At 35.4% G+C, this 108,014-nt stretch overlaps 10 protein-coding genes and 1 pseudogene across 17 annotated transcripts; 7 read left to right on the plus strand and 4 right to left on the minus strand.

The window, feature by feature from the left end:
• Positions 1-2,089: 2,089 nt before the first annotated feature.
• LOC113731086 (protein MALE DISCOVERER 2) lies at positions 2,090-11,232 on the plus strand. Of its 3 annotated transcripts, none has more exons than XM_027256143.2 (14): positions 2,090-2,490; positions 2,696-3,213; positions 3,335-3,467; positions 3,690-3,761; positions 5,968-6,111; positions 6,213-6,353; positions 7,499-7,594; positions 7,686-7,771; positions 7,852-8,310; positions 9,555-9,745; positions 9,896-10,028; positions 10,128-10,282; positions 10,400-10,582; positions 10,682-11,232. In XM_027256143.2, the coding sequence occupies exons 2-14, from the start codon at positions 3,096-3,098 to the stop codon at positions 10,940-10,942; spliced, it is 2,172 nt and encodes a 723-aa protein (XP_027111944.1). In that variant the 5' UTR covers positions 2,090-2,490; positions 2,696-3,095; the 3' UTR covers positions 10,943-11,232. The 3 variants fall into 3 exon arrangements, with proteins under 3 accessions (XP_027111944.1, XP_027111946.1, XP_027111947.1); XM_027256145.2 differs by having other exon boundaries at positions 7,710-7,771; XM_027256146.2 differs by having other exon boundaries at positions 7,716-7,771.
• A 3,373-nt stretch (positions 11,233-14,605) lies between these two features.
• On the minus strand, positions 14,606-15,982 carry LOC113723451 (protein DOG1-like 4). The gene has a single exon (XM_027246535.2). The coding sequence runs from the start codon at positions 15,753-15,755 to the stop codon at positions 14,991-14,993; it is 765 nt and encodes a 254-aa protein (XP_027102336.2). The 5' UTR covers positions 15,756-15,982; the 3' UTR covers positions 14,606-14,990.
• An 11,148-nt stretch (positions 15,983-27,130) lies between these two features.
• On the minus strand, positions 27,131-28,227 carry LOC113733483 (protein DELAY OF GERMINATION 1-like; annotated as a pseudogene).
• An 11,170-nt stretch (positions 28,228-39,397) lies between these two features.
• Positions 39,398-40,060, plus strand: LOC140036113 (uncharacterized). The gene has a single exon (XM_072077394.1). It carries the CDS (start codon positions 39,398-39,400, stop codon positions 40,058-40,060), a length of 663 nt encoding a protein of 220 aa, XP_071933495.1.
• A 1,864-nt stretch (positions 40,061-41,924) lies between these two features.
• LOC113731087 (CBL-interacting serine/threonine-protein kinase 20-like) lies at positions 41,925-44,188 on the plus strand. The gene has a single exon (XM_027256147.2). The coding sequence runs from the start codon at positions 42,361-42,363 to the stop codon at positions 43,732-43,734; it is 1,374 nt and encodes a 457-aa protein (XP_027111948.1). The 5' UTR covers positions 41,925-42,360; the 3' UTR covers positions 43,735-44,188.
• An 8,068-nt stretch (positions 44,189-52,256) lies between these two features.
• LOC113731088 (CBL-interacting serine/threonine-protein kinase 12-like) lies at positions 52,257-54,242 on the minus strand. Its single transcript, XM_027256148.2, has one exon. It carries the CDS (start codon positions 53,964-53,966, stop codon positions 52,530-52,532), a length of 1,437 nt encoding a protein of 478 aa, XP_027111949.1. The 5' UTR covers positions 53,967-54,242; the 3' UTR covers positions 52,257-52,529.
• Positions 54,243-68,496: 14,254 nt separating this feature from the next.
• LOC113731089 (calmodulin-binding receptor kinase CaMRLK-like) lies at positions 68,497-72,451 on the plus strand. The gene is made up of 2 exons (XM_027256149.2): positions 68,497-70,062; positions 71,394-72,451. Exons 1-2 carry the CDS (start codon positions 68,658-68,660, stop codon positions 72,008-72,010), a joined length of 2,022 nt encoding a protein of 673 aa, XP_027111950.1. The 5' UTR covers positions 68,497-68,657; the 3' UTR covers positions 72,011-72,451.
• Positions 72,452-75,882: 3,431 nt separating this feature from the next.
• LOC113731090 (uncharacterized) lies at positions 75,883-83,371 on the plus strand. 2 transcript variants are annotated; one of them, XM_072079076.1, is made up of 9 exons: positions 75,883-76,590; positions 76,711-76,771; positions 78,999-79,237; positions 79,399-79,597; positions 81,217-81,345; positions 81,467-81,558; positions 81,648-81,766; positions 81,840-81,883; positions 82,994-83,371. In XM_072079076.1, exons 1-8 carry the CDS (start codon positions 76,135-76,137, stop codon positions 81,877-81,879), a joined length of 1,335 nt encoding a protein of 444 aa, XP_071935177.1. In that variant the 5' UTR covers positions 75,883-76,134; the 3' UTR covers positions 81,880-81,883; positions 82,994-83,371. The 2 variants fall into 2 exon arrangements, with proteins under 2 accessions (XP_071935177.1, XP_027111952.1); XM_027256151.2 differs by lacking the exon at positions 81,840-81,883.
• A 2,931-nt stretch (positions 83,372-86,302) lies between these two features.
• Positions 86,303-93,110, plus strand: LOC113731092 (nucleobase-ascorbate transporter 2). 3 transcript variants are annotated; one of them, XM_027256155.2, is made up of 14 exons: positions 86,303-86,800; positions 86,904-87,001; positions 87,295-87,471; positions 88,141-88,241; positions 88,380-88,455; positions 88,566-88,625; positions 90,215-90,399; positions 90,640-90,736; positions 90,849-90,935; positions 91,221-91,279; positions 91,366-91,457; positions 91,537-91,614; positions 91,695-91,855; positions 92,554-93,110. In XM_027256155.2, exons 1-14 carry the CDS (start codon positions 86,710-86,712, stop codon positions 92,764-92,766), a joined length of 1,575 nt encoding a protein of 524 aa, XP_027111956.1. In that variant the 5' UTR covers positions 86,303-86,709; the 3' UTR covers positions 92,767-93,110. The 3 variants fall into 3 exon arrangements, 1 of the variants encoding a protein (XP_027111956.1); XR_011840232.1 differs by having other exon boundaries at positions 86,316-86,800; positions 91,529-91,614; positions 92,554-92,711; XR_003458481.2 differs by lacking the exon at positions 91,537-91,614 and having other exon boundaries at positions 86,317-86,800; positions 91,667-91,855; positions 92,554-92,711.
• A 193-nt stretch (positions 93,111-93,303) lies between these two features.
• On the minus strand, positions 93,304-100,332 carry LOC113731094 (O-fucosyltransferase 8-like). 3 transcript variants are annotated; one of them, XM_027256159.2, is made up of 10 exons: positions 100,144-100,332; positions 98,024-98,110; positions 97,594-97,687; positions 97,389-97,471; positions 97,141-97,229; positions 96,209-96,329; positions 95,984-96,127; positions 94,877-95,214; positions 94,533-94,773; positions 93,304-93,830 (listed from the first exon to the last, which is right to left on the minus strand). In XM_027256159.2, exons 2-10 carry the CDS (start codon positions 98,093-98,095, stop codon positions 93,522-93,524), a joined length of 1,491 nt encoding a protein of 496 aa, XP_027111960.1. In that variant the 5' UTR covers positions 98,096-98,110; positions 100,144-100,332; the 3' UTR covers positions 93,304-93,521. The 3 variants fall into 3 exon arrangements, with proteins under 3 accessions (XP_027111960.1, XP_027111958.1, XP_027111959.1); XM_027256157.2 differs by lacking the exon at positions 100,144-100,332 and adding an exon at positions 99,223-99,849; XM_027256158.2 differs by lacking the exon at positions 100,144-100,332 and adding an exon at positions 99,223-99,848 and having other exon boundaries at positions 97,389-97,459.
• Positions 100,333-105,570: 5,238 nt separating this feature from the next.
• On the plus strand, positions 105,571-106,131 carry LOC113728611 (pectinesterase inhibitor-like). The gene has a single exon (XM_027252998.1). The coding sequence runs from the start codon at positions 105,571-105,573 to the stop codon at positions 106,129-106,131; it is 561 nt and encodes a 186-aa protein (XP_027108799.1).
• Positions 106,132-108,014: the final 1,883 nt, after the last annotated feature.

Genomic DNA, 108,014 nt, shown 5'->3' on the forward strand with positions numbered 1-108,014 from the left:
TACAACCTTTTTGAATCTGTGTTTTTCGGAACATTGTGAAGTGCCAGGGTTCCACTGAGCCCATACCAATATTAGGTGTCCTAAAGTGCATTAAATATTGACATAAATGTAAATTTAGTGCGAATTTAACACATACACATGCGAAGTTGGCAGTCCAAATTGAACAAAAAGTTGGACAATTGTTAGGTGGGTCCCAAAAAATTGACAAAAGAGCTCTTGGTAATCCCAATAGACAATAACAAAGTAAAATTAAATCAAATAAAGAGATGTTATAATTTACATGATTCAATCAAATTTTACTTCAATTTTCTAGGGTCAAACTTAGTAAACTGGTATCAAAGTTTCTTCGGAGGTTCTAGATTTCTATGATAACATTAACAATAACAAATAATGTTGTTGAAAAATTCAATAGAATGTCAATTTCAATATGTGACGACTTAAGATGGTGGTCATTTTGATTTAGAATGGAATTGACATAACAATATAGAGAGTGGAAAAATAGTCCGAGAATGTGACATGTCAATTGAGGCTTTTTGCGATTTTGGTCCATTAGGTCCCATTGAAGTTTTCGTGACTTTGGCTTGTCGAGGTCTGCCAAGACTTTTTACAAAGTAGGTGAAGCAAGTTTGCTATTTGTCGACGCTAGACACGTATTAAAGTAAAAATTTGTTGAATTTATTTTTGTATCTTATATCAAAAGTTTTGTCAAAAGAAGCCTCTTCTATTGGAGATCATAAATATGATGTGTTTTAAGTGAATTCAAGTAAGTCAAGATATGAGAACGAGGAACGAGGATTTGAACTCGAAACTTTTAAATTATAGAATTTCTTCTATTCTTACTTATTTATCTTGCATGCTTTTATATCTAATTTTGGGCTAAAGAAAAACATCTATGGTAGTTAAATATGTAGATTCTCATATCATGCATGAATATTTTATGCTTTAGCCAAAAGAATTTTCAACGAGTGTTGTATTGCGCAAATAATAAATCAATAGTCGAAAATGGAAGCCTAATTGGGGCTAAGAGGGACGCACGCCATTTGCTCTCCAAATCAAATGACCTGTGGGGTGGGACCCGACCAACGGTTGTAAAACCGCGTCCGAGTACTTCGGATGTGGGGGCCCTCACCACCACCCATCACTACGGCCGGGCGAATCAATAGTCACACCAACTCCCCACCGGTTTACCGTTTACCGGTTGTGGCCCACATCATCAAGTCAAGTCGGGTCCTCTGCAAAGATTATTTTGAGCAGGAAAATTGTCCGGAAACAAGCATTTCAAAGGTTATTGTTAATATGCTCCCTCAAAGTTCAATAGGATCCTTTTTTAGACCCTCAATATTTCATTTTTGCCAGTTTTTTGTCGAGCAATGCTTGCATAAATTGGTTAAAAAAAGAAAGGTTTTTCAAGTTTGTTGAACCATATTTACTTGTTTTACTGGAGCAAGAAGGAGAATTTACTTTTACAATTTATTTATTTAAATCTTACATTTGTCTTTTGTTGAGAAAGTTTTAGTCTAGCGACTAAATTTGAAGTTTCAAGAATTATAGGTCTTGGATTCAGCTTTCCCATCTCCCTCCGTACTTCTTAAATCCAAATCTTCACCTATTTAAAAAAAAATTACATTTGCCTTTTAACTTTTTTGCATTTAACTCAAATATTGCATTTTGTGTGAGAAAGAAAAATTAGAGTTAAAATTTGAGATGAATATGAGATTCTATGGCCACAATTGATGGTTCATGTTTCTAATTTGAGCATCTGATGATTAGAGTTTCGACATATTATTCCCTCTCCCTTCCCTTTTTGTGAATTATTCCACCCAACTTTTCTTGTTTATTTATTTTAGTAAACAAAAAGATTCGAGACAACTAGGCAAGGATCACACTGTAATTTCATTATAAATACAGCTAATAGGAAATAAAAAGTATATAGCTTAGGAAATAAAAAGTATATTCTGAAAATAAGAGGACCATTACAGCAATTTTCCCTATTTGAAGAAAGAAAAAAAACCACAGAGAGTGACTCCACAAGTGAAAAAATAAAAAAAGGAAAATTCCAGGAAAATAACAACACGGTTTGAAGGGGGTGGTAGCAGTGGTCGGGGTGGTGTTGGAGAGAGAGAGAAAGTGAGAGCAAACAAACATTTTCTCTAGAGAGAGAAAGCTTCTCGTCTTTTCTTCCTCCATTTTTGTCCTTGTTTCAGAGAAGTTGATCGCAGAAGAGACAATGTTCCTCCTCTGAGATCATTCCTGAAAAGGGCAGTCAAGAAATTACCCAAATTTAAAAAAAAAAGAAGAATCCATCGTTTTCATTCAAATATAAGAAATATATATATATTTCCTTGACATCGTTTTTTTCTATATCCATCATCATCAGTTCCATCGACCCTTTAAATTTCATTACAAGATTCTTTGAAAAAACAACTCAAAGAATTTTGTACAGATATATCCTAGCATCAGATTGACTGCCCTTTTTGCCCATCCGTTTTGGTAAGTTTAACCACTTTGCATGCCTTTACATCTCCATGCATGACTTTTGCTTTTTTCTTTCGATACATTGCTTGATCATACGGTTATTCCATTTTGATGTTGTGACCCTTTATTCCTTTTTGTTATGGATGTTGTTTTGGCTCGTCAAAGAATCTTGCTGTCTAGATACATTACTTGAATGCTAATTCTGTTTTTCCTTTTTCAGCTAAACGTTTAATCGTGGAGAAATTTCGCGTAAAGGGATTTTATGCAATTGTAGCGAAAACGGAGTTCTTATAGTCTGAATTTAGGAAACATCAAAATGAGGGACCATGATTTTGTTAAGAGGTTCAAGAAGGGCGGTACATTTTGCATTCTTGATTGTAATTTACTTCTTTGTCTAGATTTTTATCTTTTGTGAGTGTTTTTTTTTGTGCTCGTGGTAGTTAGTATTTTCGTTTGTGTGGTTAATTAGTTCGGCTTAACTTTAATCCGAGTAATAGTATTACTCGGGGGGGCATTTAGTAGAAGAAAGCTGGCGTATTTGTGTAGTATCCTGTATATCTGGCTGTTGGCAGAAAGAAGATCTGCCTCCACCACCACCACCACCACCACCACCACAACATATGGTTCGAGGAGCAATGGGTGGTAGTTGGACTACTACTTATGAAATCAAGTTATCACGTTATTTGCTTTTGATTCTTGTTTTGAAAATTCAGGGATGCTTCACACTTAATTCTGAAGGTAATCATCGAGTTTTTGAGTTCAAGCCCTGCTGCTCATTTCAGTGTTCGCTAACTCTTTTTTCTTTTTGAAGGAAGTGTTCGCTAACTCTGAAGCTAAATGTAAATGTGTGACTTTTCAGGACTCACATTGTTGGAATTTCGAGGAAGAGTAACTTCTGATCCATTTCGAACTTTTTCAAATTGGAATCCTAGTGACAAGGATCCGTGCACTTGGTCTGGTGTTCATTGTGTAGATGGCAAAGTACAGATGCTGTAAGTCCCTTGTATGATTTATCACAATAGTTGCCCTTAGTCCTAAACGTGATTGTTCAAAGTTCAGTTCTTGTCGTAGTTTGTAAAACACCAAAAGTAGAGAAAGTACCCAAAGGGTATCATAGACGAGTAGCTTTTTAGCATATTTGAAATTAGACCTTGTTTGCCATTCTGACGGACCAACTTGTTGTTTGACAAATTGATGTCTGATATCTTGTACAGGGATCTAAATGGACGTTCTTTAGAAGGTGTACTGGCACCAGAACTTGGAAACCTCACCCACTTAAGATCTCTGTAAGTACTCCATCTCTGTGTAACTAGCTGATATCACAAGCTTAAAAGAAATTCTTTTTTTTCTCCTTTTACTGACCTTGATGCCTCTTAGATAACATCTGTGCAATTGATCATTGGATAAGTTTATAAAGTTTGTAATAGATGCCATTTTTATAATTTTTCTTTGAATGGAATCAAGTCATGATTGCAAATGCTTCTTTGAAGTCAATTGTCAGAGTAGAAGAATTTAGCTGTTATAGTTTCTATCTTCAGAAGTAAGATCAGCCACGTCCATGGTATTCTTATATCTTCAGGATGCACATTCTTGCTAAATGTTATTTTGAGCCACCAACCTAATAAAGCAGAACTTAAATTACTTACATTCCGTTCACTTTGGGCGCTGTGTGACACTTGTGTCTTCATATTAGACTCGTTTTGCAGACACCTAATTCAGTTTGTACTTGTTTATAGCCCTTAAAGCTTGAGAGATTAAGGGCTAGGCTACTAACTTGCTCAATTCACAAACTTACTCAGGCAATCGGAGTCACCCTGAATTAGCTATGGCTTAGAGTTATTGCACAATTAGCAATTGACAATTGAAATTATGCATATGAAGGGAATCAGACAGACAGAACTAGATAGAAAGAGACAGAAATGGGGAAGATAATTGTTGAATGTGACTACTTTGAAGCTGAATGTGATACATTAATACTTAACTAGGGAACTGTTAATATCTCCTTATCATTTTGCCTGTAATTAGCATGTCAACTTGACCCTAGTTTTTTGATACATTTTGATGAAATCAATGATCCGTGTGCACTCAATTTTTATCATGCATGTATCACTAGTAGATGTTGTCTGCTGAAAGGAGTACTACGAATTACTCTATTTTTATTCTTATCTCCCTGCTATACCTCAAATTTCCAGAGCAGAAGCCACTCATTTCACTATCATGTTCGCATATAAAGGTATCAAAAGATTGGCATAATAAAATTAAATGGTACCTTTTCGTGTCCTAATGCTTGATTACTAGCTTTTCTTAACAACCCTATCAAGTCGTGGCAATATGTTCTTGCACCAATAGGTGCTATTGGATGTACTTAACCAAGCATAGTCATTTTCATCTTTCCTAGATTATTTGCTCGCCTGATGTTTAAAATGATTTTTTCCATCAGTTATGGTGTGTGTGTTTCTTCCAGAATCTTCTTCAATTGTGTTTATTCATATGGCTTAATTATCATGCTTATATTAGTTTCCTTGAAATTTTACCTTCTGTAGTCGGATCTTTTCCTTCTTTCTGTATCCCACTTTTATGTTCCTTAAAAAGTTTCATTTCTTTCTTTCTGTATTTCATTTTTATGTGTTGATTAAGAAGTTTTTATTTTCCCAAGAAACTGGGGTGAAAATTTAACTTAATCAGCAAAGAAGCTGTGGTAGAGATTTGACTTAAATAATGATCACAACTATGAAGATCTTAGCAGTAGCATTGCACCAGTCCCACTATTTTGTAGTACACTAGGCTCATTAAACTTATGTTTACTGTGTTGTACTTGTTTAACAAGAAGTCTAATTTGCATAATAAATAATGGACTTTGTTATTCATGTACTCTCTACGAACCATATTTCAGCAGTTCATAACAAGTGCAGGGCACCAGAATAAGCCTGTCACAGAATCATTTTGCTGTTTACAAACTCAGAGCTGTCATATGAACTATTGAACTGTATAGCTGTCTTTTACATGGTATCTAGCATGGATTCATAATTTGGATGATAGTACTGGAATCCAAAGCATTGAAATTATAACACCACAATAAAGGCCTCAATGACGTGAATTATTGATGTTCTATTACATTTACCTTAACCAGCATATGCTATCATGTGAAAACGTACTTATGCTATTATCTATTTTGAAGCAATACGTAGCCCTTAACACTCAGAAGAAAATGTATACTGTATATTTCTTAAACTAGATAACCAGATAGCATCATCATTCATGAATTGTATTTCAAATGATTATGCACATTGGTCTTTGGGTATAAGCTATAGTAGTTAATGCACTTTGTTGATTTTCTAAATAATTTCTAGACATTACATGCTACATAAATTTCTGGCCTCAAGAGAGATTTATGCTTCAGATATTAATTGTACAGTGTCATTCAAAAGTCCTCTCTCATGCTATGAAACAGTTTGAATGTTTCCGGTTGATTTCCTCTGACCTTTTTATCAGTGTACTCTGCGAGAACCATTTTTCTGGAGTCATCCCTAAGCAATTTGGGTGGCTCGCAGCCCTGGAAGTGTTGGATTTGAGGAACAATAACTTGAGTGGGACTATTCCTGCAGAAATAGCATGGCTGCATTCCTTAAAACGACTGTGAGTAGAGAACTTTATCTTCCCTAAAACAATTTGGAATTATTTGCTTACAACTAAAATGTGCTTCTTTTATTTATTTATTAATTTATTTTGTATTTTAGGTTGCTTAGCAACAATAAATTTGTAGGAAGTATTCCTTTGGCGGTTGGGAAGCTTGATCAGCTCAAGGAAATGCAGTTTGATGTGAACCTTATCCCTGCTGCAGTAGAAGTTGGTTGTTTCAGCAGAAAAGTTGGGCACTGGTAAGACAAAAATAATTTCCCACTGAATGAAACTAGTATGGTGTTTCTTGGAGTTTTGTGTCCTCCCTCGGTGGACACGTTAGTCGCTCATAAAGAAATCAAGGTTGATCCGCTTCTAGGACCATCTGCGAGTAATTGGCCACTACTATCCTATTCAGATCTGTGGAATCAGGAATCGAACTAATACACTGAATTGAAGTAGGTCTGTGCAAATGATTTGCAAAATATTTGCTTCAATCTTCTGATCAGCACTTAAACTCTTATGAAGGAGTGAGCTTAGTCCACCCAAATAGAAGGCCTTGATCTTAAGAGGTCGTTATATGAAACCTTTAGGTGTGGATTAACACAGCATCTTTTTGATTCCTGTTTAGGGAAATTTTAATAAACAACCAAAAGAAAGATCAACAAAAATGATGGTAAGTACAAGTTAGATTGTGTTAGTTAGACCCAAATGTTTAACAATAATATCATGGGAATGCAGGAACTCCTGCACACTCCTTGGCTACTGGATATAGCTAGCAAGCTTCCTATAAACCTAATCCATCTCCCTCGTCTAAATAAGGTTTTCTGGCTCTCCTGTATGTGAATTGGTGCTAGATCCCTAGATCTGTACAATACTTGCATTTAATTATTCTCTTAACTGGAAAACGAAAGTAACTATCCCTGTGAAATCTAGATTTTTCTGTTATATCTGATTCATAAGGTCAGGTTTTTTCATACTTTTCATTCTTGATTCAGCCAACTGTAGTAATTGTACTTTTTTTGTACCCGTGCCTGTAATCTTTATCAACCAAAACATGTTTAGATTAGTTGATGAAAATCTTACTCCAGTTTTTGCACCATACCCAGAATGTCAAATCAGATTTAGGAAAATACTTCTATCTCTGGACCAGTTATTCTCCTTTAGCTACAGATGATTGAATCCAAACTTTATGTACTTAAAATCACGATCATCATTTAGTCGTACTTTATGGTTATCTTGTGATTCCAAGTGGTTCCTTTTTTTTTTTTAATGTTTTTCTTCTAAGGAGAAGTGATTCAGCTGTCTATTCATTGGTGTGATATACAATTCAAAAATCAAGCATCTCACCGAAGCATGTTCTCTTCTTCATTGTATTTGAGCTTTTCATTTCTTTTTTTGGCAGTGAGTGGTCAAGCAATCTCAAATCCTTGAGAAAAGAAGATTCCTTGCTGACACCAATCAAAGAAACGTTAAATCGCTACTTTGATCTGTTCCCCATGTAAGTGAAGAAAATATTTATTCAATCTGAGACAATACACAACTAATAATTTAGTACATCCAAATTTTATTCATGATATGTTTTTATAAAGGAAAGTGGACCATCTTTTGTTAAGGTACAGATTTGGGAAGGGCTCCTTCAGAAATGATGCCAGTGATTCCTATGACAATCTACCAAGTAATGCAATACTATCTTGGCTTGACTTATATTTAGAGTTATATGATTTTTGGATATGATGCTGATTTGGCTTTTAACAGGTGCATCTGAGCTAGATGTCAAACAAAATCTGCTGAACATGGCTGATGTTAGACGGCGAAAGCTGGTTGAGCAGCCTAATAATATTGCTGCGTACCCTTTTAATAATGGGAATCCAGTTGGAAATTTTAATTCTTATCCAAGCAGTACAAGTAGTGGGTCATTCCCTGCTGTTCCAAGCAAGAACAGTTCCTCTTCCATTCCTGCAGGTCCTTTGCAGCCTCCATCACCTAACACATCAAATCCAACCTCTGCCTCTGTCAACCAACCTGCTGACAAACAGCCTCCTGCAGCGGGGAACTCTGAACACACATGGAAGTATATAATTGGAATTTCAAGCGGTGGTTTCCTGCTCTTTTTTGCAGCAGCCATTCTTGTTGTCATCAGAGGTAGAACAGCAAAAAACATTGGCCCTTGGAAGACTGGATTAAGTGGACAGTTGCAGAAAGCATTTGTTACAGGTAATCTTTTGTTAATACTGAAGTGGTAGCATGCAGAATGTTGCATAGTTTTTGGCCATGGCCTCACCATATGTTTCCTGTCCCCAAAGACTCTGCTGATTGATTCAACTCCTGAACTGGATAACTTCGCTAGTGAAAACTTGGCTGGTTATTAGAAGCTTATTGGTGCCTTTGTGTACCCTCTACTCACCTGCAACTGTATGTTCAAATAGTCATTCAACTTTCCATATTTCTATATTTTGGAAATAATTTGACTGACAAGTGTCTTATCAGAACAACTTTTGTGAAGCTGAGTAGCATGAACAGGCAGGAAAAGAAACATGATAATTAGAGTAGAAAGGTAGGCACAAAAGCAATTCAAATGGAGACGTCTGTTAGCAATACTATAGAACGTAAGTTCCTTCGTTCCACATGGTTGCATAATACCCTTCACTGATCTCTTATATCAAGGGATCACTTAGAATATGTAAAACAACCAATGAGCTCAACAAAAATAACCTACCTGAAACAGATATTACATGTCAATTGTATAAGAATGAGGCAAAAGCTTGTCAACTGTATAGGATTGAGCAAAAAATTAAAGTCTATAGATAGTTCAAGGAGTTGAAGCAAAAGCATGTCTGTGATACATCAAACTATAAAATGACACTTTCAGACAGTCATGAAAATGGCTGTGAAATCCATTTATCCTGCAAGACCCTGAAGAGCACAGACAAATAGCTGAATATGTAATCAACTTGGTCTAGGATTTGTTAAAACATGCACTACTGTATTATGTTGTCTCTTTGTGTATTTAAATGAAAATTCCTGCTTGATCCTTTATCTTTTCTGAGTGGTTATTGTTTCTTGCTGATACTTGCTCTTATCACTTCCTTGACTTATCTTTTTGAAGGAACTATTGCTGTACTCATTGGATATTGCAAATTCATACTCTTCATAGTGATTGGGTCATGTCAAAATTTATACCCTTCCATATGGTCTTAAAGATCTTGCTTTATGTTAGGATGATGAATCTTATCTTTTCCTCGTCTGTGCCCCAAATTCATACCATGCAACAGTTGCAGCATTCGTTGGTGACTTGTATAGAATGAGTACATCCTTAAAATAGTTCTCTTAATAAAATGATCACCTTATATAGAGTACAGCTGCAATAGTGTATCAAGTAAACATTTTCTTGAAAAGTTTTTATAAACTGCATCTCAAGTTGCAGCTAACATGCATAAACCATCTATCTGAAATGGCAGGGGTCCCTAAGCTGAACAGTGCGGAACTAGAGACTGCATGCGAGGATTTCAGCAATATTGTTCAGGCACATGATACGGTGACTGTGTACAAGGGAACTTTATCAAGCGGTGTAGAAATTGCTGTTGCCTCAACTGTTGTTAATTCACTGAACGATTGGTCAAAGCGCGCAGAAATTGCTTTCAGGAAGAAGGTCAGTTTTCGTGGGTAGTTCTGGCAGGGTTGTAAATGATGAAAATCACTATGATCACTATCCTCAAAAATGTGATTATTGTGCGAAGTTATCTTCAGTTTTTCTTGAATGTAATACCTTATATGTAACTTTTTTGGTGCACTTTACTAGATCGATTCATTGTCCCGAGTGAACCACAAGAATTTTATGAATCTTATTGGGTACTGCGAGGAGGATGAACCTTTTGTGAGAATGATGGTGTTTGAGTATGCACCAAACGGAAGTTTATCTGAGCACCTGCATGGTAAGTTGGTAACTATAATGGCAACAAGATGTCTAATAGTTAAAAAGTTAAGTCTTCTGTTTACGAAGTTGCATTAACATGTTTTCTTTTGATTTTCAGTGAAAGAGCTTGAACATCTGGACTGGAGTACAAGGATGAGGATTATCATTGGAACAGCTTACTGTCTCCAGCACATGCATGGTCTCAATCCTCCACTTCCACATGGCCATTTGAACTCCAAAGCTATATTTCTGACGGATGATTATGCTGCCAAGGTAGGGTTGCATATCTTCGCACTGATTCTAGAGGTTTATTTAGATTGACCAGACTGTGTTTGTATCCTTCATAATGACTTGTGGAAACTTAACCAACTGAATTTGTGGCGGTCTCAGATTGCAGACATAGCCTTTTGGGATGAATTTGTTAAAAAATCTGCAGAGCATGAAGGACAGCAGTTGGAATATCCGCTACTTGAGGATGAAGAAAGTGATGTATACAATTTTGGATTACTGTTGCTCGAAGTAATCTCTGGGAAGCTTCCTTACTCAGAAGAACACGGGTCTCTCTTAAATTGGGTAAATTTCCTACCAGATTCTCTTACTTCCCTACCTTTTTAACTCTTCGAATCCATTTTACATCTTTTGCTTCAACATGACTTTTATCACACTGTTCAGGCTGCGGAATACCTGAATGACAAGAGAAGCATCAGCTATCTGATTGATCCAACGCTGAAGTCATTCAAGAATAACGAGCTTGACATCATCTGTGAGGTTATTGCAGAATGTATTCAAGAAAATTCAAGAAAGAGACCAACCATGAAGGAAGTAGCTACGAAATTGAGAGATGCCCTTGACATATCACCTGATTCAGCAACCCCACGGCTTTCTCCGCTTTGGTGGGCTGAACTTGAGATTTTATCTTCTGAGGCAGCTTAAATATTCAGCTCAGGGTCTACATGGTGCCTCAAGTTTGCATATTAGTCTTATCGTGCCTTCAACAAAATCGAAAATTCCAATATACATCATTTTTTTTTTCCAGTTTCTTTGGTATGCCATTTTTTTATTCTTATTCTTCAATTGTTTACTTCAAGCGGGACAAAACTTCGTCCCACGCACCTAAGTTATGTATATAGAGATTATGAACTGGCATGTAAGAGTTGTTTAACCTGCTGTTGAGTCAGAAAGAGATTTTTTATATGTATTTATCCTGTGTGTGTCATAGGAAACCCTGTGTAGGATTATCATTTACTCATGGTTTCAACATGACCAAATTTTGAAGTTTTGATGAGACTATAAATGGATAAGCTTTCATTGATCATATAGCAGGAAATTTGCTGCAAGCAAAAAGTTGTACACAACAGCTCAAATGTCTTGGTCTTAAATTCCTCGAGTCCTCCGAACCTCTGCAATGCAAGAAATCAACACTTCCGAATTTAGGTTGAAAAAGTCTCCAAGTTGCAACAAAAAGTCTCAAAGATAGATAAGACTATTTGGAAAAAAATATTTCTAATATATTTGTCTGCAACAAAAAGGGAATTTTTATTTCCAGCTCTTCGCATTGGATGAAGCAGACAAAACTTTGGATTTTAGGATAGGTACATGAATTTTCAAATTCTTTGAAAACAATAGAAGAATAATCATCCTGATTTAAGGATGAATTGGCTTGCGGATTTGAACTGCCAATGACTTGCTGATTTCAGCTGCCAGATGATCTTTAAATTTTGTAATGAAGAATTTGAAAACTACCAATACTTCAATCCGACTACTGTCGATCTAATGCTGGAGGGAGGCATGACAATGTTACATATTAAACCCCCGGCCGACAACTCGTTTTGGGCGAATAGTTCAATTGGTAAGTAAATTGGTTGAATTGGTAGGTTCTATAAAATAATTCTTTAAAGTTACATAATTAGGGGTGCAAACGAGTCGAGCTCGAGTCGACCTTTGGCTAATCGAGCCGAGCTCGAGTTAATTTTGTGAAACTCGAACTCGAGCTCGACGAGCTCAAAATATCAAGCTCGAGCTTAAAAAATAAAAAATAATTAATTTTATTTTATTTTTAAAAAATAAAAAATAATTATTTATTTTTAAAAATGAATAAAACAATAATTTTTTTAACAAATAATAAAATATTAGGGATATATATGTAATTTTACTATTAAAATAAAAAAATAAAAAATAAAAAATGTATATATAATTGAGCTCACGAGCCAACGAGTTTAATGTTTTTGAGCTCGAGCTAATTAAAATGTTTTTGAGCTCGAGATCGACTTAATTAGCTCGAGCTCGATAGTGACGAGCTCGAGTCGAGCTCGTATTCGAGCCGCTCGCGAGCGGCTCGATTCGCGAAACACCCATAGTTTTTAACCAAATCGTAGTTGTCTCGAACATAATTATGCTATTGTCAGTCTCATCTTTTGTGCTTTCTATTAATTTGGAGAAGTAGAAATTATAAAATCATACCAAGTATACTTGTAAATGATAAGCTGAATGAAAAGTTTGAAATAATTCGAGAAAGATGATCAAGGTCATAGTTTTTTCTCTTGGAAGATAAAAATTCATATTAATACAATCATTTTGGATTCCCGATCTCTCCATTCAACTGCCGGTTTCACTCGGTCCAAACAATTGTGTCTTCTGTTTTCGATTAGACCAGTAAACTAGCATGATTCTATAGTCAATTTACCAACTTGATCGATTCAATTGCTGTCTTGAATCGAATTTAATGACAATGTTTTAAAGCTTTTTTTTTTGTTAGTACAACATTTTTATAAGTAATCCTATACTAGGGGAGTGGAGAGAGCGATAGTGGTGAAGCCAACTAAACTATTGAGAATTCGAAGAAAATAAAATAATCTTTAAAAATATTTTAAAAAATCCTGAACGTGAAATGTCATAAGGAGTTTCAAATCCCTTAACTTCTAAAGAGGGACTTTTGTCTTTCTTTAGTGGCCAAGTAATCTAGCTCGATTGATAATGGGTACGTCAAATTGTTTGGTGTGTGGCATATAAGCTCGGAGCAGAGACTTTTTTTTTTTTCTTTTTGTTGTTTATCAATTATAAACAGTTTATCCTAATCCTACATTATAGGAGGGGAAGTGTCCAATTGTGCTATGTATGAGGACCGGAGAAAAAAGAGACTCCTGCAAACCAACAAGTGCATTACTGCCCCTTCTCTGAACTTGTCGGAGAACAGGAAGCCAACCTTCCCTAGATAACGCAGCTAGCGGGAGTCAAGCTCTCCACCTGCTCCCCAGAAGGACTCAAATTTGCCTCCTCGACCACTAGACCGAAGTCTTAGAGACTTAGGCCAAAGATTTTACTTGGCTAAAATTTACATTAATGCTTTGTCCTTGCTATAACAACTTCAATAAGAAAACTGGTTGAGCTTTTCCAGAAAAGCTTACAAGGGATTTCATGTACACATAATTCAACATAAAGCCATCCCCTCTCTCTATATATATCATGGTTCGCCAGAAAAAACATATATGGCTCACGAGACATGAAACATTGGGATGAACTCATCAATTGAGAGCGCAGCCAGGTTGACTAAGAATGACATAGTATCCAGTTATGGCATCTTTGAAACAAAATTAAATCAATTCTTTGGTGATTGAGACATCATATATTTTGCACACAATAGCATGCATATTCTTCTTCTTCTTCTTTTGGGTAATAACAGATAAATAGCATATTCTCAATTCTAACCTTTTGAGTTCTGTACTCATGGTATCTTCTTATTATGATATGACCTTGAGCTCTTTAATAGAATTATTTTCTGGTTTTTTAACATTACATTTTTCATAAAAATAAAAAAGACAAGCCACACCACATCATTACCGGCAGGGACGGAGCCAGAAATTTATTTTTGGGGGGGCTAAAGTGTATTAAAAAATTTTTTTTTGACGAAATAAATATATTTAATAAGTAAAATTTAGAATCAATAATTATAAAAATAATAAAAACATATAATTATACATACCCAAAAATTTGTTCTGAATTTTTGGGTATGTAACTTACCCAAATCTACAAATCTACAAAAGAAACAACGAAAACAGAAGGCCTATCAAGATATGTATAGTACTCGGAGGCATAAACCGCTCAAAAAAATAGATTAAGAATTGCCCATCGCATACTAAAATAGTTTAAAAATTGCCCCTTTCATATGAATTTGATAAGTTCTTGGAAATCTCAAAATGCTCCAAAAAAATACTCTAAACTATCAATAATCTATCACTCACCCTGCTTATTGATTTCATGATCAGAATTCGAAATAAAATAAAAAACTAAGGCGGTCAAAAAGCGAAATAGCAGGAAAACTTTGATAGTAATTGCAAATTTAATTCTTCTTGAAGTGCAAGGGATGTCATAAGCGTTAAATCAAGAACTTTTCTAAATTCCAGGAAATACATTTACAGCATTCTTTGTTCCAGAACATACATTTATAACAGCACCAACAACTATTGTTGGCAAGCTTCTTGATCAACAAAAGAAAGCCCACTCCACCATATAGTTCATGACAGCGATGCACAAAAAATACTTTGCCAACAACCAAACATCTGAAATAAAAAAAAAAGGCTATGTTTCCCAGGCTCTATGTTTCCGAGTCTCACAGGCTCTAACAAAGTCCAGAATATATGATGAATAACTACAGAGTTCAGACCTGCTCAAAACATTTTAGGAAAATCCAAGTTATTACATCACCAGCAGGTGAAAACATAAATAACTATTGAAAATTTCAGACAATAATACCAGTATCCTAAGAGACACATAGGAAGAGAAAGGTAGTACCTACCTACCTACCTAGTTACCTACTGCATTTTAGAAGCAAACATTTGGAATCCCCTATATATAGGGGGTTTTCCGGAGGCTTGGGGGGGGCTTAAGCCCCCACCAGCCCCCCCTTAAATCCGTGCCTGATTACCGGTGCATATATCACACATATATTATGCACCAACTAGATTCTACTAAACATAATTACTAGCTACTTGTGATTTTCACATTCATCAACGGACCTTTTTTCTCTTTTCTTCCCCCATTTTCTCATCTGAATTTGCAGCACTGATGAAGAAGCCAAGAAGTCCGCACTCTGCATTGGATTCAACACATCCAACACTCCTTTCAGAGTCTTAAGCCTCACACAATCAGCCATTTTCATCACTTTTTCCAAGCCAGCCAGCAGCTCTTTTATCGCCATCTCCACAAGCCCATTGATCTGACTACTCGAGGCCGCCGCCAGGTGCTCGCCATTCTTGGTTAAACTCACCAGCCTCGCCAGCTCCACCATCTTCCTATCCGCCATGGCCACTTGCTGCCTTTCCATCTCCCTCTCCACCTTCTCCTCATCCACCCTAATCCTGCTCCTCAAACCTTCAATCTTTTTCACTTGCTCTTCACTCAAATCAGCCAGACTTGTTGCACCGGGTACTTGGCCTTTCCTTAGCGAATCAACAAGCCTCAAAATCATTGACGGCTTCCAACCAGTGATCCATAGATATGCATTCTCCAAAGGGCTCAACCAAACAGGTGTAAAAAAGGCCAAAACATCCTCACTGGCGCAAGCCCATTTGGCAGTGTAGTAATCTTTGTGATGTTGTGTTAATTTGTTCACTAATGGCACATAATGTACCTCCTCATCAGAAGATTTGTCCTCTTTTTTGAGAGTGAGATGATGCTGTACATATTCTTCTAGTTTAGACATCCATGTTTCAAAGAAGTTGGAGAACTTCTCCTCAATTTTGGTTCTCATTTTTTCTCCAAGTTAAAGATGTGAAATGAGACCGATGGGAGCCAAACGAGAACAAGGTTCATTGAAGCAAAGATAGGCTATATATAGATGTTGTGGCCTAAGGGTGGACGTGAAAAATGAGGAGACCAGATGGAAGATGTAGCCAGGGACACGCTGCAAGTGAGGGGGCTTAGTTTGGGAAATGCGTGGCTCCTGCTTGGCTTACGCGCAAGCAATTAGCCAACAGTCGATCTCTAGGGTTGGCCAACCCTTTGCAGCAGCTTGGGGACGGCAATATGGCATAACATTAATCTCTCTCCCACTCTCAGGCGTTGTTTGGATGGAAGTAATTTGGAAGAAATGGAAGAGAAATATGACTTTTCTTTTCCTATTTTGGGAATTTGATTTTGAAGGGAAAAAAGGAAAATGACATGGCCGTGGTAATGATAAGTATAGAAGTAAAGGTGTATATATTTGTCCAGAATGTTAAGATAATGAAAGAATTTTTAGGGCAACAGATATAAGTTTGTCAAATTAAGCAATTGACTTGTTTATTGAGAAAAGTTGCAAGATGTATTCTTTGAGAAAGTAATTACTAATTCTAAAAAGTCAAAGATAGATCAAAAATAACATTTATATGTTTGATTTATTAAACTGAAACAACTAAGAGAAAATTTCTACACTTAAGCCACATGCATTGTAGTCTTTGAAAACTTTTGGAGAGATTTTGTAAGAAAATAACACTGCAATATTTTGATATATGTGAAATAAAAAGTGACTACTAAATCTGTTAAAGAGAATAATATTCTTAATATTCTCAAAAAATAATTGCTAAACTATGAAACAAACAAGGCCTTACCCCCCAAGTCTCTCAACCTTTGACCGTCCTGAAGAGGCATGCATACGACCACCTGGTGCCTGCTTGCTTCTACGAGGGAACGTGGCAGAGCCAGAAGCAGAAGGCCCACGTGGACGACGCTGAGATTAATGCATGCTTCTTCGTCATCCTGCTTTATGCAGCAGCAATCACCCTGAGGTGGACTCAGCTTCAGGTGCCTGCAATCCTTGTCTGTCCCTGTCAGCATTGATGATGATGATCCAATCTTTCTGAACCAGCGTGTCTCTCTGATTGTGACAAGCCCTGCACGTTGCACTTGCACAGTACGTATGTTGTGGCAAGTCATGATGAGTGCAAAGGTTCGTCAGTTGTAGCAGTCTTACCATTTCAAAAGAAAAGAAAAGAAAAGAAGCGTTTTTGATGTCATTTAATTACACTTCAGGATGTTGAGGATCTTAGTGATCAAGATTTGAGTCAAGGTTTTGGGTTACTTAGGTCGAAAAAGGGGGATTTGAAAGAAAAAAAGAAAAAGAAGCGAAGAAGAATTAGTAGTTCTTTTCCGATTAGTTTTGAGGGAGGGGAATGAAGCCAAAAACAAATGAAGGGAAAAAAATCAACAAAAAGAAAAAAAGTAATTAAGTAATGATTATACGAAAGGGATACATACGATTGAGCTATTCCTATTTTTCGAACGATGTAATAATTTTTTAATACGTTACAATTCATAATCAACAACTTATATATTTCTACTATAAACACATATGCTATATTTAATTGCTAGTTATATATGTTAGTTGTTTTAGAATTACGTGACGTTTTCTCGTTCTTACAATTTGAGTTTTAACATTGTTGGTCGATTTGAAGTCATATATATATCATTTAAATGGCTGATTATGACAAACGCTCCTACCCCTTACCCAATGACTATGCCACTAATACACAAACAAATAAAATGAGAAAATGGCCCCAAAATGGTTGTGCAGGACTCTCTTTGGATAATTTATTCCCCAAAGAAAAAAAAAGAGAAAATGGCCCCACCCTGTCTTTAACTTTTTCTTCACTCCCTATATTTGATAAATTTCACACTGTTAGGGGTGTGCATCAAATTCAAAATTGATAATTCAGAAGTTTAAATTTGAAAATTTTGATAAATTGAACACGGTAAATTTTGACCCATATCATTTTCAATTCAAAACTTTTGAATTCAATTTCGCTCCAAATTCACCAAAATTGTATAAAAAAACTGGTTTGGAATTTATTTTAAAAAATAACCTAGATTAGTTAGTTAGAGGTATTATACTATTGTTATTAGTATATAATATAACAACTTACATATATTATAACAATCTAGATTAGTTAGTTTGAGGTATTATATTATTATTATTATTATATAGTATAATGACTTACATATATTATATATTATTAGATATACGAAATCGAAATTGAATTAGGTAATTGAATCCCAATTTCGATTTGTGAATTTGAAATCGGAATTTCCATTTTTAGGAATCATGGCCTCGAATTCGATTCAACTTCACCACTTTTGAATACAAAAACTCCAAATTCCTTTCCATTTTCTAAATTCTCAATTTCAAATTTTCGAATTCAAATCGAATTCTGTCGAAAAATCGAAATTTTTTGGATTTGCACACACCTACACACTGTTAGTTTGTCAAAAAAAAAAAAATTTATCGTAATCTTCACTTGTATTGTATAGCAATACTGAATCAACAAATAGAATAATTAACAAAAATTTTGCTCACAGGGTAGAGCTAAAAAGAAGTAAAATGCATTTAAATGCTTACTAATAAGACGAATGTCAATATTACAAAAATTATAGTCAAAATACAAAATATAGCAAAAAAACTTTATTAGCTACTAAGCTATTTAAAAATCGTGCACTTTTGTCCACTCAATTATTTTTTATTTTAAATATTCCACTAAACTTTGAAAAATGTATATTAGTGGTCAATTCATAAGTTTTCACCTATTATTTTATGCTTTTCCTTTAATTTTAGCATTGTTTATATCAATTCATTCGTATTATTTGTTTATGTTTTTTTCCTCTTTCCTCTCCCTCTCTCTCTCTTCTTCTTCTCTCTTCCCTACCGTTGCTTTCTTTATTGCAGAACCATTCCATTAAAGAACCACTAAGTTACTCCATTAAAGATGTAGCTAAATCTGGTTTCCGACAAAATTGGCATCAAAGTAGTTGATCCTGAACCGCTTTTCGATCCAGTCATGGTAGAAAGTACTTGTTTAAAAATGCTGGAAGAGCGACTCAAGAAACAAGAATTGAACTTGCAAGAAACAATCGGATTCCATGCACAAATTTCAACAGCAACTTTGCAATGAATTGCGTTATGAATTGTAATACAATTACAAAAAATATAATCAAAACAAATGCAAATTGACCAAAAAAAACAAAGATAATCGTCTGAGAATTGCTTTGCATGAACGCTGTGTACTGTTCTTGTTAGTGAGTTCTCTGCATGGAGAATGGACTACCGCATTTTGACATATAATGATCGATCAGGGTGGACATCCACATCGATCTTCACAGTGATCATTGATTTGGACCAACCCAATTTGACATTCAAAAGTCAATCCGACAAGGTTCCAAACTTTTGCCTCTGATGCTAGTCTTGCACACTGTTTTTCGCATGCATGCTTCAAAGCAATCTCGAAAGGCTTTTGTGTCTAGTTCAATCGTCATCAACAGAACAGAGAGTTATATTGAACCGGGGGCTTTCCCAATACGGTAAAAGTTTAGCAAATGTTTTCAGCCAGTGGGTTTTATTTCTTTCCTCCGCAAGCCTGTTCTGGTAACAGAATTTGCCTGCCTTTCTTTCTTGACGGGCAGGGACGGAGCCAGAAATTTATTTTTGGGGGGGCTAAAGTGTATTAAAAAATTTTTTTTTGACGAAATAAATATATTTAATAAGTAAAATTTAGAATCAATAATTATAAAAATAATAAAAACATATAATTATACATACCCAAAAATTTGTTCTGAATTTTTGGGTATGTAACTTACCCAAATCTACAAATCTACAAAAGAAACAACGAAAACAGAAGGCCTATCAAGATATGTATAGTACTCGGAGGCATAAACCGCTCAAAAAAATAGATTAAGAATTGCCCATCGCATACTAAAATAGTTTAAAAATTGCCCCTTTCATATGAATTTGATAAGTTCTTGGAAATCTCAAAATGCTCCAAAAAAATACTCTAAACTATCAATAATCTATCACTCACCCTGCTTATTGATTTCATGATCAGAATTCGAAATAAAATAAAAAACTAAGGCGGTCAAAAAGCGAAATAGCAGGAAAACTTTGATAGTAATTGCAAATTTAATTCTTCTTGAAGTGCAAGGGATGTCATAAGCGTTAAATCAAGAACTTTTCTAAATTCCAGGAAATACATTTACAGCATTCTTTGTTCCAGAACATACATTTATAACAGCACCAACAACTATTGTTGGCAAGCTTCTTGATCAACAAAAGAAAGCCCACTCCACCATATAGTTCATGACAGCGATGCACAAAAAATACTTTGCCAACAACCAAACATCTGAAATAAAAAAAAAAGGCTATGTTTCCCAGGCTCTATGTTTCCGAGTCTCACAGGCTCTAACAAAGTCCAGAATATATGATGAATAACTACAGAGTTCAGACCTGCTCAAAACATTTTAGGAAAATCCAAGTTATTACATCACCAGCAGGTGAAAACATAAATAACTATTGAAAATTTCAGACAATAATACCAGTATCCTAAGAGACACATAGGAAGAGAAAGGTAGTACCTACCTACCTACCTAGTTACCTACTGCATTTTAGAAGCAAACATTTGGAATCCCCTATATATAGGGGGTTTTCCGGAGGCTTGGGGGGGGGCTTAAGCCCCCACCAGCCCCCCCTTAAATCCGTGCCTGTTGACGGGCCCAACATGAAAAAGAAAAACGATTAAAAAGTGAAGTGGAATTCTTCACCCCAGCATCCTACGACATCAACTAAACTGAAGTGGAATTCATCGTTAGTCAGTAGAATGAACTGGGGAGGTTTGTCAGAATATATGCACGGTATCTAAATTATAAATCAAGATTAACGAACTCAAACAGGGAACATATAGCAGGCCCACAACATAACTTATATATATAGCACAAATAAAAGCAAAGATGATTCTTGAGGAGAATGCCTGAATCTTTGCTACCCATAATCCAAATTCGGGTTAGAACCAACCAACAAGGAACTGACTATTTTTGGGTTAAAGGAGTGCTAAGTTATAAAATGACCATCATTTTTTTTTTATCCAAAACATGTCCCGACTCGAATCACTTAAGAGCCGAACTGACACACCTAACCGAACAATACGGTGCCACGACCCCCCATGACATATCCAAGTTAGACAAGGAGATTCAAACTTAGGAAAAAATTCGAATTAATGATCTCATTCAATCCAAAAATCCGTTTTACCGTTAAACTATCCCTAGGGCATAAAATGACCATCATGTCTTTCAATATTCACATATATCTCTCAGAAAGCCGGCCTTGCTTAATGCAAGGTGCAGAGAGATAAATACGAAAAGAGCAATAAGCCATCCACAAAGTAAGTTGAGGGAGAGTTTTTGGATGTCTAAGGGCAAATCTGAGAGAAGTCACGAGGAAGAATACAAAACGCAAGAAATTCTGTCGTTTAAACTTTGGTCAAATGACTAAAAACTCAGCCTCATAAACCTCCCTCATTGCCTCCATTGCCTCGTCCAGTGGTAAAATAGACTGGCAAGGGCAAAACCGTCAAAAGATGCTGCCACATTACATACTTCAGAGCCACTCATTCCAATCTAAACAGCTATCCAGCAGACTTATTGGTGCCCAGTTTTACTGTTCCTTTAATGGTGCCCAGTTTTACTGTTCCTAAGTGCAAATCCCACTTTTCTTACCCACTTTCACTCACATCGAGTGAAAAAGGTCAAGGGTTCGAACCTTGCATCCCCCAAAATTTGTCACAATATGTGACAGTTTTTATTGACCAATTTCGATGGAGTTTCTACTCACATCGAGTCCCCTCCCCTTCTCCTCTAGAATAGGCTAGTTTAGATTATAGGAATTCTATCGTGTCGACAAAAAAAAAAAAATACCCACTTTCACTAGCTCATCCTCTTACCCTATTCTCAATCTCTCTCCCACAAGTTACAAGACACATTCCACTATGGAAGGCAGGCAGTAGCTTCCCCTATTTTGTTTTCTTTTTCTTTTCAACTTTTGCTAAAGGTTGGAGTTTTTCATTTTTAACAAGAATAAAAGTATTAATTGTTTCTTAACTTTTTGTGCATATAACAAATCCTTAAGTTTTGCCCCATGAAGAGGGAAAAAATAATGAATAAATGGAATGAGTGAATATTACCCATAGATATCACCTGTTTTGACAAGTGTCATCATGCATTAAAAAATGTAAAACAAAATTTTAAAGGGTGTTAGGACAAATTTACAAGTGGTTGATAAGTATCAGGCTAATATATAACAAGTTAAGTAGAAACCACTTACTGTCCCAATGGGAGACCTCAACCTTGAGGTCTCAAGCAGTGATCACATGGTCCACCGCCTAGAAAGTAATAAATAAAAGAATCTATTGGAAAAAAAAGTATCTCTTTATGAAAAAAAAAAAAAAAAAAAGCAAGTAAGTTGCATCTCACTAGTTTTATCTCATTTCATCCTCATTTTCATCATATTACAAATACTAATTTAGGCATCAAAGTTTCTTCGCGGAGAGACTACCCTAGCTCACTATAGGTCCTCTTTGTTGAGTCCAGCATAGCATTATCAACATTAAGCAAGCAGGTGCAAGATTTTGCTTTTCCACCCCACGTCAATAATCTTTCTACATGACGCTTTCTATCAGGGAAGGTTGGTATCTTTTTCAAGAAAGACGGAATTCTTGAGCCCATATCAGTTGTAATTTTTTGGAAAATTTTTTGTTTAAAAAAGATATTATAGTGTAAGTTATGATATATGTAAAATAAAAAAATGATTGAGAAATGTGATAATAAATATTCTCACGAAAATTCAAAAGATTTTTTCATAAATAATGCAATCCAAACAATGCCTTCGCTGTCAAATCCTTGTATATGATTAAGTTATTTCTCTAAGGTTTTATTGTATTTACTTATTTATTTGTAACAAAAAATTGAATGGTTTATTCGTCGTTTGGTTGCTGCGAGAGATGTCACCCAAGGGACTTAAAACGTGAAAAAAAAAATGAAGTCATGGTTCCTATACCATCGGAAAATATGATTTCTAGACTTAATATACAAGTAATCAGGTTAAATAGTCTTTATTGTATGGGAAAAAAAAATCTGAGCAGAACATCATTGGATTACAAGGAGGTAAATGCAATTTGCTAACTTCTATCATTTTCGTTGCCCAAGAGACAAATCAAGATGACGACTCTCCAAGAGAATTATTAGAGGATTACATCTGCTGCAATAGAAGATTTAAAATGCCTTAGGTAAACGTGACCTTTGGTAATATGAGATCAGATCTCAACATTCAAAGACGTCCATTTCCTTTGGTAATATGACCATGTATGGATTATGCTACTGACAAGTTGAAACCCTTGTGAGCAAATGAATGTCATATATTGAGGTACATCTTCATGTAAAGATGGCTATAATTTCTGCTTCAAGATACTTTGCACTTTGATAATCGAAACTGACTTTGTGTTCAATTTTTTTTTATTTTAAATTTTTTTATTTGGGGAAGGACGGAACTTAAGAAACAGAAAGAGGAAAAGAGGATTTGAATCCATAACTTAATGGAATTTAAGAAGCGAAAAGGGGAAAAAGGAATTTGAATCCATAACTTAATGTTCCTATGCTAGCCTGCAAGCAAAAAGTATTAAGTGGATTCAATTTTTTTAACTTGGTTATGGACAACTCACGTGCAGGCTACATGGAAATCTTACATATAAGTTGTAAAATTTAGGCTTGATTTATATGGTGCTGTAATTTCAAATTTTGGGCTGCTCATTTCCTGCTTTGAAACATTAAAATGCTAGTTTTCATTCAAGCACCAAAACACGGCAAGAATTATTGGAAGCTTCGTGCTAAAAAAAAAAAAAAAAAGGAAACTTCTTTCCCTGTTGGGGAGAACGGTCCAGTCTCAAAAGGGCAAAGAATAAGAAATGATAAAAAAGAAAAGGATTATATTACAGGCTAATTACTCAGAATATTGATAAAAAAAAGAAATGTCGGACATGTATGGATCTGACAATAGATACGTATGAAAAGAGGCAATTTTTTTTTTAAAGTCTGACATTGCTGCCGGGCTGGCAGAACTGCCAAAAAGCTGGCTGCTGGGCTGTCTCAACCCGGCAGCCATCCCATTTTTTAAAAAAAAAAAATTTCCAAACTTCATGCATTCCCTTTTTGCTTTCTTTTTTTCTTCGCACAATTATTTACTGCTACGTATGCTTTGCATTTCTGAATTCGAGTAGAAGACAGCCCGGCAGCCATCCCATTTTTTTTAAAAAAAATTTCCAAACTTCATGCATTCCCTTTTTGCTTTCTTTCTTTCTTCACAATTATCTACTGCTACTTATGCTTTGCATTTCTGAATTCGAGTAGAAACTTCAACTGGGATGCTAAAATGATTGGGTGATCTATTACATAGCACAAGCTCCATAATGGGTCCCTATCAATTATCATAATGCCTCTTTTGGAGTGTATGTAAAATTATGATCATAGCACAAGCTCCATAATGGAGTGTAGGGTAGTCTGATCATAACCGATTATGATCAGGCATAATGTAGTGTAGGGCATTATGATCAGGCATTATGATAGGCTAATTTTACATACACTCCAAAATTTGCATTATGATCATAGCACAAGCTCCATAATGGGTCCCTATCAATCGGTTATTTGCATCATCTATTTTACATGTGCATGTATATACTTTGAACTCAGCCATTATCCTCCTCTTTAAAGCTGTCGTGTAGATCAGCCTGCTCATCTGATCAATTAATGGATTCTAGTTGGCAGTCACCATTTTGAGGAGATAAACAATGGCACATTGCCAGTATGCATGCCAGCAAACAAAACTTGGCACCAGTGACAAATGGTTGGACCAAATTATCCCTAAACTTATGAAAGAAACAAAAAATGTATAGTAAATTCTAAAAGTTTACTGTATAAATCACATATTTCCCAAACATAAATGTCATTGATCATATCTTGATAACTACTCATTACCCAAATTTTGATAAGACATAATTTTGTAAATGCAAAGTTCATCTTCCTAAATCCTAATTACTAGTATACAGCACAATAATCACTACTCCTAAACTAATTCCCTGCCATGACCATGATCCCGCTTTCTACCCCATTCTTGCATGCAAAGCTTCAATTTCTTCCCAGCTGCGAGAAGATCCACGCACTGAGCTGGTGTATGTATGTACGTTGTGAACAAGTTGCTTCAATTCGGCCTCGATGCTTTGCTTTTTGGGGACTTATCACGAATTTAATTTTCTTTTTAACTTTAATTTTTTATTATAAAAGTATGAAGGAAAGATTTTCAATTTTCCACCACAGATTCTTATCACCAGCATGTCAGACTTGCTATTACTATTGAGAAACTCTTGCACCAAGAAACTCTTCCAAATGGTGGCAAGGTGAAGTGCTAAACTAGTTTATCAATCTGGACCCCTTTGAAATAAAAGGCAAAGCTCATCAGTCATCATCAATTTATTTCAAAACTTTTGTCAATTTGATATTGTGGAAACCGATCCGCATCTGAAGAAGTCCGAAGTTGGAGAAGGATACAAAGAATGCAAGACAAAACAACTGATGAAATCATGAAACTGAATCATAACTGAAAGACTTTTATGTATTTGTCTGCCTGCTTGATCCTAGTTTTCATATGTCTTTATCTCTTTTCCATAATTTTTTTTTTATTTTGCAGACATGTTTTGAGCCATGAGAAAATTAGAAAAAGGAGAGGGTCCATCTGAATTTACTGCAATCTTCTCCATATCTTTATCTTGATAACTACAACAATTATACAAATAATATATAAAAGGGATAAAATCAAAAACTTCCCCTGAGGTTTTAACAATTTCACTATCCTCCCCTAAAGTTTATAAAATATCATTAATTTCCCATAAAACTAATTATCTTGGAATAAGCCAGCCCATTTCAAAAAAATCAACAATAAAAAAATGATATAGGAAGAGAGAGGATAAGATGATTCCTTAAGTGCCTTTCATAGATATTGTATTAGTTAGTTAATCTGGTATTGAAAGTAAATGTATATTCTAATAAAGTCAAAGGTCAGGAGATGTAAGTGCACTTGATGGAAATTTCAAGGCATCAACTTTATAAAGCTACAAACATTCAAGAAAAATATTGTAGAATATAATGGTGATCATCAAGGAGCTGATCACAAAGAGCATAAACTATGCTATATAATGTCATTTTTTTCCAATTTATGAGTGATCTAACTTATCCTTTTCACTTGTTGGACAATTGTTAAACACTTAAACATGATCAAGAAGAATTATTTCGAAATTTATAGCCAAACTAACAATTCCCAAACTTTAGCATCAGGAAAAGTCTTTCCTCTTACCTTAAGATGCTCACAAAAAGAGCAAATTTCCTTCACTTGAAACCACCTAAATCCTTAGCTTTGTATGCTAAAGTTTTACTTCTCTCCACAAAAGGTCTAGTTCTTTATTTATCAATTTGTCACATTTGATTCCTTTTTGTTAGGTATATCAGTCAATAAAGGGAACCTAGATTTGGCGCTCATTTCTGATGATAAATTAGAAATTATTTAGTTCTAATCAATTGTGATTAATTTTGTTAACCCATGTTTATATTCATTATATCTCCATAATTGCATAATATCTCCTAAATTATAAGGGTAGTAGAGTCATTTCACTATAGTGATGTAAGTATTGTTCCTAAATTTATTGATAGAGGAAGTAACCAATATTTTAGAAACTTCAAGAGAGGATGGTGAGATTGTCAAAAATTTCAAGGAAGGTTTCTAAATTATCCCCACATAAAACGAACCAAAATTGCAATAGCTTGGCCATATAAAGAAAAAGCAAATCACCAATAATTAACTAAGTCTTTTTTTTTTCAATACAATTATCAAGCAAGTTAGTCTTAGACTTATCACTTGATTCCAATATTTTAATTTGTTTAAGTATTCTCAATTTAAAGGTCTTGTCAAATGGATGAATACGCATAAGAAATCAAGAACCAGACGAAGAAGATGAAGAAGAGGATACAGGCAAACTTTCTCAAATCGGGACGTATGTAATTTATGTATAATCTAATTTTTCTTTTTTTTTTTCTTGGTAGTTATTAGTGAAAACTTACACCTAAAATAACTTAAACATTGAAGCTCTTCTTGAAGTAGATCAATAAGACGTGGACGTTTTAGTCATGGCTTCATGAGTTTCACTCAAAATATTTGCTTTCCTTCTTTCTCGGGGGGAAAAGAATCTTCATTATCTCCTAAAAGATGAAGATGGTATCCACATTAGACACAGATTAAAATGTGAAATACTATTTTACATTTATCGGATATGTACTTTTGACGGAACGTGGTCGGACCACTCTTATGTCACAAATCATCCCATAAATTTCGAAACCTATTTTGTTCAATCTTCTTTATAGAGACAAAGAAGACTAAAACTATAAAAACACTAATAATACAACCTATATATACCTATATATTTTATGGCTAATATAAAATAACTAGTATGTCATTTTGGTAGTATAGTACCTACCTAAATACTACTACATGTGCAACATCTACTGAACAAAATACTTTCTTGGTTCAAACTTGGAAATAACCATGCTTGATATCCCTCTTTTGGCCCCAATCATGGATGCAAAGATGAAAAGGGTCCACAGCTTGCCAGCAACAAGAAAATCCGCAGCTTGAACTGGTCTAAGTATATTCATCAACTCCTTAAGGGTCTTAATCCTCAGCTTATCAGCCTCCTCCAAAATTCTCACCATACTTGTTGAATGTTCACCAAGTGCCTCATCAGCTTGCACATTTTGGCTAGCAACAAGACTTGATTCCTTTGCAATTAACGCAAATGGCTGATCAGCAATCTTCTCTTGCAAACAAGCCAGTTGTTGAGACAATTCCTCTTCTTGCTTTATGGTTCTTCGCTGCAATTGATTGATCATCGAAAGCTGCGGAGCCGTAAGGGATAGCTCGCTTAGCTCACTAGTCCTGGTACCTTGCAGAAACTCTGCTATATGAGACTCAATTTCAATCCCAGAAAGTGCATAAATCAGCCTGATGAAAAGGGATGGCCTGCAGCCGGCTAGCCAGAGGAGAGAATTCTCCAGCGAAGAACACCAAGAAGGTGCAAAAAAAGGTGACGCATGGTCTTGCGCTAGACGGGTTTTTCATCGGCATATGCTTGGAAGTGCTCGACGTTTTTCTGAACGAGTTGTCTTAGCAACACATCTCTGTCGCCAAAGTTGTCTTCCACAGTTAGAGCTTGTAGCATCTCTGATAGATCAGCCTCTTGAAGGATCATCCATTCGTGGAAACAACATTCTTGTTGGCCTCGGTGTGTGCTAGGACTAGGACTAGAACTAGCCATTCTGATCAACAAATTGGTGTTCTTCCCAATTACTAGACTACTAGTAGCATTGTCTATAAATAATAATAGTAAATCTTATATACACTGTCAATATATATATTATTACCATTAGATCCATGACATATTTATACAAGTTAGATTTTAAATTTAAATTTTATATAGTTATCATTTATCTCAAAATAATAATATATACATTATCGGTATATAAAAAATTAATTCAATTAATAAATGTTGAGAGAAAGGGTGAAACTAGTTTTGGATACTCTGTTACACTATTAGTGCTATACTCTTTGTTTTTTCATGTGTTAAAATGACAAATGCCTCTTTATTTATTTAACAATAGATCATTGAGGATGTATTGTCTTATAAATGGTGTAATAGAAAGAATAACAGAACAAAGCAAATATTAAAGCAATAATGTAAACAAGGTTTTTTTTTATTATTTTCATGGTCACTTGAATGGGAGATTTCAGATTTGGAACTTCTCTAATTACCAGTATCAATTGTATGATATATAACCAGCTTACTTTAATTAAGTTGGCCAAGAAATGAAGCATAATTTGTAGGTCTAATTATAGGTTAGGTGTTCAAACCTCTATTCCTATGATAACATTTCCTTTCATCTAGAGGTGGGATTTTCTCACTCTGACCCTCTCATAACCCTTTTTCCTTAGTTTAGATTAGAGTAGCAGTTGACACCAATATAAATATTCAAACAATAATATATACAAACATAACAAATATTAATACTTTATGAAATTGTGTTCCATAGTCAATTTCGTCCAATCCAATTCTACAATAAACCAATTGAAACCATTGACTGCTATATGCTCTCAAAATTGTGAATTTGTGATCGTAGAGAATATACAAAGTGGGTGAGGCCCTGAGAGCAGTTTTTCAAAACTGTTGGCTAAAGTACTAGAGGACAAAGTTGCCTGCTGTGGATGATGATACTCTTGAGAGTGAGCCCGTAATTTCTGACGCAGGGAAGAGGACACGTAGTTCATGCAAAAGAAGTCAAATTAGGAGAGTAGGTATCTCTGGGGTGACTTTCACAACCCCTTTGTAGAATTAACTTTGCCCCTTAAATCATATTTATCAGCACTTAGCCCTCACTTTGTTTGGAATTGAAGGACTATTGGACAAAAAATGTCCCGCCCGAGACTTATACACTTTTCTTTTTTTCCTTCTTTATACGTTTTCTTGCAAATGTTTTTGCATGTGTTTGTTTTCCTTTGCATACTTGGAATGGATTCTATTATTTTCTGTTCTCGTGCTCTATTGGTGCAATCTCTGTATTTGTAACTTTTCACCGTAAGTAATTGATTTGTTATGAACATTAGCATATTTACATGAATTTGTAATAATAGAATGTTCAATTGAATATGCCTTCGATATACAAGTAGTATAATATTAGATGTAAATAGTTGATCAAATGACCAATATTTTTATAATGCTATGAATAATCAATTAGCAACTTTGAAGAAAAGGTTGTCAATTTATCTTATTATTTTTCTGCACATAATGGTTTGAATTATTTGACAAAATTGTTACTTTTTGCAGTTAATAAAACTATTATTAAAGGTCTATTATTAAACTATGTTGCATTGTAAAAGAATAGATGGAGAAGAAAAAACAGGTTGAAAGGCCAAAAAAAAAGGAAATAAAAAAGAAACTTCAATGGCACTTTTCTCCAAGGTTCAAGAAGGATAAATTGATATTAAATGAAAATAACGGATGCAAAGTGAGAGACAAGTGCAAAAATAAGGGAGTAAGTGTGATTTACGCTATTTGTGGCCCAAAAATAAATAAGTCGAAGTTTTCTTAGGTAAAAAGAGCATTTTATTGAATGGAGCATAATAATACACTTGAGAGATCTGAATATTTTTTCACTGCAGGTGAGATTTGAATCTCCAATTTATATTCCAAAGAAGAACTTAAGTCCTTTTTTAGTGATCACTGGTTCAAAGCTCAGTGGTTCAATACTACCTATTTACCAACATTTGAGAAAAATGCCTTGTGGAAAATCTCAACTAATGCTGAGTAGCCAATTGTCTCTTGTATTCGGTACATTCCTCCGTTCTGCCAAATAGCTACCAATCTCTTTTATCACTTTTCGTACAATGATCTCGAAGCTTTGCCAATTGCCATCCTCTCTCTCTCCAGATACTATACTGCCCCTAAGTTGCTGTGTGCTCCGACATAGTACTTCTTCCTCTATGGCTGAGACATAACTCTCCTTCCCAAGAAACGCAATAGGAGAATTGATGAGGCAACACTTGGAGGAAAAGATAACCAACCATGCATGTTAAAGAGTCTTGTCGTCGGATTCGAAAATATTGAGAATGATTCACCATTTACCATGTGAACATTTGTCGGAGCAAATTAAACAAGTGGTTATAAGTTTCTCTTTTTATAAGCTAAAGGCAAGAGGGAAAGTTATATTATCCTCCGTTATTAGCCCTTCCATGCAGATCATCTCTTCTTCTATCCCATTCATGAATGCAAAGATGAAGTTTCTTGCTTGCGGCAAGCAAGAAACTCCACTGCTTGCAAGGGGGTCAATATGCCAAGGAGATCCTTAAGGCTATTCGACCTCAACTTATCAGCCTCCTCCATCACACTCACCGTAGCTCTTGCGTGTTCATCAAGCGCTTCATCAGCATCCCTAGTCAGAAGCATTGCCATCCGATTGCCCAACTGTCCGTCAGATATCAAAATTGTGTTGCTCTCGTGCCTCGCCCTCTTCCCCAACTATATATAGCAAAATGGCCACTCAAATACTGTCAGAAAGCATCCCCCTTTCAGGTGAGAAGTAGAAGCAGTTCTTCCAGTTTTCACTCGAGAATCGATACAAGGACTTCATTGAATCAAAAAAAGTTAAGGGCTTCAGCTGAATTTCTTGGAATGTCTTTTTGTCCTACTAATGGTATTATTGATTGCATGGTAGGTTTACTCGTTGCTATGTTTATTACAAATAATTCATACAAAACAGGTTTCAGGACTGTAACATTTTATTCCCTGACCTCTCTGGTAGCACAAATTTACGACTTCCTTTGAACCAAAATAGTAGTATACTCTTTCCTCCCTCATTTGATGGTGCGCTCTCTTCCGGTTTGGTAATTTATGAATCACAAAACTCCAATTTTAATCTCAAAATTAATAAAATTTTACTGCCGTTAAACTTCATAGTAACACTTTATACACGCTTCCGGCTATGGAATGAATACTTCTCATTTCAATGGAAGATTTCAAATCTTACAAGGAGAATTAAAACTTGGAAAAAGTTTGAGAGTTTCCACGGTCACCTTGGTCAATGTTCTTACTAGTTCAATTGGATCAAAGAGCAAACTGGAAGATTAAAAACTAGCCCAAGCAGAGACTGAAATAAATGGGCCTCATCTGAACATCTTAGAACATCTGCTCCCCAAGAATATGTGGGCCAACTGCCACACAAATTCTGTCTGCGGGCACCCACCTTTCAGGTGAGAAGTTTCAGAAGTTCATTCGATTTTCCCTCAAGAATCAATTTTCTTTGAAAAAAAAAATATTAAGGGCCTTGTTGAACATTGATCTTAGAATGTCTGTGTCTCGTGCATTGATCTTAGAACATTGATCAGATTCATGATTCAAGACTTGAACTTAACAGTAGAGAAAATCTAAAAATCCTCTTTTAACTATTGAACCAATTCTAGTGGTTAAATTTTATCACCCTTAACTCTAGGGTTAGTAAAACTACACCTCCCTTCAACCAAAAGAATTGATAGTGATACCTCTTTTTGACGGCATGGTAAAATGCAAATAATAAAATCTAAATTTTGCCCCCAAAATAATAAGACTTAACCTCCCATTAATTTTATGCACAGTAACCACTTAGCCTCATATTCAAAAACATTTATTCACTTTGACCTCGAAAATGGATTGTTCATGTTTTTGCTTATTCACTTTGACCTCGAAAATGGATTGTTCATGTTTTTGCTTTTCTTCTTCATATTTGGAGTGACAAACAGTCAATAACAACTTGGGAGAGGAATGGATTGAATGGTACTGAAGAAGGATGTGAGTGACATATCACGAGTTCGAAACTTTCCATTTACACTAAAAGTTAAAAAAAAAAAAAACAACTTGATTTAAAGAATTCAAGAAATGCCTAACATTTTCTCGTTGCACCACTGTAATATGTAAACTCATTTATCTTTCGTTTCAAAATTTTGGGAACCATAGCATCCTTGATTATGGATTTGCAGCTGTTATTTTACAAATAAGTGTGACAACTTGATGCTTAAGAAGTGATTCAGAACCATGTTCTACGCCATTGCATTTGAATCCTAATTTTTTTAAAACAGAATATTTTCAGGGAAATGGAATTACTCTTAAATGAATACTCGAAAAGTGTGGCGTGATACTATGGTTTTCTTATGATGGCTTCTAAGCGATGACGATTTGTTTTTCTCCCTCAACTGAAATGCAAAAAAGACCAGACGGAACTTGTCTATCCCTTAAAACGGCCAATTTTTCACTAGCTTCTCTTTTTTGACAGTGTTCGGATATCTAATGCATTCAATTCTATGGGAAGAACTAAACAGTATATTGATTAAGTTCAGTGAGAAAACAAATGTTATTATCCTCAGAATTTAGCTGGTTAAATTGTCATTAACCCAAAAACTTGTACACATCAATAAAACACGACATGGCAACGCTATCCTTATCTTTTATAAGCTCCTTATAATTATGGAAAAATTACCACAGATAGAATAAAAGTATTTATCACGTGCCATACCTAAATGCTATTAATTCTATTTTATTGGTTGTTTTGACAAGTACTGAAATCTTTATTTCATTAAGAGAAACTAATGTTACTGAGAAACCAATTAATTTAGAAGCACGATAAATTCTATTATGGGCCTATTTTTTTTTTTTTTTTTGGTGTGTTAATATATCTTTCATATTATCATTTAGGGTGATTAAAGAAAACTCTATTATACATGAATACATCCTCAACATTTTTAGGGAAAATTTTCTAACGATAATAACAAATGTGTTTCTATCTGATAGTAGACGCCATTCAAAGGATTAATTCTACTTTAACATCCCTAAAGTTTTTCTCAATTCTCTCAGTTTTGCTCTTTAAGAATGTTTTTGCAACAAGCATGGCAATTTTATGAAACATGGATTCAAAATCCCCTCCAAACAAGTATTTAGCAAGTTTAACTATCTTATCTTTGCCTAATTCTTTTGAACAGATCTTTTGTCTTACTTTCAATTCCATTCTCTATCTCGCTTTTGATTATATTACCATTTCTCTTTCACAAATATCATATTTTAATTCTTTTTTTGTTTCCTTCAAATTTTGATAACTATGTAATACACGGAATTCAACAAACTAGGAAAATAAAAATTCATTGCTCTTCTATCTATCAAGGTTGGTCGTACCAAACATGCATGTTTCCATCTAGTTGTCAATGCAAAAATTGAAAACCCCATTAAAGGAAAATTTTAAAAGGCCCGAAGCTTGTGGCGAGTAGCTGGTGTTGCCAAACTCCAGCAAACTATAGATATGTTTGCGTTGGAATTTGCTCATGACAGTATGAAATCAGTACGAGAATCCCTTGGGACACGTTGGGTAGATCAAATCGTGTCATTCATTCATTATGCTATGGCAAAAGTCCCTTTTTTCTTCTCTTAATCTTTAGTACTACCAATTGTCAGTAGAACTAAATTCACAAGAGAAAACTTGAGAAAAATGGGGAAGGCGATTATTCTTTTCTTCTTCTTTTTTTTTCAGTGGCACTAATTGTTTATAATTTTGGTTTCGATATGTCAAAAACCCTATGTTTTTTTCTTTTGTCTTTCTCTTTTGTAGTTTTTCGTTCAATAAGATTTGCTTATCTAAACTTTTCCATCTATAAAATTGTATATTTTTAAAAAAAATATTATTTGCATTCTTATTTTTATCATTCACACTACCACCATCATTTTAATTATATAGTTTTTATTTATTAGATGATATGATGAAACAAATGATAGAAATACAAATAAGAAAAAATGGAATGTCAATTATAATAATATTTCCATTTGCAAATATTGATTGGATTCTCATTTTCCGGCCGCTATCAAATTGTCTGGACTCGTATAGTGATCTTCGGCCCCATACACCCCACGTGCCGCATAGTATAATTTTAGTTTACTTGCAAACACCATAGTCGGCATGCGGGTGTAGGAGAAGCGTATGGTAATGGCATAATCACAACACTTGGCAACAATTAATTGACAAATTAAAAATGGTCCCATAAAATGTTAAATCAAATTGGACATGAATGAATGAATGGTTCTATGTACAATTGTAGAAAATTTGGCATAGTGCTCTGAATTTTTGCCAAACCACATTTTCCTCCGAGGATCAAAATTTTGTACTCAATCAAAACTCTCGACCATTGGAACACGTGTAGTCCATCTTTCTCCGGTTTGAGTGGAGAAAGCAATATCATACATTGGACTATTATAAAATGTTATATCAAGAAAATGCATTGAATTGCTCTTTGACGTTGGTTCGAATGGTTTCAGGGTAGTTTAGTTAGATCCGAGGTCGTGCGTTCGAATCACCTCTCTACCGCTTATGTATTCTTGGGGGACGGGATACACAGACACTGGAAGATTAGTCTGACAAAAGCTGAGATACTACTCCCTGTGTTGAAAAAGAAAAAAAGAAAATGCATTGAATTGACCACCAATTCAGTCTTGCTTTGTGAAAAAAAAAATTTAAAAGAAAGTCTCATTATTAACCATTTCATTTTTAAAGCAAAATCTCATTAACCATATTTATGACTATGCCCTTAATTAATTTCTTGGAAGGAAACAAGGAACAATTGTTTCCTAATTGGCTCCATCAAGTAATCAAGAACAGCTAACCACTGAGCTCTAGCTCAGTGGCCACCGCCTCTCCTGGTGGGGTGGGAGGTCAGGGGTTCAACCCTTGCCTCCCCTCAAATTGTCTGCCCCTCATGGGCAACTCGGTTGGTCTCAGCAAGCCTCCTTAGGAGTGTCAGGATAGAGGAGCTAAACCAAACGATGTCGTTTGGGGAGATGTTAGTAATAAGGAAGAATAAGTAGAACGGTGCCGTATGAGTGCTTTCTTCAGTTGGCATCAGGCGCGTGAGTTGTAACAGAAATTAGTTAGAGGTAGTTAGCCTATCCTATTTGTACCAGCAAGATTGGTAGGAAGAGCATCGAAGAAATAACATTTGCAATTTCCCTCTTCTTTATTTTCTCTCTCTACTCACTATACTCTCTGTGCTTTCTTCCTCTTCTTCCTTACTAAGCTCATCCGAGCTTCTTTCCCATCTCCAATTTAGGGTTATGATAGTTGAAGCCTGACAAGTGGTATCAGAGCTTGTCGATTCCTCGGAAATTAGTAACAATGGCGGAGAGTACCAGATTCAAGACTTTGGAGGAACAAATTAAGAAACAAGATTCCAAGCTTCAGGAGGTGATCGAAGGACTACAGGCTTCACACCATCAACAACAGCAGCTTCGCGAGGAGCTGAGGACAGAGTTGGAGGAAAACAACAAGAGAATGGAAGGTCTGGTCACAGGAATCAAACAAGAATTCAGCGCTCTCATGAAGATGTTGCTGGACAAGGAGAAGCTGAATTTTGAATCTGGAAGGACCATGAGCGATCAACCGCCACTGTTGCCAACGCCACCACCAAATCAGAGGCTGCACCTAGGATTCGAAGGCGGCAGAGCGGGAAGAAGGGAGGCAAACAAACTTCTGATTCCGAATCCACCCAAAATTGATTTGCCCTTATTCTCTGGGGAAAATCCAAGAGAATGGATTCGGAAGTGCAACAAGTACTGCGTAAACTACCAAATTCCTGAGGAACAGAAGGTCGAAGTGATTGAGATGTATCTGGAAGGGAAGGCAGACAGGTGGTTCCAGGGTGTTAAGGTGGAGAAACCTGAGATCACATGGCCAATGTTTGAAGAATTATTGTGTCGAAGGTTTGATAACAGGACAGGAAAAGATGTCGTGGAGGAATTCAACAAATTACATCAAACAGGGAAGGTCGAGGAGTACCAGGAAAAGTTCGAAGAACTCAAGACTCTCATGGCAGTGAAAAATCCACATTTGAGTGAAGAATATTTCGTATCAAGCTTCATCAGTGGCTTGAAGGACGAAATTAAGACTATGATCCGAATGTTGAGGCCTACATCTCTATTTGAAACTTTCGAGTTGGCAATACTGCAGGAGAATGCACTGCACTTGCAGTCCAGGAGTCCTAAAGAGAACGTAAAGCCTAACTCAGAGAATAGGTTTGGGATCTCAAAAAGTGCATCTCAGCAGATGAGTCACAGTTCACATTACAGAGTACCCCCTATTGGTTCATTCAGGAATACTCATTTCAAAGGCAAACCTGTTGCTAATACTGAAGCAGAACCAAGAAAAATCTCAGCACAAGAAATACAGTACAGAAGAAGTCATGGCCTATGCTTCAAATGTGGAGAGAAATTTGGGCAGGGACACCAGTGCAAACTTGGTCATTTGAACTTTCTGGTCAATGATGAGGAGGAGGATACTGAATTTGAGGATGCACTGGGAGAGCAAGACGAAACCACAGGAAATCCAGGGGAGGTTATGGAGATGTCCCTACACACATTGTCAGAGGCACTTAAGAGGAAAACAATCACCCTGGTAGGCGTACTGGATGGGGAGGAAATGCTGATACTGGTGGACACTGGCAGTTCTGATAGCTACATTAGCAGTGAGAAGGTAATCGCATTTGACATTCCTTATAAATTAGTCAATCCTTTTTCTGTGGTTGTGGGGAACGGGGCCTGTGTAACTAGTAAGGCAATATGTCCTAAGGTGGTATGGGGAATTAATCAGCATAGGTTCTGCTATGATCTCAAAGTAATGGATCTAAGTGGATGGGACATAATACTTGGGGTGGATTGGATGACTCAGTTCAGCCCTATAACTTTTGATTTTCACAAGCTGACCATTTCCCTACAACATCAAGGGGAAGCGGTACACTTGCATGGCCAGGCTGAAGACTGTGATTTAGATTTAATTAGGGGAGGTGATCTGAGAACATTCATTGAATATAAGAGACAGTTATGCATGTCCATGAGATTGGGACAAAGTGATCAAGGGCAGGGAAATGACATCCCTGCAGGGGTCCAGGGTATTATTGAAGAATTTGTAGATGTATTTGCAGCACCAACTGAGTTACCTCCAGTCAGGAGTTTAGATCATGAGATACCACTAAAACCTGATTCTCAGCCCTTCAAAATGAAGCCTTACAGATACCCTCACTCACAAAAAGGAGAAATTGAGCAGCAGGTTAAGGATATGTTGCAGCATGGAATCATAATTCACAGTAATAGTCCCTTTGCTTCTCCAGTTCTACTGGTCAAGAAGAAAGAGGGGACCTGGCGTTTCTGTGTAGACTACAGAAAGCTGAATGAAATGACTATCAAGGACAGATACCCCATACCCAATGTAGATGAACTAATCAATGAACTAGCAGGATCTAAGTATAAATCAAAGTTGGACCTCACTTCAGGTTACCACCAAATCAGGGTCAAGCCTAAAGACACATACAAAACTGCCTTCCAAACACACTGTGGTCACTACGAGTTCCTAGTAATGCCTTTTGGGCTAACAAACGCCCCGGCCACATTTCAGGCTCTTATGAATCAGATCTTCCAGCCTTACCTGAGAAAATTTGTTCTGGTTTTCTTGATGATATCCTTATCTATAGTCCAACATTAGAGCTACATCAGCAACATCTGAGGACAGTCTTATCAATATTAAGGGAGCATAACCTGTTTGCAAAACGTTCTAAGTGCTCGTTTGCACAACTAACAGTAGATTACCTGGGCCACACTATAACAGAAGAAGGAGTGTCAATGGACAGTTCCAAGATAGATAGTATTCTGAAATGGCCAAGTCCAAGGACAGTGAAGGAATTGAGGGGATTCTTGGGGTTGACTGGGTATTATAGAAGGTTTATCAAGCACTATGGCATCATTCGTAAACCCCTGACTGAATTGCTAAGGAAGGATAGCTTCGCATGGAATCCAGAGGCTGAAGAGGCCTTTCTTGCACTGAAAAACATCATGTGTACTGCACCGGTTCTTAGACTACCAGACTTCCAGAAACCATTCACCATTGAGACTGATGCCAGTGGAGGAGGAATTGGCACAGTATTAATGCAGGAAGGGCATCCTCTGGCTTTCCTTAGCAAGGCATTGTCACCTAAAAACCTGGGACTCTCAGCCTATGAAAAGGAATTGCTGGCTTTGGTAATGGCAGTGACTAAGTGGCGCCATTACCTTGTTGGATATCACTTCATTATCAAAACTGATCATCAGTCACTAAGGTATCTGTTAGATCAGAAACTTACAACTGCTCTACAACACAAGTGGTTCACCAAGCTTCTGGGCCTAGATTATGAAATCCAATACAAAAAAGGAGTGGAAAATAAGGTAGCAGATGCTTTGTCTCGATTGTACGAAAAGGGGCAGCCTCACATCACTACCACAGGGTCATGTCTAGCCTTGACAACAGTTAAGCCAAATTGGATACTAGAACTGCAGGGAAGTTACCTCTCAGATGATCACTGCAAGGATATTATCTCCCAGTTGCTCTTGGATCCTAGCTCACATCCAGGGTATGAATGGAACAGTGATTTGCTGAAATACAATGGGAGAATCTATGTGGGGTCAACTAATGGTCTGAGAGCCAGGATTATACAGGCATTACATTCCTCTGCTATAGGTGGCCACTCAGGTCAAAGGGGGTGTTGGCAAAGGATTAAATCCCTCTTCTATTGGCCAACAATGAGGCAGGAGGTTATTCAGTTTATACAGGCCTGTGATGTCTGCCAGAGATACAAAGCTGAACATGTACACTTGCCAGGCTTGTTACAACCCTTGCCTATCCCTCGTTTGGCATGGACACATGTAACAATGGATTTCATAGAGAGTTTACCCAACTCTCAGGGTTATGATACTATCATGGTGGTCATTGACAGACTGACCAAGATTGGTGGGAACTGACTTGCATTATAGCTCAGCCTACCACCCCCAATCCGATGGGCAAAGTGAAAGATTGAACCAGTGTGTTGAGTCTTATCTCAGGTGTATGACTGGGGAATTTCCAACACGTTGGAGCAGTTGGCTAGCAATGGCAGAATGGTGGTACAATTCTTCTTACCACTCCAGTTTGCAGCTGACCCCATTTGAGGCCTTGTACGGTTACAAACCTGTTCCCTTGCCACTGGGTCCCTATGTGGATACTATCATACCTGCAGCAGCTCAGCTTCTTCAGGAACGAATGCGAATTTCTAGTAGTCTCAAGGATCACTTAACTAAGGCACAGCAAAGAATGAAGTTCTTTGCTGACCAACAGCGTACTGAGCGATCTTTTGCGGTAGGAGACTGGGTCTTCCTCAAATTACAACCCTATAGGCAGCAGACAGTTGCTATCAGAAAATGCCTTAAACTGGCTGCCAGATTCTATGGACCCTTCCAGGTGGAAGCCAAAGTAGGATCAGTAGCATATCGTCTCAGGTTACCTGCAGGAGCCAGAATTCACCCTGTTTTCCATGTATCCCTACTGAAGAAAAAGATTGGGCCAGTGCAACAGGTGTCTGGGGCGTTGCCGGAGTTTGACAATGCAGATCAGTGTCCCTTGCAACCAGAATCTGTGCTGCAGAGGAGAGCCATCATGCGCAATGGTCAGCCAGTTATTCAGTTCTTAATCAAATGGTGTCAGCTGGAACCTGAGGAAGCGTCGTGGGAAGACCAGGATTTCATACACTCTCAATTTCCTCATTTCCAGTCTTGAGGACAAGACAAATTTTTTGGGCAGGAGGTAATGTCAGGATAGAGGAGCTAAACCAAACGATGTCGTTTGGGGAGATGTTAGTAATAAGGAAGAATAAGTAGAACGGTGCCGTATGAGTGCTTTCTTCAGTTGGCATCAGGCGCGTGAGTTGTAACAGAAATTAGTTAGAGGTAGTTAGCCTATCCTATTTGTACCAGCAAGATTGGTAGGAAGAGCATCGAAGAAATAACATTTGCAATTTTCCTCTTCTTTATTTTCTCTCTCTACTCACTATACTCTCTGTGCTTTCTTCCTCTTCTTCCTTACTAAGCTCATCCGAGCTTCTTTCCCATCTCCAATTTAGGGTTATGATAGTTGAAGCCTGACAAGGAGCTGATGTCCAGTGCCTGCAATGGTCCGAGTCCCGTGGTTATCGTGTTCGGGGGATGGGGCCTCTCCTCCCGGACCGGAGTGGGATTAGTCGGGCCCCGTAATGATTGACCGGGACATCCACTCCATCAGCAAAAAAAAAAAAAAAAAAAAAGTAATCAAGAACAGCTACTGCAAATGTGTATCTTCATAAATTGATAAATGGTCAATGCCATGTGAAACTTTCCCTCAACCCACAGAGTCCAAAACAATAGCAAACCTCAAATGAACAATTTGTATCCTAATCTAACTGTCTAAAGTTTATATCACATCAAACATTATTAGCTACAATAATTGTATCCAAAATGTTTGAACGATTACACAGGCGAGAGATCTATAGATAAAACTTTTTATGCTAATTATTTAGCATATACACGGTACATTGTAAATCCAAAGAGTTAAAAAAAAGGGGGGGTAATTTAGGTGTGTTAACATAATGCGCGCTTAGCGGGATATGGATCAGAAAAACCCAAAAAAAAAAAGGGAAAATGATCGGTTTCATCCTTCACATTTCACAAAAATATTCTTTTCGTCCCTCACTTTTAAAATGAAACAATTTCGTCCTTGACATTTAAAAATTGAAATTATTATATCCCTAAACCCAAATTTCAATCTGAATCAAACCACCAATCAACCTGATTACAAATTTTGCGGGTGTAATTGGTAGATCACTTGGTTAACTCAACTTGATATTCATGTGAAATTTAATGAACCTAAAAATAAAAAATAAAAAATTATAACTTAAAAAAGAAAGATTAATCTTTTCTACATTATCATTGTATACACTGACGATTTTATGTACCGCCATATCATTTTAATTTTAATTTAAACACCAAATTTTATATTTATGATACACATTTAGATTCGCAAGTGGATATACTAACGGTACATGAAAAGATTTATCAAAAAAAAAAACTCTACTATTCCAAGACAAATAATGGCCTTTTATTTTTTTGGTTTAATAAATGTCATGTGAATATGATAAAGTTGACCAAATGATCTATCAATTCTATTTTCGAAATTTATTACTGGGTTATTGGATGGTTTGATTTAGATTGAAAATTAGGTTCAGGGATTTAATAGCTTTAATTTTTAAATGTCAAGGATGAATTTGCTTCATTTTAAAAGTGAAGGACGAAAAGAATATTTTTGCGAAATGTGAGGGATGAAACAAGTCATTTTCCCAAAAAAAAAAAAAGAAAAGAAAAAGAAAACAAACGTATGCATGAGTTGAATTTGAAAGCTAAAACTGATAAATTAACAAAATTACAGTAACTTTATAAACGTATAAGTTGACCAAGCTCTTTTTCCTCCAATAATTTCTCCTCCCATTTCTCAATGGACACTTCAAAATGACGTGGAGGCATTTAAGTATATTCCTCAATCTTCTCATATTCTTCAATCAAAACTTTGTAGGACTACATAAGTTCGAATTTGGGATCTGAAACCTTACCAATTCAAATTCCTCATAACTATACATAACAAAAATGAATAGTTGTGGCTGAAAATTGTCCCTGGCTTTGTAGCTAGCAAGCATTTGACCAAACTTGTATATGTTTGCCTACCACTCAATATTAAAGTTTGGCTTTGGTTGGCTGGAAAACCAAGAATATTATCTTGCTACCACAAACATTGTTCAGTAAAATGGGCTTGCTGAGCAAAGGAATTCTTTAAGCCTGCCTTCAGGGCAAGGTTGTCAACCTCTAGCCCTCCTCTCCTCCATCTTTCTACACTGTAGAATTTTACATTCTAAAATGTACGGAGTTCAAAATGGATTCCTCACATTTTGAGCAAAAGATAGAAGAAGGTAGTTTGATCTCATATAGCCTTTGTGCATTTGAATTCTTCTTCTTCTTCTTCTATCTTTTGCTGTGAAAGGAAAGGAGGGGAAAATGGAGAAAAAAGGGACCATCTTGATGCAAAAATATGAGCTTGGGAGGTTGCTTGGTCAAGGGACCTTTGCAAAGGTATATCATGCAAGAAACATCAAGACAGGGCTCAGCGTCGCTGTCAAAATCATCGATAAAGAGAAGGTGATGAAGGTTGGTTTGATTGATCAAATCAAACGCGAAATTTCTGTCATGAGCCTGGTTAAACACTCCAATGTTGTCCAACTCTACGAGGTCATGGCTAGCAAGACTAAAATATATTTTGCCATGGAATTTGTCAAAGGTGGGGAGCTTTTCAATAAGGTGGCAAAAGGGAGACTCAAAGAAGATGCTGCAAGAAAATATTTCCAACAATTGATTGCTGCAGTTGATTTTTGCCACAGCAGAGGGGTGTACCACCGCGATCTCAAGCCAGAAAATCTCCTTCTTGACGAGAATGGAAATCTCAAAGTTTCAGACTTTGGATTGAGTGCATTGCATGAATCAAGAAGGCAAGATGGTCTCCTCCATACAACCTGTGGAACACCAGCCTATGTTGCCCCAGAGGTGATCAATAAGAAAGGGTATGACGGGGAAAAGGCCGATATTTGGTCGTGTGGAGTCATTCTTTTTGTTTTGCTCGCTGGTTATCTTCCATTTCATGATACAAATTTGATGGATATGTATAAGAAGATAAGCAGAGGAGAGTTCAAGTGCCCGCAATGGTTTCCCCCCGAGGTCAAGAAGCTCATGTCGCGAATTCTTGATCCAAATCCATGTACCAGAATGCCATTGTCTAAAATCATGGAAAATTCTTGGTTCAAAAAGGGATTCAAACAGATTGCAATTCCAATTCCTGATCTTGATGGCGCTGATTGGGAGGAGTTTGAATCACCACGTGGTGTTCTGGACATTCATGACGTATGTAAATCAGATTCAGAGGGAATTCATCAGCACAAGGAAGAAGTCATAACTAGGACAATGAAACCAACTTGTTTGAATGCATTCGACATCATATCTCTCTCACCTGGCTTCGATTTATCTGGCCTATTTATTAAAGATGTAAATTGCAAATCAGAAGCTCGATTCACCACGCAAATGCCACCATCAATGGTCGTGGCAAAGTTGGAGGAAATTGCAGCTATAGATAGTTTTAAGGTGAAGAAGAAAGATGGCATGGTGAAATTGCAAGGCAACAAAGGCGGTCGAAAAGGGCTGCTTGCAATAGATGCAGAGATTTTTGAAGTCACTCCTTCATTTCACATGGTGGAGGTGAAGAAGAGGGCAGGAGACACAATGGAATACAAGAAATTCTGTGATCAAGAATTGAGGCCTTCACTCAAGGGCATTGTATGGGATTGGCAAGACATTACCAACAAAGAACTACCTCGGAATTAACAATCCAGAGGATCAGATATGAGTGCAATTACCCTCTTGGATATATGGTTGTTTGTGGGATTTGATTTTTTTTTTTTTTTTTTGTTGATAAGTATGAGGTTTCGAGTCCAAGACCTTCTACTTACAATCTCTTCCACGTTACCACTTAACGGAACACTCCCCCGTGGGACTTGATCCTAATCATCTTAGTTGCTCCAGGTTTCATGAATATGCAATTGGTATTTTCTTTTTTATTTTTCTTCTTTTTTTTTCTGGCCCTCTTGATTTAGTGAACTTTCAAAAGGCTCAGTTCTATATTACTCCAGATTTTTAAGCAGTCGATGTAGGAGAACAATGTACTCGATCATTAAAAGACGACCATTTCTCCAAGAAAATGATGAACTTCTTATTTTCTCTTTTAGTTATTCTCAACATGGTAAAAAGCAAATATACCTCTCGATTTGGTTTTGTCGAAGCTGTGGTATATTTTGTTTTTCAGTGATGCAGATACCATTCTGGTGTGTCTAATTGTTATATTTATTGCGTGATTTGGTATACACTCATATAATTTTATTAAACACATGAATGTTGTTATTGTCTGCCAAATCAATTTATGAAAATAATTTCTAATATAAGTGTATACTAGATCCACAAACATAGCAATCAAACGTAATTAATTAAACTGAAAACTTAAGTAGCAAAGGAGTATATTACTTGCATGGTAGGAGGAGGTATTTCAAAGATTTAGGTAATTTTTTGAAGGGGAAGGCAACTATTAATGTTAGCAAAATCTGTTTGAAAATTTCTATACTGGAGGATACAAACAACATTCAAAAGCCTATAGGTGGCTGCAGTCTGCGCCTCTCAAACCTAGCCATCGTCCACTATCTGTCATTGACATATCACGATACAACAATAAAACAAAATTCCCTTTCCCCTAAGAAAAAAACCAAAAGAATTTGTAGCTATATGGTTATATATAAATTTTAACCTATAAGGAAATTATATGATAAAGCATCAAATTACAAGTGAGTTAAAAATAATTTATTCTCATATTATTATCAGAAGCATACACACATTTGAAGTGCCTATATTTAACGTTTCCTCGTCACGCTTAATTTTCTTTTTTCTTTTATAAAATACAAGATTACGATTGAAATCCACAATAGTGGGCTCGTCATCCTTAATTGGTTAATAGAATGATTTTTTTTTTTTACACAAAAAAAGTCAATTTATTTGCTTAAGTTAATAAAAGGTTAAGATGGAGCACAAGTTTTCCATTTAGTCGAGTTAAAGTTTGTATCGTTCAAATTTTAGCAAAACACCAATTTAAACCCTAAAATATTTTACTAAAGTCAAAAGTCAACATTATCTTTAAACTTTATTATGAGCTAATTTTGTCTCTCAACTCTTTTACTTAAAGTCAAATTAGTCCCTCAACTATATTTTATGCAGTCAGTTTGGTTCTTTTTTTTTTAAGCCAGTTTGGTTCTTATTTGGCTTTCCACTCAATTTATCAACCTTTTACACCTACAATCAGAAGGAAAATAGAAAATTTAGTCATTACTCTTATTAAAATAAGGGATAATTTCAGAAACCTCCCCTGAGGTTTCTGACAATTACAGAGACCTCCCCTCAAGTATATTAAATTACACCTACCTCCCTTGCTTCTACTATTTATATAACAATATAGGCTTTTATATAGGCCCAAAATCCTATATTTTTTCTCACAAATCCTAAACTACCCTTTTTGTACAAAAAAAACTAATTTTGCCAATTGCTTTGTTTCATATTTCAACCAAATCCACTGTACTAACAAATTAGTCTAACAAATAGTCTAATTCCAAATTCTAAATCCAAGCAATTGCATCATCATATTTATAAAATTGCTTCTTCCAAAGCATGCATTCAATTCTGAAGATTTGTTCCATTCTTCAAAAATATTCTCACCATATAGTTCCATAGAATGGTCAAACTCACAATCAACTGCCCCTTGCATAATTTTTAACATAGGATGCCATGATTTGGTTCCATAAAAGTAGCTTAACTCCTAATACATGAGCCATATTATGGCCTTGAAGAAAATCATTAGGGGAGATTTAGGCATGGATGGGATTAATCAAGTTTGAAAAAAGGAAAGGCATCATTATGACTATAGAGATCTTCAAGAAATTCATTTTTTCAAAAACCAAAATTCTATTTACAACTAATCACACCCCAAACTTCAAACCCAATGCCCACACCTTCTCAAAACAAAATAATCTAGCCTACCATTAAATCTCCAAGCATGTTAACGTCCTAAATACAGAGAAGAAACTCTATTTTCATAGCGAAACCACAACCAATAATTGTCAAGCATAAAAAGAAATATGAATGTACTTATTAACATCTTAAAAAGTTTTTTGGATGGATCATAGACAAATTAGCAAATTTACCAATTTCAATCCCTCTTCCTCTTTTGGCCAATGATTTTATTATTTGTTCCATTATTATTGTATGCCTCTTCGTCTCCTTTTAATTTGACCATGAAATCGGATTTTACTTCAATCATCAAATCTAGTCTCTCGATTAAACATATGATTTGACAATTTCAAAGAGAAGAAAGGAGGACTAGGAATATATAGTAGAGTTTGAAGGATCACTTGTGATATGATTAGCTGCAATTAGAGGCAATAGTTGACGGTAATTTGAAAGCGAGTTATAGGAGGAAAGGGTTGATGAATGAGAACGGGGTGATAATAAGTGAGAGAGAATTGTCGTTAGTTATAACTTGCAAATAGAATAGTTAAAAAAGTCAAGTTTCTTTTTTTCTTTTGAATTTCATTTCATTATAATATGAATTATTTATTAAGTAAAGGTCATTATAGTCATTTTATGGTGACAGGGGAGGTTAGTGTAATTTGTAAAACTTGAGGGGAGTCGAGTGAATTGTCATAAACCTCAGGGGAGGTTTGTGAAATTATCCCTTAAAATAATAAAAAACAAATATTTGTCTAGAAATTGACAATGAAGTTGAATCATATAGAGCGCAAAATAATTAGAGCTTCTTTTGGAGAAAAAACTGCAACTTCAAATTAAAAACTTGAAAGGTGAAGGTAAATACCCCTTAAATCCTGGTCTAGAATGCTACAAAGCTTTAAATTAAAGAAAAAGAGAGTGGGCAACTATCCCATCCATTTCCACCACATCAAGCAACAGAAATTATATACATGTAGGCTGTAGCCGAGGGAAATTTAGGAATTTCGGGTAGCCCCTTTTCAGGCAATTGCTTGATGGTGTAGACAAACCTTACCTTGGCATTGACCAATTCATGACAATTATCAAATTACCAAAGCGTTATGGAGAAGAAAATCAGAAAATGGCACCAGATTTTCCTTTAGGTGATGAAGCCTCTCAACTTTTAGAGGCAGAAACAAGAAGCTAAAATAAATTTTTTAAAAAAACCCAAAAAAAAAGATTGAAATGATCAACATGAAAACCTCAAATATCTGTGTTAGGCCAAATATTATGATTTAAAAAAAGGTCCAAATGAAAATTTGTCATCCTTATTAGCACACTAGACGAGAGCAGCAGCATGAATGTCCAATCCAACAAATTTAAAACAGCAGTTTCTCACCATGAATGTCCTGCATTGGCGAATTAAAGAACATGAAATAATGCATGCTTTTTTTTTTCGGGTTAATCTGAGTGATAAGAGATGCACATTTTTATTTGTTGAGTGACAAAAACAATGAATATGTCGTCGTTAGTTGAATGCCAATTCTGAATAAAGAATAAGTTTACTGATCGAAAGACGTAATCTTAAATAATCTAAAGCCATTTCCTCTTATGTAAAAGAAATAATCCCCAGTCATGGATCTTGTTAGTCAAAAGAAGTTAGATTCCAGTTCCAATCAAGTTGTAAGAGCAGTAGACTATCGTCCAAAGAGCATCATTGACCCTACGTTTTTCAGTTGCTTTGGAGCGATAATCAAAGTTGCAGACAACAGAATACTGATAACATTGACGTCTCACAGAAGCTGCTCAGTGATAATAATAGCATCCGCATCTCTCCATTTGAAAATTTAGTTATGATCACATCACCAGAAAAGAAACCCATGTTTTCTTTCCAAATTTCCAAGTAAAATAACCTACTTGAAAGAAGCAGGCACCAGGACAAATTTACATCTGGCCATACAATAATATACCCTAATGTTGTGTGGTCCGAAAAGATTTGTACAGCTGAAAAAGAAATGTAACACTAGTCACAGTTGAATATTATGCATGAAGTAGACCAATGGCCCCAGATGCATGAGAGCCAGAAGGACCCAAAATTGACAGTGAAAGAAGTCACATGACTACACTGCTCTTCTGGAAAATGACCACATTTCAGATCTCAGGGAAGGAGAAGGGTGTTGTGTGTGTGTGTGTGTGTGTGTGTGTATTTTTTTTTTTTACAGCTATTGTGAAATAAAATTTACAACTACCTAATACCAACTATATTTAAAAGGATTGCATATAAAACAGGAAAAAGTCCAAAGGAACCAACTGTCATTAGCAAATTAAGTATTGGTTCAGAAGGTGTGTACATATCAAGGCATCCCTCTGGTTCCGCTCATTGCTGATTAAGATTTCGATAAGTCCAGTCTAGAATATGACTACTACTTACTCTTATAGAACTGGAAAGCAAAGATGCAATGAACTTAATACTCCTGATTCCTGCACGCCAGAAATGAGAAGCCTCAGGTCCACAACTGCTGGAGACGAAATTGCCAGCACATTCATCTGGAGCTTTTGCACTGGGGCATTGCTATTTGCATAAAGAAATTCAACTTCACAATTTTGAGGAGCCAAGATGCAGTTAAAATAAAAGGACAGACAAGTCGGCAAAAATCCAATTATATGTTCTTGTAAATTTAGTTCGCCTATCTAAAGTAAATTTACCAGCTTTTCACTCAATAATTCTAATACATAGCAGCACTAAGAGTCTCAGTCCACTTGGATCTTCACACAATGGAAAGATCAATACAGCTTAGAACCCAAATTGCTATTGGCCGTTGCAGCAACAAGAACAACTTCATGATTTTCATCCTATACACAAGCCCTCCCTGTCAAATTTGTCCTGGCCTTAGTCACGAAGAGAACTTGCTCGTGTCCAAATATGAGTGGTTACTTGTCCTGATCTAGCGTTATAATTTAGAGGAACGTCCATCCTAATTCAACTATTTAACGAACCAGTTTTAACTGAAATGGTGACTTATCGACCGACAAATATGTCAACTCATTTCTTGTTCTTGTAACTGACCAACAAATACAGACCACAATTTCATTTCTTGTATTCACCGACACAAACAAGGCGAGCTATAGGGTGACTATTAACAAAATCCCTGATAGAGCTCCTATTCAACCAAGTCCATGCTTACTGCCATCTTTGCTTATAGGAAGGATTAGCAGACACATGAAAATAACACGACGAAAGCACCATGCGTTAAATCACAAATGCCAACTCCCTTGACAATTGTACCCGTCAATGAGGGTTCCCAAGCTATCCACTTGCAGTATAACCATAGCCAATTAGAAAAAATCGGCCCACTGATTGGTCTCTAACACGTGCTAGATTTATTGATCTTCGGTTCCTTGTGGTCCTGGAATATCCCCACCAAATCTATAGTTCAGATTTCATGGCGTGACCTTGAATTCTAAATGGGACCTAAATACATCTTAAATCACAACTTAAAGTCTAACTATGTCCATGGAAAGTACAAACGTGCTCCTATTTTTGTAAGGACCAAAAAAATAATTATAACAAATAAGAAGGCCACACTAATTAAACATATTGGGCCGTATTGTTATTTCTATACATTTAGAGGCAACATAGAACTGACAATCAAATTTACCTAGCAAGCAAGCGATCAAATAAATCTAATTGTGGACAGACAGAAAGGACGATACAAGAGCGTGCACTCAATTTGGACAGCATTTCAATCAGGCGCCAATTTTGACAGCATGAGCACTAAGAAGTTTAAATTGTGCAGACGGTAAGAAACAACTCTAAAAGCTAATCAGAGTGAACACCAATTTAAAGAATGGGAACATCTCCAATCTTTCCACAACGATCCACCAAATAAAATCTAGAGGACCTCATTTAGCTGAAACAGGGAAAGATACGAAATACTAAATTCAATTGGGAATGCGAAACCCTATCAACATATTTAGTGTGGATAACAAGGAGAAAGGAAAATCACACGAACAGATATCTTAACATCTTTTTCAGAACTTTGCTGCCGACGACAGGATTATAGAATAGAAGTTTCTTTTTTCTTTTTTCAAGCAACATGTATACAAGGAAAACTCAACTGCAAGTAGAATCATAATGTCAAACTTCTTATCCACTGAGACATCCTTTTCTGTGATCTTTTTCCGAGCAAAATTACCAAATACACACAGAGATAAGCCCACATATCCTTTTAATGGAATAAATTAGCTTTCCTATCTTAGACCATTAGTCTAGTCGATCACTGGAACATGACACCAATTTTACCACAGGAAGATAAGAAATCTTCAAAACTTGAACACATCTTCTTCTGAAAATCAGTAAAAAGGAACCATAAACCAGATGTTCAATATTCTATACATACAACTTTTTCTTTTTCATGTTTTCTGCAGTATAGATGAACATATACTAACAACTTTATGAAAAAATGTGTAGATAATTTAACACAGGAAGTTGACTGTTAGATTACACCAATTGAGTCTCATGAGTCACAACCACATCCTGTGCTCCACCTCTCCCACCAAAAAAGCAAAAAAGCAACAAGAAAGCAAATTCTTAGAACAACTTCCATATCATTATGTCTTACTGACAAAGCACATTAAAAACATTACTGACCCCTAATCCTTCAGGTGCCCACAATTTTTCATCATTCTGAAGAAGATTACAGAATTATGTCAGACTATAGTGTTATAAAAAGAAGTTTCTTTGATCTCTCATGCAAATATAGGAACTAATGATGTACTGAATTAAATTTACTATTTCTGTTTAAGGTGTTGCTCAGATTAGATAAGTTTAATTTCCATCATTCAGAAGTTGTACTGGATTTTGCAGGACATAAGGTCCATTCCTCACTTCATTTCCTGTATCCGTTTCTTAAAATAGTACAATAGATGGTTAATGGTCCTAGCCAAACCTCCCATCATCAAAATGTGGCTTTCATTTTCAGTGAAAGGGACCAAATGATTCCCATGAAAACAGTACATAGATCAATAAAAGTGAATTACGCTCACCAAGCTAAAACCTTAGAGACAGTATGCCAACAGTTAACTGCTTTGCATTGGATTAAAAAAGATCAAGAAATAGAGCTCACTGAACAAAAGCAACAAAACACTTTAGTTGCTTCTTCAGTAAATGTGGTTTGAATAATCAGAATACTGAGTAACATATTATATCAAGAAGTATAGTTATGATACATTCAGTTGATAATAACTAACAACCTGAGCAAGACACTACCAAACCAAAAGGCTGAGCCAAAAATACACAACCAAACCAAAGCAGAATACTAGAACAAGTACCAACTCAGTAGAGCAAGAAAGAGGAGCATAAACTTAAAAATACAAGAATAAATGCAGGTACTATTTTTTATTCCCTAAAAACCCAGACAATGAAAGTCATGTCAAGTAAAGAACAAAGAATATTTTGTTAGGAGTAACCTTAGAACCATCCACAGTATCTTCCTATTGAGGAACAATTGCTGAGCCTATAATTCTTAATTCCACCATCCATTGTTCTTCTCCATCTTATATAGTGTTGTTAAACATGAAAAATGAAAACAGTGCTCTAACTAGAACTAAACAGTTCATATCAAAAGCTGAAAATTCTTAACATTGGACACGGAATAGCAATGATTGCACCCGCAATATCTTCCTTTTGAGGAACAATTGCTGACCCTAGACATCTTAATTCCACCACTCATTGTTCTTTACCATCTTACGTAGTGTTGTTAAACATGAAAATACAAGACAGTGCTCTAAATAGAACTAAACAGTTCATACCAAAAGCTAAAAATTCTCAACATTGGATACAGAACAGAAATGATTGCATCATGTTCTCCAAAACCTAAAGAGCACAGTCAAGAAAAACCCTTCTTGAATGTTTTCACTAAATGTCTACTCCTTATGTTAGTCAATAATTTTCTTTTTCCTAGATGCATTAGCAGCATTTTTTCCCATCTACTTAATCATCTTCTACCTCTGGTTATCCAGCAATTATTTCTATTGATCAAGCAATCAAAATCAGCTTCACCGTACCAATCACCAATATGGAATTTGATCTTTGTAAATGCAAATTGACATCTTCAATAGCAAATGGTTCGCAATAGTTGTGATCATTATACAATGCATAAGAAGCAAATTTAGGACTAACTCATTATTAAATGAACGATGACACGTTTAATTCTGATTTAGCAATAGTGCAACCAATAGATATTTCTAAATGTCCACACAGACATATCCAATATTCATTTTCTTTTTTTTCTTTTTTGTTCCCCCGTCAGGTTACCAAGAATCAGTTAAAATAAAAGGGAAATATAATTTTTTTTATTTAATAAATTCGATTATCAGATCAAGATACATCAGAAATTCATGTCACCTCCGTGTACAGCTGCGTATCTCATTTTCTAGATACTTCATCTACACTAACCGGACAAGAAAAGCACATGCAAGGTCAGAAAACAGAAGAGCTTCCCCTAGACCACAACCAAAGAGAAAAAAGCAACTATGATACAAAAGCTACACTGATAGAAGTAGCCAAAGAGAGATACCCTTTTCTCTTCTTTCTCTGCCTATTCAGTGTCTGAAGGCAAAGCGTAAGGGGCACCTTCGAGCACTAGATTCTGCAAACCAGGTTTTAATTCCCGATTACAGAAGTCCTCGTACTCTACTCTGTCTCCTCCTTTCTTCTTCACCTCAACAACTCTCAAAGATGGTGTCAATTCAAATATCTCAGCTGCAATCGTCAATGGACCCTTCACACCCTCTCTTGACCCCTCCAAATTTACTCTACAATCCTTCTTCCTTACTGTAAAACTCACAACCTTGGCAATCTCTTCCAACTTGGATATAATCTTTGGTACCGGAGCCCCTGAAACGAACCTTGCTCCATCAGTTCCTTCCTCAAATAAACCAGACAAATCAAAACCACGCGAAAACGAAATAATATCAAATGCATTCAAACTAGCTGGCCTAGGTAAAGTAGCCAATCTCCTCCTGCTCTCAACTTCAGGTTCAGGCTCAGAGAAAGACTGATCAGACTCAAACCCATCACCCTCACCCAGTGTCTCACCCCGACCACCCTCACAAACTTCATCGTTTACACTGCATAATTTATCATCCTCAATATAAAACTTGATATGCTTAAACCCCTTCTTAAACCACCTATTCTCCATTATCTCTGCAATCGTAATCCGAGTCTCGGGATTTGTATCAAGGATTCGAGTTAAAAACCGAGTCAATTCGGGAGAAAACCATCTAGGACACCTGAATTCACCCTTATAAATCTTCTTATACATAGCCATAACATTTTGATCATGAAATGGTAAATACCCTGCCATTAACACAAACAAAATCACCCCACATGACCAAATATCAACTTTAGCAGCATCATACCCTTTTCTTGCCAAAACTTCAGGTGCAACATAAGCTGGAGTACCACAAAAGGTATGAAAAAGACCGTCTTGCTTAATCTGCTCGGAAATAGCACTAAGCCCAAAATCAGAAACCTTAAGATTACCATCTTCATCCAACAATATATTCTCAGGTTTAAGATCTCTATGATAAACACCTCTAGCATGACAAAAACCAACTGCAGAAATCAATTGCTGAAAATATTTTCTAGCTACCTCTTCTTTAAGCCTCCCTTTTGCAACCTTATTGAATAGCTCCCCACCCTTAACATACTCCATCACAAAATAGATCTTGGACTTTGTAGCCATCACCTCAAACAATTGAACAATATTGGGATGCCTTACTCTTCTCAAGATAGAGATCTCCCTTTTAATATGAGCAATCAGCCCAATTTTCAGCACCCTTTCTTTATCAATAATCTTGATTGCTACATTTTCATTTGTCTTCACATTTCTAGCATGATAAACCTTAGCAAAGGTCCCATGGCCTAACAATTTCCCGATTTCGTACCGGCCTAATATCAAGCCTTGCAATTCCTTCTTCCTGGAGCTGGTACTTGTTGCTGCTGTTGGTGCTGCCGGAGCTGCTGCAGCCATGGTGCAAAATCTCGAGATAAACTCAAAAGGGTCGGTCCAAATCCCAAAAGGGTTAATCAATTTCACAAAATTGAATTCTAGTTTGATCGTATAGACAAGAATGGGATTTGAACAATTCAGGTGTTCGGAGGCGGCGTTATTTCCATAACAGGGGGAAGATGGAGAAGGGAGGCAGCCAAGAAAGGAGGGTGTCTTTCCTGTGTTGCTTGACGTCCGCCGTTTGGACTTTTTTGTTTTTTTTTGAGGTTTCTGAGGTGTAGAAATAAAAGAGTTCTGCAATGATTGTGGAAAAATGGTATTTATAGGCTGGTTAATAAAGGTAAATTCAATGGAGAGAGAAAGAGAGAAGGAGAGAGTTAGAGGAGTTGTAGGAGTAATTTAGTACTGTTATGTGTGAAGCAGATTCTAGCGTCTCATGTTTTACAGCTGGAGGCAGATTTATCATTTGACTGTAACGGCTATTCATTTATTTACAGAAATAATTTTGGGTATAATTACGTAAACCACTCTTGAGATTTCTGATAATTGCAGCCACTTTCATTAGAGTTTGAAAAATTATATGTACCTCCTTTTAGTGTTATGAAATAATTATAATAAGCTTGACAACTCTACAAATCGTAAGTGAAAAATGGATACAAAGAAAAAAAATCATATTTTACAAATTTTTTTATCCAAAAATGCTAACCTCATTTCACCTAATACATTATATTCAATTCGTAAGTAACTTGAATGGATTTCTTATTTAATCTTATAAATAGCTAACTAGTAAGGATGCATTTTTTAAAATTAGTTTCTTCACAACTTACTTAAAAAAGAAAAAAAAAGTTCAATCATTAAAAAATGATGCTTTGAAGCATGACCTAAATTTTGCTGCAAAGAACCATCTTAAAATTTTTTCTACATAGCAAGTAATGTTGATATTTGATTTCTTTTGTCATTTAATTTATTTTGTAAATCAAATAGGAGCAATATAGGGTATTCATTGAGCTCTCTGTGCTTACATCACCATTTGTTACGAAAATATGCTTTTTAGGGGAGGTCTCCATAATTTTTCAGACCTCAAGGGAGGTGGCTGCAATTGTTCCAAAACTCAAGAGAAGTTTTTGAAATTATCCCACAATTTTGGATGCAATTTGGCAAATGATTGAGAAATTATTTTGGTTAAATGTAAAATGGGAATTGTTGATGGATATGCTTGATCTTGATGACACTCTTTTTTTTTTTTAACAGTTCTACTCATGTGAAATGGTAAAAAAAAAAAAAAAAAATGTCATACTCTTCATGTTAATTACAACTTCATAAAAGTGGTGGTAGTAAATTTAATGAAGGTTGTGGATATTTTTGTCTAATCAAAATGTTGAAAAGGTTAAATGAATTTAACGAAGGATGTGGATATTTGGAGGCTACATCAAGATGTTTCCTTTTTGACAAAAAAAAAATCAAGATGTTTCCTGATGAAAGATCATGATGATGTGTGAATTGTGATAAATGGTTGGTAATATGACCCACACTTAGAGAAGTGCCGAGGTAAAAATTGCAGATTCGAATATTCCATCATTCATTTCTTTTTATTCTCACCGGTCACTGCTATTTGAACACCAATCTTTGTCGTTTCGAATCCGTCAACTGACAAGCAACGGATGTTGGTCCAAAGTGTAAGAGATTTGCATCTCTTAATCATAAGAATCGTACAATGAATGTGGATACCGTGGTTCATATTAAAAAAAAAAAAAAAAATCTGTCAAACGTCAAGAAGAGGCATGTCAAAATTTTATATTTTTTGGTTTGTAATAAAATTTTGTCATAATTTTGTTTGGATTCTAGTGCTGTAAGACAAAATTTTATGAGTATTTTTTTTGAACATATTTTTCAATCAATTTTTTACGTTAAATATATTAAATTATTATACCATACTTTTTTTTGATCGGATTCAATTGCTTGTTCGGTCAAACTAGAGATCCAACCTTATATAATGCCCAGATCATTGGGTTGACCAGTTCAACTATCGAACTGGGCTGGATTTTGGATACGGTATTATTTGAAATATTATTTGGAATAATTACTGTAGCACTTTTTGTGATGTAATGTATGTGAGATAAAAAGGTGGTTGGAAATATAAAAAGGTGGGTTGAAAAATGTGTTTATGATGCAAGCAAAATATTATTTGGGTAAATTTTGTATCCAAACACTCCCGATCCAAACTAGCCTCAATTTTGAGGCGCAATACAATTTTGCATATAATGCAAGACTATACACTCATTAACTTCAACAAAAACAGTGGACTTAAGGACAATTGACGGAGAGAGTTTGAATGATTATGTGAGCTGAGAACAATTAATACTGGCAGTAATTATAGTACGAACCAGAACTGGATTAATTTATGCTTGGAATGACTAGCAAAAGGGGAATGGATTGAAAATGGTGATAAACACAGTTAAAAATTCTACTCAAAGAAGTGTATTTACTCCTAATTAGTACTTTGGTTTGAGTCATTTAATCATCCAGAATGCGTTGCTCTTCAAAATTATAGTAATTGACAGTTGTATAACAGGGAAAAAAAAAGGATAAATTTATGCTTGGAATGACTAGCAAAAGGGGAATGGATTGAAAATGGTGATAAACACAGTTAAAAATTCTCCTCAAAGATCTGTATTTACTCCTAATTAGTACTTTGGTTTGAGTCATTTAATAATCCAGAATGCGTTACTCTTCAAAATTATAGTAATTGACAGTTGTATAACAGGGAAAAAAAAAGGATAACAATAATTCAGATGTTTTTAACCATCTCCTTAAGATTGAGGGTACATTTGATAAATTTGAAATCTAAAATTTGAAGTCTAAAATATGAAATCGAAATTCTGAATTTATTAAATTACTGAATTATTAAGTATCAAAATCTTAATTGAATGCATTAAATTTAAATGCTGATGGACACTATGTTTCTTTAGTCCTACTTCAATTGTTAGCTTAATTTTCTTGTTTCTTTTTCTATCGGCTTGAAATAGGAATCTTATGTGCTTGTAGCAAATTACTCAAATCATAAGTCTTAATAAGCTAGATTCCTGTTCAGAATAAGGATTATATATACACATGACAACAATTTCAACTGAATGATTCAAGAGTTTTCCATGAATAACAGGATAACAGGAAAGGAGAGGGTTAATTAAAAGAATTAATATATCACCACCTGGTCACCAATGGTTGATTAATTCTTTGGCAACATAAAATTTAATGCAACTCAGTTTATGGAAGATTAGGGCAAATCTTTCTTCTAAAGTAATCAATAGTTAACAATTTCAATTGTTTATTAAACCATACGCAAGAAATTAATTAGGTCCTACGTTTGACTTCCTGTCTATGAATGTCAAACTGCCATTTCAGCAGAACCATTACGTGCTACAAACTTAATGATTGTGTTCTAATCTGAATAGTTCCTGAAAACAATTACTTGACGGAATCACTAAGTAAAACATTATTACTTTAAAGACTAAGAAAATTATACTTGTGAAACTCTTTATGGATTTCTTTCCGTTCTTGAAAAGTCATATGCAAATTGTCTTTACAGCCGAATCCAGGGATTCATACACATTCTTCTTTGTGTGTTTGTCAAATTCTTCTTTAGGTTAAAAAAAATTGGTAATTTAGGATTATCTTGTCTATTCATTCATAAGCGCATAGAACAGCCGACCAAAATCGAATTTAGCATCATTGCTAACTCTTTTTTTTTTTAAATTAAAAAGCAAAAGTAGAAAGGTTACTTTTTTTTTAAGGAAAACATTAACCCAAAAAAGAAAAAAAAAAGAAGGAAAAGTTTATTTCTCCATTGGTTTTTTTTTATATTTTTTTTACTTGATTTTTTTTGTTTTGCTTAATCATGAGCTTCATTTATAAAATCTACTGTCACTTTCTTGAAAGTATATTTATCAAAAAGTAGTAAACGAATTCCCATCAATCCGATCTTTGTCACTCCTTTGTTCTACTTCATTCATGGACTTGTAAACACTGTTTTTATTTGTTCAAAAGTATTTTTCCTCTTCACCAATTTCCTTTTGTTCTCTTTTTCTTATTTCATTTAAACGTAATTTAGCCTTTTTTTTTTTTCAAGCAACAAAACACCATCATCATCTCAAACCATAAAAGAGTCGCAAATGAAGAAGAAATATTCATCCAGCTCCTTCTAGCTGGACAACAAAACACGATTATTCAACAGAAATTTCAATTGAATCATTTGAACAAACAAAAAAACTTTTAAAAAATGTATTAACAAGGAACATCCTAAACGGAAAACCCTTTATTACAATGAAACTAATAGGAACCCTAAAATAACTCGAAGGAACTAACTGAACAAGTTCATTAGGGTTTTCAAATAATTAGCTTCTTCAAATTAACTATTGTACATAAACAATCACAAAAATATAAGATATTAAAAAATCGATAGGTATACAATTCTTGCAATATGCATAGATTAAATTTAAAATATTGAGATTGAAAATTTACAATATTTCAAGCAATACTATACAACTGCACACCTTAAAAAACTAAATTCCTATTGTAGAAATCTCTAATTTGGGTTGTAAGAAATTTACTCAAAAATCTTTTGATCGCATGATGCATTTTGGTTCATGGAGCAAGGGGTCGATACGGTTTGATCCAGTTATTATACTTTTTCTATTGTTTAGTATATAATTACATTACAATAATGTGGTTTGATCCAGTTATTATACTTTTGTATTATTTAGTGTATAATTACGTTACATTGTCGTATTTGAAATAAAAGTGACATGCATGAATAAAATATTTGATGTACATTTAATATAATATTATGATGTATTTATATATTAAAAATTTGAACATATACAATGATTGAAGGAGACCGCGTAAAATACAGTTGAGTTGCACTGAGCTATTGTCCCACTTTTGATTTTGCTCGACTAATCGTCATTCTCTGGGTCGGTGTTAAAGAGCATTGACAAGTTCGATTATAAATTCCATCTTTATCCCTATCGGAAAGCGCTGAGTCACCATGACTCGGCTGTGCTATAGCTCATAAGTACTCATTGGCTTTTGACTCCATCGCTATTGGAAAGGGCAACTTGAAAGTTGAAAGCGATCATCAATAAATCCTCTTACTGGTCTTGTGAGTTGTGACCTTTCTAGTAGGTTATCAACGTGTATACGTGTGCGTCTCACACAACAATTTATGACATGCGTAAAATATTTGGATTACTCCTTTTAGTCTTTGCTAATGAAATTTGTCAACTTTTTTTTTGTTTGGGGAAAATTGTCAACGTAAACCAATCATGCTCGCGAGAACACTGTAGTATACGGGGAAAAAGGCTGTTTTAAGGATGCAAAACGAGTCGGTTGTCATGATCAATATGTCATCATTGTCTATAGTAGTTTTTTCTTTGAATAGATTTCGAGTGATATTACTTTTTTTTTTCGTACCATTCAATTCATCTTTTTTCTTTATTTTTCTGTCTAAATTAGTTTATTAAGTCGGAGAATTTATAATTAATTAAGGCAACACGTTTGTGTTTGCCTAGATTACTTCATTACTAATCATTAAGCGTTCTCGTTACTTCACGAATTTGATTAAACTAAAGCTTTTCTTTCCAAAACTCTTGTTTTCATCAGGTCTTCAATGTTTATCCTTTGGGATAATATTAAATATGAGATTTCATGAAATCACTTACATGTACAAGGACTTTCTGGATGAATATGGAAATTTTACATCGGTTTTTTGAAAAACATTTTTTCTTTTTTTTGGTGTTGTTGGGTCAAAGAAAAGCATCTCCTCCTAACTCAAGAATACAAAATGCACTGATAGATGACATTTCAATTTTTCTTACCCACTCCTGTTCCATTTCAATGAGGATTTGTGACCATTAGTTAGACGTGATTGATTAGCTAAGCCACCTACCCTATAGGATTCCCAAATTTTATTTAGCTTAGCCTTCGTAATATTGATTGGGGGGAGTTTCTTTCTTACTATGGTCTCATTTGGCATTGGATGTTTGTCTAAAACTTTTACCGTACCTTACTGTAAAAGTTATAGGAAAATTTTTCAAAATATGTAATTTTTTGGATATTTTGAGAAGTTTTTTGAGGTTACTGTAGTTAAAATTGTTAAAAAACTTGTATCAGACAAACTTGACAAAAAACTTATTTGCCAAACAAGTATGTTATAGAGGTAGGTTTGACAATTCATCTTGTTGCAATGACTAATTAATTTGCTAAGCCCCTCATGACGATTACCTGCCTTAAAACAGTCAAGAATCAATTGAAACTTAAAATTAGTGGATCCAGAAACAAAAGTTAGTATATCTAAAAATTAATATGGTCGTCTATTTTTTTTTTCTCTCAATTTGACAGAAACCACACATATAAAACAAAAATTTGTGTAAGTAATAATCGCATAAAATCATGAACTAGTAAACAAATGAAGATGAATTATTTTCTTTTCATTTTATTTACTAGTCATCACAAATGAAGATGAATCACAATTCATGTTTTAGTCAAATCCTATCATATTCATCTTCATTTGTGTTGAATTGTCATTTTCAACCGCTAGTTTTCGAGGTTTTTAGATGACAAATGGTACGCCAATCTGCTTTTACCATTATATCACAATTATTGTTATTATTATTAGTTGTAGTAGTGGTAATAGAGAAGCAAAGTTGCCTTTTAAGGAAAAAAAAAAAAGAAAAGGCAAAGGTAAAGACCACTTCTACCGCCTTATAACAATGACTTTGCTAACTCTAGCAAGTGCCAACAAGAAAATAGAGCTTTTAACGAATCCAGCTAGTCGCCAGCGTCTTTGTATTCAATTCGTTCAAGTTCGAAAAAAAAATTCGATCGTTTAATAAATTAATCGAGTTCAAAAATGTTATTAGCCTCATTTAATAATCGAGCCGAATATGAACCTATTCACGAACTATTCAAATAATTGATAAATACATATATAATTATAAACATAAATAATACAAATATAAATACATTTAATATTATTATATATATATATTATATTTTACTTTAAAAAGTAATTATACAAAAAATAGTAGTATTATTTATTTTTTAAAACCAAAAAATACAATTAAACTTATTCTAAACATGTAGGTCTGCATTTTGACAAGCTTATGCATTTATCTGCTAAACATATGCAGGAAAATTAGGAGCACTATTTGCATCAATACCTTTCACCATATTTGCAGCTGTATATTGTGTTATGTTTGGGCTTGCTGGTACAATTCTACACTTGTCTCCACATTGTCCTGGTGTCAATTTCTCCTCAGATGTTGGTGGTCTATTTTGACACGTCCAGCTTCGGTGGGGTTGTCCTTCTTGCAATTTACAACACATGAGTACAATGAGGAGCCTCTTTATCAATTATCACCGGTGCTACCCTTTTCCTTGGTTTGTCCGAACTTATTCTAAATAATGTATTATTTATTAAAAATATAATTAAATCATTTCCAAACTTAAATTTGAGCTCGAGTTTGAGCCCAAACTTGAACCCGAATATTTTCACAAATAAACAGATCAAATTCAAGCAACACTTATAATTGATTTAATATTTGAGTTGAACTCAGGAATAATCCTGTTCATATAATATATGAATGTATAATGGACACCAAGTACTCGTTAAAAGCTCTACACCAACGGAAGAAAATGCTATAGTTTTAGATGATGGGCCAATCTTAAGGCAACTAGACTCTCCATTTCATGGAATACTAACTTCAGTAACAGGCTAACAGGCTTTTTCGGCAGCACCTCGCAATGGAAATTTGGGATTAAGCATTTGGAAGATGAGACAGATTTATCATTGGGTTTGCAGCCTATGACTCAAATATTTTGAAGAAACTCCAATTTCGTGGACCATTTTCTTTTAGGCACAATTACCACTTAGCAGATATTCTGGCCATGATATGGGCCAGTCAAAATAGAACAATAGCCACGAGCTTTCCAATTCGAGCATAAACATCTCCAAACCTTCACCAGATAAACATGGCCTTGGGCCTTTTCGTTGGGCCAGTGAAATTGAGCAACTACACTAAAAATCTCTTCGTGGCCAGAAATGAATCTCAAGATTTTTTTTTTTTTATTTAATTCATGTATGTAAATTTTTTGAAGAAAACCAAATCGCCTGATTTTGCTTCTCTACAATAGTAGTTACACATACGTTCCTATCTTAATTTGGGATGAGAGGGTGTTAAATATCTCTAAAGTATATCGAAATTAATTAAGAATTGCTTACTAACTTTTGTTAAACTCTTTTTTCATAAGGGAAGTGAGTAACACAGTAAATTTTTGGCTCGTTTAATAAGTTTACCAAGTCAAAATTGGCTCAATTTAAAGTGCAAATCTTTGGCGGAAAAATTGTCCGTCTAAACTTGCAACACAAACCTTCTAGCAACTATGCTTATTTTGTTTGTACGCACTTTGTTAACAATTATATCTGTAGTTCTAACAGTGAAAAAAGATTTTTTTTTTGAAATAGAACAGAAAAATTTATGGATACATTTCCAAAACCTAGAACATTTGAGCATGGAGCAAGAAGGGAAGTATTCATGCAGAATGTATTGAAAATTAGTGAAAACACGCTAACTTAATTTGATAAGTAGTGCAGAATTTAGTAATTAGCACACTGGGATCTCGGAGAGCTAACCAACACACAGACACACACTCTTTGGTTTGATGAAAAAAAGTTTGAATAACATAGATGTGGTACCCAAATGCCCACAACTTAATGAATTCATTTGGAGTGCAGAATTTAGCACATTAGGATCTTTGAGAACTAAGAGCCTCACTTGGTTTGACTAGAAAATTTTGAAGGTATGACAGATATGTGGTACATAAATGCCCATCAGACGGTATTGATGTATAAAATTTTAACTCCTTCTGTCAACAGGATCTATACTATTCTAGAGAAGCTGGTCTCGCCTTGGATGTTTGAAACTACCCCACTAATAGTTAAGTGTACTTGAACTTTTATGTGGTTTTTTCTCAACCATTCAATAGTTTTCCTCAAGTGACGGAGGTTTTAAATCTCAAGCTCTAGACGTCAACTACATTCTTAGGAAACTACAAAGAATTTTTGTTCGTCACACAATGAAGAGCGGATTGCGGTGGCGTTTGAAGTTTGGGGCACTTTCCCTGCCCCTGCTCCTACCCTTGCAGACCACGATAGGCAACGCAACCTAGAACACATTGCCCCAAACAACATTTGACTGAGAACTCCAAAGTCGAACCTAAACCATAATCTATCTAGAAATATGACTACTACAAGACTCATCGTCCTAATTTTGTTTCTCATTATCGAAGGACCCTAATATGTTTGAATACATGATTCGAGTGTACTAATGGGCATTGTCATGGATTTGTTGATCAATTCAATTGTAGTATTGGAATTTCCGTGATTTCCAAATTCTTTGTTTACTCTCAATCTACAAAGGAGGGTGAAATTCTTTTCTAATAAGAATAAATAATTAAGTTAAGTTAGAATTTTAATCTTCGGAAATATCCCGGTTCTTATTTCAAGAAAAAAAAAAAAAGAAAAAGCATGCACTTTCTACCCCAAAAAAGAAATTTATAGCATACAAATATTCTTCAATAGCTGAAACAAGAAAACAATTGCATTAAGAGTTCAATAAGATTTTTGAAATTTAACCTCTGTTGTCATGGAATATCGTTGAGAAATAGGAATCCGTGTTAGTCCTGATAAATATATTTATGTTCTAGCTAAAACCCAATAATTTCATTGCAAAATAGCCACCTCTTTCTTTCAAAAAAAAAAAAAAAAGGGCTGTTGAATAGGAAAAGAAAAGTCACAAATGTAACATTCTTCGTTGGCTTCCAAGCAAGAAACGTCAAAAAATAGCAAGTGGAGTCCCATCCGCAGAATCAAACTTCAATGTCTAAATCTTTGTGGAAACTACTTTCGGGTAGAAGGGTTGGACCAGTTATTTTAGTTGCCATTCCAATTGGAGTTTTAGCTTTGGCTTCTTATGGTATTAGGTGAAGTCATTTGCCTTTTCTACAATTCCAAAATTCAAATTCCGAGAATGTGAAGACTATATCTTATTGTTTAACAATCCAAAAGGAGATGATTAAAATTAATCCGATAGCCCCCTGTTAGTAGTTAGCACTGGAGTGGTGGATTTGATTACCAAATTTCGCATGTTGATTGCGGAATTAGTTGACTAATTTATTAATTATCAGCCAAATCCATGTTAATTGTACGTAACTGATTGCAAGAAATTCCCTCCCGAATATAACCAAGTTCAATCACTGTATTTGATATTTTGACGTACTTATTAGTTATAACTTGAGAGAGGAAATTTAAGTTAATTAAATTGCTGATATCTTTATTTTTCCTTTTTTGGAATTTTCGTTATAAAATTCTCAACGATTGCCATAACCAAGCAGTCTTGCATTGATCATAAGAGTGTAGAAGAAGTCTTTCATATATACTAGGGAACGTGGTTTATAGGGCAAAAGATAATTTCGTGAGTGTACATGATGATTATTTTGCGTTTCGTTTTTCTTTTATCAATTTTTTCTTTAGGAATGTACGTGAGTTTATGGGAAACGATTCTCATATAGCCAAAAAAGTAAAATACCAAACTGTTCTGAACTGAGATGAAAATTCACGATTAAATCAGACGGATGAAAAGGGGTGAAATTTAAGAAACGAAATAGAAGAAGAAAAAAATTTGAATAAAAAATCTCTAAATTTCAGAACCTCAACGTGGCATAAAGTAATTTTATTTTCACTTTGAAAATATTGACAACCGTGATATGTTGCGTTAAAAAGAAAACAAACAAAAAAACTCTATGATATAATAAAATTAGGATAACCTCATAATTAAAATATATCCTGAATGATGTGAAAAATTTGCAAACTCCATCATGTTAGAATGGCATGCAGAAGATGTGACCAAAGAAGCAGCAGTGGAAATGCAGGGTTAATTACTACGTACTAATTAGTCAGAAACAGCTGGTGAGTCAAGTCTCGGCAGATTTGAGTCATTGGAAGCATAATTGGCAATTTGTCACCTTGTGCTTGACTCTACAACTGAGACTCATTCCTGGTTCCTATTCCTCATAGATTCGTGCCACTAATCATTCCAACCCCAAAAATTAAAAAAATAAATATTCATATTCTTCGTCAAAATGTTTCATCAAGGAGCCCCGAAGTTTGTAGATGGAAGACACGGCTTTCTGATAATTAATAACGTACAAGAAATTAATCCCTGTGCCTTAACCTCGATGATCAGCTAAGTCTGTCACTGTAGCATTAAACGGGCCACATTGGATTAGGACTATTCTGAGTTGATAATTCTATACCTAACCAAAATAATAATTGCTTGTCGCTATTTGTGACAGCGTCTCTATTGGTTTCCCGAGAAGAAAATATTGCTTGAGCGAGTAAGAGCTAATAAGAACAAAGAAGAATACTACACTCTTTTCCAATTTCGATTTACAGTGACGAAACGGTTAGTAATAACTAGTTTGAGCATGAGATATACGTCACGATACAAATTGTTGAATTTGGTTTTGTTTCATGAGGATTTTCAAGGGTAATATTACTTTTGAAGGGAACACCAAATTATAGTAACATTTTGGGAAGAAGAATTGGAGGGAACCGTGTAATATGTTGGATCCAAATTATTGCACATCTTGTGTCTAAGAGTTTATTTGGATGATTTATTTGAGATAATTACTGTAGCATTTTTTGTGATGTGATGTATGTGAGATAAAAACGTGATTGAAAAGATAAAAACGTGATTGAAATTTGTGAAATAAATTATTTTGTTTCAAATTATCTCAATCCAAACACACAAGTGCCCTCTTTTATATATTTCACATACATGCATGCTTCATCAAGTAATGAACAACAAACATTTGTTTATGAAGTGGCTAATGTAAGACTTTTATCTTATTAATGGTATTTTATGAAACTGTCTGTCTAAAGGCCATTCGTTAAGATGTATTTCAGATGTTAGATTTTAAAAAATATAAAATTAATTAGAAAAAATATTTAAATGCAAGGGAATTAATTAGGAAAAATGTATAAATACACGAAAAAGTAGTAATTATTAGTGTGTGTATATATATAATAGATTGGGTGAAATGCAAATGTATTAACAAGTACTCATAGAACACCCGTTAGAAAAAACTCTTTATGAAAAAATTATGAATCAGATAAAACTAGTTTTCTATTGTACAATCCATAGTATACATACATGTTTAGGCTACGGTCATTTTTAGCAATCTTTGTTAGACTCGCCATAAAGTTTGCGCCCGTCTTAGTTTTGTATTCTGTAATTCATAGTAGAAATGCTACTTTTGTACTATCTTTTTACTAGTAGTCTGAACTGTCAGTTGAAATGTATTTCACGGTTCTTTTCTCAATTTTCTATGTTATTGTTGCACGTTTGAGCCCAAATTTTGTTCCTATATCATGCACAATCAAATTGTCGACTAAAAAACTACACTAATCATATGCTAAACTTGTTCTAATTGCTTTCGTGTTGTTTAGAGCTTGTTGACCATAAGAAAGTCTGAGGAACAACTTTGGGATGGAATACAAAGAACTTCTCATGCCATTTGGGATGCTCTATATATCATTAGTGGCCAGTCTGTCTATGCCTTGTAAGCCTGAGCATTAATCTTACAGACATGAGCTCCAACAACTGGCTGGCCGTCGCCGTCGCCATCGCCATCATCATGCATGGCTGCCGAAGTACCTTCTCCGTGTAGAACACACAATGTAGATCCCACATCTATTTATTACAAGAATAAAATGTGCAATGCAGCTCAATCTTGCTACCGTGGGATGTTAATTTAGATCAGTTTATTATATTGCAGAAGCAAAATTTTGATAATAAATGTATTCTTGGAGGAAATTGAAGCTTTCCTTTTTCTTAAGCACCGTGCAAAGTGTATTTGGATTTTGGAGTAATTTAGGATAAAAAGAAGAAAAAACCGACAACGACAATTTGAAGTTTAATATAGGGGAAAAAAAGAGTTAAAGGTATTTTTGATGGTAAGATTTAGCTTGTGGGCATTTGATTCAAACCAATTGAGTTTAAGAATAAATTATATATATATATATATAATAACAATGTATACAGTATCACTTTTTTATTGGTAAAATATCATAATTTTCATTAAAATTTGCACTAATGACAGAAATCACTTCATCAAACATACAAAAATATCAAAGAACAGATCTAAGAAAGAATACTCCAAAATCGAAGAACAATAAAAATTACATTGTAAAGCTCCAAATTTAAAAAATTGAGATAAAATAATTGTAACTCCACAAACATCTATGCATGCTTCCAATCGCCAGATCTGCTGATTAATTACTTCAAGTCCAGATATTATAGTGAGACTGCCGAATAGATATAAGAAATTTCAGATATGATAATCAAAATCTAAAAAAAAAACTCAGATCTAATAAAAGAAAAATGAAAAAATTATCAAAAACTCTCATTAAGAATCCCTATGAGAGAATAAAACTCTTGTTAAAAAATTTAGGAGAGAAGAAAACTCTCACGAGACAATTCTAAGGAGAAAAGAAATTTTCATTAGAAAATTTTAAGAGAGATTTTATTCACAAAAATGAAAAGAAACTATAAAAAGGACTCCTCAAATGGAGAAAGATCAGAAAAATCTGATATCTCTCCCATGAGAGAGTTAAAGGGTGTTTTAGTTAGAGAGTTTTTTCTAGAGAGGAGGAGGAGAATTGAACACAATATCACTATTAAATCTATCACATATGAAAAAAAAAAATTAGATTTTAAATTCAAATTTTCATAGTTAACATTCATTCAAAGTTGATAATGTAATGTTTACAAGATTTAATTAGTTGTGGTGCACTTTAGTTCAATTCATAGCATAGAATAAGCTTTGAATTAGCAATGAATATAGCCAACATCTGAAACTCTCTGATTAGGACAAATCTATTTTATTTCTTAATATTGAAGTTAATGGCTTGCTCAGGCCTTACAGATGCTTACGTTCCACAACCAAATTCCAAAAGATATCAACAAGGCATGTTATTAGTTGCACATTTCGTAACAGAAATAATCATTTACTTCGTGTGATCTGTTTTCTTCTTTCTTCTTTCTTCTTTTTGGCAATTCCAACTTCCAAGTGACGTTAAGGAATTTAATCCATTTTTTCTTCTTCTCCATGTGAGAAATTAAACCAATTCTAGTTAAGTTTTCAGCTTTTCAATTTTCATTTTTGTTTTGTGCTTCTCGAGATAGAATTATTGTTGCAAAAAGTATGAAATCATTTTTCCTTTTATCAACAAAACAAAGCTCATAAACCAAAAAAAAAAAAAGGTGTTCAGTTGGTTACTTTCTTTGTTGTGTAGGTTAAGGAGACATTTGGCTTTGGTCAAAAACGAGTTGATATTTTATGACTATAGGTCCAAGTCCAACCACTTCTCCCTAGCTGCCCCTATAGTGTGTGTATATATATATATATATACTCACATCTTTATTTGCCACTTTTTTTTTTATGTAAATATAATTTGGCCTACCAAAGTATTCAAAAATCTTTCTCCTCCTCCTCCTCTCCATATCTTCTCTCACTCAATCAGTCACGGCATCAATGGCAACCAGTATAACAAAGTGATAAGAAGACGTTGAAAGTTCTACGTCCCACGAGAAGATGATACTCAGAATCCTATTCAACTTCCTTCTGATTTTCTCACTTTTGGCTTCAGAAGCAAAATCAACATGCAACACTACAGCTGAGCAAGCACTTCTCTTCAAGGCCTTTGCCTCGGTCAATAACTTCAGAAGCTCATGGTTCTGTTCAAATGTTCCTCCAATCACAGAAATAAATCTGTCTTCAAGAAATCTCTCTGGCACCATCTCATGGAGTTTCCTCAGAAATTTGCCCCATCTTCAGACAATAGATCTCTCAAATAACTCTTTGGCCGGATCCGTTCCTCCTTGGTTTTGGTACATGCCAAGTCTGGTTGAAGTAAACTTGTCCATGAACAAGCTAGGAGGCACAATTGGGAAGCCAGCTTCGGAAATGGATGCAACTTCTTCAGCTATTCAAAAGCTCAATCTGTCCTATAACAGGTTCACTAATTTGGCTAATCTTCCTAAGTTTTCTGACAGGATAAGGATTCTTGACCTTTCACATAATGATCTAAAGTCTCTTCCTTTTTGGTTCACCAACCTCACCAATCTTGAACATTTGAGCATCTCTAGCTGTGATATTTCAAGCAATCCAAAACCAATTTCTACTTTAAAGTCATTGAAATATTTAGATGTCTCCAACAACCACATGACTGGAAATTTCCCAAAAGATTTTCCTCCTTTAGATGGTGTCAATTTCTTGAACATCTCATTCAATAACTTCACTCTAGCAGCTGACAAATTGCAGAAGCTTGATAAGTCTGCATTCATTCATGCTGGCAAAATTGTTGGTCCAAATAGTAGTAGCAGTAGTAATCCAGAGCTTCATGTAAAGCCTCATTCAATTTCAGCCGCCCCACCTCATGGATTACCCAAAAAACAAAAAGCCTTTAACCAAAAAATCAAGGAAAAGAACCACAAATCAAGAACCAAGATTTTGGTATTGACCATTTCACTAGCATCAACTTGCTTGTTATTGTCCATTATTGCCTTTGGTTATTGCATCTACAAGAAAAGAAAATTGGCTAAAAAGAACAAATGGGCAATCTCAAAGCCAATTCAAATGCAATTCAAGTTTGAAAAATCAGGGCCATTTTCCTTTGAAACCGAGTCAGGGACGTCATGGGTTGCTGATATCAAGGAACCATCTTCAGCACCGGTGATAATGTTTGAGAAGCCGTTGCTCAACCTTACCTTCAAGGATTTGATAGCTGCCACGTCACATTTCGGGAAAGAATCCCTATTATCGGAAGGGAGATGTGGGCCCGTATACCGAGCTGTGCTGCCAGGTGAGCTCCACGTGGCAATCAAGGTCCTAGAGCATGCTAGGGAGCTAACTCATGATGGTTCTGTAGCCATGTTCGAGGAGCTTTCCAGGCTGAAGCATCCAAATTTGCTGCCAATTTCTGGCTATTGCATTGCAGGTATGGATTTATTCCTTGTTTGTACTCAAGTTTTCTTTAAATTTATAGGTTTTTATTTTTGTAATTTTCAAGATTTAGCCGTCCTTTGACCTGCCATATTAATGTGTTCACATGTTTCTGAAAGGCCGTAGTAGTGGTCAGTAATATTTGCAGAGATCCAAACACAGTAGCTATGATTACTAGTGGGTTTTCGTGAGACTTGGATTATAGTATAGTACAGTGGATTCAATTTTCAGCAGCTCTTCTATCTGAAATTTTTTTCCCTCGTGCACGGTGACCAGCGTTTGTAAAAAGTTAAGTCAAACTTTGGGATTAAGGCGATTTGGGATTGGATTTTGGTTGCTTAGAAGTTTGTAGCGTAGCGTAAAGTATGTTGGTCCAGATATTTCAATTTTACTTTTTATTGCCAATCACAACTTTTTGTATACTCAAGGGAACCAGAATCAGGCTTTGCCACTTTATGGTTTGCTAACTTGGGGATTTCATTTTCACCGTTTATATTCATTTAATAACCGGATGTGTACCCATATAGTTGAATGGCTCACACTTCAGATTTCAGAATTAGATCCGGTCTTTAAAGATAAAGACTCAATGGTTCAAATTGTGTTATACCATAAGTTATTAGATTTTTGAAAATTGGATCAACCCAAGTTTTGGCCTAATTGAACAATGGGGAATAAGAAGAGAGTCTAATTTTTAGCTCAAACTAGATAAGACAATCTGGTCTGATGAGGGCTTAGATGCTAAGGAATTAACTAATCCAAAAGCAAATTGTGATGGCTGGTGTATCAGCAGTGCCTTTTTGCTCTGGCTAGATTGTGTATGATTATTGACTTTTTATGTTTCCATCGCCTTTTCACTTCTTCTTCCATTACCGTGTGAACATGGTAAAAAAAACTAGTTGAAAGATTGTTAAAACTTTGAAGCTGACTGTGTCAATGCCCTTTTTGTCTGGTGGATGAATGTCATCCTCATTAATGATTTTACACATGAATTTGGTGATAAAATGTTACCACATAAGTCAATACGTTGGATGCATAAATTAATTTCTTGTACCTTAATATAAACTATTCTACAAGCAAGTGCAGCTCATTTGTTAACTTAAACACTTCAAAATATCAAGTTCTTTGTCCAGGAAATCTAGAAAGATTTTTTTTTTTTTTAATTTCCTTGTAGATATTATTGTTGTTGATGTTGTGTGCTGCAATAATGTAACAACCTCATTGATGAGAAATTGATTGTACAAAATTATAACTTTGGAAAAGGACTCTTTTCAAGAAAATTTAATTCCAACATTTCTTATGGTTTTGGCCTTGTTCCCTCATGACTAGGTAACCAGAAGCTTGTGTTGTACGAGTTCATGGCCAATGGTGACCTCCACCGATGGCTGCATGAGCTCCCGACCGGGGAGCCCAATGTGGAAGATTGGAGCTCCGACACGTGGGAAATTCAAAATGTGTCGCAAATCACATCGCCGGAAAAATTGGTATGGCACACGCGCCACCGCATTGCGGTTGGTATAGCTCGTGCATTAGCCTATCTTCACCACGCCCAATCGAAGCCGATTGTGCATGGTCATTTGGTGCCTTCGAATATCCTGTTGTCAGATAATTTTGAACCCAGGATCGCTGATTTTGGGTTGAGTGAAAACCGAGGTAGCGGTTCAACCGGGGAGGACGTATATAATTTCGGTTTGATATTGATCGAGTTATTGACTGGTCAATCCGGTTCGACCGAGATGGTTAACTCAGTGAGAAGACTGGTGAGGGAAGGCCGAGGAGAAAATGCACTTGACCAGCGGCTGAAATTGGGCAGTGACTCAGGGAGTGAGATGGTGGAATGCCTCCGAATCAGTTATTTATGTACGGCTGAGACGCCCGGGAAAAGGCCTGGAATGCAACAAGTGTTAGGTTTGCTCAAGGACATACATCCACCGCTACCGAGTTGACCTGACTCAACTAACTCGATCACGGGTATTGGGGTCAATACTAACTGGTCTAATTTGTCACTGGTGATTCAATCACGTGAAACTCACGTGCCTTAGGGAAAATCCCCTCCAAGGTGTAATGGGAAGTTTTTTTTTTCTTTTTTTTTTGTGGGTTCTCTCTTTGTGGTTTTTTTTTTTTTTTGGCTCCTTCGAATTTTTTTAGCATTTTAATGTACAGACAAAAATTCAAAGGCAAAAAAAAAAAAAAAATGGAGAGGGTGGACAAAATAAGGTGGGCAAGGTAAGGGAAGAAGGGATGATGTTGGTGGGTGACCATAAGGTTTGGATCAGAGAAGGCAGAGAATCCCACTTATTATTTGTCTGTTCTAAGTGGCATAAGACATATCATCTGCTCCTTTGATTTTCTTTTCTTTCTTTAATTTTTCTTGTTTGTTTGCTCTTTTTTCTTTTCTCAGTTTACTGCTTTATTGCTTTCAATTTATAAATATTCTCGTCGCTTTCTTTTAAGGCAATGAAGGGGCACACGAATCTTTATCAACTGGTTGGATTTGGGGACATTTTTTAGTGGTTCAGTCAATTTGGTACCAAAAATCTAGAGCAATTTGCCAGAATGCATTAATGTCATGTGCTTCCAGTTTGGCTGCTGGATTCCACTAAAAATCATCGTCCAGAATTACATGAATGTATTGTCAGCTCATAGTCAATTTTGTAGGCCACAACTCAGCAAATGGTCTAGTGTTCAAACCCGTGTAGCACAGTTTATCTTGCTGGTTTGTACAGCCCTCCTTGGAAATCAATTACAATTGGCAAAATCTTTTCATATTATTCTGTAAATATGTTTTTCAATTATTTTTTATTTCTATAATTACTTTTTATTTCACACAAATATTGCAAAGTTGTTTGCAAATAATCTTCATCCAAATGGTTGTTTTGGGATTCCCTTTCCCCCTTTTGCCCAAGGAGGAAAAAGAGGCGGCATTTTAGGAAATTTTTTTTTTAATTGAGAGGGAAAAAAATGGTCGGTGTCAACATGTAGAAAAGATGGGTTATATTATTGCAAGTTAGGAATTTTGACAAACGTTTCCCTCTATTATTTGTTTATTGGATGATTCTCACTTGTCTTAGATTATGCATGAATTCACGACTCAAGGAGCTCATCTAGCCAGTTAGAAAGAAAAGAAATATTCTACTCCAAATGACATATGACTTGTACGATGGACATAAACAAAATGATAGTTTAACTCCTTGATTTTAAAAATTCTCATATTTGTATTTATCATTTTTAAAAAAACAAAATCTTTGATTTTAACTTAACAAACTTCTCTTTTTTGGAAAAAAAAAAATTCAAAGCAAACAAAACTTTGGTTGGGTTTGGCTCTAGTCACCATCACGATCGTGAATTAAGACATGTCCCTAAAATAGAGATGTTCTTATAGATCAGCCACCGGTACGGTTCTTATTTTTATGAAAACATGCTTCTTGCGAAAATTCTAGGGGGGAAAAAGTTCTGTAATTAGGACTCCGAAAACAAAAAGCTCTGTAATTAAAGTACCAAAGACGACAAAATGATCCTGAGGCGGCTGTCGTGCCAATATGTCAGCGCCCTCTTACTTCGGTCACAGGGCTTTGTGGCTGTTTTCGGTTGCTAATTACTAAGATTAGTGGCCATTCACATACCAACATTATCCACCTGCATCCTCCAATACTGATTCTGGGGTGGTCACCGCTTTTTCTTCTGATCAAATCAAGAACAAAGGGGGGAAAGCAAAATCGGATGCATGAAGCCTCTTTTGCAGCATCAGGGACTCACTTTTTAAGTGTCTTCTTCCTTCTGTTCTTTTTGATTTCATGCATCTAAAGCTTCCAAAGATGGCCAGTGTAGAATAAAGTGCAGCAATGGTGAAAGCGATACTTTGATATTCTTTCAAGCATCCGAGGATCATGTCATACTTCAGAATTTTGAGACATTTTAAAGAACACAAGAAACAAAGAATTAATCTTATATATATATATATATCTTTGCGATTAGATGTACGACACGACGCATATACGTAATAAAATGTGTTCGTTGCTACTTGGAGCAATGAAAAAAACAAAACCCTCTAAAAGACGTCGTCTCAATTTACTAAAAGCATATGTTTAGCATACCATATACCAATAACGTTATCAATAATTAACATTTTATTTAAACAATCTCATTGAGCTTGACAATCACCTATTCTGAAATCATGGTCGGCATAAAAATATTAGAATCTTTACGTACTCTCACCTAATTGGTTGTCAATATGTGAAAGCCAATGTGGTAGTTGTATTTGTATCCCATTTTATTCAAATGCAACTCTTGGAAAATAAGAGAACACACAGAAAAAAAAAAGAGAGAAAGAAAAAAGTCACTCAAGGATCCATCATAAGGAAGATATATAGAATAAGTAAAGCAAAAGTGATAAGTAGACAAATGCGTCGCTATCGATCCAAGTGGTAAAGATCTAATATATTCTTCAATTCAACCCAAAGCACTTTTGGTCTACGCAAAGAAAATTCAACAAACTTGAATATGGAGTTGATAGAAGAAGATGCGTGGGGTGGGCCACTATCAAAAGCTAAAGTACAAATTGAAGAAATTAGCAAAGTCTAGTGAAACTGTGAACTCATGACGGATGTGTAGAAGACGATAAAAAGAAGAAGATTATGGAAAGATCAAATGCGTGCCGTATGGGAAGTCTTATATTGTTGAGTCTAAATTGAATCTACATTGCAATTTCTTGATTGAAGCGTGTTGAGTTTCTGTACCAGTAGCAAGTACTAGTTTTGGGTTGGTTTCATATGTTTTCTTGGTGATTGAGAGGTCGCTGATTTGCCAATTTGAATGCTTAACAGAATGACTATGGATAGAGTATTATTTGAAATAATTATTGTACTTTTTGTGATGTAATACATGTGAAATAAAAAGATGAGTTAGAAAATGTGTTTATGGTGCAAGTAAAATATTATTTGAGATAACTTATATTGTTTTGAACAAAAATGTTATGTTTCATTTGTAATTAAACGAATGACTCGATTCATATTCATTTTTGTCCTAAAAAGAAGAATCTGACTCTAATCATATTTATTTTTCCCTTAAAATGGGATCTGACCAATCCATATTCATTTTTATAATTAAAAAAGTGGGATTTGACATTTTTGTACATAAATAATAATTGCATGCGGCTCACATAATAAATTCAGGACAAAAAGTGTTCAAAAATTTAGGTTGGAACCAAATTTTATCGATTTGATTTTGTGAAAGATGTAAAGTTACTATTTTAAAAGTGACGAAAGAAAAAATTCATTTAGTGAGATGTAAAGGACGTTTTGAACGATTTTTTTTCAAACTCATTACATTGTATATAAATTCATACGCATATGGAATTATCCACTTGTCTACACCAGAAGTTTTTATTACCTATATATTAAAAATTTGACGTATATATATCCTTATTTTGTTGACACATTCACAAATTTTAAAATCATCAATTCCTTGTGATCAATCTGGCTCTTATCCTATCTTCTAGTAGGCCTTTTTTCCCCTGGTTAGTAAAAGTAGAAGAGGAGGGGTTCCATTGTTCCATAGTAGGCCTAATAGAAAGCCATATAAAATCTAGTTATTGTTTATGTCTTGTTTGGTGCCCAAGAATGGTGGAAAAAATTTCAAATCTTTAATGGGCTATTCAGCAAGCCCAATTGAGAAAAGGAAATCCTGAGGAATAGTATGTACAACAATTAGACGTACACGGACCTCTCTATTTTGGACAGAATCCGAGCCAAAGTTTTGTTATGGAGAAGTCAGTACTGCAATCATACGCTACTCGGCCCTCTTTATTTTGGATCCAACCCGACCAAACTTTTGTACAACCCGTTTCATCATCTTTTTGACACTTTTCTCCCTTTTATCTTATTTTCCCTCTCCTCAATCAATTAATCAATCATACAAAACCCTCGCTTTTCACTGGAAATTTTCCAAAAAATTGTGAATTTTTTTTCTTTTGGGGCAATTCTAACTCGGATAATTCAATCAAATCCCTAATTTTCTTCTCCTTCAATTTCGATTTCGGCTCTTTCGATTTCAGCTCTGATAAATTTCGGCCATGGCTTCGCATCAGAAGAAAGAATCCATTGCTTTACTCTCCATATACGGCGACGAAGATGACGAGGAAATGGAAGAAGCTGAAGCCGAAGCCGAAACCGAAGCCAAAACCGAAGAAGAAGCTGAACAACAACCATTTCAGATACTTCAAGTGGAACAAGAACGAGGAGAAGAGTTTTCCGTAACAGAAAACCCCAGCACCATTGTCATACGAGAGAATACTAGTACTACAATTGTAGCTTCGGACTTAGTAGTAGAAGAACAAGAGCGGCATGAGCAGCAACAACGAGTAGGAGAAGATAATGTTACCCCTGGCAGGGGGGTATTTGGGGGTTTAGGAGGGTCAGCATCCGCCACGCCGCAGGGTTCAGCTTCTTCACCTGGGCGGCGAAGGAAGGAGAGGATAACGATTGTGGATTACGGGCATGATGAGGCCGCGATGTCTCCTGAGCCAGAGGTATTGATCAGTATGTAAAGGCACAAGAATGTATGTGTCTACGTTGTTTGTTGTTTGGTGTTGTTTGTGTGTTCGGTTTTTCTGATTGGTCGTTGTTACTTTTATTTGTTTGAGTTGTAGGAAGGGGAGATAATGGTGGGTCTAAATTCGATGGAAGTGGAGGGTGCCGCACTGGTTAATGGTATGAATTTTGGTTTGCCGTTTGATCAATTCAATTTGCAGTTGTCATTTGATTGTTGTGTTGTTTATGCTGTTGTAGGGGTCTTGCTGTCTGAGATTATTGTTAGGTAGAGGGATTTAAAGTATCTAACGGGTTAATTTAGTGCTTGTGGAAACTATCCAGTTGCTAGTGAAAAAGATGTGCTTAATCAATTACTCCGAGGCTTTTTACATATCCTGTTAGATCATACCATGGGACCATTTACTTGGTTTTCTGATTCAGTGTGACCTGTTGTTGATGGTGCAATATTCAAAACGTAAGTTAAGTCGAAAAAATGTCATTATTTTTTTTCTTTTATATTATAGTTATATTGTTATGTCACCAGGAGACAAGTACTAGGTTTCTTTATTTAGTTTGACCTGTTGTTGACTGGTATAATGTTGAAAATGTACCCGATTTACTTAATGTAACTGATACACTAAAGATATTTAAATGTTGTACGTGTTTATCTACTGTTGTTCTTAGTCCTGTGACTGTTCTATATCCATTCTAGTACATAAGGTTGGGTCGAACATGCGGGGGTTGTGTAAAAAGGTGGTTGTTGGGGATCCTGCATAAGAAATGAACTGACCTTAACCGGAGTTCGATGCTGTGAGGTAGTGATAATGATGGGGAAAGAAAAATGTATACCGGATTAGTAATGAGGGAATATTCTGATACCATAAATGTGGGGTACCGTGGTTATTCATAGACAAGATAGGACACTAATAATAAGTTGAATGTGGCCAGCATAACCTTGCACTTGCCTGGCTGGCACTGCTATTAAGCAGTGCATCTCAGTTGTCCCGCTTCTGAATAGTCCCATAAATATGGTAATTTTCCTGAACACGTGATTTACCAAAATCAGTAGATGGGCTTCCCGTATTGTTCTTCCGGAGCTTTGCAACAACTCTTTCTAAGATTTGTATTCGGCCTTTGCTGAAGTTCCCAAGCTTTTGCAAATTCTCATAGTTCACAGCCTTTATTTATTTATTTATTTATTTTACCTTTTCCTGAATGGCTTCTTTATCCCATATACTGAACTTTTGATCAGCTAGAGCATTAATGTCTTGTCATAATGACATTTGCAACTGTAGCTTTCCTTCTCGCTTCTCTAGGCTTTCCTTGTGAGTTTCCAGATAAGCAATTGTGCCAAAGTAACCGCCGTTTTGATTTTTCATTTCAATTTTAAATTTTAAAAACTTTGAGTTTCCCCGCCCTTCTCTAGGGTTATGTCTTTATATATTCCCCTCAAGCTTCATTCACCAATTTCACCTTTGTTTTGCATCTTCTTAGTGTTCCAAGCATTCTTAGACTTGTGTACCGGAAATTTCAGAATTCATTATTCAGCCCATTCTTGGTTTTACAGTTTCCTTCAAAGCATCCATAACATTCAGCTGCTTTTTCTGCGAATGTTCCCCCTGTCCAAGCCTTAGGCTAACAAGGATATGGAATGTAGTTCTATTGTAGTTGGGTGTACAAGATCCAAGTTAGAGTTGTGATTTTCCTTGCAATTTTCTTACTGACCCATGTGCTTGTACTAATTTATGTCTGCGGGTTGATTGGGACAAAATTTATTTTTAGCATAATCAGTCGCTGGAGAGTTGATAGCAGCTGTTGTTGTGTGCTGTTTGCTTCATGGACTGTGGTATTCTCTGTTATATGCCTCTAAACTTTCATATAGCAGTTTATTGTGCTGGACTGTAAATTATTTTTCTTTTATTTGTTGATTTTTAAATGGACAAGCATTATCCTTCGGGAATGTAACTGGAACATTGGATATAAAATATGACTCATACCAGGAGAAAAGAAACACCGTGCCTCTTTCAACAGCTTTTGAGTACCACGGATAATTTATCCTTTTCTATTTTCCTTTTTTTTCTTTTTCTTTACATCTTATATTTTTCGAATTGCGTGGGTATACTGCTTACAGTTAGAAATATATCGATCAATTTGATTAAAATATAGTCTTGAAAAGTGGATTGAAACCTGTTTTGGTTGAATGGTCTGTTTTGTAGTGCAAAATAAATTTTTTATGCAACCATGCTTTTTTTTCCTTTTCCTTTTTTAACTACTTTTGTGAATGTCCATTTACATATAAGAAGAAGCATATTGAAGTGTCAAAGCAAAGCTTAAGGTTTCATAGCTTGTTAGTTTTCCTCATTTTCATAGCTTTTAGTTTTCCTGGTCCATTTTTTTACTTATTCAGGTAACTTTCAAGTGAAGACAGTCCAGGTGTTGACACCTGGTGACCGAGCGACTCCTCCCCAAGTATCTGATCCATATGATCAGGCAGAGATGGATACGAGCAACCCTGCTGTAGTTGGATCAGAATCAGCCGAGGCTGCGGATGCAGATGTGGTTCCTTCAAAGGAGGCAGAAGATATTGATCTATTAAATAATTTTTTACCACGGCCACCGGAGGCTAAGTGCTCAGATGAACTGCAAGTAAGTTTGGTCACCTTAATTGATTCAAGTTTTTATGTGATTTTAAATGGAAGACTACATTTATTGTTCCCTTTAATACATAGTAAGTTTGCCAAATTAACATACTTAAGTGTCGTGTGTATATCCTTGTCTTCATGTCCATCCTCTCTTTTCTCCTGCAGGAGAAGATAAGTAAATTTCTTCGATTGAAGAAGATTAAAAGCTATAATGCAGAAGTGCGCAACAGAAAAGAATATCGGAACCCTGACTTCTTACGGCATGCCATGATATATCTTGACATTGATGAGATTGGATCTTGTTTTAGCAAGGATGTCTTTGATCCCCATGGATATAATCAAAGTGACTTTTATGATGAAATAGGTAACTGTAGCACTCATTAAATCTTTACTTTTTGATTTGTCCCTTTTTCCAATGACCTGCATCATCAAATGTAATTGCTGTGACTTCATGCTAAAATTATCACGTAGTACTCATTAAATCTTTACTTTTTGATTTGTCCCTTTCTCCAATGACCTGCATCATCAAATGTAATTGCTGTGACTTCATGCTAAAACTATCACGTAGTACTCATTAAATCTTTACTTTTTGATTTGTCCCTTTTTCCAATGACCTGCAACATCAAATGTAATTGCTGTGACTTCATGCTAAAACTATCAGATGTGATTATTTCTTGACAATGCACGATATTTTAAGGAAGGTTTTGCTTACAAACAATTGGAATTGGTAAACTGCTTTGACATTAGGCCCTTTTTTTTTTTTCATTTTTTTAGCAAACAGCAATTAGTATGTTTAGGCTGTCTTTGGTTTTCTATGGATGGTCATGATGTGGATTTTTGAGAACTCACAAATTTCTGCGTCAATAAATTTAGGAATGAACAGCCTTGTGGTTTGGGAGTATAGAATACAGAGAGATGCAAAAGGAATGGTCTTATGGGATGAGAAAGTGGGACGCTAAACTTCCTGTATGATAGAAAGGCTGTGATCAGAAAGAGGAGGGTTCTGCTCATTTGGGCTTTACATACAGTTGTGTAATATTGTCTTTCTGAGAGTAGAGAAGCATGGTATTAAAAGATGAAAATGCCCTTTTTAAGGCTTCCTTGTGTGTGGAGTAAAATGTGATGGACTTTAAGATAAGAATACCTCTCCTTATCTGCTTCTTATCAAATAGTGGCTTATGATGATATCCCAAAAGATATGAGGATCCTTTTTTCCACCTTCTGCTCCCTTCGTACCAATGTAACTTACATATGCTAGTAAACTAGAACTGACAATGGTGCTAATCTACTTGTGTTTGTTCTGATCATGGGTAGCTATTCATGAAATTAAAACAATTATCTATGCGAATTTTTATTGTGTCCTTAGGAGATTTTATTTAATTACAAGTACAGAAAATCAGAAAATATCCTGGTCAAGGTGGTACTAGATTTGTCAAAAGTTATCCACAGTTAGTGAATTTTGTGGTCTTGTAAGTAGTTTATTGGCTTAAGAAGCTTCTACTCTTTGTGCCTAATCTGATGTAGAGTCTCAAACTGTTTAATAGTCTAATATGCGTTCTTTACCAGTATTTTAATCTATAGCATATATGGAAGGGGGTTGGAATTCTGGCATCAACTTCAGGGTGGGAATAAAAATTGTGTCATCCTATTGGTTTAAGCTTGGTTTTTTTCTGGCGTGGTTCCCAGAACAGAATTGGGGACATGTAGCTGTGTTTTTCATCTCTTTGCCAGCTCCTTTTCTCTTTTCACACTGTTCTGAACCTTAAAGTAATTCAATTTGCAGGAATCTGAAATTAGCCCTCATGATTTTTTTTACCCCCTTTCAAGCAGACTGTTGTTCCTTCACTTTGGTTCATTAGCTTTCATTCCTCCTATCATGGTTCAGCCTCAGAAACAGAATATACAGCTTCTAGTATTCACTTTCATTCGTTAGCTTTTATTGTCCTAGTATACTGGTTTCACCACTAGTTTGTCCATGTGCAGAGCTTGATATGAGGCGAGAAATGGAGAGGAAGGAGCAAGAAAGAAAGAGAAGCCCAAAAATAGATTTTTTGTCTGCAGGCACACAACCAGGAGCAGTTCCAACTCCCAAAATCAATTTGCCAATTTCAGGTCCCAAAACCACCTTGACATCTGGTTGCTTGAGTTTTTGGTCATTAAAAATTGTGTTGTCTTGTCTATAGATATGGATATTCTTGGAAACCATTTCTAATTATTTTTCTATATTTGATAGTTGCACCTGGAACTGGATTGAATACAGTAACTGCTGCGGTGGACACTTTAGCTCGGGATGGCCGACAGAACAAGAAATCCAAGTGGGATAAGGTTTCCATCTACTTATGTAGTAATGTAAAAGATTTCTACTAAAGATGTGAATTACCCTTCAATTAATCAGTTAGCTTACTTGATTTCAGGTGGATGGTGATAGATTTAATCTTGTGCCGACTGTTGGGCAGGATGCTGTGTCTGCTGTTGCAACACATGCTAGTTTTCTGTCCGCTGCTAATGCTGGTACTGGATATTCTGCCTACGCGTAAGTTCTTTATGCATATTCAAATCTCATTTTCACTCGTCTCCGTCTTAACTCTATTATTTTTTGTTTGCAGTCCTACACATCCATTACCTCTTCCAACTTTCCTTGTCTGATGGTGTTGAGTATTCTATGGTTGACCTAGCAGTGCCTTAATGCTTTATGGTTACTATTGAAATATTTATTTAGGGTTGTAAGATTATGCTCTTGCTTTTTCTAAACAATGTGTAGATATACTTTAATAATGACCACATGATCTGACTGTATTACTTAGTTCTTGTTTTATATTCTTTTTTTTTTTTTTTTGAAAGTGTAAGTGGGAGGTCTCGAACCCGGGACCTCTCACTTACACTCCCTCCTCCCGCACCACCCAACCCATCCCTCCCCGCCCCGCCCCGCCCCGCCCCCTTCCGGGTTATATATTCTTACATAACTCATTTCAGACATCTCCTGATTTTAATTAGTAGATTAGCTTTTGTTTTGTTCTAACTACACTTTGGAAATTGTGAATGGAATACATCTCATCTTAGCAGGTGAAGTACTTAGAAAAGAAGAGGATGCTGTGTAAGACCCATTTGGGTTCCTTTTTTGGATCTTTTCCAGCTTTTTCTATTGATTAATGGTCATTGAGTTGCATAGATCAATCATAACCTTGCATTCAGGACTATGTTAGTAACTTCTAAATTAATTGTAGTACAGTTTCTTCTTTTTATACCTATCTTTGTTTGTTTTCTTCTTCTTTTTTCCCTCTTTTGGGGGTAAGGGGGGGGGGGGTTGGGTTTGGAATGGTGGTAGGGTGGGTTATGTGATGTTGACTGAATGTTTAAATTGGATTTAGATATGTGAAAATTGTGTGTGTGAAAATATTAACATCTGTTATCTATCGAAGTTCTGTTGCAATGGATCTAATTGTAGAGCGGGCAAGATAAAGTGATCAAGTTTGCTATTGGCAAATCGTTGGGCTTAAATAATATTCATGTTAATAGATATGCTGTGCGAGTCTCAGATCAAATAGTGGTATTGGAGAAGCATCTTTTTTTGGTGCTGCTAGAGACATGTATGGGAGGCAGGTCATGTTTATTTCCTATATGCTCTTCTTAGAGATTCAACTCTTATTCATGCTGTAAACTTGAATGAATATTTGTTGGCCTTTCTTTTATGTCTTGAATAAGACTTCTGTTGTGGTATTTCACCTGTCCCCCTGAAAGCTCCTTACTCTACTGATTGCAGCCAACAAAGACGACGGGAGGCAGAAGATAAACGTTCAAGTGATAAGAAATCTGACAGATCTAGTGACAAGAAATCAGATAGAAGGACTTGATTAGTTCAGCTTGCACAATTGACAAGGAAGCTATCAGCCTGTGAGATCCATCAAGATGAAGATAGAATGTGGCTCCACCACATTTCTAGGCTGTATTTGTTTCTAGATCTTACCAATTTGTATATGAATGAATATAGGGAGAGCCGGTTTTCATGTCAGCCTTTGCTAAATCAGAAATTTTGATGAGAACGGTTGTCTGCAAAGCTTGCTCCGTTCTTGCAGCAAATTGAGTGTAACTAAATTTTGATGGAAGCTGCTGTATTATAGAAATCCTGGTTGCTTTATCATGCCTACTTTTTCCCTATTTTGTTGGTTTTTCTGTTTTTCAGTTCTTTGCTTGCTCCCCTATTAAGGTTGCCTTGTTAATGCTGCCAAAGATGTTCCCTTTCATAAGTCACAATGAAGAAAAAGGGTTGCAGTAGTATTGTTTTATTCTTTTTGCCATTCTGTTTGTTGGCAACTGGGATACCTTCCAGTCAGTCAAAACCATCATTTGGTGCGCACGTACTTGACGACGGCAAGATTTACATCAGCCGAAAGGAAAAGCTTTGCATGAAAAGTAAATGGCAAACAGCAATGACCCATGAAACTTGGCCCCAGCCACGTTAGTTAGTACAACGAGGTGGTAGAAAGAAAGGTTCCTCCCTCCTTGCCTGCTAACACAGGATCTACCTGAACTTTTTTGCTAGGTCAAGGTTAACCTTAGCTAGAACTCCACATCATATTCATATTAATCCCATTTCGTGAAGTAATTTTTGGGTAGTCAACAGAAACATGTTTTATAAATTGAGCATGGTTGAATTTGCAATTATTTCATTCTTTACTTGATCCTTATGATTGAATTTGTAATCATTTCTTCATTCTTTCGTTGATCCTCATGATTGAATTTGCAATTATTTCGTTATTTAATCTACTTCATTTGATGGAGAATCAAATGAAATTGGAGTCTGATTCTTCAGCCATTTGTCTTGAATCCTCCAACAACATCTTATGCTTGACCTTCTCACAGGTGGATTGCATATATCCTCCTTTTTTATTTTTTGGTGTCAAAAGAAGAAACGTACACGTATGTAATACAAACTTTTTTGCTTTCTTTTGAAAGAGGAAGCAGATACTTACATATGCTGCACAAGATCTTGTTTTCAATATTACTTTTGGCTGTCTTCTATCCTATGAATGTTGGTTGGCCACAGGATTGTACAGGGTGATAAATGCCATGTTATTTCGCTTTTTGTTCAGATAAAAAGTGACTATTCAGGCTACAAAATAGGAGAGCTCATTTATCGATGCTGGTCTTTTTTTTTTTTTTTTTACATAAAAAATAGAGAGACGTTGGAGATGGATTTGTACGCTGCTAGCCCAACTCACATGTTCAAGCCAAGTCAGTAGAGAGTTGGACACACATTTTATACCAAAATACACCAAAATGTAAAAGAAAAGATTGCAATGAATTTGCTTCTTTTCTTTATTTTTTTTTAAGTGAAGATTTGAATACTTACAATCCTTTTTACTTTATCATTCAAAGCAACCCTCCCGTGGTTCTTTTCCTTCTGAATGTTCATATTGAAGGTTTGCTAAGGGTCATTATATAATATGGGAGTCAGGAAAGTTTCATAGATTCTTGGAAGATGGACTCTATATACTGATTTTAGTAATGTATTTAGTTTTTTTTTAAAATTTCTGTTTATTTATATGTTTGTTGGATGGGGATTCATTTGATTTAGAAAAAACAAGAGTGTCATTGAGTAAGACTGCCATACATGCTCGCAAGTTTTTGTAGTGTTGATAGTAATTGAAACAGGAGATGCAGACATGACTTTGGTCTTGGACCCACAAGTTTTTTAGCCTATTATTGGATTGGGTTAAATACCAAAAACCCCCTGTGGTTTGACTAATGTTCACTTTACTTTCCTATGATTTGGAAATCTACAATTTGACTCCCCGTCGTTTCAACTAAAGTAAAAGCCTGACGGAAAACATCAAAACTAACGTCTGAAAGGAAAATGTCAAAATTGCCCCTCTATAAGTCAAACCCTTGGAAGAATATTTCGTGCATTTGAGAATGGATAAAATACCAAAAATCCCCCTGTGGTTTGCCAAATGTACATTTTATCTCCCTATGGTATGGAAACCTACAATTTAATTCCCTGTCATTTCACCTAAAGTGAAAGTCTGACAGAAATACCGTTATTGTAGATGTTTTCTGTTAGACTTTCATTTTAGTTGAAACGACAGGGAGTTAAATTGTAGGTTTCCAAATCATAGGGAGGTAAAGTGAACATTAGCCCAACCACAGGGGGGTTTTTGATATTTAACCCTATTGGATTTGATAGATCAAATATGCACTCTCCCAAAATTAAACAAAAACCACCAAATGGAAACAAAACCAATAGAAGTCATTGCATGACAAATTAGATTCAACTATTTGTACTTTCTCCTGATAGGAAAACTAAAACAAATTGGATAGTGTATTATTTGAAATATTATTTGGAATAATTACTGTAGCACTTTTTGTGATGTGATGTATGTGAGATAAAAATGTGATTGGGAATATAAAAAGGTGGGTTGAAAAATGTGTTTATGATGCAAGCGAAATATTATTTGGGATAATAACACTACCCAAACAAACCATTGTACCAATATTATTAGTGAAAAAATTGTACCAATAGTTGTTGTAGAGGACATTGGAAGAATATTCACCAATGCATAAGATAAAAAACCGATTGCCTTTTGGAGAAAAAAGAAAACATATATCCCATTTCTTTCTTCTTTCTCTACTTTTAAGGTAAGAAAAAGGGGAAAAGATGCAAAAAAGGGGCAAGCTTCTTATTTTAATGGGAAAGAATAAACATTCTTTCTTATACTACTTAATTTTATTTTTATTTAATTAACTACTTTTTACTCCCCATAATACTCATTGCAAGTCTCAAGATTTCATTAAAGTAAGTTTCAATATAAAAGTAGTTAAAAAAAAAGTTTCAATTAGCACCAAGAAAAGAAAATATAAATATAAACATAAATATAAATGTTTAAGTACACAGTTCCCACCAGATTCACTAACGGTAACATGAATTTGGCAGTTTCTTGGAGGGCAACTTGGGAAAACAACAAAAAGTTAACGGAACACTCGCAGTCAGGAAAAGGCCACACAGAGTGAAAGTGAGACAGACAAAGAAAACACACAAACTAGACTACAACACTACCACAATAAAAACTACCAATCCAATTCTTTGAAGTGGGCTACAACTGCTTTCCTCCTTTTCCCTCTTTCCACAATTTTCAACCTGTATAAATTAGCAGATACATTCATCATCTTGACTTCATCATTCATCAACTTTTTTTTTTGGCTGCTTTTTCGTTTCACTATCTTTAATAGTTTTCAGCTTTTTTTTTTTTGCCTTTTCGCTTTTTATGTCATTCATTCTTTTACTCAAATCCCATTTGGCTATTGGACAGAAGAAGCTAGACCCTTAATTACTTATTATCGAAGTTTTCTTGACTTGTATCTGTCTTTTGATTCATTTGCTAAAATCTCATTTGGATTTTGAGCAAAAGAAAAGCTGTTTACTACTAGTTCTTAAGTTGGTGAAGTGAAGTGAAGTGAAATTTTGTGATTTTGGTTGTAATGGCAGCTCCAAAACCTGAAGAGATAAGCCATCCTCCTATGGATCAACTTCAGGGGTTAGAGTATTGTATTGATTCTAATCCTTCTTGGGGTATGTCCCATTTCTACTATAATGATTATCAAAAATATTTAGTTAATGGTTTTTCTTAATAAAGTTTCCTTGTATGGGTGTTTCGATCTGTTTGTGACAACAGGGGAAGCAATAGCACTGGGATTTCAACACTATATATTGGCATTAGGAACAGCAGTGATGATTCCAACATTTCTTGTTCCTTTAATGGGTGGGACTGATGTAAGATCCTACTCACAAAATCTACTGCTTGTTTCTTGATGTTGATGAGATGGATAGCCGTTCATTCTAATGAAAGACAGTGAAGTTGAAATGAATTTCTAAGTGTGTTGACTTACTGAAGAGTGAAGCAATAAAGTTTCTGTTATTCAGCAATTTTTTGAATTTGCAAGAAGTTAAGAAGAAAAAGAAAGAAGTGGTTGTAGCCTTAGCAACAACTAAAGGAGGAGTGATTAGTGTTAACTGGTTCTGTTAATTGGCTGTCTTAATGTTTTCTTGGATGTTTGGTCGGACAGGGTGATAAGATTAGGGTAGTTCAGACTCTACTCTTTGCACAAGGAATTAACACATTACTCCAAACATTATTTGGGACACGACTGCCGACTGTTATTGGAGGATCTTGGGCGTTTATGGTACCGATAATTTCCATAATTCATGATCCATCCTTGGCTGCAATAACTGATCCTCATTCAGTAAGTCAAGATGTCTCTTGAGAACTTTGGCTTGATTAATTTCTTGATATAAACTTAGTTTGTAGTGTGAAAAACTGTCTTCACATAGTTTATTGTTGCATTCCTGTTAATTCATGGAAGAGTTTGGAACATAGAGAAACACTCCTGAGTATATTTCTGATAAGATATTATCACCATTTCTCTAACCTGAGGCTCTTCACCACTTTTATTTGAATGAAGAAAAAAATATCCTAAATTGGCCGCAAAACCTAGGTTCATTTGATGGAGAAAATGACAACAGGCTAATGATGTAGGTGGACTTTATCTCTTAAAGGATTATAATGAATGTCAAGATAGTCGGCAGTGTGGCACCTCTTTTTTTTTTTCTTTTTTTTTTTGTCATTATAAAAAGTGGGAAGAATGAGCGTGCAAGGAGAATGGAGGATGGTCCATAAAAAGGAATCACAGATATGCTTGACAACTAGGCTATATCCATTTCTGTACATGTAAAACCTTACTAAGAAAATACCTTGAAGAAAATTTTGAACTTGCAGGTGGAATGCTAAGTGATTTTACATTCTATTTTAAAGATGTCATCCAGAAAATCGGAGGCACAGAACAATGATAAATTTATCATATATCTGATGATTATTCTTAGATTAACAATGACGCCTTTGATTTCACATGTAGAGATTTCTCAATACAATGAGAGCAATACAGGGTGCACTGATTGTAGCTTCAAGTGTGCAGATTGTTTTGGGATATAGTCAACTTTGGGCTATATGTTCTAGGTACAACATTTATCCGCCTTTCTTCTTTTAGTTTATTTCTTCTAGCTGCTACACCGATGTAAAATTCATGTAATGTACAAGTGTTGACATTATTATCACATTTCTGAAAGGAGAACTCACATAATTTTCTAATTTCAGGTTTTTCAGCCCACTTGGGATGGTTCCAGTAATATCATTGGTGGGCTTTGGCCTTTTTGATAGAGGCTTCCCAGTGGTAGAGCTGTATTCATATTTATATTTTCCGTCTAATTATGTCTTTGTTATTCTTTTGTTGAAGTCCCTTAACTGATGCTTAAATGAACTTTCATGCACTTGAATCTGCAGGTTGGCAGGTGTGTGGAGATTGGAATTCCCATGCTCATCTTATTTGTTGCCTTCTCTCAGGTAACCTTTACTCTATTTCTTGGATTGTAAAGGACTCAGGAGCAGCTACCATTGTTAACTGCCTCTAATAGATCACTCAAACGAGACTCCTATCATGTAATGTGAACTACTCTTCATTACATTTTTTGTTGTTAAAGACAATTAAATACACTGGAAGTAAGACGAAGAGGGATTTAGTTTTGGCAATTGCAGTAAGGTTTGCAAAAGTATGGGGAATAATGAATGACAAATTTAGACTCTTATGCAGATTGACCTTGACATTGTGTGGGACAACTAACAAAGAAATATGCTCAAGGGAAAGGGTGAGCGCATTAGCACATTGAAAGAGAACGAATCATTTTTGTGATCTTCGAACTTAAAGTACTTGAGATTATTCAGCAAGCAATTTTAAGGATAAATTGCTATAATTGGAAGTGCAAGGGAAATGCACAAACAGCTGTTGTGATTTTCTTTTATACCATGTAAGGAGAACTGGTTATATTGCACTAGAAAACAAGACATTGCGCATGTCTTCAAATATTGACCTCCTCTGTTATCTGTGGAAATTGAAATCGCTGACATGATAAGGTATTTAGTAATGAACAGAATCAGTTTGCTTCTTGGAGAGTAGGTACAGAGTGACAAACATTGCAGCTGATTTATTCTGCTACCAATCCAAGAAAATTTACGTTTTATGAGTTAAGGTTTTATCTTAACCTGAGTACAGTATGTTGAGGTCATTCAAATCAAGAGCTAGGCTGCAAGGACAAGTGCAAGATCAAGCATTTGTGCTCAAGCTCGGATGTTTTCTTGTTGGTCTCCATTTATATAGGCTGAACTGATTCTGTTGTGCTGGAAGAGAATCATTGCCTTCTATACATGAATCACCTGTTTAAGGATAGGGTCTCAGAATAGGAAGATTTTATTAGTGAACTGAATCTGTCATGTTCTAAAACATTAAGTTCTTACCTGAGTATATATAGATTACGGCATGTTGAGACATTTTACCGCTTTAAGGATACTGTATCAGAACGAGAAGATTTTAGCAGTGAACTGAATCTGACTAGTTCTGAAACATAAGTTTTTACTTGAGTGTAGTATGGCATGTTGAGATCTTTTACATCAAGAGGTAGGCTATTCGGTGAAGTGAAAGAGTAAGAGAGTCAATCCTGCTTGAGGAATGGTATTTAATTTGGGAGAACTCTTTCTTTTGCACTATAACCCTCAAGAATCATTCTGTCTTGGAGGACAGTATTCAGCTCCTTCTGCCTTAGAGAATGGTACTTAACTTGGGAAGAACTCATTTTGTTGCACTATAGCCCTCAAGAATCACTTCCAAGGATTCAATATTGGAAGAATAAGGTTTTAGCATTGGACTGAACCTGTCTTGTTCCAAGTGTTGTTAAAACATGTAACTATTCATTAATATCAGCAATGCATTTACTTGTCTGCATATGGACTTATAGCTTTTGCATTGACATTTTCTTTTATTTCACAAGAATCTCCAGTCATTGTTTCCGAAAATAATGAAATCTCAGTTCTTTTTTTCTCATCTCCAAAAAATGTGATAATATCTTGCTTTTCCTTAAACTTTCCATTCTTTTGCACAGTACTTGAAACATTTTCAGACGAGACAACTGCCAGTATTGGAGCGTTTTGCTCTTATAATCTCAGTCACAGTTATTTGGGCTTATGCACATCTCCTCACAGCCAGTGGGGCCTACAAACATCGTCCAGAAATAACCCAAAGAAACTGCCGCACAGATAAAGCAAACCTGATTTCCACTGCGCCTTGGTTAGTGTCAACTTGAGATGCTCTAAACTCATTTTCACTGTTACCATAATTTCAGCGTAGTGCTTAGCTTGCTCATATGTACATACATATGAAACACTATCCCGAGGAAACATATCAGTTCTATGAAGACGTATGTTAACATTTCTAGTAGGTCGAATATCAGTGCAACTTTTAAAAATCCTGCTACTTGTTTTAATGTTGGATGCTGCAAAAGATAATTTTTCCCAATTACAAATGCAGGATTAAAATCCCATATCCACTTCAATGGGGCGCACCAACATTTGATGCTGGTCATGCCTTTGGAATGATGGCTGCTGTACTCGTTTCTATGATTGAGGTAAAAGGTTGTCCGTGTATGCTGTAATACCTTTTTACATGCAGTGGAACATCAGTCAAACTAGTTTCATTCTATTCGACAATATGGAAAACTAAGGTTTTCAATTTGACAGTCAACTGGAGCTTACAAAGCGGCATCTCGCCTAGCAAGTGCTACACCGCCTCCTGCTCATGTTCTTAGCCGTGGTATTGGCTGGCAGGTTGTAATATTCATAGGATATACTTTCTTGTTCTTTTACACAAGGCCTGCTTTAGGGGACAGATACTGTTATGAAACAAGAATGTGCTGAAAACTTCAAATACAAGAAAGATCCAGTGGCCATAATGAAATGAACTAGGAACTAGCAAAACAGTGCTAAAAGTTCTATCTAGTCTATAGGAGTAGTAGATATCAAGCCCTATGCCAACATAATAAGATCCTCAACTTCTCGTAAAGCAGTAAATGGAATTCGCTCAGAGACAGACTGAATCTTTGTTATGTACAGGGAATTGGGATCTTGTTGGATGGACTCTTTGGGACAGCTACCGGGTCTACAGTCTCTGTGTAAGTTGTTGACCAATTTACCCTCTAGATTTCTAAATCATTTAACTTAGCTCTTCAACTTAGAGAAATAAGGACATCAATTACAGAGAAAATGTTGGTCTTCTTGGAAGCACTCGTGTTGGCAGCCGTAGAGTTATCCAAATATCAGCTGGTTTTATGATATTTTTCTCAATTCTAGGTAAGTGATTATATCTGAAGCTCTTCATGTAGGCTTACATTTTGACAAGCTTGTGCATTAATCTGCCAAAGATATGCAGGAAAATTTGGAGCACTATTTGCATCAATACCTTTCACCATATTTGCAGCTGTATACTGTGTTATGTTTGGGCTTGTTGGTAAGATACTATATTTTGTCTCCATAATGTCCTTTTGTCAATTTCTCCTCAGTTGTTGATGGCCCTTTTGACATTTCCAGCTTCCGTGGGGTTGTCCTTCTTGCAATTTACAAACATGAATTCAATGAGAAGCCTCTTTATCACCGGTGTTTCCCTTTTCCTTGGTTTGTCTATTCCTGAGTACTTCAGGGAGTATACCACGGCTGCTCTTCATGGTCCTGCTCATACAAAGGCTGGTTGGGTAAGTCATTGCATTTAACCATGCATTCGGACATGCATACCAGAAAAATGAAAAAGAGAAAAAACTGAAAGTTCAGTTGCAATGACTTTAAAAAGGACTCTCTGATGCTCAGAAAGGCTTTAAAAGGGAACCACAAAAGAAATTGAAGACAGTTAATATCAGTGAAATTTTGCAATTATTTTTTCCATGGACGGAGAAACAAAGCCAGAATCTGAAAACAAACTTCCCATTCAGATGAAATTGAGTCCATTCCCTTCAGGTATCAGCGAAATTTTATCAGAGAGTCTTTGAAAAGAAACCACAAAAGATGTATAGGCAAAGCGAAAATATGAACTAACTTGCCATTCAGATGAAATTGAGTCCATTTCCTTTAGGATTCAGCACAATTTTATGTGGTGAAACTGAGATGACCAATAGCCTCGTGAATGGCACATGGAAGGATTTTACCAGCCTTAAGTTATCCTCCAATAAAAAATAAGTTTCGGCAAGTAGTTAAAAAATTTCAAGTCACTGTTGTGAAAAGAGAGATTCATTTCGCTTGTCCAATGACTAAGACAGAGGTTGTTTTAGAGAACGCAGATTAGGACAAGATAAATGAATAAAACATAATAAATGAGAGGAGTCCTTTGTCTTCTTGGTTCTAATTTAAACCTCGCACGTTACCTGACTAACTTATGTTTCTTGCATCTTGATTGCAGTTCAATGATTTTCTTAATACCATCTTCTTATCCTCTCCCACCGTTGCCTTGATTGTTTCCGTATTCCTGGACAATACACTTGATTACAAAGACAGTGCTAAGGATAGGGGAATGCCATGGTGGGTAAAGTTCAGGACGTTTAAAGGGGACAGCAGGAATGAAGAGTTTTACACCCTTCCTTTCAACCTCAATCGCTTTTTCCCTCCATCATGATTGCATTGCAAGAGGAATGGGAAGGCACTTGGAAGGGCTTCTCATCTGCTGATAAAGATTTATGCTTACACAGAGAACCCTCATGAGAAAGGGCAGCCAGGGCCATACAGTTTGAGTCAGTAGAGAATGACAGATTTGCCTCCACTGTCACTATTTTTTCATTAATTTGATATATACAATTTGGGTTATTTAAGATTAATCCAACGAAACGAATTGGTTTGTTTCCTCCACCGTGTAACATAACATTGCTGGCAATGTTCTAGGGTTCATTTGTTAGATGAAGCATATATGGCCTTACCTGATTGATACATATACCATTACTAAAACTCACATGAGATTCTGAAGACTGGGAGTCTAGATTTCTTTAGCTCTTCAGAAACTTGATACCCAACCAATTAGTTTCTAAACCGAATGCAGGCTTTCCTGAAAGGTCATTTATTAGACTATTAAGTTGAGACATACATAGCTTTGCGTGGCATATATAATAACACAATATAAAGCACATGAGACCAATTCTATAGTATGTGAAACTGGGGATGCAAGTCAAATAGCAAGTATCTCATATTATTCTCATTGAAAAGTAAGAAATTTTATACAGTTGACATTGTGTAAAAAAAAGGACCAGAAGAAACCTGGGAACTTTTCAGGATGTACTCATTGGAGAAGGAAAAGATAATGTAAAACATGACAAATGATCGACAAACTTTTGATGCTTGAACAGGCAACCTAAAACTTGATCACTGAAAACACAGGAATTATTGGTGCTTGCACATGCATCCTCTACAGCGTGGAAGTCTATAAACACTACGGTGGAAGCCCCTTTGGCGGACTCTTTGACCTTCTTGAATCATCTTCCTAATTTTTTCCTCAAAGGTACTCCATTTTATGGTGTGATTGTGCAACAAAATTGCGGCAAGCCTCTTCTTGGGAGGACTAAGAGTTGGAGCATGCCCACCACCATAATATGTTCGGTATCCATACACCAGGGATGATAGTTGGCTCCCAGAGTCTGTTATGGCAAATACATCAGCAGTCGCACATGCAATAAAGTCCAGGGCTGCAAGCTGCATTTGAAGAATTTACGTTGTCAGTTTTATTACAAATGAAGTATCTGAGAAGTGACTTGATTAGGCACTATGATAAAAGTTATATCAGTGTAAGGTGAGCAAATATGAAGTGGCATCTCTAGTTTAGAAATTGTTTCGGTCCTAAGGAATAAGCATTTCTAATTTCTTCCTAAAAGGGGAGATTTACTTACATCAAATCATAAAAAATCATCTATCTGAAATTAAACTGTTTGTGCTGCAACTTACTCTTAAGGTCACATAATTTGGAATCTATTGCTCATATATTAAGTGCAAAACTTCCAGGACTGGGTTTCAGAGTGTGTACGTTTACAAGTTCAGGTTTGTACTGCGTATATAAGCAGGATATATAAGAACAACTGGAGCTGATTTTTTTTTTTTACTGCAAATTAAATTATATGAAGAGCATTTTTATATAAGTTTTCTTGCATGGCTGGCTCTAAGCCCCTTTTACTAATCAATTGTTGATATCAAGATATAGTGTAGCAAACATGTAATGCTACATGCTTTCAACATCCAGTAGCAGGAGTGAAAACTTGAAGCCGTAAGGACTGTAAATGACACAACTTTTTTTTTTTTTTTGGTACAAATGTTGATTTATATTCCTCAACACATCTCTAGTTAATATTGAAACGCTGCAGTCCATTGACGAATTGGTGATAACTACAGTCCTCAACTTACCTGAGAAGAAAAGTTCTTAAACGGTGCAAGTTCACTTGCTGAGAGAAGATCTTCCTTTGTGACCACATTGGGGTAGAGACTGGTAAACGGATGCATCCTTGATCCTCCTCCGTAAATTTCTGAGCCTGCAAGGTAGATATAAGTGTCACTCTTGAAGCCAAGAGCAGCAAGAACAAGTGCTGCTTCTTCTGGTGTCAATGGACATCTTCCCAGGTTTCTTAGTTCTGCTGAAGAAGGATGTCTGAATCAGAAGCAAAGATACAAAATCAAGATACTTTATTGTGTTTTCATGATATGAATTGAGGATATTAATAAATAAAACCTTGACCATTGCAAGAACCTACTGAGAAGAAGTCGTTAGGCGCTCAGTGAGGAGAGGGAAATGTGCTTCTCTGTATGCTTGAAGTTCTCTTCTTTCATTCTCTCCACCTCCAAATTCACACATAGAGTAGGCCACCATGTCAACTTCAAACCTCAAATGCAAGGCAAGGTACCTAGAAGGTCCGTCTAGGATGTGATGCTCTTCTGGTGAAGCATCTGAAATGAAATTTCCAAGAAGTTGCTTATCCAGCATGCTTTCTGCAATGTCGTGCTTTCGGATCCTTTTTATCAATATCGAACCCACCTGCTGAATCTTTGGCACAAACTTTAAAGCATGGAAGTTACATTTGCATCTTAGTCTCTGCAAGAAAGTTCACAAGTCTGCGTTATACAGAGTGTAAGGATCCATTGAAGTCAATGGAATCAGTAAACAAATTTTCACTTCTGGACTCTAATCTTACTGATTTCTAGCAGCTAAAATTTCCAATGAAAAGCCAATATTCAATTGATAAGCAAACTTCTTTCCAGGATCATGTGAACAAGATGAATAATCAACAAAGCTCTATCTAAATTGATCAGTTAACATTTTCAAATTCAAAATGCACTGGAATCCCGTGATGAGTTTTACACACGAATCAACATCTTAGAAGCAAAATCCAGGAGAAATAATTGAGCCAGGTAATATGCATGAAGCAGAGCTAGTGGAGGGGGAGTAAAATGAGGGGCGACCATGGGGAGTATGATTGTCAGGTTAGAAAGCAGCAGTGGCAAGAGAGCAAGTGAAGACTGCTCCTCTGTTTATTAAGAAACCTTGTGCTTACAAATGTCATGCAGATTATGTAAATGACAACTTTCCAGTCTCCTAAAGACTATTAAAAAGCGTAAAATCTACTCTTCTAAGATGTTAATGAAGTCCAAGCAATTGCACTATATAGGGAAGCTTAGAGTCATAACAACTTACCATCATGTTGTTTTTGCTCGAGATGGATAGGTTTTGAATTTTTCATTGATTGTTAGAGAATTTAGTCTTACAGATAATTTTGACAATTTAAAGCAGGCATATCGTGGAATATGCAATTTAGGGACCTAACATCAATGATAATGAACGGAACGCGAAGAAAGAGCCTGACCTGAAGTTCAACAGGCAAAGGGTCAAAACCAAGTCGATTCCCAAATCCAAGGAAGTGAACAACCCTGTTTTCTAAGAGAAGCGGAAGTATCTTCTTAATGTACTCATCAGGTGTTGCCTCCTTTGACAGATCAGCATCAGTTACCTAATAGAAGAGGTGAAATGGCTGACCTCAATGAGGAAAAAGGCGCAATCTGCAGTTATTGACAAGGAGAAGGTGACATACTTGACTGCCAATTGATTCAAAATCTACTGACTTTAAGTCAGGAGGGAGCTCCTTTACAATATCTACTTCATTCTCCAGTGTATTTATGAAGTAATCCTCTTGATATATGTCACCAAATTGACTGCTTGCATAATAAGATAGAAGATTTGAGATTTTGTTGGAAAGGGAGATTGGTAATTTGCAACTGAAGTATGAAAATGAAAAACAATGCTGCTCAAGTGAGGCAGAATTTATGGAGAACAAATAAAATGCACAAATCTTTAATGACATGAAGAGGTGAAAATAGACATTAGAATGAACCCAAAATTTTCAACATTTATTCAAATATATTCAACGATTGGTCTTTGGGATACAATTTGCAGATTCGTATCATTAACTGTAATACAAATTATATAACCACGATAATCAAATAAGGCCATTAGCCAAGGAGAACTTAAAAAGGCTGATATCATAAACCACCTTGAACCATCAAATAATGCCATTAGCCAAGAAGTACCTTAAAAAGCTGAAATTGCAAGTCCAAGTGAATGAATCAGATGAAAAGAAATTTATATTTCTAATCTTTTCTTTTGGTTGTCAAAAAAATTGACTAGTTTCTAAGACTGCATCAACAATAATACCTCAAATAACTCAAGAACATGTTTCTTTTGTTGAAAGGTAAATGCATGAAAAAATTTTCTCCCGGAAAGAAATCTCTATCATCTTTTTATGGAAAGGGATTGAAAGTAGCCAGTTATGAAGGGAAAAAGCATAACTTAGAAACAAATCAGAAAACAAATTTCGTTTTGAGACTTCTAATGCTGGATAAGTCATCATTCTCCTCTCAATAAGCATGTATAAACATAGTAAGAGGCCAAATTGGAAGTAGAAAGACCTAGGAGCAATATATTTAACCAATCTTGACTCAACACACAGTTAAATTTACTTCTGACCTGGGATCATTCCATACATTGCTATAAAGAAATTTGGGAATGACTAAAGTTGCATTTAGCAGGGATGCAACTGCAACAGCATTGCAGACCTGAAAAATTGGAACGAAACATTTAGTGGCAATTAATAAGAGAGATAGAATCAGAGAGTCAAGAAAAAACATGAAGAAGATACAGGAAGTAAGATGAAACTTGACCCTACAACAACCAAAAGTACCAAAAAGGAGGAGGACCAAATTCTACATGCTTACAGCAACTCGCTGCTGATTTAGGCCTCCATTGGCGCTGACCAAAATGTAACCAGAACTGTTCCTGGATTTCCCTGCCCCGACAACTTTAAACAATTACACCACAGTTCAGACAGCAAACCACCTACTGTCAGAGACATAACTGTTGTAAGAAGCAAATTACAATTTGATTTGTGCATAGACATCGTTCAATGAATCTAAATTCTACCTTTGGTACTCTTCTTGTCAGCACAAGGCTTCCACATTGATGCCTGAGGATATGATTCTTCCCAAAATTTTGATTCACCTCTCTTCAACTCTTTCTGAAACATTATATTGGTAAAAGGGAATGCAGAAACAACAATAAATAAAATCTTTTCTCAGCATGCTCGTGTATTCCACAACTACCCAATGAAAAGTACAAGATCAGTTGATATCCCAAACTAGCCATGGAATAGACAACAAAAGAGCAAACTATTTCAGTATATTATTCTGTGAACTCCTAAGATTATCAATTATCTGATAGGCAAGTCACTTGCAAGACCACTGCTCATGCAATCAAACACATTGAGATTAAGATAGTAGACACTCCTGCCATGCACCATAATTGAGATTAAGAAAATGTTCTACTGTATGAAAGCAATGATAATAATTCTAACCTCATTAACAGAACTGGCAGCCAGTTTTAGAAGGCGATCATACATGTTTGTGGAACTCTTTTCCTCCAACATGCCAGTGATTCTCTCCTGCAATGATAAATGACCTACTTGATCTGTAATACTGATCACAACAACTCCTGATATGTGATGAATTGCTTTACAACTGATACTTTGGAACAAATAATTCCTAAATAAACAAAGCTCATCCAGCTACTATGTTTATTAGAATAAGCACAGTAATTAAACTAAATATGACAGAACAGCCTTCAATATTATCATCATGCAGAGGTTACATATAGTTTCCCCATGTTATTTAATTTTTCAATTTGCAGACACATACATTAGCTTATTTTTCTGCAAAAGAATGAACGTTTGCAAGATTGTCAGGAAAGTGACTCACGTTTACAGAAACAACTCCTGTTCCATAAAATGGACAAAAATATTGTTGTAAGTTAACTTTAGATACTCTTCTAATTTAGGTTTGACATACAGAAACAGTTTTTTAACATATAAATTAATTCATGTGTAATCCTCTAACTTGCTATCATCAAACCCTCATGGATTGGTCTTGCACTACTTATATTCTGTTAAATTTCATGTGAGACTCAGCTTAATGATGGAAATATAGCAGTAGCATCAATTTTGTTTTCATAGCGGATGTAAGCTGATCAATCAGAATTGCTTCTAATCTATGGATGAAGTAACAAATTATTCCCTTTCAGAAGTGAAACCATAGTCAATGACCATATGAGCTAGCTGGAAACCATCAATTCCTAACATATAAAGGAGAGCTACGTGTTTTACTAGTATACACCAATTGCTCATAAGTACCTTCCAAAAGAAAATTAATAGGACTTGTGGTCTTGAAAATTATGAAATTGGACTGAGCTTTTGAATTGTTAAAAAATAAACTGAGTTCCAGAAATATCATCTACAAATTCAATTGGCACTTGGCAATGAGGAATCATATCATATTAAGGTAGTCTAAATGCACATTTGATCTACTTTTGCTTTCATTCTTTTCATTTCAATTTGTGCTACTAAGTTCCTGTCAAAAGTAGATAAATCATATATTTTTTGAATCTTGCATGCATGTCAAAGAAAAGCAGAGCATATTCATTAACTAAGTTTAGGCTTTAGAGCTAATTGGGAAAAGCATGGATGCAAAGCCAAACTGATGGCAGTACCCTAAACCATACCTCTTGCCCTGTTGATCTGTGAGGGGCCGAATGATTCTTGATTATTGACTCCAAAAGAGAAAACAAAAGGGAATCCAGCAGGAAAAGAAAGCTCATGAACACAAATGCTAAAATGATCCGCCTAATATGCCTAGGGAGCCACCACATATGCTTCTTGCTTGCATTAACACCTTTAGAAGCAGCAAACTTTCCGGAATCATTCCTCAATCCTTGAACCAGAATAACCTTATCCCAGTGGTTGTCTCCCCCTGATCCCCTTCTACCTAAAGAGGGATCTCCAGTCTGCTGCATATCTGAACATCTAGACTGATACTCTCTCGTCCCATAAGAAACATCCAAAATTGAATTCTTGGGCTTAGGACTTCTAGGGGACCCCTGCTTTCCCATTTTCTTGCATTCAAGTAAGGATCATCAACTAAACATAACCCAACCAACTATTTTTCCTCACTCAGTTGTCAACATCCTCAAAATAATCGCCTCAAAATCAAGAACAAAACCTTGTATACATTAATGCTACTATAATCCAAATTACCCTTATTTTGGGCATATATTTTATGTATGTTCCCTCTTTCTCTCCCCTTGTTTCTCTTTTGCCTTGTTTCTGTTTGAAACAGTATGTCCATTCTACTAGAAATCACCGGCAATTTGAAGTTTGGTGAGAACTGAAACATCATCAGATAGAATGGACGCATCCAAGAAGTAGACTTAATTAATAAAACAATAAAAGAAGAAGTAGACTTAATACTTGGAAGCTAAGTTAAATATTAGGTGGGATTGACGTATAAATAACAGCTACTTAAAAAACAACAATTTTCCAAAGAGCAGGGACGACAATAAAATGCAGAAATCAAAGTACAAAAATGGATTCTTAATACGTAACTGAACTTATGAGAAACAAAATTTAGTCTAATGTAGACTGACCAGGTCTAGCTTGTAGAATAGTACTGGAGACGAATTCCATCTGCTACAACTACTTTCCACCAAACAGTGGCAGATATTGAGCTTTTACGTTTAGTTTTCTGCACTTTTTGTCTAAGTTTTTAGGCTGGATTCTAGAGATTGGAGTGGAAAATAGAAAGTTATGAAGAAAAGCATCTTTCAGAAATTGGCCACTAACCATGAGGAAGAGGGAAAGTTGATGGTGGATTTTGGTGGGCCATTATTAACTACCTCTTCCGAATCAGTTGGTTATTAGTCTTACTAAAAAAAAAGTTAATTAGTTAGCAGAGGATTTTTAGTTTTCGTTTTTCTCTTTGATTTTTCTCACAAGATTGAAAAACATATAGTGTATCTCAACAGATATACAAAACGAAAGAATATATTATGCATAAATTAGAGAAAAAAGTATATACTAAAATGGAAAGAATACACTGGCAGTTTTCATAGATTTTTTTTTTTGTTTTTTCATAAAAAGAAAATTTCATTAATCAATTGCAGGAAATCGTGCAACAAGATATAATTTATATAGCCGCTCTAATGGTAGTTCTTATAATTTGTAACTATTGATAAGATGTTGATTAGAATAACTGAAACAGGTTGTGTTGGAGTAAAAGGCTGCATTGGTATATCAAACATTAGGATAAAATTTAATGAAGTTCTTGGCCCTTAAATTATAAACTTTATCAGGCTCAATCAATTAAAATGACCCATGTCATTGATCAAAGATGTTGCTTATTATTTGAATTAAACCATAAAGTTGGTTCAAGAGTTTGGAAGTACTATACAATGATAAAATGGAAAATAATACTTTACATTTGAACAAGGAAACTAGTTTTTATTTTCAAGTTGCCCAAGGATCTCTCAAAATTGAGGAATAACTGTTGTTGACCTTTGTAGTATTTTTCTTTTCTTTTCTTTTAATCTTTTCTTCTGCTCCAATTGCATCACCATTGGTGTTCGAGTGACCTATAGTGTTTCCCTTGGGGAGTTTTTATCCTGGAATATGAAACTGAAACAGCATTTAGTTAATTCTGTAAACACAGGAAAAAAGTTCAAAATTAGACAGAGCAAGATTTTTGTTTTCCGGTCAAGTGGAGGCTAAAAGCCTGAATAATAATCACAAATCTTGCACCGGTGCCCCCAAAGTAATCAAAACCATGCATATTATCCTAGGCTCTAAATTGTAGGGGGCCAATCGGAAACCAAACCATGTTCCATCTGTAGATTGTTCATTTTTTAAATATATTTCATGGGATTTTTTTTTTTTCTGGTGGATACGTGTTCTACTTGGCAAAATGATCATAATAGTATCATCTCCTTGTTTCTTAGAGTTAAAGAAACAAAAATCTTCTCAAATTAAATAGAGTTGATTACAAAGTGGATTGCATTGACTGCCACTTCGGCTACTGTTTTTGGATAAAATTTTTGGTTGTTTTGATGCAAAAAATTTGTCATGCATGAAAAAGGGAAACAAGTGTGATACATATCTATACAATGGTATCGTTTGTTGAAAAAAAAAAAATGAAAAAGGGAAACAAGTGTGATACAAGATCTGAAAGACTATGGTTTAATGTCTTGAAGGACTGTCTAAGACCCAAAAGGGCGTTGAGTTAAGCAGTTAAATTAGCTTATTAATCAAGGGTCAAATCATCCAACCAAGACAGCCTTCAGGAGTGTTTGACATAATTAAATCTAACTTCCTAATAGTAGTTATTTCCTATTTCTATACTAAAAGTTAAAAGTATAGTCTAGCTAGTTTTAGGAGTTTACTTGTTTAAGCTGAAGAGAAATTATTTAGCAGTTTCATATCTTAGTTTCTTAATTACCAAATCTTGTGCGCTAGATATAAGGTGTTTTAGTATTGTATTCTCGTGAGAGTTTTAGCATTTGTAAAGGCAATTTTGTCTAGAATTTATATAAGAGTTTGATACGCTTTATAAGTTTGTGATTATTAAACTCCTCTCCTCTCCCCTCCTCTCCTTCCATGTGTGTGTGTCAAATATCCATCCGCTATGCAGTTTTAGCGCCTAACAAAAAATCTGTCGTGAGTGCGTATTTGTGCACATATCTTGCCCAAGATGAGTATATATAAGTTTGCGACCTGGTTTCACTATACTTCTTGATCCTGCCTCTGCTGTGAAGAAGTCCTTGGTAGTGGATTTGCAATGGAAGTCTAGCCCTCTTCCATGTATTGTTTTACTCGATCATGGGACCCTGTACTACCACTTTATTTGGTGATCAAATCAATCTCCTCAAAATCTCATGATCGAGGCCAGATCTGGTGCGTGGCCAAGCCATCAACATGGAACAAGAATTGGCAAACAATGAATTGTTTCTGTAGCAAGATGGAATCTTGATTGTTGAATTTAATCCGAGCAACCACACGCATCAGTAGAATTCATTGTTTGTCAGCTCACTTTCAGATGAGATGGCTTCGACACGACCATATCTGGACTGGATCAGTCATTTCAACAAGGGTGATTTTATCACCAGAAGCTGTACATGTACATGGCAATTACAATTGGAAGAACAGAGAATTATGGTGCCATTCATAAAATTGCAACAATAGCTAATCACTAAACTAACGGTCTTGGTAAGCAAAATCTGCATTTATCTGGAGCTGAGTCACTGAGTCGGGCACTTGGCAGTCTCAGTTATTCATCATGGAAAATAGAAGAACTGGTTGGCAATCTCAGGAGAATTTCCACTCCTGCTTATGACTGCAACTTGAATACCTTAATAGCAATTACAAAACGGAATTTTCTTCTTCTTCTTCTTTTTTTTCTGGGTCAAACTCTAGACTAGACTGGAAAAGTTTGCAATTTGAAGGTTTACGAAAGCACTAAACTACTTAAGCCACTAAATTGGATGTTAATTAGCGCTAAACATTTTCCACTAAATTGGATGTTGATTAGCACTAAACATTTGCAAAAACGGAAGTTCTAGCATAAAACTCTACGCTAGACTGCGAAAATTTGCAATTCTGAAGGTCTACGAAAGTACTAATTACCTAAGCTACTGCATGGGATGTTAATTAGCACTAGATATTTGCCTCTATCCATTTCTCTACATAAAGTGAAGGCCACTTCATTCGTATGACACCTGGCAAACTTCCAAGTAGAGATATCATGCGTTTAAGTGTTTTATTTTTGTTAACAAGAATCAATCCTATCTTTTTTCCGTTCACCTTTTATCCTCAATTTCCATATTGTTAGTTTTTTAGTGTTCTATTTTTGTTTGAAAAAAATCAAACCCATCTTTTATCATTTTTATCCTTAATTTCTATATTGTCAATTGTTGAGTGTTATATTTTTGTTAATGAAATCAAAACCATCTTTTTTCCACCCATTTTTCCTTAATTTCCATATTTATTGTTTTTAATATTTAATGTGGATAGCGTTTAATGTTTTAGTTTTGGTAATAATTTAAATTTCTAATTGTTTTATTTTTTTTGACAAGAATCAATTCCTCTTTTTCTCCTTAATTTTCATACTAATTGTATTTTATATTTATTATGGTCATCTTTTTGAGTGTTTTTATTTGGGTGTCAGCTTCTAAATGTTTTATATTTGTTAACAAGAATCATTCCCATCTTTTTTCCACTGATTTTTTCCTTTAATTTTTGTAATTACTATGATTAATATATTTAATTTGGGCAGGTTCTTAGCAGTTTATAGTTGGTAGTAATTCAACTTTTAAGTGCTTTATCTTCATTACAATAGTCAATCAATGCCTAAAAGGAACAAGATACTGTTGACGTTTACCTATAATATGGTTTATAATTTTCAAATTTGCCAATATTTTTACCAAACTATATTTAATCTCATTCAAGGAATAGGTTAAAAACTAGTATATCTAATAAAATGCTATTTAATTCCTATTTAGTAAGTAGATGAATTGGTTACTCTATCCTTCTGTCAATAGACCACCTATCTTTTCATGACGTGCACTTATGTAATGTTTGTTTTTTTTGGTGCTTTATATTCTTTTTCTACTTTTTTGGTAATAATTAATGGATTAATCTTTTCTACACTGACAGTGTATACACTATCAGCGTTGGATGAATGACAACTATGCAAAATTTGAATTTGAAATTTTATTTGGCTTGATCATAAATTAGAACTTACTATTACTAAAATTTGTACAATATTTATTTTTTTATAATTCATTACTTCCTTATTTATAACAAATTTTAATCAATATATTGATTTCTTGCTATATATGCATTTTTATTGAATTCATCTTTCTTTAATTTTTTTTTGTATCCATGCGTCCATAGTTTAAAACACTATTAATTTTGGTTTTACTAAATCATTAATTCTGCCTTGATTTTTTTTATTAATCAACTCACAACTTTTGCTATTTCTATTATTTGGCTTGATTATTTGTTAATAGTTCTAAAAAGTTGACAATTGTAATTTTTTTTTAATCTTTTGGTATTCCGCATTTTTATCATATACATTCAAGTTTTATAATCAGTTATATTTTTTGAATTTCTTCATTACTCATTATGTTTTCTCCTTTATATACTAATTTCTTAGCAACTTATTACAGGCCAAAATTTTTTTTTGACATAAGCATAGATTTGGAAAAGTGCTTGGTTTTCTTTTTATAGTCCTTTTACAATCATGACCAGATGCTATTTATGTGGATATCTTTTTGTTTTTATTCCTTTAAAGGAATTTTCTTTTTATTTTTTTTATATTTTTTAGGAAACAATCGAATATTAATATCCTCCCCAATATATTTACTTTTCTCACATGATGCTTTTCCATCATTGGATTAAGATTTGTTGACAACTAATGATCATTGTTTTATGCGAGAGTAACTGTTTTTATTTCATTTAGTTTTGTCATATATTTCGTATCTCAAATTTAATAAAAAATTTTTATTTTAGTTCTTTTATCTCCATGTTCATCTAAAAATAAAAAATTTTGAAAATAAAAAATGCCCTCGCGATTGCAAAGTTTACTTAACCAACTACTAGAGTGGCCACCAAGAAAGTTTTAAAACTCTATTTGGGTGTAAGTCAAGAGATCAAATTGTTTGGCCTACATTCTAATATCCAGGCTCTCTTGGAAAATTTTGTCAACGGGTGCGTAAACACTCATCTGGATCGGTGGTGGTTCACCGGGTTCCCCTTGACCTCTTTATGTTTCCCGTCCCTTTAATATAGAGTAGAAATAGATGTAGAATAGAATCTATCGTGTTGAAAAAAAAAATGCACATTTTAGTAAGGAGTTATCCAATAATACTTGCCAATTGTCATTAATATTTCCTTGCTGTCGCTTAAATTTCCAAACAGCTAAAATTGCAGTTTTTGTCCTGCTTGTGTTCATACGCACTATAAAGAGTACCAATCGTTTTAGCAAAATTATGCCTGATCATATTTAAAAAAAAAGGGGGGAGATGAACTTGTCCTTATCATTATCAATTTTCCTTTCACTTCTTTTTCAGAAGTGTAGCGTTCCAGCATTGGCGGCTACCACCAACGAGCCTCCAGATGCCTTGATCTATGTCGTTTGCTTTCAGACAACAAATGAATCGCTTTGTCAAGAAGCTTTAAGATCATATCCTCTACCCTCCGAAGGCTTAGATTTTCAGATTCTTTGCCAAGCTTCAATAGCTGTGTCAAATGCTGATGCCAAGTCAACATACAACTTGATCGGCTCACTTAAAAGAAATGAATCAGATCCCATGATCCTGCATGAATTAGACTTGTGCTTGTATGCTTATGAACTGAGTATTAGAGGCATTGGAAAAGCCAACAACTCCTTGATTGCTCGTGACTATGATGGGCTCTATAAAATTGCAGTCAATAACCAGGTACTTGAAAGTAATTGTGAGACAGGATTTGTAGAAAAGGGTCTGGATGAACCAATCCAACTTAAAGAGGCCGGAAAAAAGTTTCAAGATCTTGGCGATATTACTGTGGTTATTGCAAAACATCTAAAGGATATGAAGCATTAAATGCAGATCTTATCTAGGCATTTCATAGTATTTCATAGAAGAATCTTGTCCTCCGAACTTATTTTATGTAAGGGTAGGCATGGAGCCGTTCTTGGTCAATTATCTATCTATGGCTATGCTTAAACTCCAATATTTTAATTTTTTTTTTGGTAGAAACTCTTATTGTTTACAGATGGAAGATATCTTCTATGTTTACAAATAGTTTAAATTTCAACGAGAATTGTTTCACATGGTACATCTTAATAAGAAGTATAAGTTCAAATATAGGTTACATCTTGAAATACTACCTTCCAAAAAAAAAAAAGCATATATAGCAACAAAAAATTAACAATTTCAACATTTAAGCCATGAGTTTTTATTATAGGTGATTTTTAACTACGAGTCGACCAAACATTTGATTGCTCGTGAATATGTAATGATTCCGCAGGAAATAAGACCAAATAGTTAACCAAATTCTGTTAGCCAAATACTACCTTGCGGAAATTGTTATAACAGCTACCACTTGCAGAAGTTGGTTATTGATTAGTTAGTGAGGAAGCTTTCTATTAATAGGCCAATGCTAATGTAAAGCGTTAAGCAATATTTGATCATTGAGAATACAACTTTCCCGCTTCTTCTATTCAGTCTGCTTCTCCCCTTTTTCTCTCAACCCTTCTCTCCATCTCCTTCTATACTTCAGTTCCTTAGCTGAGTCAACCAATCCCCCAATCCCCAACCATTACACTTGGTATCAGAGCTTGCGTTCCTCGGAATTGCAAGCTCCAATTTAAGCAACAATGGCGGAAGGCACCAGAATGAAGGGATTTGAGGAATCGCTAAAGAAGCAAGATGCGAAAATCCAAGCTATCCTCGAATCCAGTACAATCGAACGCCAAGCCTTGGAAGAAAAGATGGAATCTAACTACGTGGATATGAAGGCTCTGGTGGAAGCAAACAATGTTGAACTAAAGGAAGAAATGAAGAATTTCATGGTCACGATGAGTGCTCAGTTCAATAGCTTCATGCGGAACCTGCAGGGAGAAAAAGGAATTCTAGGCCAATCTCCTAATTCATCTGAGCGCCAACTTCATCAAACACTTAGGAAAGGTCCAGAAGGAAGCAATCCCTTGTTGGGAGAGAAGAGTCGTTTCGCAATCGGAGTTCCCAAATTGGAATTCCCCAGCTTTGGAGGCTCCAATCCTCGCGAATGGACCCGGAAATGTGCGAAGTTTTTTCAACTATACCAGATTCCAGAGGGTCAGCAATTGGATGTAGCTGAACTGCATCTGGAAGGCAAGGCTGACCTATGGTATCAAAGCTTTAAGAAGGATCGAGGAGTAGTGCAGTGGGAAGAGTTTGCCTCAGAACTTTGCAGACGATTCGGGGATATAGGAGGAGATGACGTGGTTGAGGAGTTCAACAAGTTGTACCAGGATTCATCATTGCTGGCATATCAGGAAAAATTTGAAGAATTAAGAGCTGCCGTCATGGTGAAGCTCCCTCTCCTTTCTGAGTCCTATTATGTTTCTAGTTTTTTGAGTGGGCTAAAGGAGGAGATCAAGGCTGCTGTGAAGATGCACATGCCTCAGACTTTGCAGGCAGCATTCGAAAAGGCTAGGTGGCAAGAGCAGTATTTGAGTATCATCTTAAAGCAGAATAAAACACCAGTGAAGGTATCTCCACCAATTTCCTCTAGTAGCAGACAAACTCACCTTAATGATCTGAGCCACAAGAAACCTGCAGCTCAGGTGTTTGAAAACAATATTAAGAAGGATTCTCCTCAAGGCTATAAGAGAATCTCTCCTACAGAATTTCAGTATAGGAAGGATCACAACCTCTGCTTCAGATGTGGGGAAAGATTTTCCCCTGGACACATCTGTAAGAATAGAGGTATACATTTAGTG

This window comes from Coffea arabica, chromosome 2e, assembly GCF_036785885.1.
Source record: "Coffea arabica cultivar ET-39 chromosome 2e, Coffea Arabica ET-39 HiFi, whole genome shotgun sequence".
In the NCBI taxonomy this organism is placed as follows: domain Eukaryota; kingdom Viridiplantae; phylum Streptophyta; class Magnoliopsida; order Gentianales; family Rubiaceae; genus Coffea; species Coffea arabica.

Excerpts from the sequence above, each read along its gene's own strand:
- LOC113731090 (XM_027256151.2), top strand. The coding sequence starts at position 76,135 with ATGGCTTCGCATCAGAAGAAAGAATCCATTGCTTTACTCTCCATATAC. Across the intron at positions 79,238-79,398 it reads AGTGCTCAGATGAACTGCAA|GAGAAGATAAGTAAATTTCT; the intron begins GTAAGTTTGGTC and ends TTTCTCCTGCAG. Across the intron at positions 81,346-81,466 it reads AATCAATTTGCCAATTTCAG|TTGCACCTGGAACTGGATTG; the intron begins GTCCCAAAACCA and ends TATATTTGATAG.
- LOC113731087 (XM_027256147.2), top strand. The coding sequence starts at position 42,361 with ATGGAGAAAAAAGGGACCATCTTGATGCAAAAATATGAGCTTGGGAGG.
- LOC113723451 (XM_027246535.2), bottom strand. The coding sequence starts at position 15,755 with ATGAGAACCAAAATTGAGGAGAAGTTCTCCAACTTCTTTGAAACATGG.
- LOC113728611 (XM_027252998.1), top strand. The coding sequence starts at position 105,571 with ATGAACTTGTCCTTATCATTATCAATTTTCCTTTCACTTCTTTTTCAG.
- LOC113731094 (XM_027256157.2), bottom strand. The coding sequence starts at position 99,609 with ATGGGAAAGCAGGGGTCCCCTAGAAGTCCTAAGCCCAAGAATTCAATT. Across the intron at positions 96,330-97,140 it reads AATGTATGGAATGATCCCAG|TCAATTTGGTGACATATATC; the intron begins GTCAGAAGTAAA and ends TTATGCAAGCAG. Across the intron at positions 95,215-95,983 it reads CTTTGCCTGTTGAACTTCAG|AGACTAAGATGCAAATGTAA; the intron begins GTCAGGCTCTTT and ends ACTTTCTTGCAG.
- LOC113731092 (XM_027256155.2), top strand. The coding sequence starts at position 86,710 with ATGGCAGCTCCAAAACCTGAAGAGATAAGCCATCCTCCTATGGATCAA. Across the intron at positions 88,456-88,565 it reads TTGATAGAGGCTTCCCAGTG|GTTGGCAGGTGTGTGGAGAT; the intron begins GTAGAGCTGTAT and ends TTGAATCTGCAG. Across the intron at positions 90,400-90,639 it reads CTGATTTCCACTGCGCCTTG|GATTAAAATCCCATATCCAC; the intron begins GTTAGTGTCAAC and ends TTACAAATGCAG.
- LOC113731086 (XM_027256143.2), top strand. The coding sequence starts at position 3,096 with ATGGTTCGAGGAGCAATGGGTGGTAGTTGGACTACTACTTATGAAATC. Across the intron at positions 9,746-9,895 it reads AAATTGCTTTCAGGAAGAAG|ATCGATTCATTGTCCCGAGT; the intron begins GTCAGTTTTCGT and ends GCACTTTACTAG. Across the intron at positions 10,029-10,127 it reads TTTATCTGAGCACCTGCATG|TGAAAGAGCTTGAACATCTG; the intron begins GTAAGTTGGTAA and ends TTTGATTTTCAG.
- LOC113731088 (XM_027256148.2), bottom strand. The coding sequence starts at position 53,966 with ATGGCTGCAGCAGCTCCGGCAGCACCAACAGCAGCAACAAGTACCAGC.
- LOC140036113 (XM_072077394.1), top strand. The coding sequence starts at position 39,398 with ATGGCAGAATGGTGGTACAATTCTTCTTACCACTCCAGTTTGCAGCTG.
- LOC113731089 (XM_027256149.2), top strand. The coding sequence starts at position 68,658 with ATGATACTCAGAATCCTATTCAACTTCCTTCTGATTTTCTCACTTTTG. Across the intron at positions 70,063-71,393 it reads TTCTGGCTATTGCATTGCAG|GTAACCAGAAGCTTGTGTTG; the intron begins GTATGGATTTAT and ends CCTCATGACTAG.